Genomic DNA, 144,179 nt, shown 5'->3' with positions numbered 1-144,179 from the left:
GCAAGACAAGTTCTTCCTAGCTTTTATGAATTCATGTTTATTAATAAATACAAAAGTATCTTTGACTTTATTGTACTCTATACCTCAGGAAAATCTCTTACATATATATCATTAGTCAAAACATTACACATTGTATAAAATAGCATTTAACCATTAAAATCAAAATACTAAAAGGGAATAATTCACTAATTTTTCATTTTGATTATCTATCTTTACTTTCCTCCCAGAATTATCTAATGGATATGGCCAATTACCTTGGAGAACATGCTTCTACACTGTTTTATTTTTGCACATAGGATACTGGTTGTTGAAGGGTGTCACTGAGAGGATGTAATTGCCAGTTGATCCTGAGCTGGGCCCAAGGAATTGGAGGCTCCTTACCCCTCCCCAGACCCTGGAATGTACTTCTGCCAGAGCCATTTCAAGGATGCACGCTTGAGAGAGCAGCGTGTTGTGGAGACCACCTAGACTGAATAGTGACTGAGTTAAAAAGTTTATACAGAATTAAAGCGTCTATGTAAACTTTTAAGATTCTGGCAGGCTGGTGCAGAGATCCACTCTTCTTGCAGCCACCCAAGACAAGCCTCCTATGTAAGTTTCCTTGCTTATTGAACCTCCCACCCACCAATCTGGAGTGGTCTGCCTCTTTCTTCATCTCTCCTTGCCCTCCAAGGACGGGGTCCAGTTTCAGATTTCACCCAGGAAATTCCCAAGGTTGTGAACCGACATTGGTCAATCAAATTGCAAGTAAATGAGGACATGATGCCAGGAATCACTATGAGTTACATTTGCAACAATTCCCTCCAAGGCTCCCATCCAATCCCAGCACAGGCCAGACCCATGTGTGGAGCCTACTGTACTCAGAAGAAGTGGCCGTGTATGTGCTATAAAGCTGGTAAATAGGGGACATCGGTTCTTCAGACAGACCAAACACAAGCCCTGTGTAAGCACTTGCTCCCAAACTGAGGGCTGATATTCTGCCAGATTCAAACTTTCTGGTTACAGTGCTTGGCATGTAAGGAGCACCCAATGAACATTTGTTTAATTAATTAGTTAATTAATTATTAATGATAAGGGAAAGTGGCAGAATCCAAAAAAGTGCGCATGATAGTGTCAAATTTTAAAAGCAAGCAAAACAAGAAGAGTCAAGAAAAGAAGATAATAGCTTCCTATTTAATTAATATGGCTTTGATAAATCATAAAATATGCAACATGCTAAAACTGACAAAATCATAGGACTAAAAGGAAGTCAGAGTGTATTAGCTCCACTCCTTTGTTATCAGGAAGGTGAATTTATAAATTTCCAACGGAATAGTTCTCTCATCTTTTGTAGAAAATCTCTAAAGACAAATGATTCCACATCTCCTGATAAAAATTTCATGAAGATAAACCTAATGGTGTTAGATATAAAAGAGAGGATTAATCACTGTGTCATTTTGCAACAATTTTTCTTATTTTCCCAATAAATCATTTATAAGATTTGTTTCTGTTTAATTTTTATTTTTCTTATGATAGAACTGTAAATATAAAAACTAAAATCTATTTTCTTTGGAGAATTTTTAGAAAACTCTAGAAATTATGAAGAGAAAACCAGCATCTCAGCATTAAACTTTCTTAGTATTTTGGTATATTCCCTTCTTGACATTTTTAATTCACAAATTTAAATAAAAGTAAGATTATTTAATCAGTGTGTGTGTGTTTATATGTGTGGGGGGCATAGCTATATATCCATACACAAATATACACAAACATATATACATAAGCAAATATTTGCATCATCCTTTCTTAATTAAACATTACACCGTGAACATTTCTCAAGATCTTAAACAGTAACAAAACTAAGATTTTTAATACCTCTGTAACAAGGTAACATATTGTAGTGGGTTGAATGATGGTCCGTCAAAAGATATGGCCTCCCAAGCTTAGCAGAATCTTTTCAAATACCATGTCTACTCAGACAAGGGAAACAAAAGAAAAAATAAACAAATGGGGACTACTTCAGACTAAAGAGCCTCTGCAAGGCAAAGGAAACCATCAACAAAACAAAAAGACAGCCCACCAACTGGGAGAAAATATTTGCAAATCCATATATCCGACAAGCAGTTAATTTCCAAAATATATAAACAACTCATACAACTCAACAACAAAAGAACAAACAACCCAATCAAGAAACAGGGAGAGGATATGAATAGATACTTTTCAAAAGCAGATATACAGATGGCCAACAGGTACATGAGAATATGTTCAACATCAATAATTTTTAGGGAAATACAAATCAAAACTACAATGAGATATCACCTCACACCCCTCAGAATAGCTATAATTAACAAGACAAGAAATAACAATTGTTGGAGAGGGCGTGGAGAAAAGGGAATCCTCATACACTGCTGATGGGAATGCAAACTGGTGCAGCCACTATGGAAAACAGTATGAAGATTTCTCAAAAGATTGAAAATAGAACTACCATATGACCCAGTTATTCCACTTCCACTACTGAGTATTTATCCAAAGAACATGAAATCAACAATTCACAGAGATTTATGCACCCCATGTTCACTGGAGCATTATTCTTAACACCCAAGACATGGAAGCAACCCAAGTGCCCATCAACAGACTAATGGATAAAAAAGATGTGGTATATCTATATAATGGAATACTACTCAGCCACAAAAAAGACAAAATAGTGCCTTTTGCAACACTATGGATGGACATTAAGGATGTTAATCTATAAGTGAAATAAGTCAGAGAAAGACAAACACTGTATGATTTCACTCATACGTGGAAGATAGGCAAACACATGGATAAAGAGAACAGATTAGTGGTTACCAAGGGGGATGGGGTTGGGGGAGGGCCAAAGGGGTAGAGGTGCACATATGTATGGTGCCAGATAAAAACTAGACGATGGTGAACATGATGCAGTCTATACAGAAACTGAAATAAAGTGATATACACCTGAAATTTACACAATGTTAGAAGCCAATATGACCTCAATAAAATAATTTTTTTTAAAGGCTCTGTCCTCCTGGAACCTGTGAATGTGACCATATTTGGGACAAGGTTCCTTGAAAATTCAATTAAGGACTTCAAGATGAGATCGTCCTGGATTAGGATAGGGCCCTAAATCCAATGATAAGTGTCTTTATGAGAGAGGTAATGTGAAGGATCTGAGGCATAGAAGACGTGCTGAGGATTGCCAGCAACCACTACAAGCTAGGAAGCATGGAACAATTCTCCCCCAGAGTGTCCAGAAGGAACCAATCCTGCTAACATCCTGATTTCAGATTCCTGGCCTCCGGAACTGTGAGAAAATGTTTCTGCTATTTTAAACCACTTGGTTGGTGGTAATTGTTACAACAGCCCTAGGAAACTAATACACATGTGGATAGATCATAATTTATTTAACCATTCCCAGACATAGAGGAATTTTTCCCATTTTTTTCTTTTGCTATCATAAATAATGCTAGAATGAACATCCTTGACATTCATTCATTCATTCAAGAAATATTTATTGAACACTGACAATATGCCAAACACTATTCCAGATAATTAGAGAAACAAAACGTCAGGGAAGAAGATGAAGATTTCAGTTCTTGTTGAGCTTCCAATGAACAATACGCACAATAAATACATAAATTATAGAGTATGTTGGAAGATGTTATGTGCTATGCAATAAAGAAAAAGAGCAGAATAAGGGAATTTGGAAAGAGTGGAACTTACAATTTAAATAGGTTGGCCAGGGAAGGCATTATTGAACAGTTGATGGTTGACTGCAGATGGATGAGATGGCAGTAAGGGAGTTAGCCACATAGTTATCCTAAAAGAGCTTCCAGGAAAAGGGAAAAGTGAATGTAAAGTGCCAATTTCTGAATACGTCTTTAGGATAAATTCCTAGAAATGGAATAACCAAGTCAAAGTGCAGGATATTTTTAAACCTCTTGATAAATATCATCTGCCTGAAAAATTGCATCAGATCAGACACCCACTGGTATGCAAGAATAACGACTTCCCCAATTTTTGACACTGTATATTATTGTTTTAATTGTCAAGTTGAAAGGTAAAAACAAAACAAAAAACCTTCATTGTTTGAATTTGCATTTTATGGTGAGAATGCATTTTTTGTGTGTGTCCAGTAACCATTTGTATCTTTTCTTTTAAGAAATGCCTGTAGTTTGAAATGTATGTTTTTTAAAATATTGAATTGGAAAGTTTATTCTCATGTATATGGTACAAATGTCTTTTCCCATTTGGAGCTTGCCTTTTAAGTTTGATTATTTCTATTTTGACATGCAGAAATATTTTTAAGTTCATGTAGTAAAATATGTCTGTCTTTTTCTTTATAATTCACTTTGAGGTATGCTCAATTATTTCTTATCTCCAGGAAAAACTGGATAATCAAGTATATTTTTTTCTAGTTGTTTTATAAACCTGTTTTCAATTGAGAATATTTTACAAGAATACTTATAACCTTTAATGAAAGATGACTGGAAACTTAAAAGTAGCTAAATTTGTGTTTCTTGCAAAATACTCAACTGCTCATCCTGGGTAAATATTTTGAAAACGGAAGTGTGGAAAGTATAAAATAAATAAAATATATCACTGTGGATATTTATTTCAAAGTTTAATTCTGACTCTACTACAAAGTACATATATTTGAGATATATTAGTTTTAAAATAAATTTTAACATTCTAATACATTATACTTTTAAATATTTAATTTTATTTATAATTTTGTCTTGTGTAAAATATGTGTGTGTATATATATATTTACACAGCAGATAATATATACTGGCAACAAACAGAATAAATGTGGAACAAAAATGAAATGGATATATCAAATTCAGAGTAACAGAGTTACCCTGATAGAGCATTAAATTTAACACTGAGCTTCCTGGCTTAAAAAGATTTGATACAACAGAATCAGCTCTGCCTCTGCTGTCACGTAACAAGTGGCCCACAGGGCTTTTGTAACCTTTGCTCGATTGAATTACTGCTACTGTGAGGTTCTGTGAAGCGTTTTCTACTTCATAGCAGTCTCCATCATGCTGATATTTATAAATATCAAAGAGCAACAGGCTGCAGACAAAACCTCCATTGGAATAACCGAGCTTTTTCAAAATGTCCAATATAAATTAGCCCATTTATAAGTTCTGACTAAATTGTCTACCCCGTTTAGCTTATCATGTTTGCAGTATTTTTTAATTTCTTACACTTTAAAGAAATAAGTACTTCAAAAATATTTAGAAATATTATTCGTTCAAGACCCTCAACTGCTTATATACATTCTAGCACTAGAAAACTGTGCTCACTTGATCAAAAATAAATGCAAAAATAATAAACATTTATTAACTTTTCTACTGTCATTTTCCCTTAATTTTTCTGAGTTTGATTTTCAAACAAATCAGAATCACATTTACCATACTCCACACATATTTCAATTTTATGTTATCTGCATTGTATACATAAATTTATGCCAAAAATCCTCCGAGTTCAAAAAGAAATTTAGGTTCTTCTCTAAATTATGTGTCTTATGGAGAGCCTATAAATATTAGGCAAGTTTTGATTATGTAGGCAGAAACTTTGATCAATAAAGATATTCAATAGAATAAATATTTTGAATTCTTAAATTTATTCCATAAATTAGTAAAAGAACACATTTTTAAGTGATTTTTAATTCCTCACTAGGAAAACAGTGCCTTGGACTCCCTCTGCTGGCTTTAAAGAGTAGTTTAACTTTAAAAAAGACATCCGTATATTTGTATAACATAGCATAGAAAAACAGAAGCGCTTAGAAACACTTTAAATGCTACATAATGACTTCAACTATAATAAAAATTGAAGGAAATAGAAGCACATTTATCCTCTTTCAGATTTAAAAATTACAGTTCAGTGTCATATGAAGTGAATATTGAAAGAATATTAACATAAAATCATAGTAATCCAAACAGTTTGAGGCAGGCACAAGAAAAGACAAAAAGAAAGTGTAGAGAGAAGAGAATCCAAAAGAGTGTATTAGGAATTTAATAAATGACAAACACGACAATTTAATCAAGTGGGGAATGAGGAGTTTGATAACAATGTATATTGATGTAATTAGTCACATTTGGAAAAACACAAAGATAAACCTCTACCTCATACTCTCTACAAAAGTAAATTCCACATCCTACTTTCAATATAAATTCTGAATTTCATCTCTCTAGAGAAGTTCATATCTTTAGACGGGAAAGGTCTTTATCAACAAGACAGGAGATTTAGAAGTCATCACGAAAAAGGTAGCCATATTTAACTAGACATACATTGTCATAAGAGGAAAATACTGCAAACAAAATCAGAGGCAGGGATTGCGGGCTTATATTGGAACAGATATGGTAGGTAAAAGCATAAATTCCCTAATATACAAAAAGCTTTGTAAATTGATAAGAAAAAGAAAAGGAATCTAATAGAAAAATAAATGAAGTCTTATGCTAAGGAAATTCATAGAAGAAGTTATCCAAATAGTCAAAAAGCTGCTCATCCTCACTAGTAGTCAAGGAAAATGAAAATGAAATGTACAGTGAGAATTACAAACCATTAATAGGATAATCATTGCAAACCTTGTGCTAACTGGCAAAAATTAAAAATAAAAAAACACCCACTGCAAGCTCCTGCAATCTTTCAAGAAATATTTGGCAATATCTATAAATCAAATAAATATGCACATACACATGCACACACACAACTTTTGACAAAATAATCCCACTTGGAGGAATTTATCCAATAAAAATATAAGCACCAACATCTAAGACCGTATATGTAGTGACATTTAATGTAACATATTTGTAATGACAAAAACCAGAGAATATTCAAATATCAATCAAAGATAAAATACATGGATAAATTTTGGTACATTCTATTATGCAATTATTTAAGGGAAAGATAATTGGATATATATGTCTATTGATCAGAAAGAAATATGTATTAAACATGATGGATCATTAAGATGAATCATTAAGAAAAAATAGGCCATTTACATTTTTTTTTCATGTCTGTATGAGCATAAAAGACATTGTGGAAGGAAGAGAACTAGGCTTTCTATAGTAGCTACCAAGTGGGAGGAATGAAGAGGGTGGGGGCAAATTTCAACCTTTTACTCATACATCTTTGAATTTTTTACTAGTTAAAATGAGTATCAATATGCCTATCATTTGACATTTTAATAAAGAAAATAAAATTTGCAAAAAAAGAGTCAATATGAAGTATTCACATTTATCTTTCAGGACATTTAAGATATATTCTGTACATAGTTAAGTCATAGGCTCTCTCTTAACTGCTTTGTTTTTCTTTTTTCCTCAAAAGGTAAAAGAAATTTTAACCACTCAGCAGTGGGTGTCCCTGAAATCTGGCTGGAGAGAGGTGAGAAGTCTCAGGGGCATTTACCATACAGAGCAGGGGGACAACGACACCCCAAGCACGTGTATTGGGGAAACTCCCCAAGGGATGTTGAAAACCACCCCCCAACCCCGAACCTGTGCCGAGAGCTACAGCATCACTGATGAGGCAGAGAAAACCTTCTCCTCAGTTACTTCCCACAACTTTCACTGGGGGCTGGCTGTGATCACAGGTGCCAGCAATACTGACGCCCAAAATAGCTTCAAAATTATTCTAGAAAAGTAGTGCAATATTTTTTTCTCAGCCTTGGCTGCACATTAGAATCAACTGGGGAACAAACAAACAAAAGAATACTGTGCTCAAACTGAGAAAATCAAAATCTTGGAATTGGGGGTCGATTCTCCTGTGCTACTGTCTTTTAAAAGCTCTCTAGATGATTCTGAAACACAGAGTTGAGACCCATGAATAAGGAAAGTGCCTTAAACCTGGTGCTGAGGCAGTTACCTGGAATCTGTGGCATGCCTCAGCCAGGCAGTCTGGAGAGGAGATGGCTATATTGCCAGGGAGAAGAAAAATTAAAACCTGGAACTCTAGACAGAAAGCTGTATTTTTTTTCTTTTCGTGCTTTTTTGAAAAACAGCTTTATTGAAGTATAATTTGGGGCTATTATGAAAAATGCTTTTACAAACACTTATATGCAAGTCTTTGTATGGATTTTTTCTTTGTTGTAAGTAGACCCCTTGGAATAGACTCGCCAAATTGTACGGTGAGTGTATGTTTCACTTTTCCTAAAAATGCCAAATTTTCCACAAGCATTTTTCCATCCAGCACTACTGGTGAGCGCAAGGAGATAATTCTCGTGTCTTTCAGGTTTCTGCACATTTTGAAAGCAGAGGAATTAACTGCTCTTTTGCTTCAGACTATGTTTTTAAAGTACGTTTGTATAGTGAACAGCCTTGAAAAAGCCAAGAGCACATTTGCTTCCTGTCTAGTGTAATAAAGACAACGTCTTCCTCAGGAGAAAGGTCAGCAGATTTGCTCGCAGCCCATTATAAAAGATTCAGATTCCCTAAGCTTAGGGCTCCTCAGCTGTGATAAAAATCCCACAGCACACGCCCGAATCCACCTGGCCCTCATTGTATCACCCAGTGGGAATTAGGGCTCAGGGAACTGGTGCAGAAAAACAGTACTCTAGATGCTTCAATTGTTGCAAGTAATAAACTGTCCTTCATCTCAGAGTCTTGTATCCAATGTCAGCAGTCACAGAATGTGGAAGGCTGACTTGTTAGCTTGCAAGTAGGGTAAAGTCTCAGATCTTTCACAGTTCTTGACAGAGGGTTCCAGTTTCTCCAGATCATCATCAACTCTTGGTATTGTCCCTTTTGGATTTAGGCCATTCCAGTAGATGTGATTTTAATTTGAATTTTCCTAATGACTAATTATATTGGGCATATTTTCATGGTCCTATTCTTTTTTGATGATGTGTCTATTCAAATCCCTGCCCCATTTTTAATTGGGTTGTTTGTTATTATTGAGTTGTAAGAGTTCTTTATATATTCTGGACACAAGTCCTTTAGTAGATATAAATTCTGCAAATACTTTATCCCAGTCTGCAGTTTGTGTTTTCATTTTCTTACTGATGCCTTCTAAAGGCATCAGTTTTTTAATTTTAACTAAATTTTTAATTTTGATGACGTTGAATTTATCAATGTTTTCTTTTGTGGATCGTTCATATCTCAGTAACCTTTGCCTAAGCCAAGGTCACAAAGATTCTCCTATGTTTTCCTCTAGAGGCATTATAATTTTAACTTTTACGTTTAGGTCTCCGGTCCATTTCAATATTGATATATGTCAAGATTCTTCCTTTATTATTATTATTATTTGCCTAGGGTTATCCTATTGGTTCAGCACCATTTATTGAAAAGATAATGCTTTCCCCATTGAATTATCTCATCACCTGTGCAAAAAAAGGAATTGATCATTTTGGGTTTATTTCTGGACTTTATGCTGTTCCATTCATCTTTGTTTTTTCTTATGCCATTTGTGGAATCAATGGATGGAAATCTAGTTTTATGGTCTGACCATTTGGCAGTCTCTCCTCATTCTGATATTTTTGGTTGCTCTAATAAATTAATTGCTTCCATTCATCAGTCTTATCATCAACTGATCATTTCTTCTTCCCTCTCATGTTTTCTTGAAGGCTGTGCTATACACTACCTGCAAAAAATTGAGTCAGTCTCAGACTCATTGAAAGGACTATACCAGGTAATCTTTCTAGAAATAGACTCATGCTTACAGGCTTTGGAGTTTAAGCAGACATGGCTCAGACAATTTCAGATATCCCCAAGGACTGAATTATGATTTCCAGGAATCATTTTGGTCCAGAAGCAGAAGATTTTAAGAAAACAGATCCAGAAGAACAGGAATTAATTACATAGAATCAAATACTCTAATGAGGCATATTTAATTGTGGTTGTTTCTGTTGGCATACTGTTAGTTTTATTTTTGGAGATCTATTTTCTGATGGATTTATGAGGAAGCCTTCCCTTTCCTATTAATCTATCTCTAGCCTTCAATTTAGTAGACTATGCTTTCGTAAATTGAAACATTTTGCAAATTGAAACATCTGATTCTCACTGACCTCTCAGAATTCAGGAACGGATTCTTTTATTGAGTCTTCTTACTATTTATGTCAATGTATTTATTTCATAAGGTCAATAAGAATCCATCATTCCTTTTATCAGGACATGTTTGACAAATCGATATGGAACAAGGTCATAATGGAGTATCATACTTGATAATAAGTCTCAAGAGCTCACCATTAAGTTGAATAAGTGTTTCACTTCACACATGGAACCAATAACCATGACACTCTTGCACCAAACTAGACTGGCACATATCTTATGAATTACAAGATGCCAGTCTCACAACTGAGAACAAAAGTCACTTCCTGATGGACCATGGATTTTAGACTATTTGGGTGATTATAAGAGAGAATAGTCCACCCCAATGTAAGTCACTACAAAAAATCTTGTATAAAGAGACTTTTGTGATCGTTTCCCCAGATTTGAAATAAAAGCAAATAAAAAGAGTTTTAAAAGTCTGAGCCTATATTTCTTATGAAATTTCCAGACAAAAGTTAATTTTCTAGTCTGAATTTGCTCAACTCTCTATGCTCTGTGAGGCTTGTATTAACACTTTTCAGCGCACCTACATAAATAATCAGGTCAAAAGACAATAAGATAAGCCATTTTTGTGATTAGGAATAATCTTTGTAGATAACTCATGATCATAAAAAGAGGACTCTTAAGAAAAGTTATCCCAAATTTGGAAATAAGGCAAAAGGAGAGCATCAAATCCTTTCAATGTCATATTGGAATATTGTTTAACAGATGAACCCAAGGACTATTTCATTATCTAGGGGAATCAATAGTTCTATTGGTCACTTAAGTCGTTTTCTACTATTGATTAAAGACTCAAACTGTGATTTTACATGTTAACGTGTATATTTTTGACTGGTATTTTCTTTCAATTGAAAACATAACCCCCAAATTATGGTTTTATTGCACTATGGGATATTAACTTGTTTTGTATCTAACCAGCAGGATTATTCAGTATTGTTTTTCCAATGGCAATACAACTTCTGTTCCTTTGAACCAGCTTAGCCTTTCTGCTAGTTGCCTTATTAATGAGTTGAATAAATTTTGACAGGTGTTCATTCAATATTATATGATAATCATATTCTTAACCTTTAAAAAAATATACTCTGACATGTCCATGGCATAAAATTGTTAAGAACCCTTGCTCTAGCTAATTAGGGAAGTCAGAAAAGTCTATCTATGGAATTGATAACTGAAATTCATTCATTTATTCATTCAGCATCAGTCAAAAAATATTTATTAAACACCTACCGTGTATGAGGCTCTCTTCTAGATGTTTTCGGTACAGAGGGGAACATGGCAGACCATTCCCCTGCCTTAAGGGAACTTGTATTCACCTGAAGAGACACATAGGAAACAAGATAAATAAGATACATGTAAGTTTATGACAAGTTTTTAAAAATAAAGCAAAGGAGGGGGATAGGAGATACACATTTGAGGGAAAAGGATTGCAATTCTACTTGCGATAATCATAGTAGGTGATCTGTAATAAAGACCTAAGGAAAGTTGACAGCGAGAGATATTTGACTACCTAGCAGAAGAATGATAAAGCACTGGTTCTCAAACTTTGTTAAATCTCAGAACTCTTCCCCTTTAAAGGCTTAAGCTTTATTAAGGAAAGAACCATTGTAATATATATACTCATACACCTATATCTCACTATTTACTATAAGATAAAACCATACAATTTCAAAATAGCTATTTATTTATTTTAAATTTATTATTTAAATTTACTTACTTATTTTAAATAAATATTTATTTAGTAGTAGGTAGTCAACAGGCTTACATGCTAACATAAGTAATGTAATTTGCCAAAAATTACCATATTTTCTAAAATAAAAAAAGTAGTGAGAAACATAGCTTTGTCTCATATTTTTGCAAATCTCTTTAATATCAGGCTTAATAGATAACAATTGGACTCTCATATACGCTTCTGCATTCAATTTGTTGCAGTATGTTGTTTTGGTTAAAGTATAAGAAGAAATTCCTGCTTCATACAGATATATAGTTGGGGAAAGAAGGATTATTTTAACAGCCTTTTCAGATAACTGAACTTTTAATAGTGGCTGTGTTTAGCAACCAGTTTGCAAAATTTCATACCTGGCAGGCTGGCAGCCTCTTCAGTAACACATTTCTTAGTGCTTTGATGGAGGAAATATCGTCAAGCATCCTTCTCTGGGGTGTGGTGAGAAGGGGCTGAGCAGACTCATTCCAACATTTCTGTCTTTTTGAGGCTTTGGACTTTTTCCTCTTCAGTATTCCAGCAAAGTTCAGGCATTTCCACTTTATAACGTATGGGTTACTGATGCGTCCAGTCTTCAGTCAGCCAACTTATTGGGTAATCAATGCCTTTTCCACATACTTAAGCCAATATATTAAATTTATATTCTGGGTGAATGCAAGCATGACAATGAATTCAGCCCAATTGCACCTTAAATTTTATTCTCCAACTAATTTCATAAAATCCACTGCCATACACATTCTCTAATTTCTTGGCAATACAGATTGGAGAGTCCCTGAAACCCTTTGGGTGTGTGAGCCATCTCTTCTTAGAGCAACCCTTGTGCTTTTCACCTGTGATAGGTCTGGATGCACTGGTGGATGCGTTATGCTGAGAATCAGTGTGTGAGGCAAGTGCAATCACTGGGAGGCTTTTATGCAGCGAGGTTTGTTCTTTATTTTCCTGGATGTCTTATGTTTGAGGGAATTGGCGGTGGGAGTAGGGAGAACAGCAAAGTTGTCAGCTTCATCCATGCCGCTCACACATCCCTTTCTCATGGTTTCAAAACTCTACCCTTTCCCCGCCAACACTTTTCCATCTGTGTAAGAGACTTGTGGAGCTTGAGAATTTGAGCTGGAACTCTGAAAGACTCACAACTGGATCTTGGACTTGGTTCTCAGCCATAACTTCCCTCTGGCCACAGGAGATGAGGGGCTCCTTCGAGACTTCCCTTTGAGCTTTCTGATCATCTGTGTCAGAAATTTGTGGTTTTCAATTTCTCATTTTCCACATCTACACCCTCTAGAGCCTTCAGAAGGAGGCAGGGGACACTACAAATTTTATCATCTTTTTTGCCATAGCAACTGAGTTTTATAATCACTTGATATCTGAATGCTATAGTCTGCCCATATACTTAATTCCATGCCAACATCAGTGATCATCTGAGTAATCATAGTGTCACCGCATGTCTTGGATTACCTGCGTCCCATTTCTCCCTAACACTCCACAAATATGTGAACAACTCATGTCCCAAATTTGAAGTTCTCCTTCCTGAGGCCACTTTCAGTACCAGTTATTGAGTAACAGTCAATGTCCTGTCAGGAAACAGATGACACAAACTGGAGATGAGGTTCTTCGAGAAATTATTTACACAGGCAAGGTGTAGGAAAACCACCATGGATCATATAGAACCCTGGATATGGTAACATTTCCAAGTTCTTACCCTCTCTTCCCTTAGGACTTCATTTCATTATGTCACACAAAACACAAATTCGGCGTCATTCAAGATTATCCCTTTCCTATTACAGCCCACTTTCAATTAATTAAATACCAACCCCTCCTAAATATACATCTAAAATATCTTCTCTTCTCTACAACATTGCCCCCACCCAGTGTGCCATCATAGTTCAATTCTTAGTAAATCATAAGAATTTTGGTATAACATAGATTGCATATAGGGGAGCTGCAAGAGAGAAGATTGGAGAAATAAAGATGTACCAGGTCATAGAGAGCCTTCTATTTCATAGTGAGAATTTTATTCTCCTTTAATTTACAGCAAAAGAAAAAAATTTGGATAGCAGAGCCCTTTACATTTTCACACTATTTGTATTGTTGCAATTGAATGCTCAACTTGAGAAAATGTGTTAATACAACATCAGCACAAAAGATGTGAATTTTAATATGTAGCACATCCAATTACAGCACCACAAAGAAAATTAGGAGAAAAGCAGCTATCAACATCCAGCTGCAGAGTTTAAGCAGTCTCATGCTGTGACTTTAGAGAATGCGAATTACATGTTCTCATCTCATCTTAGAAACCAAGACGTGTTATATTAAAGGCCAATATATATTGTGACCTGGGAATTATAGACTTTAACACAATTCAGGGAACATATAGACTTGGTTCTTTATTTTGATCAGTATTACTGAGGGAATGTTAAATTACATTACACGAGGTGGATATGTTAAATTACATTACACGAGGTGGATATGTTAAATTACATTACACGAGGTGGATAGGGCCAACCTATCTAAAGGTCCCCTATGTCAACTATGGTACCATTTATTAACTATAAGCTATCAGGGTGAAACACATCGATAGCTCCACCCACCTATGCTGTATTGCATATGTATTTCATATTAACTATAATATAATATATAACTTTAACTATAAAATGTGAGGGTAAAGCATAAACATTGATCTCTTATCAGTGTTATAGTAAGGTTTGTTAATATAAAGTGTGGATTGCTGTGTTACTTGCAAATTAAGTGTAAGCTAAATTCGTGGATCTTAGTCTTTTTGTCATCTGGAGGTACTACTTTATAGTAATTTATTGTTTTAATAAAATATGATAAAGAAGTAGCCTTCTATGAGACCTCTATGAAAAAAGCAAAGTAATATCCAAATAAAATACGTCCATGATGCCGCATCCTGAATTTACTTATCTTATTTGTCTTCACTCAGTAGCATCTCTCTGGCTCATTTACTCTAACACCAAAATGGAAGACACGCCCTTTGAAGAAGAATCTGCGCTGCAGAACAGACACAACTCTTTCATAACACTCAACACACCTCACCATGCTAGACACTCTTCAATTACTAGGAAAAAAACCAGATCTTGGAATCTTGAGGCTTTACGAAGCATTACAGAATAGGACATTTGTGAAACAAGATGAGGCTAGGTGGAAAGATCACTTTCCCTTTCTTTTCTAAACTCCATAAGGAATTCTTCAGGCCAGACAGCCTATAACAATTGTCTAGCTTTTGTTCAAAGAGGATATATCTAACATGAAAGAACAAATATCATGTGTTCCAAGAAAAGGATTCATTAAACGTCAGGACAGTAGCTGGACTTTTCTGTTATTCTGAAATTAATTATTGCATTGTTAATGGTTCTTTATGTGCACAGGAGGGGAAGAAAAAATCAGACAAGAAATACATAGTCCAGATTCCTGGATCAACTGGGGTACTAATTTTGAAACATTTTACACAAAGAAAAAGTTTTGAGGAATTTAATTTGGCAGAATACTATTCTCCGTGTGAAATGGATGAAGCCTGGCTTGCACATCAATTGATTTACCAAAAATGACTAAAGGATTATGTCACAAAGAATGATAATTTCCTCAGTTGAAAAAGGCAACAATAATAGTGTTTTTTTACACGGTTGTTAAGGGGATTAAATGAGAGGATGTCTACAAAGATCTTAATCCAGTGTTGGGCAAGATTAAAATACTACTTTTGTAGTTATCATCATCATCATCATATTATTATTATTATTATTATTTATTTGTTTATTTGTTGTTGTTGTTTTTGAGGAAGATTAGCCCTGAGCTAACATCTGCTGCCAATCCTCCTCTTTTTGCTGAGGAAGACTGGCCCTGAGCTAACATCCGTGCCCATCTTCCTCTACTTTATATGTGGGGTGCCTGCCACCACATGGCTTGACGAGTTGTGTGTAGGTCTGCACCTGGGATCCGAACTGGCAAACCCCAGGCTGCTGAAGCAGAACGTGTGAACTTAACTGCTGCACCACCAGGCTGGCCTCTTCTTAGTTGCTGTTCTAGTGAGGAAGACTGGGCCTGAGCTAACATCTGTGCCAATCTTCCTCTATTTTATGTGAGATGCTACCACAGCATGGCTTGACGGGTGGTGCTAGGTCTGCACCAAGGATCCAAACCCACGAACCCTGGGCAGCTGAAGCAGAGTGTGCAAACTTAACCTCTACACCACCAGGCTGGCCTTCATCATCATATTATTAATCAACCGATCATAAGGTTGGGTGAAATCATAGGGCTCATTGGGGATTAAATTAGATAATGTTCATAAATCTCTTAGCACAGTGCCAGGTGTTTATAATAATAAGATTATTATTAATTATTAAAATTAATTTATTTCTGACATATGTATAGTGTCAGATTAATAGTATCTCAATATCTACCAATTTCTTTGACATTTTTCTCTTTCATGACCTCAAATTACTAGTTTGCTATTATTTGGCCTCAAAATACCAACTTATGCTTCATGTGAAAATTTTTGGTAATTATGTTATGAGAGAAAAAATAATGTGTTTAACATTTAGCCAAGTAATTCCAAAAGTCAAAAATGTTCAAGCTCTTAGCTTATATGTATATAAAAAATATGTTTAGAAATCTACATTTGAAAATGGACTTCAGGTGAAATTACATTTTTACTTTTTAAGTGGTATTAGCTTTAACCTACTTAAAGAAGCCTCTGCAATTAAATTTGGAGGAAGAATAAGTTTAATTCATATTATATGCTTAACGCTTTATTTTTTAAGTGTCAAAAGTGTCAAAATTTTTCATGGATAAAGAAATAAGTGTGGGTAATTCAATACTGGCAGATTTTATCTGTAAGGCATCCAGCACTTAGGTGTCATAGGAGAATTTTTTTGTGGTCTCTTAATAGATATAATTGCCATTATTAATTGAATGAGTTTATAGCCTGTGAAAAAGACAATCCTGCATGATTCTCAATTTAGCCATGTAAAAACTGTTATTAAATATTACTGATACAGAATATAACGTAATTAATATCTGAAATATTACAGGCAAATAATTGCAATTACAGGTAATTGCAAGTGCTTCATATTGACAATATATGTGCTTTTTTCTAATGACTTTATTATTTTTGACCTTTAATTTCTTCCTTACAACACAAATTTTGTCAACAAACCAGACAAATCCTTTCAAGATGCATTGGTGTGAAACTTTGACCATATTTCATTGCAAATAAGATGATTAAATCAATGGGTAACATCTCAAAGAAAAAATGAGATATACAATGTCAAAATAATAATAGCTAACACATGCGAGCACTCACTATGTGCCAGTTACTGTTCTAAGTGCTTTGCATGAAATAACTTATTTACCCACTTAATTACAATATGATATACATATTATTTCAGGTCTATAATCTTGTACCTACAATTTTGAAAGGCAAAAGTCTCTCAAAACTCTGTTTTGTTTTTGCTCATACAGGCAGAAATCTGACCTGAATTGATACGAGGCTATTTATACTCTTGAATTATCTCTTCCTTTGAATATTTATTCATTTAACTGCAGCAATTTTAATATGCTGCTTGAAACCCTGCTGTGACTGTTATGTAAATATATGATGTTTGCACTGAATTACCTATTTAAAATCCAAAACATTCTGAATTTGAATCACCCTTGGATGAAAGGGTTTTGGAAAATAAATTGTGAACCATATCATCATGCTCATTTTATAGACAGGTAAACTGGGGCACAGAGATGGTAGGTCATTTTGCAAAGTCACACAACTTGTTAGTAGTAGAAATGTGATTAATTTCCATGTAAATGTTTAACATTGTTTTAAATATTTTTCCCATTGCTCTTTCCTTTTCCACTGACTACAAAAATCTCAAACATGGAATGTTAGATGGACACCTATAGATACATATCATGTTTAAAAGAAAAAAAATAAAAAAGCTTACTGTTCCCACTGTTACTGGCTAAACCATAATTTTGTATTCTAGGAAGGAGATCATATTGGTCAACTCAGATTAGTCAGTTGAAACTGGATGTTAATTTATTTGAATGTGTGTGTGTGTGTCATGGTTCCTCCAAAAGGGGCCAGATGCTGTGCCAACATGTACTGTCCAAAAAACCCCTCTCACTGTAAATTACTGTATAATAATCAGTCTGAAATGTGGAATTACAGAGCAAGCAAAGTTTTCAAAGGGCTTAAATGCATTTGTCTTGATCGAAATTTCACAGATGGAATTTCTAGAGTTATCCATATGGCAGCTTGCGGTGGACATTAGGAAATGAGTTTCCATTTCTAACTCAGAAGCCAAATTCTTGTATGACCTTGAATAAATAATTAAGCGGTATTTTACTTCATATGTTCCCATTTCTGAATTATGTTTAGAATTCTGTTTCCATAAAATCCAGATGAAATAAATGTACATGAGTACAGTTAAGAGCCATGTTTAGGAAAGCCTAAAAATTAGTATTTATTACTATTTCAATGTCTAATCCTGAAGCATTGTCCCATTTTCAGAGTATCAGAAGCCAAACTCGAATTTGTAGTCTGTAGTTTGTCCCAAGACAGCACATTTAAGCTAGTTCTCAAATTCTTTAATAGCTTTTCTAAAAGTGGCAAAACAATAATAATTTTGTAATCACAATTCTAAACATAGATTCCCTCCTTAGTCAAATTGCAAATGTGTAAGTTAATAACTCAAGCATATTTATCCCTATCACACTCTGTATAAATTATTAATGTTTCCCAGTTTCAATAATTATCAGGGCAGCAGAATGCTACAAACTCTTAAACTCTTCTAATTAAAAGCAAAGAACAATTCTTTCCTTTCACACCATATTGTGAGATCTAGAACAGTACACATTATTGCTAAAATTTCTATGTATACCAAAGAGTTGTCATGACTCCGGAGGGTGACTCACTTATCAGGCCACTAATGTAAAAACTTTCCTATCAAATCAGAGAATGTGGACAACACTTTAGAGTTGATGAGAGAGTATACACCCTGTAAAGAATCTATAAATGTCCAGAATTATAAATTGTGATGATTCATATTGTAGAAGACATCTCAAAATTTTATAATGGGCTAGGCGTGGGTAGCAGTTAATTGTAAGCTCTCTTCTCTGAGTCAAAACTTAGACTTGCTTTTTTATTAATTTGTTAATAAAGTATACCAAAAATAAATTTACTTGGAAATAGGGGTAAGAATATAATGGATGAATTTAACGCTAGTTCATCACTTTTTACTAAAGGAAACAGTTATTATGAACATCTGATACTCTGATACCACACCAAATTATACACAGATTAGGACAAAAGAAATCTAGACTACTCTTCTCAATATGCCAGCATAAAATGCAAGTCATACAAATATGCTAATGTTTTCTAAATGAATTCAGATTTTAATCTACATTTAAAAGCACGAAAAGTAACCTTCAAAACCGACTTCCAAGGTAACTAACTCAAGCAGAATTTCCAAAAGACTTTTTCCTAAGGATGGCAAGAGGGAGTGGATGGTATTAAAGATCCGCTTGACTTTCTCTACTGCTGTGAACAGATAATTTAAGGTCTACTCAGATGTAAATCCAACAAACTCAACATTTTTCAACCCAAGCCAGCAACTTCTACTGGGTTTCTCTATATTTGTTCTATTAATATTATATTACATGTAATATGTGTATAATATGTTTATATTATACATATAATAATGAATAATAGTAAAATTATATATATACATAATAACAGACCAAATACAGGAGGCTCTTAAAAGAAGTTTGTCGAAAGAGAAACAGAGTAGTTCTTCTGTAACCACAAGATCATGAACCATCTCTGTTCCATATTAGGAAAACAAGGTCTCTCACTGATGTTGCTGGATAGCTATATCTGGGGTATGTAAGCACTGGGCTGGTTGGAGTGTTTATATGGTGCCCATTTTAGGATTATACTGTCTAAGCACCTCTACCTTGTATGTGATTTCCCCAATTTTGGATTACGGCATTTGGCTGCCTCTGCTTTGTATGTGGTGTGCCTGAGAGGTCAAAGTTCATCAGTCACTTCCTGTGGCTATCCCTCTACCCCAGAGGAGAAAGTTTGACAATAAGGAATTTGGTCTACTCTAGCATAGAATCACCATTTGAGTGTCCCTGTGTATCAGAGGTTCAGCGAAAGAGCTTTTTCATTAAGATAACAATTTTCTGAAACCTATACAACTGTACTTCACTACTATAAACGCAACTGCAAGTCGAAAATGAACCAACCAATCCTTCTAGCCAGTAATGAACTTGTCTTGATAGATGACATATTGCTTTGTCATCTCTAATGGATCCTGCACTATCTGCAAAGTTGACGTAAGATAGGCTATGTTACTAAGACTAATCAGTTAGCAGGTAACATCCAGTAAGCTCTGGTTCCACAAACCCAATATAGGGAGGAAGGAGTCACCTAAAGAAACCTGCACTAATGGCTCTTTGTGTTATTTCCCCTATCATTTCTATACTATTTTTCATCTCTTGAACATTACTGAAAGTAATACGTGTTTGTGATGACCGTTCTCTATTGTTTCTGGCCCCTGAAATTGAGTTATAACAAAGGCTGTATCCGCTCAGAGCCCATGACTGTATGGTTTTTGATCAGGTGAACTTGGCCTCTACAGAGAATCACAGGGAGGGCTTCATGAACTTCATGTAGATTGTGGTCACTGGGGGCCAGAGCTATCTATCACAGATACCTCTGCATAATTACTGGAATTGCAAGGCATTGGTAGCATGGAGACATTCCATATACAGAAAGACAAGTTCCCACATACCCAATCATTTTTACATTTAATGCTATTGCAAATGCACAGGCTAATTGTAACCATGTCTTTTGAATATACCAAGAACTGAATATGGTTAAACTCGATTATGCTGACAGGAAACAATAATCTCATGATATTTAGGTTAAATCACCAAAGAATACCAGAAGAATAATTACAAAGAAGAGAAAGACTTTTTTTAAAGAAATTTATTCTGTCTTGTTTTGTCAATCTCAGGCCTGGGCTGTGTAGCCACTGTCATCTCCTTGGTTCAGAGTTCTTGGGCAGAGTGACTGCTTCTCAAAATTGTCTGCTTCTGGAGACTTTTTTGACTTGGCCTCAGTTTAAGTTCTCACATGAGTGGAAATCCACGGATTTGGGTTGGTACACTGTTTGCACCGTGACACATGAGCCCATAGAAGGAAGAGAAATGATGTCCCAGCATTTTTATGTTGATATGTGTCATGAGTTGAATTGTGTCCCATAGAAAAAGATATTGTGGACCTAACCCCCAGGAATGTGATTGGAGATAGGTCTTTACAGAGGTAATCAAGTTAAACTGAAGCAATTAGGGTGAGTCCTAGTATAATATAACTGGTGTCGTTATAAAAAGGGAAATTTGGACACAGAAATGTGCATAGGAAGAACACCATGTGAAGATTCGAGTTATGCCTCCATAGTTCCATAAGGAAACCGCAGAGCTAGAAGAGAAACCTGGAACAGAGCTTTCCCGAGTTCCTTCACAGGGAGTGCGGCCCTTCCCACATGCTGATTTCAGACTTTTGGCCTCCATCCCTGCAATGTCAATTCTGTGCCAATTCTGTCTTCAGAAAGTTGATCTGCTTTCTGTGAGTCAATCAGAGCTGGCTTAAACTGAGACAGTTATCCATCTGAAGGATAACTGAAGGGAGAGATGTCAACTTAGAAGCATCTCATATAGGTGGGATGGGAAAGCTGGCCATTAGCATGTGGCAGTGCAAGGGCATTACTGCTGGCTTTGGTCTGCTTCTGCTCTTTACCTTAATAACCACTGCTTCCTTGTGAATTTTGAAATGCTTCCACTAAGTCATTGATTTCTTTTCCACATTAGTCAAAAAATCTGAAGTCATAAATCCTTTAGGTTTAATAACATTTCAAAATCATGAACAATTCTAAAAGCATATCTTCCATTTTTGTATTTTCTGTCTTTTGCCACAGTACAGGCCTCAGTCAAAGCTATTAATTCTGCTACCTGGGAAGATCAAGTATTATGTAATAGAGCTACTTTAATAGCTGCATTTTCAGTAGACACAATAAAAGAGCATGCCTTTATCATTTTAAAAATAAAATTCATCTATCAACTATATTAAATCAAGTAGGGGAGGTGAAATGAGTGAAAGAGCCAAAAGTACAAACTTACATTCCTGGGGATGTAATGTGCAGCATGGCTACTATAGTGAACAATTGTTGTTAGTACTGTCTAGTCAATGCCAGCTCCTAGTGACCCTGTGTACAGCAGAGCAGAAACCTGCCCGGCCTTTTTGTGCCATCCTCTCACCTTCCAGCTCTAGATCAGACAATGCTCCGCTGCTATTCAATTTTTTCAGAAGTGGGTGGCCAGGTCTTTCTTCCTAGTCTGTATACTCTAGAAGCTTTGCTGAAACCTGTCCACCATGGGTGACGCTGCTGGTATTTGAAATACCAGTGGCATAGCTCTCAGCATCAGCGACACACAGCCGCCTGACAGTATGACAACCAACAGACAGGTGGGTGGTTCCCTGACTGGAAAACAAACTGGGTCATGGTGGTGAGAGCACCAGATCTTAACCACTAAACCACTGGGGCTGACCATAGTTAAAAATACTGTATTACGTATTTAAAGGTTGCTAAGAGAGTAAATGTTAAAGGTTCTCATCAAAAGAAAGAAATTCTGTAACTGTGTGCGATGACAGATGTTAACTAGACTTGTGGTGATCATTTCACAATATATACAAATATCGAAACATTATGTTGTACACCTAAAACTAATATAATGTTGTGTCAATTATACCTCGATAAAAGAAAAAAGATTGACTAAAAGTGTGTCTGAGATTATATCTGGGCATGCTTTCCTGAGTTGCCTATAGTCACTTGTTTCCCCTTCATCTTGAAGAAGAAATCAAATTGCAAGAGTAAAGTTTGAACTATGTTACATAATGATATGTAAAAGAGATAATAAAAGGATTTCGTACAAAGAAAAGTTGTTGATAGAGAAATATGGAGTGTGGCCTAAAAGTCACAAGTATTGCACGGCAGCCTAGTGAGTTCTTGAGAAGCAAACACCATGTTGGCAGGAGCTTCAACCAATTTGGCAGCTGCTGCCACCTCTTGCAAGTACACAAAGTATGCCTCAGTTACCAAACCAAAGAATATGCTAATAGAGGCAATCGGCAGGCTCTGGTGAATTAATCCCCCCGATGCATCATCTTGTCTTTCTTGAGCAAAAGAGAGAAGGGTTTGACCTGGTTAGGGGGGACCCAAAGTGGGAGATTGTCGAAGAGAAGCTTTCAAAGAGGAGAAAGCTTTTTTCAATTTTGCATACCCTGGGAGAAGCTCACGATTGTTGCCTTAATAAGTCCATGAGAGGACTAAGCTATTTTGTTTTAATTATTTATTGCTTACAATAACCAGTAAATCCTAAAAATCTTTTCAATGTCTTTTAGTGTGGGGCCTTGGTAAAATGGAATCATCTCTGTTCTGGTGGAGAACAAAAAGCACCCATGTGCTGACAGATTGTGACCCAAATAGTTTGTATAGTTTCTTGAAAAAATCATAACTTTTCTCTAGATGGCTCCTAACCCTTTTCAACTAATCTTGAAAAGAGATACATAAAGTCTTCTTGTGAACTACTTAGATTAAGGAGGCACAGCAATAAATTATCTACATATTGTACAAGCATGGACTTTCAGAGAAAAATCGATCTGTTTCCTTAGATTGAAGGAAATATGAGGGGGATTCTGTAAATCCCTGAAGTGTAAACATCTAGTATGCTGTTAATTTCCCCACAAAAATAGCAAACAAACATTGTCTTTATCTATGTGTCTACTAAAGGAAGCTGCATAAAATTGACCACTGTGAAATATTTACTTTTTTAGGGGATGGGGGACAGGACATATCTGCTTTGGGAACCACCAGGAATGTAGGGATCACAATTCTACAAATAGGGGTAAGGTGGATTTTTCTGATAGCCTTCACAACTGGCTATGTGGGAGTATTGCAAGGAATGAGATGTGGCCGTCCTTATTCTAATAAAGACTCAATAATGGGTTGTATTTCTGAGATTTCTTAAGGTTTGAGTGGATATTGGGATGATCTTGGGGGGCGGTTTATTAGCATACATTTGAATCTTAGTAGGTCAGTTCCAAATATTCTACTTATGCCAGTAGAGTCTTTAGCCCAAAGAGTAGAAGGATCTAATCTCACATTGCATCGGGAGAGGACGTCTATGCAAGGGAACCGCTATCATTTGGGTTTCTCTGATGTGGTGCCTTCTGGCAAACACTTAATTTCATAAAGCTGTTACAAAGCAAGTCTCAATTAAGTTAGCTGGAGCAGCGGCACACAATTGAAATTGGTAAAAGTTGCAAGAATAGTGAGATCATAGGTTATCAATGTCTTTTGGAGACAACCTACCCAATTATTTTATTAGTACTGAAAGGAACAGGTTGAGATAAAATGGTGAGATTTAAGGTGGAAAATGTAGCATCTGCATTCACTAGGAATTGGAAGGCCTGCCCCAAAAATAGATATAATGCAGGTGATGCAATGACACCTTGGATAACATTGTTGGACACCTAATTTCACTTTATAGGCTCCTTTGTCAGTTTTGGCAGGTAACCACTTTTCCAGCATCCAATCTCTTTACAGATGTCACATTTCCTAAAAAGTTAAATATACATTTTTCATATAACTGAACCATTCCTCTCCTAGGTATTTACTGAAGAGAATCGAAAGCATCTGCCCAGAGAACACCTACACACAAATGTTCATATTAGCTTGTTATAGGAATCCTAAACTGGAAATAACCCAAATGTCAATCAACAGATGAATGGATAAACAAATAGTGGTATATCCAGACAACAGAAGACTCAGCAATAAAAAGGAACAAGCTACTGATAAATGCAGAAACACACATGAATCTCAAGATAACTATGCTGACTGAAAGAAGCTACACAAAAAAGGGTGTACAGTATATGATTCTAATTATATAAAGTTTTTGAAAATGCAAACTACCTATGGTAACAGAAAGCAGATCAGTGGCTGCCTCGGACCAGTTTGGGGAGCCCCTGGGACAAATGATTACAAGGGGCCATGAGGAAACTTTTGGAGATGATGGTGATCAATCTGTGATTCTGGTGATAATTTCATGGGTGAATACATGTGCCAAAACTCACTAAATTATACATTTTAAATATATTCAATCTATTGTACTTCAACAAATCTATTTGTAAAATCCAGGTCACTAGGTCCATGAGGTGTGCATCTCTGGTACAGGGCTCTTGATCAGCAGCATGGGTGATTCAATCTGGTGTTCTCTGTGGGGATTATCTAAACACATAAAGAGAGCCCAATGATAAAAAGTCAGCAAAATGTTGATGTCACACATATTATTATAAATACTTCCCCTTATCAAACTCCTAGGAAGAAAATAAAGTCTATATATTACATTATCTTTCAAGCTAATGTCCAAAGGCCAAAAAAAGCAAAACCCAGAATTGAATTCTCTTATCCTTAAAAAAGTCCAATGAAATTAAAATCCTTCCCGGTTTCTTATTTTGTTCACTCACAGGCAGAAATGTTCTTAATGCGGAGATGAATTTCTACAGCAGCTGCAGCCTGTGTGTCTTTCTCGGGAACAGATGTGACCCATTCAGCTCCTCAAAAGTTAAATTAATTCGACATTAAGTCTGTGGTGTGTCTCAACTTTTAAAAGGTCTAAAGAAATAATATAACACCCAAGATTATCATAACACTTACCGCACATCCACAAAATTTAAAAAGCAGTTATCCTGGACAAAACTATGTTTTCAGAACCCAGTAACTGCTATTGCCAAATACAATATGTATCAGAAACTCTATAGTAGAAACTCATGGATCTGTAGGAAGGAGAATAGTGGGGATGGATTTGGCCTCATCAGAATGCCAATCGGTTATGCCAATTGTCCATATTGTGCAGGTCCGTGACCTGCATACTTAAGCTAGATGGGAAGAAATTTTTCAGCAAGTAGTTAAATGTATCCCTACGCATTTAGCATGGCACACTGTATCTTCCCTCTCAGAGAGTGCCATTTGAGACACTGGCGCTATCTTGTAAAGTATAGATTTGCAGCGGTGCGGTCCTAATCACCAGGTCTCATGTGAGGTTCTGACCTTTCCCATTTAGTATATTCAAAATCTCTGTTTTCAGAATTTGCTCTCTTACATTACATTTAATGACTGGCATGAACAATTTAAACCTTGAACTTCTCTAGAAGTCTGGATTGCACACAAGTCCTCTGCCTTGAAGTCTAAAAGCAGCAAATACTGATATAGTCATTCATGTTTAGCATATCTATAAATATTTTTTCTATCATTAAATTCTTGCCTCAAATGAGATTGCCTTCTAGTGTCTCTGCAGCCTCTGATGAGGCCCTTTATGCTTATACATGAATTTAAATGTATTTCAAGGTCGTGCCTGCACCCTGAGGCTGCCTGCACTTGTCAATGCCTGTTAACACAGTAGCCCCCCTTATCTGCGGGGATACGGCCCAAGACCCCCAGTGGATGCCTGAAACCTAGGATAGTAACAAACACTACATGTACTATGTTTTTTCCTATACATACATACCCATGATAAAGTTTAATTTACAAATTAGGCACAGTAAAAGATTAACAATAGTAACATAATAAAACAGAACAATTATAACAACATACTATAATAAAAGTTATGTGAATGTGGTCTTTCTCAAAATATCTTATTGTACTGTATTCATCTTTCTTCTTGTGATGACGTGAGATGATAAAATGCCTAATGCTGAGATGAAGTGAGAGGAATGATGTAGGCACTGTGATGGAGCATTAGGCTACTAACCTGAGGATAGGTCAGGAGGAGGATTGTCTGCTTCCGAACCCCGCCTGACTGGGGCTAACTGAACTGTGGCCTGATAATATTAAATAGAAAATTCCAGTAATAAACGATTCGTAAGTTTCAAATTGTGCACCATTCTGAGTAGCATGATTAAATCTCACACCATCCTGCTCCATCCCACCCTGTCCTGGACATGAATTCGCCCAGCGGATCCACGCTGTCCACATTTCCCGCCCCTTACTCATTTAGTAACCATCGCGGTTATCAGACGGACAGTCGTGGTATCGCAGTGCTTGTGTTCAAGTAACCCTTATTTTACTTAATAATGGCCCCAAAGTGCAAGAGTAGTGATGCTGGCAATTCAGATGTGCCCAAGACAAGCCATAAAGTGCTTCCTTAAAGTGAAAAGGTTAAAGCTCACGACTTAATGAAGAAAAAAATCATACGCTGAGGTTGCTAAGATCCAAGGTATGAAAGAATCTTCTATCTGTGAAATTTTGAAGGAAAAAGAAATTTGTGCTAGTTTTGTTGTCGCACCTCAAATATGCACGTATAGGGAAAAAAAACCATAGTATATATAGAGCTCAGTACTAGCCGAGGTTTAAGGTATCCACTGGGGGTCTAGGAAGGTATTTCTCATGGATCAGGGGATTACTGTATCAGCACTTCTGTTGTAGCTCACTAAACCTTGTCTTTGCGGGCACCAGCTGAGGCCATCTGGGACCCCCACCTCCAGGTGAACCCCACTCCCACATTCTGTGCCTTTGCTAAAGCTGTGTCTCCACCACGCCCACGACACACCCTGCTTCTTTATTGAGGCCAAGGCACTTCTGCTCAAGGCTCGATATTGCACCCTGCCTCTGTAGAAATCACCAATTTTCTGTGGACAAACTTCATGTCAAAATTCCATGTGACTTAAGGTTTAAGGCATCTTGGCAAAACCTCGGCAATTAAAAACCTCCTGCACATTTATAAAAATCAAATTAATGGCCAAGTATAACCCTCTACAAACGGCCAAGATCAAAACTCCATGTGTACACATTAAAGTCTGAGGTCTGAGACCACAAGCTCTGATGACTCAAAGCTTCTCCACTTGGACATCACATTCCCTCAAATTTCATTCCCGTTTTATTTCTCAACATACTGACCTATGCAGCACAAATTGGAGTTTTAGATGTTACTACATTCCCCAATACACAGGCCTCTTCCCTGCTCTGCCTCCATCCCAATCCACTTCCTACCCTTCACCAATACACCCTGTTCTCTACAATTTTCAGTCTAAGAATAGGAATCAAGGGGACATGCACTGTGCAGGCAGGCCAGGTCCTGACTTGATTAAGTCATTACCTCCCAAGCAGAACAAGAACAGTAAGGAGACCAAGAGTGTTAGGCCGAGGGTGCCCCCTCCATTTGGAAGGAAACCTCAGCAGTGGGTAGGAAGTGTTAGCCCCCCGAGGTAACGACAATATACATATACCTATTTTTAAGACTTTTGAACAAACTTTTAAATATATCCCAAGCTTTCTTCCCTTTGTAATTTTCCTCATGCTGTCTTCACCTCTAATTCTCTTCTCGACCTTGAAGATTTCTCTCACGTGCATCTCATCCAAGAAAGTTTCCCTGATGTCTTCAACTAGATGAAACCTCTCAGAAAACTGAGGCCCTGGTTCAATGTTTTGCAAAATGCGCCCTGAGGACCAACCACAACAGAACAGAATCACGAGGGTTGCTTGTTAAAACGTCTATTACTGAGCCCAGCAATGCTATCCAAAGCTCGGGGCAGGCGCTTGAACGCGCACTGTAAGCAGCTCTGTGGGGGACTCTGCTGCAGTCAAGTCTGAACCTTTTGTTTTCCACCTATTGTCACAGATTACTTTCTGTCCTATGATGTTATTTGGCATTTACTGCCCTCTTAGTTCCTTAAAGCAAGGAATCTTTTTTATAACTCCTTAACATGGACCTTGCATACATAGCAGGTGCTCAAGTCGCTAAAAGGAACTTTTTACTCATCTCTCAAAAGGATTAGATCTCTTCCCATGTTTTGTCCTATCCTGAGAAACTGTCCACAAGTAAAAGAAAAACACACATGAAATCATTATAAAGCCATTAATTGAAATATTTCACTCTGCTTCACAATGTACCGTCTTCACCACGGTAGCCAAATTTAGGCTTTCTCAGTTGCTCGCTTTAAATATAATGCATTGCAAATTTCTAACCACTTTTCCTACGCAATAAAGAATTTCTCCTTAGTAAGCTGTGTTTCCTCAGCACCTCCGATTGCACTTTTCAATGGAGAGTGATCAGTAGAGTGCAAGGACTCCCTAAAACCTTAATGCAATATCAGGCTGCAGCTGTTACCATTCATAAAACTTTATCTGCAATGTTTTACAAATAGCATTGTACAGTCCTTTTGTTTATGATGACGACAGTCAAGCCTTTCTCATTTTGCAGCAAGTGCAAGCAGGCAGGAGCAGCAGTATTCCAGTACTTTCCCTCAGCTCACAAAGATACCAACAGAGACAACACTGGTAATGTCCGATGACAATATTCTTACACAACAGGATCCCAGAGGATCTGGAAAGCTCAATTCTTGCTGTGACACTGCTGGCTTTCCATCGTCATTCAACAGATCTTATGCTAACAAGCCATGTACTTCCACTGAAGAGAATGTTTATAAACATCAGACTCTGCATTCTTACACCAAACTCCGCTTTTATTTATAAAGACCGCATTGTGGGGCTGGCCCCGTGGCTGAGTGGTTAAGTTTGTGCACTCCGCTTCGGTGGCTCAGGGTTCCGCCAGTTCAGATCCTGTGTACGGACATAGCATTGCCCATCAGGCCAGGCTGATGCGGCATCCCACACGCCACAACTAGAAAGACCCACAACTAAAATGTGCAACTATGCACTGGGGGACTCTGGAGAGAAGGAAAAAGAAAAAAAAAAGAAAAGATTGGCAACAGTTGTTAGCTCAGGTGCAAATCTTTAAAAAGACTACATTGTAATGTGGTGGGAGCAGAAGGTAGTTTAGCGCCCAGGCAGCCTGCTCCCAGGTTTCTGCAAAGCCCTCTGTAAAATGTGCTTAATTTAAAATAAATAAATAAATAAGTCCAAGGGGAGTCTTTGCCTCCTTGATCATTAAAATGAATTTTGAAACCATAATAGCTGATTACTAAATTTAAACATTTCATTGAAATGATTCATTGAAAGCTCTACCCACTTACTTGCAAAACACTTTATTTCATCTGAATTTCATATGGTACAAAAGTACTACATACTTGAACCCGTCGCTCAACTAGAAGGTTCTTTCAGTTCTTCAGACCAACCTTTCTTCAGAGGCAAATAAATAACAGACAAATCATATTATATAGAGTATATATAGAAAATTTTCCTTTACAAGAACAAAAATATTTGGACATTTTCCATTTAGTACAGTTTAGCAATCTGGTTTATGCTGACAAATTTAGTAAACTGTTGGGAGGTAGAGTACATATACAAAAGAACTCAACAGACAGCAGATTTTTTAACCCTTGATTAAGGACAACACGGCTGATTTACTTTTGTTCTTGTATTTTTTTAAGAAGATACTCCATTTGTAAATTCAAGTTTGGTTGGCCCTTTTTAGTCTTTTTGCTCAATATTTTGAACACTTCCATCTTCTTCTTTTTGTAGAGCCTTTGAGCTTCTTCTCTTTCTTGTTTTCTCCTCTCAAATTCCTGAAATTATTAACATATATAATTAACATGTAATGTAATATATGTAACTAAAGCAGCGTACCCTCTTTGTCTTATATCACGTTATAACATAAAAAGTTATCTAGTCCATATAACACTACAGCCTTCATTTCCAGAATATCTGGTATTCTTTTTAATTTGCCATCTGACAGATTTAACTCAAGAAGCATTTACTGAATACATATGTAAAACACTGTGCTAGGTATTACGATTTTGATCATTTAAGAATTATCATGCTCATCTAATTTGCTAAGATAAAGACTCAAATACATTTGAGTATAAGTGAAAATAGGAGCCGGCCTGGTGGCCGAGTGGTTAAGTTCGTGTGCGGCCCAGGGTTTCGTGGTTCGGATCCTTGGCGCAGACATGGCACTGCTCATCAAGTCATGCTGAGGCCGTGTCCCACACAGCACAGCCAGAAGGACCTAAACCTAGAATATACAACCAGGTACTGGGGGGCTTTGGGGAGAAGGAACAAAAGAAGACTGGTGACAGATGTTAGCTCAGGTGCCAATCTTAAAAAAAGTAAAAATAATTCAGTTATATACAGACCTGAAAAGCACTACTTGAAATGCACTCTAGTATTCTTATTAAACTAAATATAAAAGTAAAAAGATCTTAAACAATGCAATATTAGCACTGTTTTTCAATGCCCCCTGTAATATATACAGACCCCAAATGACACAGCCTTACATTTGTATGGTGACATAATTAACAAACTGCTTTCACATACATCATAGCATATTCCATTCTTTCAAAACCTTGTATGCTAGGTTGTCTTCATCTTAGAAACAAGGAGCTGATGCTCAATCATACTGAAAGTGCCTTGTCCAAGATCCAAATAACTAGAAGAGCCAAGTCTCATATCCAGATCTTGTGAATTCAAAATCTGTACACTTCTCCATCATGCTATGCTCTATCACTTAAACAGGTTCTCCTACGATATAGCACCTCACCTATTTTACGAAGCACATAAAGATCTGGAACTTATTTGTGAATTTGGGTATATGGAGTCTAGTTTACCTCTAGAGTTTCTCTAAACAAAGTAAAAAAAAATTAAATAGTCTTACCATCTATTATGGGTCTTTATTTAATTAATGTTCTTAATTTTGATTTCTCCTGGATAATGTGGTTGGTTTTTATACTAACATTTGATACCCCTAAGTTCTAAGAAACTGTCAATTTTCATGATTACAAAGCCCTAACATTTATATAAAGGAAATCTGAAAAGAATATTAAATGTTTTACACATAATGGTCCTTACTGTATAATGGTCTTTACTTCATCTGGTATTCTATTTCCAAAGGTGGCAGATAACAGATGGTTCGTTAGAAAAAAGTGTAACATAACAAGCTAAGAAACAAAGGTCCAGAATTTCCAAGCAGAAATGTTTCTGCTTCAGCCTAGTGTGTCATCACTTTAAAAAGAATCATAAGAATTTTAGATGTTAAACTTCCAGATTTCTTATTTACTCAACTCAAAAATAAGACAAAAGAAGTCATACGATAATGCCATCTTTGGGGTATTTTTTACTGATGTGCTATCCTATTTAAAGTGATAGGTTAATATAGCTTCAACACGAAAAGAAGGAATGAACCACAGAGACAACGAAATAATTTTGTTGAACCTGTAGATGATTTCGCTTTCCTCGTTTGAAGAAAGGCTATTATAATTTTGGGTTTCTGAATGACAATAAAGAGTGGTAACTTTTTGCTAAATTAATGTAGTAGGATTAATAGGCAAGACCAACTCTTTAGAGTAAAGAAGTATTTTATTCTAACACATCCCTCTGGCTTTTACTTGCTTCAATATAACACTGTGAAAATCACCTATATTTTTCTTAGGTCAGTTCTCCAATTTTATTATCCATCTTGAGGCACTTGTTAAAAGCGCAAGTTCCTAGACTATACTCTGAGAAATATCGTCCCAGATGCTCATATTATTAACCTACAAACAATATCTTTAAAATCCTATTCTTGACCTACTAGTATCACCTCTTAAGGATGATACAAATAATCCAGGAATCTGAATCTGTTGAAATCCTTCAGCTCTACTCAGATCATTCATTTATTAACAAATATTTATAGAGGGTACACTGTGTGTCTCATACTAAGAAGCACAATTACATATACATTTAGGATAAATAAGGAAAAATGAATCTAAATATTTTAAAAGTAGATCTTACTTGTTTCTTAGCAGCACGCTCAGCTTGCACCCGTCCGTATTCTTCCTGTGCTTTTTGATTTGATGTTTTCTTCTTATTTTTCTTTGGAATAGTAACGGAGCTTTGTAAGACAAATTAAGACAAGTAAATCAGAGATTTAAAATGATATAACACAATTATGTCAAATATAGTATTCGTATAGTCAAATCTCACAAATGCAAATTAATAGAGAGGGAAGAGAGGGTGGAAGAAAGAAGACATTAATCTTATTAGTAAAATGTCCAAATAACGTATTAAAAACATAGTGACAGCTTTCAAGATATAATTAAAGAGTGGTAAGTGGATACTGTTACAGAAATATTTCAACAAGCAAAATACAGAAATCTTTGAAAGATCCTAAGGTGTTAAAAAAAAAAAACCCCAAAAAACAGGAAACCAGCACATGAATGGCAGAAATGACAAACTGAAAAAGGCATTAAATTGAAGGACATTATGGAAGTTGCAGATGTACATGAACTTTAATCCCAAAGTCCTTTGAATAACTCATCTCATTACATCTACTCAGTCACGGCCACACCTTGGACCTAGTCCCCATTTAGAACGAGTCTATCTTGAAGCACTTCTCACCTCTCTGAAGGTGTCCCACTCTTTCTAAGCTAATCCAACCACTTAGGTCCCAATTCCATCCATTTCCTCAGGCTATCTGATTTAATAATAATCTTCTTGTTCCTTGTCTTTCAATTTTTCACTACAACAACTCCATAACCACAAGATAACACATTCCAGCAGCTCCCTTCTCAAGGTAAACAAATGCACAAAGTACTCATCAGCAGACTCTGTATCCTCTTCTAACTACCAGTCTCCCATTCCTTGTCCTTCCGGTCAGGTCCCTAGAAAGAATAGTGAACAGTCTACGATGGTCACTTCCCATTCACTCTTTAACTTGTCACACTCTGATTTTTGCTCTCACCACTCCAATGAAGCTGCCCACGCCAAGACAGTGGTGGCCTTCTAGCCAAATACAATGTTCAAGTCAACGGGCACTTTTCAGCTTCATTTAATCGACCATTCACTACTTCTGAAAAGTCTACTCTCCTTGTTTTGGTGACATTCTTCTCTCTTGATCTTCTTTCTCTTCCTTGCTCCAGGTTTTCCTCTCAGTGTTTCTCTTCTTGGTCACCATACTCTTTAGGCAGTCATATCTGTTACCATGGCTTCAGATGCCACACATCGAAGGCTGAAAACTTAATCAAGGTTATCGAAAATCTTCTCCCTAAAGTTGCCAATAATCGCCTAGACCACAAATCGAAAGACCTATTCTCAGTCCTTTTTCTCTTGGACTTTATAATATTTTATAGTTGACCAATCCCTACTTTGCACAACTTTCTTCTGCTGACTTAGCTGTCACTAAGTATTCCTCTTTCTCTATTATGACAGTTCTATGTAACTTCTTCAATGGCAACTTTTTCCTGCTTTCACCTGAAAATAACTCATCTTTAAGAATATAATTTTTACCTTTGTATCTTGCCCATGATTTAACCATTCTCGCTTCAATTATCACAGGGATTGACTCAAATCTACACTTCTAGTACTAATCCTTTGCCAGAGCTTTACAACCCCTATCCAATAAGAAGATGAACAAGCCAAAGGAAAAAATTGAATTTTTAGTATCTCTATCTTCATCCTCAGCTACACTTTTTCCTGGGGTCCAATTTCCTGTTACTTTTACCACAAATAGTTCACAACTTTAAAGAACAGAATTTTAGTGAAATAAAAAGTTATGGTCCCAAACAACAACTGGCTTCTCTGAAAGTTAGATTTTAGAATTTTTTTAACCTGAGGTATGTGCAGAGAAAACTTTACAAGTTAGCTTTTATAAAACCAAAGTTTTATGGAGCTGTGCCATTTGCTTCTTAATTGCAACCAAGTCTACATTCTCTAGAAAAAAACCCAGATTAATAATACCGTAATAACGCTAATAGAAGCAACAGCAGTGGTAGTCAACACTCACGTAGCACTTCCCATGTACCATACACCTCTTAAGAACCTTACACAAATGAACTCACTTAGTCTTCACATCATGAGACAGGTCGGGGATACCAGAGTCTGTGTGAATAATCCATTCTGGAGTTGTGCAACATGGCAGCTATAAAGTACATACTTATTATTGTTTTTCTTTTAGAGAAGAGGACTCTGAGCACCAACATGTTACATACAGCTCCAGAGCCCATGATGTTAACCACTACACTCTAATACCTCTCAAAAATTAGTTGTCTGTTAAACATATATTAAAGCAATAGTATATATTGGAGTATATGAGGAAGCCATTTGGTGTGAAACTAATTCGTCCTAATATTTTTTTCAAAAGGGCCTGATGTGACCTATTTAGCATGCATTATACATCTACTTCAAATATTTACTATGTTCCAAAGACAAGAATGATGCCCTTAACGATAGAGACGTAACTTCTCCCATATCAGCATTTCTTTAAGGATAAGCATCTCGCCCTAAACTAAGGATTAATTAATGACCTGCTGTGCTCACCTTGTGACCTCTCACCTTTTGACCACCAATCTGCTGTGTTCACTGACATGCTGTGCCAGCAAAGCAATCTCATGACTATTGTAAAAGGGACATTCTTATCTTATGTTATACATGCTCTTTGTTCCAAGATGGCACATAACCACTCTGTACATCCCACTTTTTGGTGCCCTTCCTTGGGGAAGGCATGCCCTGGGCTAGTCCTCAGATCTGGCTCACAATAAACTCACTCTAAATTTGATTTATAGATTGATTATGGATTATTTGCATCACTATTAATAAAAGGAGTTACCCACGGTCCGAGAAAGTTAAATGTACTTGAGAGGGTGAAATCCAAAACCCAGATCTCATTCCATTATTTCTTCCATTAAACTAAACTAGTCTAATTCAGTCACTTAAACTGAAAATAAAGTTTCCATGAAAATATTTTCACATAATTACATTGTGACTTCTAAAATGCCTTAAATAAAAAAATTCCAATTCCTAGATAAATTGTCCTATCATCTTTTTCATAGAACACTACTTACATATAAAATGAAAGATTTCAAAAGAAAATAACACATACTTTACTCTTATGCTACACTGTTCTTCCAGCTGAGGCTGCTGAATACTAGAATGTTCTTTAGACAATGCCTGATCAATGCTACACTGTTCTTCTGGCAAAGGTTGATCAACTTGTTCTTCGGACAACGGCTGGTCAACTTGCTGCTCTGACAAAGGCTGGTCAACTTTTCTACGTTGCTTCCTGAGTCTTTCCTCTTCTGCTAAATAGAGATGTTTCAGATGATCAGGGTATCGATCTGTGAATTGGGATTCCTGTGAGGTTTGAGCCTTCTTTTCCTTCCACAGCAATTTCTGGTAATTTTGCTGAATCTTTAGTTTTCTTCGAAATGCAAAGCCTTGACCTATTGAAAAATATCAGTCATAAATTACTTTCTCAAAAAATAAGTTGCATGAAAAACGTAATTTAATTTAAAATGAAAATCTTTTTACATCATCACATTCAGATGCCAGAATTACATTATATTTGTTTTAAAAGGTTATTTCAAGAAAACAAGTTTAAGCTAATGAAATGAACAGTATGTTGGTCCTTTGCGAAAAGACCAGGCTAACATGAGTCATGCAAACACTCAAGTAAGAATCTCGAAGAAGGAAAAATGATTAGAGTGTTGTACAACTCCATTTATTGTACTCACAAATCAAAACAAATTCCTTGACTCACTTAAAACACCTAATCTAGGTCTTTAATAAATACTTAACAAAAAAATTCTCACATCTATTATTTAACCTAAGAGAAACTACTGTAAGACTGATTTTTGAAAGTAATTCAACACAGGTAAGATGTACAACTTTCTTAACAGCTAGCAATTAACAAAAGACTGAACTTATTTAAGATTTATACATTACAAACGGGATTTGAGGGAACTTACAGACAGCAAGATAAAATGAAAAACACAAACTAAAGCGAAGGAAAGGAAGAAAACTAAGATAAGACTGGAGGGCTCTGGGGTATTTGTAATCAGCAAGGGTTTGGGGCAGTGTATTTCTGGCCCAGTCCTTCCGTCTACTCTATACCGTACTATATGCACAAACGGACCTTTAGAAGCTCTCTGCTTACGGTTTCACGGGAAAAATGCAGAAGAATAAAGTTCCGAACAAGAATGGGGTTAAGTCAGGGAAGATGTTTAAAGATTCAGAGTTAGCAACAGTGCCTCGTCTTTCCCTCCAGAGCTCTGAGAAGCCCACGGCTCCAGCGGGATTGGCTTCCTCTGCCCCCAGGAGAAGCCAGTTTTGTTCCTAAACCCTTCTTCCCTGCTTCCCGGGTCGCGTATTCTAAGATTTCTCACATACCCTCGCGCACGCTCCCCACGAAGGCCTGTGGATGGCTAGGTCGCCACCTCCTCTGTTTCACATTCTTATTCCTTAGTCCGACCGGAGAAACTCCTTCACCACGCGGCCCCAAGCTCCCTGGCCGCCACCTTGCAGTCGGCCGCACAGGAGCCATCGCACACCAACTGCGTCGCCGGAAAACCACAACGGACGCTGTTAAAATACGTCATCAGGCAGAAGCAATCAATCGCTCACGTAAAGCCCAGATCGGAGTTCTACTTATCTGGCCTCTGCTACTTTCGAGCAAGGCCTCGCCTTGCGGCCACGTTTGCGCCACCTACAGCCTGGGAGGGTGAGCGTCATGGCGGCTCCGTGCCCGCTCCCAGCGACCCACGAGCTGTCCACGTTGCATGCCAAGTTGCAGGGGCTGCTGCGGTTCCTGAGGGAAGCCCTAGCCATTTCGAATGCGCATACGGTGGACTTCTACACGGAGTCCCTCTGGGAGCAACTGGTCGACCTGCCGCCGGAGAGGGTACTGGCGGTGCTGAGGCGCTCGGCGGCCGAGACGGAGGCCCGGCCGTCGGAGGCGCGCCCCCTGGTGGAAGGCGAGAGGGAAGCAGGTGACTGGCGGCGGGCGGGGCGGGCAGGGAGGTGGAGAGCAGGCCCCGCCCAGCGAAGCGTGCCCCCTAGCGTGCTGGTGTGTTTCTACAATTTAAAGAGAACGAGGAACAGGATCGGGCGTTTCTTAGTAATTCAACACTATTTTGAGGGAAGGCAAACAGTGCTCTCACAATGCTTATAGATTCCATGTAAAAACACAGCAGAAGATAAGTCAACACTTAACGAAATATATCAAGATAATTTCAAGTGATGATAATGGCCAAGAAGACAGCAGAACTGTCAAATGTGATAGCGATTCTGTGAGGAGGCTGGTTTGACTTCGGTGGGCAGGAGCAGGAGAAGGTGCCAGCCTGCCGTGAGCCACAGGAAGGGATTCAGCCCAGGGGACGGCGGAGGCCCTGAGGCACGAAAGAGTGGGGCTGGCTAAGGGTCGGGAAGAAAGCCTGAGCGGCCCCAGCGGGCGCGGGACAGCAGCAGGTGCGGTCAGGGAGGCCGGCAGGGGCCGGATCGCGCAGGCTCCCTAGACCTTGGAAGAATATTGGATTGTGTGTTTGATGGGGAAACCTTTGAGCCAGTTAATCGATGTAGTGACCTAATCTAACACTTGCAAAGGTAACTCTGATAAATTATTTGAAGAACAGACTAGTGGGGCAAAAGCTGAGAGGCCAGTTAGAAGGCCATTTCAGTAGTACAAGAAAGAGATGACGGTGTCATGGACTAGGATGGTAGCAGTGAAGAAATGGGATATCCACTAATTAATTTGAAAACTGTTTATAATAAAGTATCTACTGTGTGCCACGAATTTTTGTAGGCTCTGGGGATTCTTGCCCTCAAGAAACTTGGATTCTATTAAGGAGAGTTTATTTTGGAAGTAGAAGGATGAGAGCACACCAACAGGCTCCTGGGATTTGCTTGCAGGCGTTCTCAACCTTGCTCTTGCTATTGAACTTTATTCACTGAGCATTCTCTGATGCAAAGCACCACTAGGGGTGCCTCCTATAGTAGGTCTTGGTAAATATTGGTTTCTTGAAAGTCGTTCACTGTTTATTGTGGAAAAGTTCGGCACCTCTTCAGTTTGCTCTCATGATACCTGATACTTATGATAACACAGGGACAGAAACTCCAGACAACCCGAGGCCACGTCTGTCCTGTAAACTGACGTATTCCCAGCACCTAGTAAAATATCTGGCATGCATTAAATGCTCAGTGAATATTTGTTGAATGAATGAATTAATGAATGACTCAGGGTAGCTGCCAAAAAAAGAAAAGAAACCACAATTAAATAATCCAGACTATATTGTTCCCTTTTGAAATGTCTTTGGCTCTGCAAACATTTTTATACAAAATATTTAGTTGTACAAATGGTCAGCTGCCAATAGGATTAAAAAGTTAATTTTTATAATTTATGCTTGTGAGGAATATTAATTTTTGTTTATGTAAAGATGGGCATTGTCTCCATCACTGTCTGAGGTGTATTGTTTGTGTCAGAGAAGAGCATTTTGCTCTTTGATCAGATTTGTATCTTATTAAACAATTGTTAGCTGCTATGTACAGTATAATCTAGTGTTTAAATTTTTAGACTTTTGAGTCAAATAGGGTTCAAATTCCAGTTCTGCCACTTACTAGCTCTATGACCTTGGGGAAGTTTATTCATTCGTTCATTCAGCAAACATTTACTGAGTGTCTACCATGCCTGGCACTTTTCTTGGAGCTAGGGAAACGGCAGTAAATAAAACCCAACAAAAATCCCTGCCTTCATCTTGCTTGCATTCTAGAGGGAAGAGAGACAATGTTTTAAAAAGTGCCACAGAAAAATACAGTAGAAAAGGGAGGAGCAGATAAGGGAAATGCAGGAAAAAAGTATATTTGCAGTTTTCAAAAGGTTGTTCCAGCAAGACTTCATGGAGATGACTCTGTAAAAATCCTAAATAAGGAGAAAAATAAGTCATGAAGCTATCAGGAGGGAGAGCATTGCAGATAGTGAGAACTGGGAGGGCAGGGCCCTGACGTGGGAGCATGCACAGTGTGCTTAGGGAGCAGCAAGGAGACTGGAACAGACTTCCATCAGGGACTCACAAGAAGGATGGTTTTTTGCTGGTTCTTGGTGAGGAGATACAAACGAATTCCCAGAGCTGCACTGAGTTAGTGCACACTGTGTGAAAGTACGGTAGCAGATGTTTGGCACAATCGTTTGGTGTGTTAGGAAACCAAGTTGTTTCTGAAAGTCCTTGGTGTAGCCATTTTGGCAGATTTATCTTGCTAGGTGATCTTATGGCTTGATCGGAGTTTTGAAAGTTTATTCTTCTCTGTTTATCTAAAAAGAGCTAGAGAAAAAAATCTTGATTTTCCAAAATAAAAACGAAGATGTATTCCATGGCATAAATCATGGGTATTATGGATTGATTTGTGTCTCCCCCCCTCCCCCAAATTTGTTTGTTGAAGTCTTAACCTCCAGTGTGACTGTATTTGGAGATAGGACCCTGAATGAGATAATTAAGGTTAAATGAGGTCATAAAGGTGGAGCCCTAATCCTATAGGAAGAGGAAGAGACACCAGGAGGGTGCACACAGGAAAACTGTGTGAGGACACAGTGAGAAGACAGCCATCCGCAAGCCAGGGAGAGAGGTTTCCCCAGGAACCAACTCTGCCAGCTCGTTGATCTTGGACTCCCAGCTTCCAGAACTGCGAGAGAATAAATTTCTATTTAAGCCACCCAGTCTGCGGTATTCTGTCATGGCAGCCTGAGCGGACTAATGCAGTGGGCTTTGCACACAGACTGGTTCAAGTCCTGGCTCCACCACGTATTAGCTTCATTAACTTGGGCTTCAAAGCTTTGTGCCTCAGTTCCTCATCTGTAAAATGGGGATAATCATAGTACCTACTTGATGAGATACTATGAAAGATAGATGAGTTAATATGGAAGGGGTTAAGAGTAATGCCTAACAAATAGCAGCACTAAACGCATCCGTTCAACTAATGTTTGTTGAGTACCTTCTACCTACCAGGCCCTATTCTAGGTCTTACAGTTATAATATTGAACACAACAAAATCCCTGCCCACGTGGAGCTTAAGATTTAGTGAGGGTAGATACATAGTACACCATATGTGTATGTATGTATGTGTGCGTGTGTGTGTGTGTGTGTGTGTGTGTGTGTATGAATGATACGAATGATTTCAGGTGGCAGTAATACAATGAAGAAAAGCGGCGGTGGGGAGGTGAACATGATGGTGTGGTGGAGAGAAACGCTGTTTTAGATGGGGTGATCAGGGAAGTCGTCTCTAACAAGACAAAATCTGAACAGAGACTCGAAGAAAGTGAGGGAGCCAGTCATGCAGCTAACCGAGGGAAGAGCAGGTGCCCAAGCTGGGGCCCGCTGGGTGTGTCGGAAGCACAGCAGAATGGTCGAGGTGAGACTCATAAGAGATGATAAGAGGGAAGGTTTGAGAGATGGCCTGCGGCAACTTCATGTAGGACTTGTAGGCCTGTTGAGGGCCTGGCTTTTGCTCTGAGTGAAGTGGAAAGTTCATCAGGAATTTTATGTGGGGATATGATATGTGATTTATGTTTCAAAGGGATGACTGGCTTCTGGGCAGAGAAGAGGCTGTCGTTGGAAGGTAAATGCGGAAGCAGAAGACAAGATAGGAAGCTAATAAAATAGTCCAGGGAGACTTCAGGTGATGGCAGCTTGAGGAGGTCAGGCAGTTCCTCCAGCAGACAACAGTGATGAACCAGATTATTAAAAGCAACCACTGGAAGCTTCTGAAAGATGACCAAAGGTAGGTGAGAAGAGTTGGCTATAGAAAGATTCTATTGCTCAAGTAAGAATCGAGAGTTAATGGCTTTCTTGCTGGGGGTGCTCCAAGCCCCCTTAGATCTGGCAGTGGAAATCTACATCCTAACCAGCTCAAAGTGACGATGACAAAGTTCAGAGATCAGAGCAGATGGGAATTTAAGGAGTACATTCTGGCAGTAGGAGAGTCACACAAGGCCTGAGATCTAAGATCTGAGCATAAACTCTGCCCGAATCCCTGGATGACCTCTATACTGCACGTGCGTGAGAGACCCAGCCTGTCTGCAGAAACACTGGCAAAACTAGGGCAATGGCAAACCCTGGAAAGACAGAGCTCCTGATGAGCTTTGCAAATTTCCTGTGCCTTTGAAGAGTGTGTTCCCCGGAGTGCACATGGCTTGGGGGGCAAAAATCAGAAGTCTGATTGGATTCATGTATCTAAGGGCAGAACTCAGGGCTGTCAGAGAAGTGGAACTTTAGGCTTGGGAGCGTCGGAAACATCTGTGATGTCTCACAGAGAGTGTGAATCCCACAATCTGATTATAAAATCTACCCAAATCTTTGACTGCTAAACTACACAGGTTTAAGGGTACCCTCAGGGAGCAGGCTAGTAAATCAGCGACTGAGCAGAGACATCAGCTGCTGTACACTGAGCTGGAGATAGATTTCACAGTTTGACGCCAGGCAAGTTAATTTCTTAGTAGAACAATAACAACAGCAGTAAAATCCTTAGAAAAACAAAAGATTCATTACAACAAATTATTTGCAATTCTGCTTTTTAACCCAAAACTACTAGATGTGCAAAGAAACAGGAAAGTGTGACCTATACTCAGGAAACTGGTTCCAAGTGAGCCCTGATGCTGGATTGAAGGAGTATGTTCAAAGAATTAAAGGAAAATGTGACCAGGGAGAGAAGATGAGTTAACTAACAGGAGCTGATCCCGATTGGGCTCCGATGTTGGATTTAAATGGTTATTATAAATATGTTCAAAGAACTAAAAGAAAATGTACTCTAAGAATTAAAGGAGAAATACAATATTAATCAATATTTAATTATATGACCTACCTTAAAATTCTTTTAACTGGAAAAGCACACACTCATTGACACACAATTATCTGAATGTTATGTATTATCTATTGCTGTATAACAAGTGACTTAAAACTACACGGTCTCATACAATTTCTGTCAGTCAGGAATTCAGGAGCAGATTAACTGAGTGATCTATTTAGGGTCCCATGAGGTCACAGTCAAGATGTTGGCTGGGGCTGCCATTGTTGAAGGCTTGATTTAGGCTGGAGGGTTCACCTCCACGATTTCTCACTTGCATAGGTGACTGGTTGGTGCTGTCTGTTCACATGAGACCTCGGTTCCCCACCATAGGAACTCCTCTACGGGGCTGCTTGCATGGAAGCTTTTGTGTTTGCACATTGTTCTCACACATGGCATGATGTTCTTGAGTTTCTCTGTGCTCAGACATGGTTCTGGAGTTGTCATGGTCACAGACCTTGTCAGATATTGGTGTACTGTGAAATTTTTCATATTCAGCTTTTGGGGAATGCAGTTTCTGTGCCTGCAAAGCCATCCTAGGTGACTCTACCAAAGCCCAGGGCTGCTCTGAGACTCTGCTCAGCCTCCAGGGTCTCTCTTGACACTCTTCTTTCAGCTTCTTGAGACCATATGCTGCTTCTCCTGTTTCTTATCATCGTTCAAATGATCCTTACCAGGATTGGATGCTGAGTAAATGTTTAATATTGGTTCCTTTTGGTGAGCATCTGCATAATTAATTTACTATTATTTTAACCAAATGACACAGGAAAGTGTATGCCTCTGATAGATTATCATTTTCCTGAGCGCTCTCTTAAATTATTTTAATTTCATCTTAGCAGATTAAATTTCTTCTTGGTCGTCCTAAGTAGTCTTTGTTGGTCGTGGTGATTGTGGTGCATTGATGTTATGCTCCCATTTAATTCAAAACACTTGAAGCTGGAAGGCATGTCTGTTGAATTGATTCAGGAGTTTATTTCACTTTCTCAAAGGAGACTGAGAACCAAAAATAGTTTTGGATCACTTGGCCAAAAGATATCTATGGTTGCTGCCAGTTCTTAAATCCTATGGAAATGGAATGATTTCAATTTTTATCTCCAGATCTCATTAGTCCCGGCTGTTAAACCCATGATCATGTTAAGGGCCTGGGTCAACCTGAATCTTAAGATGAAAAAGCCTTTGACCAGTCATTACTGGGTCAGCCAGGTGAATAGATGTTTGAACTTCCTACGTGATCTGACTCCGTTCAAGATCAGAAGATGGCTGAGATAATTTGATGCCACTTCACAATTTTTAAGATGTCTTCAACCACAGTTGAAGGGAAGGAGTATGCGGGAGTGGTATAGTTATTATCAACACTTCTCTTGCCTTTCTCTCTCTGCCCATATACCTTGTACTTTGGCTGCCTTGATCCCTTAACATGCCATGGATTTTTCGTCTCCCTAATTTTGTTCATGCAATCCTCTTTGCCTGGAACTCTCCCATCCCAACTAGTAAACATGCATTTATTTCTCATCTTCTTTCAAAGCCCAGGTCAAGCTAAACTAAATTAATAACAAAACTAATTGTTTGTATATTATCTTATTCCTACCTTTATTAGTGCACTTAGCACATTATGCTATAATGATTTGTTTCCTTTGACTCTCCTAGTATGTGAGTTCTGGGGTCTAGTAAATAGTGAATCCCACATAGTAGGCCCTCATTGTATGTTTGTTGAGTTTGGTGTGGCTAAGTATAGAGTATATGGGCATTCCAGGCAGATAGAGCAGTGTAAGCAAAAGGGTGAAGAAGGAAAACTGTAAAACATATTTGGGGATAGTGAGAACATAGAGAAAAGTGTTCATAAATTTTTAAGTAGCTAAAAATAAAGCTAGAAGAAAATATTGTGGCCACTTTCTGGAGACTGGTGTGTTAAATTGTTTGGAATTGTGCTTCCATGGAGAACTGGTTAGGATTCCTTTGTGGTAGTCTAGAGATGAACCATGTGCCTGGAGAAAGATGGTAGCAATGGAAATGCAAAGGAAGTGACAGTTTTAAAAGAATTTGTACAGAGAAAATTGGTAGTTCTTGGTTACCGATATTTATATAGGGTTTAGAGAAATGGACAAATCAAAGATAATTCCAAGATTTTGATTGTGCGAATGTCTTGAAGAATAATAACAAATGGTACTATTAGCAAAATTAGGAAAATCAAGAGGGGGAGCTTTTGAAGGAAGTAATGCATTTGGTTTTAGATATATTGTATTTGAGGTCACCCAGATATTTAAGGATTCACATTCATTGCCCCCCAACCGTTCACCTACCACCTGAAGTCTTTAAAATTAGTTCACACGTCTTGAGTAGTGTAAATTATTATGCTTTGGGCTATAAGGACCAGAAATGATTGAAATGAATTTAACCCTACTCATATCTGAGAAGAAGGGATAGCTAATCCTTAAGTATCTCTTCTATGACCCTGCAAGTTCAGTATTCTTCAAAATTTGCTATGATCGTTAATAGAGTTAAGAATAGGTCAGTAGTCTTTAAGCTTTACAACCTCTGGGTGCCTGATTATTTTCATGTCCTAATTTATTTTTGCAAAAATTAGTTAGCACTTTCTTAGTAGAACACTGTGCTAGGTGTTTTGGGTGAATACAGCAGTGAACTAGACGTAATCTCTGCCTTCAAAAAATCACATTCCAGTAAAGGAGATAAAGACAGCAGTAATTGTAGTACACAACAAAATGGGAAGATGTATGGAGCATTCCTTTATAAGCAGAATTTTACTCTACTTTCTTCCCCTTTGATGTGGTCTGAGAATTAATTTACTACGCTCTTTCTCAGCTAAGTGACATATGAAAATCCTGTGTTCCTTAGCATTGCCCAAGAAAATGTTTTCAATCTTTATATTTTTTTATTATTTAATTTCCAGTGTGTGACAGTGCTTTTGTCCAAAACTAGTTGATTTCATTTTCTAAATAAGTTTTTGGTCATTCTTTATATTTGAAGTATAACATGTCCAGCTGTAAGTATTTCAGTTGTTGTATTGCTTTCACAGGTTTTTATAATTCTCCACAATAAAATTCTAGTTTTCCCTCCTGGCATGTCAAACTATTCTTCATTTATTGTTTTATTCTTCTCTCTGTGTTTCTTAAGAATTTTTATGCCATTTCAGTGAGAACTGAACAAATCTGCCGTGACAACTATTTTTTACTTAAAAATTGACAATGTTCTTACAGTTTATTTAGAATTTCACTACAGATGGCTCTGTCTTTGTCAACAGTTATTTCTCAAAGATTATTATTCTTATTTGACTGCTCTTTGCATCTGTTGATTATGAAGGCATTATCTAAACACAGTGAATCTGTCCTTTTGTCTGCAATGCCTACATTTATAAACCTTAATACTGCTTAATGTGTTATAATATTTCCTACCAAAAATGGATTTGGAAGTATAATTCCGTTATTAAATTATCTTGAAATAATTATTTTTTGGAGGAGGAGGGTCATTTTTAATCTCACAAACTTAACAGTATAATTTATCTCTATTTCTGCTTATTCTTTTCAATTTTCCTTCCTCCCCATCCCCATTCATCTAGTATATGCATGTCTTCTAAATTTTTTTTTTAGTCAAAAAAGGATATTTCTTGTGTGGGTCATTCTTCTCCTGAATCAGGTGGTTGTATGTGTTGCTTAGGATATCTCTGGGATTATGCAAACAAGCAAGAATCTTGCCTTTTTCATTAGAGATTTAAATTTAGGTCATACAAATTTATTAAAACAATTTACTATTATTAACATACATTTTGTCAATGGAACAGACCTGTATGTTTTGGTTCCTTAAATTTATTTTTATTTTTTTGCTATATGAACATTATCTAAAAATCTCATCCTAATAACTTAAACCATCAACACTAAGAGAGGATCTGTTTAATAATAAAAATACTGGAGAGGAAAGGGTTATCTTTTCAAAGTTAGATTAACTTTAGAAATAATGAAATTTATATTCAGAATTGATAGCTCTCTGCAAGTGAAAAAAAGAATAATCCTGGGTTGTTTTGGCAGTCACTACTTAGTTTTTATGTTTTGTACATTTAAAATGATCTCTAGAAGCCAGAGGAAAAGTACTTGGTGGAATTGTTTGTTATAATATGAACATTGGGCAAGGTGAAAAGTGAGGAAACAGTAAAAATCGGTGATTCTTAATCTCTTAGATCACAGATTCCATTAAAAGGCTGAATCAGATGAATGCTTTAGAACCTCTTCCTCAAACAAAGGCATGTATGCTCATGAAGAGACACAAAACTTGGCAGACAGCTTTAGGGGATTCACGGCTTCTTGAGCTCTTAAACTCAGGAGGAGAACCAGTGGTTGAGCGCATTATTACTTTTACGAAGCTCTTTAAATTCATCTTGATTTAGATCAGCTCTTGTGCTCATTCTTCATTTTTTCCCTGTAACATTTTGTTCCTTATTATGATATATTTATATATTTTCAAACATTCATTTAACTAATTTTTATCAAGTGCCGAAAACAGTCTCTCCCCTTGAGAGAGAATCTGCATTTCAGATTCGGCCATAGGTTATCAGACCAGTATCTCCCGGCAGCACCAGTGACAGTTACTGAAGCTTAATTCTTCCTTCTTACTTCATCACTGAAGTCAAAATGGTGAATTTAAACTTTAAATTGGCATTTTGTTTGTTTATTCTCTGTATAGCCGCCACTTTGAATAATAGCCCCTAAAGAATAAAACGGATGTGAATTTTGTGAATTATACACATCATTGCAAAAATTAAGCAAGAGCAAGATCTACTGGAGATATGGTAGGAACTAGATAGAGAAAAGTGTATTTAATGCAAATTCCTTTTACTTGACAAATGATTATAGCTGAGTTCAGTTAAGAGATAGAATAGACACACATCTGTTTTGTATTGATGTTGAAATCTAAGTAATGGAGTTTAGAATAAGAAGAGCAGATGAAATTTAGCTCAAGTTCATGAAATGCACAATGGAAAAAAAGTACAAGTTTAAGAGAGAAGTGTGTCTTAATTATATTCTTTCAGAATCTCTTATTAGTAATTTAATTATACTTACAATTACATTTTACCTGGGACAAAAAGTCCTTTGTGTGTCCTGCCTCAATAACAAACAACCTGAAAAGTCTTCTTTATTCTTGAATGCCTGGAAGTCTAGGCGCAAGTCAGTGTATAGAAAAGAAATATTGGTCTTCTCAGTAAGAGATCAATGGCAATGTTAGTTACTAAGATACTGGCATTGTTGAGGCACTGTGGGGCCAGGGAGCCTACGGTGGTGTTCAAAAGTGACAGTTGAAGTGGGAAGTGAGAGATCTGTGGTAGGGAGGATCAAGAGAAGAACAGAGGTTGATTTCAAAGTACTATTGCGCTGAAATAGATTCAGTTTTAAAATATCTTTTACAATTATAACATCAATTTTTAAAGTTTTACAATCTGGAATTTATTTTGTATTTTGCTAACAAAATTATATTTGATTTATTAAATTTAAATTTATTTATTTTGTTTTTGTTTTTGAGGAAGATTAGCCCTGAGCTAACATCCTTGCCCATCTTCCTCTACTTTATATGTGGGACGCCTGCCACAGCATGGCTTGACACGTGGTACATAGGTCTGCACCCAGGATCCGAACTGGTAAACCCGGGCCGCCGAAGCAGAACGTGTGAACCTAACTGCTGCGCCACCGGTCTGCCCCCAAATTTAAATTTGTTTTTCAGAAAATATTTACAAGTGTTTATTTAATTTATTCTGAAATGCTTCTAATTTTAAATGGAGTTTGAAGAAGGTGTTGAATTCTGGTTACCTACTGTCTCTTGGCTTTGGTTATTTTCTGAAAATATACATTTAATAATAGGAAATTAAAACATTATAGTAAAGCATACTTGAAACTCTACATCAGGTCTTTAAGGCATAGTCAAGATTATAATTTATCTATATCACATCAAATTCAGTAAGAAATATCTTTAGTACTAAATTTCTCTCCTGTACTTTAAAGCTGATATAGGACGGCGCCCAGCGCTAACCACTTTCTTCCTGTTAGAGTGTAGCACCCAGTGCTAACTGTTGGACTTCTGTGTTGTGGTCTCAAGTTGCAGCTCACCTAGGCCTGGTCATGCCTTCATTCATGACAGAGGTCTAGCACTCAAGCCCAGAGCCCAAACCTCCCTTCTCCTGGCCGGCCCCACATTTAGAAACTGAGTATCTATACTGATCTTTGTTTCAAGTTCTTTGCTTATAGCCCTCGTGGTGTTCTGGGCCTAAATATTTTCCACCTCATATTCCAATGGAGTCCTAAAGTGTTAGGATACTCAGTTACTTAGTTTGGACTTCATGGTTTGGGAGTTGCCTACTATGTTCTAGGCTGTGTGTTAGGATGAGTGTAATTAAATACATGTATATATGTGATATATATGTGTATGTGTGTACTCTTTAAAACAGCATTATAAAATAGGGATTACCCCTCATTTTATAGATAAATCAAGTCTTAGAGCAGATAAATAAATTGCTCATGGCCACACAGGGATAGACACTCTGAGAACCATAATTCAAACCTAGTTCTTGCTTATTCATTTAGTCATTCATTCATTGAGTACCTACTGAGTACCAGACATTATTCTAGGCACTGGGGACACAGCAGTGAATAAAAATCTGTGTCGTCTTGGATCTTACCTGCTATGTCATATGGTGATAAGTGCTATAAAAAATTAACAAAGGATTGGAGAGGGATGAAGGTTGAAAGGGGTTGCAGTTTTTAATAGAATTGTCAAGGTTGTTTTCACTGAAATGGTGACTTTGAGTGAAGACCCAAACCATGAAAATCTCTGAGAGAAGATGGTCTCAGACAGAGGTAAAAACAGGTGCGGAGGCCTGAGTAGGCGCATCGCATGTGGCATCTCATGCTGGGGCTTGCTGAGCCCGCAGAATCCATACGGAACATTTTTTGTCCACGTGCTTTGTAATTCATAGACACTGTGTGCCATAGATGAATCACAGATTGTGACAGATTAGCTTTTTTTCAGGTTCACTTATTATCTTGCACTTAGTAGGCACCTCTGAATTATTTATTTTTTATCAAGTTTATTTTATTTACCAAATCAATTTCTAAATGGCTGTTTCTTTGTATGATATTTTTATTTTATTTTCTTCAAATTAAACACTGAAAAGAGTCTGTTAGAGTTAAAATACTGTAGATTTTTCTATTTTAATAATTTCATTTTTATAAATAATTAAATGTGAAAATGCTTTTGAGGTGGTTACATGTACTTTATACATTCAGTGTGATGTTAATATTCGCACAATAAGGACATGCATGTCAATTCTTTGTTAATTTTATCTCATTTTTTCTAAGAGCATGGTTGAATTGACATATTTTTTCATTTCATGTGCAACCATAAATTACCCTAAAGTAGCTTAGGCAAGAAGTTTCCTAGCACATAATTGGGTGATATAAATTGATTTATTTTAAGAACCAATAGTGTATATTCTATTTTCTTCTTAAATAGATGCTAGGATTCTGATATATTCAAATAGTCATAAAATCTAACACATCCTGTGTATAATTTTCATGGTTCAACAAGACTTTTGGTTGAAGTCTACTAAACAAGTATAAAAGATTAAAGCCTGAAGTCAACTGCTGTAGAAGCCAAAGCCTTAAAATGTGTAATTAAATTTGCATTGAATATAAGTAAATTTCCATTTTAGAAAACATGTTCAGTTCAACTCATCCAACACTTACTGAGCATTGTGCTGTGAGAGTTTTATCAATAAGGAGCAAATCACCTGTGACGCTATTGCAGCAGCACTGGGGAGAGCTGATAGAGTTTGAGCCACAGCAGTGATCGCGGGTGGAGGGGTTCCCAAATGAAAGACATTTTTACATTAGGATTGATAGGTGGCTGGATGTGTGGATTGAGGCACTGGGAGCATTTAAGATAATGTGAAGACTTTTAACTTCAGCACTGGGTGAGTGATGACACTCTTAAACAGGATAGGCTGTACAAGAAAGGAAAGGCTTGGGAAGTGTGAGAACGTTCAATTCAGTTTTGAACTTTTGTGTCAGAGACATCTGTAGGATATTCATGTAGAATTGAATACAAAACATTTCTGTGTCCTTGTGAAGATTGTTATTAAGAGGGTACTGTTGATTTCTTCTTTTTCTTTTTTTTCTATATTTTTCCTTTTTCTCCCCAAAGCCCCCCGGTACATAGTTGTATATTTTTAGTTGTGGGTCCTTCTAGTTGTGGCATGTGGGACACTGCCTCAGCATGGCCTGATGAGCGGTTGCCACGTCCGTGCCCAGGATCCGATCCAGCGAAACCCTGGACCGCTGAAGCAGAGCGCACGAACTTAACCACTCAGCCCCGGGGCTGACCCCCTGTTGATTTCTTCTTGAAGTTCTGGGCCATGGGACAATTGTAGACTGTGTGATACAAGCAGTAGTGACATTTGCCCTAACCCCTGTAACATGGTTCAACCCCCAAATTTAGCACATAATTGCATTTTATCTTATGGCATATTCTAGATGTTCTAAATCACTCTGGCCTCACCTTGTAATTATAAACATTAGGGCCACGATGAAGTATTATGCTGCTCCAGCAGGCTCAGCAGTGCTAGTGAAGTCCTCCTAATGGCCTCAGCGAGCACTACCACCACGGAATCAGAATTTGTTCTCCAAAGTAGCTGGTGGTGCTACAATAGTAAGTGTATTAAGGAATTGCATTCATTCATTCATCCATTCATTCCCTACTAACTGAGTGCCTGTTATATGCAAGGTATTGTTACTTTACAACTTGGCATGAAGCAGTACGGTTGCCTTGCTTCTAGAAATAGATACCACAACAAAATCTTAGCATAAAATCTTTTAATTTCCTTTTCAGAGATTTATCCGTTGTTTTATATGCAGAAATTACTTTTTTAATTCCTTGAAACCTTAAGCTCACTTCTGGTAGAGAGAGAGGTATTGAGGGAATGTAGAAAATGAAAGAATTAAGAAGATAAAGTGAGTATGAACTAGCCTAGGATATTAGACATATTGATCTCTGCCGGAGGACATTCTTGCTAGACCTGATTCTGACAGTCAGATCTGCCTAGCACTTTTCTTAACTGCTGTCTTGCCTGATTTTATTTGTTGTCCACTGAACTTACTGCAGTGGCACGCTAATCGAATGTGGGAATTAAGAGCAAGGTGTGAGCACTGCCTCGGTTCACATGCCTTGTCACTTGGTGTCTGTGTGAGCCTGGCTAAATTGCAGCCTAAGTCTTGGTTTCTTCCTCTGTAAATGGGGATAAGAGCACTGTGCAGCTAGCTCTATTGCATTAAATGAAAACTGTTTAGCATGCTACCTGGCACACAGGATATGTGCAATAAATGCTAGCATTAGTAGTGATGTATTACTGTGAGTCCTAATAGTACATTGTCTTCGTGCTAGGTAACGTTCAAGTAGGATGTTTAGTTTTGAAAATTGTATTAATTATTAAATGTAAATATATATTCATTGATTGTTTCTATTTTATTTTTAGTTCTGAAACATTATTCTTCATTTCTCTGCCTTGAGATTTTCATAATCCAATGTGTGTATATATAACTTTTCTGTCCTTCCTTGTACATTGATCTCTGCTGTTAAAAAATATATGTACTTAGAGATATCCTGATCTCATATTTATAGAAAATAACTTTCTCCTGTCTCTTCGCTCTCCTTGCTCCCTCATGCCCAATTAACCTATCTTATAAGAAACCTCTGTAGATTAGTGATATATGGTGTACAAAAAATAAGAGTAACTAAAGAAAAAGCATGCAATAAAGCAGAGCAGGTACTTCCAGCAGAGGGAGATATTGGCAAAATAATCAAGCCACATCACATGCAGGTGCAATGGGCAACAAATTTAAAAACAAAGCTTTTGTTGTGTGAAAAATCTAACTAAGAATTAACTAAATATAAGTTGAGTGACAGCATGGTTTCTGTTTTGCTAGTTGCCAAACCCGAACTCATTCTGCATACCTGGGGAAGCACTATGAGGACTCCATACACCATACCATTGCCATGTAACTTTTCTCACACACTGTTTCAGAGATGGAAGCAAAGACAAGATCACTGACACTTCTCTCTCTGAATCTCTAAACATTGCCAGTAATGGAAGTTACAGGCTGGATCACTTAAAGTGCATAAGCTATATTCCCATAATTCAAAAAGATTTTTTTCATGGAGTTCTAGACTATGTGAATAAACTAGTGTAGCTCTAAATGACATAAACTACTGGACTGAATCAGAACACTGTCCTTCTTGTAAAGGTAGACATTGTTAAAAAGATAACATCTTTGTAATTTAGCTCTCCAAATTTCTGAAATTACTGGGAGGCCTATAATTAAAAGCAAATTAACAACATTTAATTCAGCTTGCGTTGGAATTTTTTCAAGTATTTTCAGTAGGACAGTTAAATTGCTTTGAACCTTTACTTTTCCAACAGAAACATCACATTTCTTTCTGTTGGCAACATTGTCCAATAACTGACTGCTGTAATAGTCCCTGTGCGCTTTGAGATTTAGTACTCTTATTCTATCACACTCTAAGAAATTGCTGCCCTGGAACTTGGGGATGTTGAGACTGCCCTTAAACCTGAGAGTCTCACGTAATACTTGACTGAGTTTTCCCCTCTGTAGCATGCCTAAATATTTTGATGTGGATTTTATTACTTTTGGCTGCGTTAGTAAATTCAGTTTGTAAAATGTCCAAAGAACTTTATATAATACACAATATACATCTTAAATAAATTCACTATAGTAATTTTGTAGTTTAAATTTCTACTTAGTTGATTCAGAAATGGAAGTTACATGGCTCTGCTGATTTTATTCTTAATAATTAATTTGGTAAACATTACCACCAACAACTTAATAGATATGAGCTATTAAGTAAACATGTAGCTTTTATTTAGAATTCTGCAAGCCTTCATCAATTTTCTTGCTTTTAGTTTTTGCCAGGGAGCATCATTATTCTTTGAGTTTTAGTGGATTTTTAAATTTCATAAGTAACTATGGAGGATCAGCTATGCTAGAGTAGACTTCCTAGCCTGGTTTTTCTGGTAGAGCTAAAGTTCTTTCCTGGCTTGCACCATGCTTTTGTAAGGTGAACATTTTAAATACTTCCTTTAACTGTGGTATGTGTGGTTTTTTGAATTATTAAAAATAATTTTCAGTGAATGGACTTAATTGGATTGCTCCATCTAAAGAGTTTCTTTGAACCACTACAGACAAATTGGAACACCTTTTTTTAACCTTTGTAAATAAGTTAACATGGATTAAAAAGGGCCTTAGAAAAAGGGGATTGAACAAATAAAAAGCCAATCTATCAGTGTGCCTATGGGTGTCCATTAGTATAGGCAAAATCATGCTGCAGTAATAAGCCTAAAAACTCAGTGACTAAAAACAAAGAAGTTTACTTTTCACACGTGCTGATGTCCATTGTAGTTTTTCGGCAGTGATGTCTTTGTCGTAGTTACTTGGGAATGCAGATTCCACCCTGACACGAGCTTCAACGATTACCGTTCTGGGGAAAGAAAAAAGTGTAGCGAATCTCCTGATGCTCTTAAAACTTCTGCCTGAAAATGGCACAGTTCACCTTGGCGAGATGTGGCCACACCTGAGTTCAACAGGGTGCGTGATCTTCACACAGAGAGGGGCTCCGGATGTTGCAGACAGTATGCCAGTTTTCCACATTCTTCTAAATTGAGTGAGCATTTGAAAACTGTTGATAGTTTCTAGACTTAACTTATGGAATATCTTGCTTAAAACTGACCGCGGGAAGAAAATGAATTGTTTTCACCTGATCGTAACCTGATTAGTCTTAGAACTCATACTGAGTTCAGTGCCTTGAATACATACACCCCTCCCCCCCCACCATTCTACATGGTCCAATGATGCAGGAACTGTTTTACAGTAACGTTTATGCCACTGGGGATGTTGCCGTCATTCCACAGGCAGTGTGGACAGGGAGCAGTGGGGTTGCTCGGGCTGACCTCCTTTAAATTCACAGTTGTGGGTCAGCCAGGGCCTTTCATAAATTTAATGACCCCAATACAGTTTAGCAGGGTTTTAAACTTCTTTCTTTTTTCTTTCTTTTTTTTGGCTCTTGGAACAACAATAACAACAAAGGCCAAGTTTTCCTTTGGAGTTTAAATAGATAATCGTATACTGTATTAAGAGAAAATTCGGATGCAACAAATAGCTAATAGCTTAAATAACAAATATAATGGAACCAGTAGAAACATTGCCAAAATTCACACCAAAATGAAAATATTGTAATTTGTTATAAATATCTAGTGTTTATTGTTTACTTAATCTCACACAAATTAGCTATTAATTATTTAGTTATGGGTAACATTTCTCTCTTTTATCCTGATTTTTTTAGGTATTACTGATTTTCCCAAAATATTTTGTGAAACTTCCCAGAAGCTGGTGAGTGTGGAAGGCTTTGCTCTGGCTGCAAAATATTATTCTATACAAAACTTGGGAATATGTACTCCTTTTGAACAGTTACTTGTAGCCCTTCGAGGAAATCAAAAACAGAGAACTGGTAGGTGTATTTGTGTAAATGTGTGTTTATGTTTTCTAGGCACTTATTTTATTAATTCAGTTTTGATTCATAGCAGCTAAACTAATAGAGATCTATCATACAGATACCACAATAGGGTCTCTATATCATTTTCATATTTAATTGTAGAAAACATGAACATCAACTGATGATTTTTGTTAAATTTTTTTCTTTAATAGCAGTATTTTAATTTTGTTTTATTTTTGTTGAGGTGAAAATGTGAAACCAGATGAGTTTATGAATTTGAAAAAATCTCACGAAGTTCAGGCAATGTCAGAGGTGATCAGCAGTGTTGCTGAGTACTGTGGAATAAAACAGGTAAGAGTATTTTCTTGTATTTTCAGGTGTTACAATTATTGCCATTTTTTTGGTATCATTGAAATTTCCTTTTTTACTATCACTGTCTAGCCTTTAAAATGTCATTAAATAACAGTTGATGTAAGATATGTCAGCTCTTTTAAATATACGCTCTCACTTCCCACTACCTTGTATTTATAACAAATTTATACTGAAAATAAGATACTACTATTAGTGTTTTGCTACAAATTTTACTCTTTTCAGAGTCGATAGAAGCGAAGGGTAATTCTCTTTGATTTGTAGGAACTCCAACTTGAGGCAGCATTATAAAGATGCCATTCTGCAGAATTGTTTGTCACTAGGTGTTCCCAAGTTGTGGTCTGGGGCACCTGCCTCGTTATAGTAACGCGAAACTGTATTTTACAACTTGGATTCTTTCATAGTGTCAGAATCACAGTGCATTCCTGTTGTGAAAAATAGCTTTTGTGAAGGGTAGTGTCTGAAAACAGATGTTAAAATAAAATCAAAGATTGCCTACATTGGCCTATAAAAATAGTAAGTTATTTTTCTTATTCCTGCAAGAACATCTATGGGGGTAATGAAGGATTTTCTCTCCTTCAATTTTTATTAGGTGTTAGGACCTTTTCCATGGATTCTTCCAGACTTGTGGAGAGTTTGAGGATGATTAGAAAACTATCGCAGCTTGGGCTAGGCATGCAGAGCCGCTTCTGGCAAAGTGGATCTCTAGGGTAGGAGCTAGAAGCGAGAGCTAAGGCAGTAGTTGCAGCCTTTTCTTCAGTGCTCCATACCTAAGCGATGCCTCTCAGGATCAGTAACAGACTCACCACGGCGGTGAGACTCAGCTGGAGTGGAGGGAGCAAGTACACAGTAAATCTTAACAAACTACAGCCATACGTATCATGCAGAGGAATATTAGCAAGAAAAATTGAATGGGAAAAATAAGCAATTTACAGAAGACTATTTTATGATACCATTTTTGAACAGCTCTTAAGCAAAATAATGGTATATTCTTAATGCAAAAAATATATGCACAAAACTATTAAAGAAGCAAGGGAATCATAAAAATGCTTTGAGAATAGTTACCTGTGGTAGGGGAAGCAGGGAGATGGGATATGGAAGGAAAGCATTGTTATATGCAGTGGAAATACTAATATTCCAGTTCTGAGGGTGGCTGGTGGGTTCATGGGTCTAGCAGATGCTGGTGGGGACCTCACCCAGATACTCTTGGGCCTTACCATTGCATGGGGTGCAGCCCGCTTTCTACCCGACAAGATCTGCAGTTCTGTCCCTGTGAGTCTCCTCTGGCTGCTGAAGCAAGGCACTGCCTGCATCTGAGCTCTGGGAATTAATTCCTCCCTGTGAGCAGCCTTGAATCAATGATTGATACAAGTTGATACACAAATGCATCAACTCACTGACATTTCAGGTGTGATCATTCTGAGGCGTGTGTTCACACTAGCTCTCAGAGTTTCCGAGTGTGATTAAAGCCAAATTGGCCTAAAGTGGTATCTTGCTTAATAACACTCCTTTTATTGGGCTGCCTTCCTTTCTCTTTTTCTCTTCTGTACTTCCCTACCGGTATTCCTTTCACCTCCCAAATAAGTCTCTTAAATCTTTGGTGTAGAATCTGCTCTGTGGTAACCCAAATTGAAATAAGGGGTATTTATTGTTGTGCTTTGTAACTTTATATTTTGACTACATTTATTCTTTTATTTATATGAAATATTACATAGTACTAAATAACTTTAAATGAATAAGGCAGATTTATTTCTAAATTGCAGAGAAAAATTTTTAAGTAGCTTAACATATCATGTTAGACCTGCTTTAAATGAACCTTTTTCATAGCAATGGAGATTGTTCCTAGTGATAAAAATAACCTAAAATACAGACTTACAAGGTCTTTCTCTTGAAATCACTTAATAGCAATATTTGATTCTCACAGTAGTTAAGTTTAAAATGTATTATGTATGTACTACTTTTCTTTTAAAATGAAGATTTAATAAATACAAATTTCATGGGGATGTCTGGAAACCCAGATTCTGAAATACTTGACTTTACTAGTGACCGTAAAGAACTAGAGAAGAAAAAAACCAGAATTCATTTTTGCATCAACTATATTGCTCCCTACATGCCAAAACCCTTTGCTTCTCTCATTCACATTACCAAGGCATCTTAATTTTTATTTCTAAAATGTGTTCATTGATTCATACTTGCATGCATGCATTCATTTAACAAATATTTCTTTAGCTCCTACTGTGTGTCAGGCACTGTTATAGATACTGAAGATATAGTCGTGAACAAAACAAAATGAATCTTTGCCCTTGTGCCATTTATATTCTAATGAGGAGAGGTAGATAATAAAACAATTATAAGTATATTTTATTGGATATGTTGATACACTTTAAAGAGAAAAATAAATAAAATGAAAGGAAGTTAGTAATTCAGGGATGGGAGATTAAAATTTTTGATTAGGAAGGAAGGGGCAAGTAAGACCTCGTTGTATAGGTAGCACTTGACTTAAGACCTCCTTCAGGAGGTTAGAGAGTTATCCATCAGAATATCTGGGTGCAAAACTTTTCAGATAGAGGGAATGGCCCTGAAGTAGGAATATGCTTGCTGTGTTCTTGAAACAGCCAGGAACCCAGTGGAGAGGGTGAGGGCAGTGAAGCAGGAGCTGAAGTTGCAGTGGTGGAAGGCAAGTCATGGAGTTGTAGCGTCTTTGAGGCCATTGTGGTGATTTGGGCTTGTATCCTGAATGAGTTGGGAAGCCACTGGGGCAGTCTGGCTGCTGTTTTGAGAAGTGTTGTGAAGCAAATACTTCCACTGTCTTTGCATTCTTCACCAGTCTTTGTTTGTAGACATTCAAGCTGGTTCTTTTCAGAAATTAGCTACCTGATCATGAGCTTCCAGAGTTGAGGCAAGAAACCCAGTTAACAAAGGAGGTTAGTATCAGGAGATAAGATTAGAGAGGTGATGAGAGATTGTACCAGGAGGAATGGTAGATCAAACTTTTTTATAGACTCAAGGGGAGATAGGTGGGAGCAGGGAGACCAGGAAGGCTGTTGGAGTAAGCCAGCCTCAGGGAGCAGTGGGTATGAAGTACCCTTGGTAAGATCGTGGGTTTGCTCACAAATCAGTTGGAGGGTATAAGAGAAAGAACTGAGTCCTATTCTCCACCTGGAAGTATGGAGAGATCACTAACTGTGATGGAGAAGATTGTGGGAGGGCCAGGTTTTACAGAGAATATCAGAGAACTTAGTTTTGAACATGTTAAATATGAAATGCTTATTAGAATTCAAGTCGAAATGTTAGGTAGACTTTTGGATATATGAGTATGAAGTTCATGGGAGAATTCCATACTGGAGTTATAAATTTGAAAGTGATTAGCCTAGAATGGCAGATCTCCAGGTCATTCAACAAAATATAACTCTTCTATCTGAAGTATAGTGCCATACTCAGACTACTAAGAAATGTAACCACTATGTGTAACAATGTTTATGTGAGATATGTGGGAAATCCTCCTAAACAGAATTAGGGAACTAGGAAGATAGCCCCCGCCAAGCATTGAACTGGTGCCTCCTCTGTCTTCAGATCTATAGGATGATCCAGGAAGGAAAAGACTGTTGTGAATAAGGTGTAGTTGACCAAGATGGTGGAGATTTTGCTATTCAGACCAGATAGTTTGAAAGCAAAAAGTTGTATGGCTTATTTAATTTTTAATTGCACAGAGTTTTTCATTCTATTGTAACACTACTATACATATGTTACTAAAGGACAATTTGGAGGGTGATAAAAGTCAAGCTGGGTGAATAAGAGACAAGTTTAAGCTGGCTGACAGATTTTCTAGGAAAATTTGCCCATTACTGAAAAGATTTTAGATATTATATTGTGAAGACATGATTCTTAGAGTTTCTATAGCATCTTGCAGCCGGAAGGATTACAAATAAGATGGCCCAAAGGCTGTATGTGGTTGAGCTTCTGCGTGGTTCGACTTTACTACCAGATTTTTTAACTAAGGTGAATTTTTTTCGTTGTTCAAAATTTAATGTTCTGTTACTTGCAGCCAGAATTTTTCTGATTCACAAGTGGAATTGTCATAGACAGATTTGGGAACAAACTCAGTTATGTCTTGGTAACAAAACATCTGAATTGGCAGAAACAAATGTACTGGTGCTTGCAAGCAACCCACTTGTTGCCAGCCTTAAGCTTGTTATTGGCATCAGTGAGTATGTCTTGTAGAAGGAAAGGAAGGGAGAGCTTTGCTTTCTCTGGAGATTGTGATACGGGAGAATTGATAATAGAGTTTCTACTGTATAGCCCTTGTATTCATAAGTATGAGTATGATATCTTCAGTTAGATTATGGTTCCTTAAAATCAAGATATATAATGCTTCTGTATTTCCCACAATTCCTAGCCCAGAGATTAACATAAAAAAAGGGGTATAGAGAATTAGTTGTAGGCTAGTCACTTATTTAGGGGACATTATTTGTTGAGTCTTACCTATGAACTACTTGAATTGCCAGCGCTGAAATTTTCAAGGATTTAATTAATGACATGCATTACTTCAAATGTAGGAATGTTCCCTTGAGTGGCTCATACTTATATGAGGGTTTAATTGATTTTAGGAATTAAAGATAGATATAATAAGATTAGATAATGATTTCTTTTGATAGTATTTCTGTAATTGTCCATTTATTGCTTATGAAGTGACATGGCAGTACAATAACCATCTTGGTAAGTTTTTCTTTCTCCTGTCATTTTTAGTGCTGTTGAGGTATAATTTCCATATTCACCAATTCTAGGAGTACAATTTGATGAATTTGGTAATTGTATGCAGTTGTGTAACCACCACTTTAATTAAAAATATTTCTCTCCCCATAAAAATTTTCCTCATGCCCTTTTGCAAGATATTTCTTCCTCCATTCTCAAGGAACAGCTGTTCTGCCTGTAATTTTGACTTTTCTGGAGCATCGTATAAATGGAATCAAATAATATGTAGATTTTTATGATGACTTCTTTCCTTTAGCCCATAGCTTTTCAGAGACATCAATGTTGTGCGTGTGTACTCTTTGTTCCTCCTTATTGCTGGATGATATGCCGTAATATGGATGTACCACAATTTGTTTTCCATTCACTAGTTGATGGACATTTGAATTCTTACCATTTTTGGGCCTGCGATTAATATTCACGTACAAGACCTTGTTTGGACATTTTTCCATTTCTCTTGGGTAAATAGCCCGGAATGGGATTTGTAAGTGATATAGTAAGTGAGTGTTTTAACTTTATGGTAAACTGCCAATGTTTTCCAAAGTGCCTGTACCATTTTACATTTGTGTGTATCTCATTATGATTTTAGTTTGCATTTCCCTGATGATCAGTGATGCCGGGCATCTTTTCATATTGGCCATCTTGTGTCTTCTTTTGTGAAGTGTATGTTCAGATATTTTGCCTGTTTTTTAATTGGTTGCTTGTCATCTTATTGAGTTGTAAGAGTTCTTTATATAGGATACAAACCATTTGTCAGATATATGTTTTGCAAATATTTCTTTTCCTTTTTGACTAGCAAAAGTTTTAATTTTAATGAAATCTGTTTTTTCAGTTATATCTTTTGTAGTTCATGTTTTTCATGTCCTACTTAAGAAATCTTTGTTCCTCTCAATGTCACAAAGATTTTCTCCTGTTTTCCTCCAGAAGTTAATAGTTTTTACTATTACATTTAGATCTGTGATCCACATTTAATTAATTTTTGTATTTAGCATGAGACAGGCAAAGTTCATGTTTTTCCATACAGACTTTCAGTTATAACAGCACCATTTGTTGAAAAGACCATCTTCTCCATTGAATTACCTTAGCTGTTTTGTCAAAAATCAGTTGCCTGTATAAGTATGGGTCACTTTCTGGACCCTATTCTTTTCCATTGATTTTTATGTCTGTTTTTATGCCAACATTGCACTGTTTTGATAACTGTAGTTTTATGTTGATTCCTGAATCAGTGTAAATCCTCCAACCCTATTCTTTTTCAAAGTTGGTTATTCTAGGTACTTTACCTTTCCATATAAATTGTAATATATGCTTGTCAATTTCTTTAAAAAACCCTGCTGCGATTTTGATTAGGATGGCATTAAATCTTTATGTCAGTTTGAGAGAATTGGCATCTTAATATTGAGTCTGCTATTTCATGAACATGGTATGTCTTTATTTAGAGCTTTTAAATTTTTTGTTTGGAGTGTTTTATAGTTTACAGTGTAAAAGTCTTGCACAACCTTTGTTAAATTTATTCCTAGATATTCTATTTTTATGCTATCTTTATTCAATTGGTTTTCAATTGTATTTCCTAATTGTTCTTTGCTACTATCTTGTATATGTTCTCAGGATTCATTATTAATTTCTAATGATCCTTTATTCTGACACATTGCTAAATTCACTTAACAGTTCTGTTAGTTTTTTAAATATTCTTCAGAAATTTTCTACAGAAACAGTCATGTCATCTATGAAGAAAGACAGTTTTATTTCCAGTATTTATGTCTTTTACATCTTTTCCTTTACTTATTACACTACCTAGAACCTCTTTTCAAATGCTGAATAAAAATTATGAGAGTGGTTGGTTTTTAATAGAAATCAAAAAAATAAAAAACAAACATAACAGGTTGTATAAATTATACAACCATTTGTTTAGTTGCTTTTTAAAAAAAAATATCAAGAATGCTTTCTGTTACCGTCTGCCTAAAATCCTTTAGTTCATTCTCTTTTTCTTACTTTAGGTAATTGACCTGGGTTCTGGAAAAGGCTACCTAAGCTCCTTTTTGTCTTTGAAGTATGGGTTAAAAGTTTATGGAATTGATTCCTCAAATACCAATACTCATGGAGCTGAGGAGAGAAACAGGAAATTGAAGAAACATTGGAAAGTCTATCATACTCGGTCAAAATTAGATGTCAATGGACTGGTGTTAAAAATGGCAAAAGAAAGGAAAGTGCAAGATGGAATTAACTGTAAAGCAGATATTGAGGGAGATTGTGACAGCAGTCCCGCGAATCAAGAAGAGAAGTCTACCTCAGATTTTTTGCCAGATTTTTCAGGCTCTGTAATTTCTAACATCAGAAAACAAATGGAAAACCTACATGTTCATTCACATCAAGAAGACAATTTGTGTTTTGGAAATGCATTTTCTCTTATAGACCTTTTGCCTATTAATGCCATAGAACCTACTTCTTCATGCCGGATACCTAAGAGAAAAATGTCTGAAGCAAATAAAGAGAGAAGAAAAACAACATCGAAGTCAAATGAATCAAATATGTATTCACCTTTAACATCGTTTATCACTGCTGACTCAGACCTAAATGATATTATTAAAGATCTGGAGGTGATTGCGCTTTTGAATTCCTTAATTTGATTTAAATTGATTTATAAAAATGCTCTAAGACATAGAATTAAATTTAATAGTAGCTTACTTAACCTGCATATCTTATTTGATTACATTAATCTGAAGGACCAAGAAAATAAAATTGTATGCAGGCTTTCATGCTTCCCCCAGCTATCAAAATCTGACAAGAGTACAGTCTGACAATCTGACAATTACAGTTTTCCAGAAGAGAGTGCCCTCCACTCATTTCGAGCTTCCTAAATCAAACATCAGTACTAACACGAAAACTAGTAAGCTAAGTTCTCATTATGCAATTTAGGGATTGTTAAAATTCCAATCTGAGAAAACTTACATAAAACTCTTAAATTTGAGGTAAAGACGTATCTAGGGCAATATTATGTTTAATGTTAGCCTTGGTAACCAAATGTGCAGTTTTCTTGAGCAAGAGTAGCTTCTGAGTATTCTTAAAGAATTTGAACTTTTTCTAAACTACAAGTATGTCAGATTATGTAAGAGAAAGGCAACATTTTATGTTAAAACTGTAGTGTAAAGGAGCTTCTAGAAATCATTTGGCCTCATTCATTGCCTTAAAAAACAAAGTAGCTTTTGAAGTTGTGATATTCTACTCTTGTTAAAATTTTCAGAAATTCTTCCCTAAAGAATTGAATAAATGAAAGATACCAGAGTTCTTTATAAATTAAAATCCTTGTTTGGTAGCTGACTAGTGTTTTGTCATTTTAGAAGGGGACATTTTTCTTTTTCTGAGATAATTTTGGATTCCACTAATTAAGGGAAACTGGTTAATCTTCATTAATTGTTTTTCCTATGTATGAGATCAGTAATTAGCTTATATCTTAACTTTCTCTTAGGGTTAAACAACCCCAATTACTTTAACCTAACTTCAAAAAATATAAATTTTTAGTGCTTATTATCATATATTTATATTTTTCAAAGTCTTGAGGAAAGTATATGATCAAATCTATATGGAAACTTTTATAAGAATCTATCTAATACAAGATATACCAGAAGAATGTTTTTGGATCCTATAGTGAATTAGCAATTTAATAACCAGGATTAGCCAATACCTCCTGTCCCCTCCTCACCTCACAATACACACATACATTACTTAAATATTTTAGTATTAGGATAATATGGTGATTGCATATTTTTATCTGCCACCTGCTAATATTATTAACTAATTTTATATGCTAAATACAGTAAAGAATGAGATTAAATGTTCTTATATTATCTTTAGGTAGAGCTAAGCTAAGTGTAAAGAGAGGTTTATACCTCTGTTGTTCTCCTCTTAATTAGCAATAAAGTCTTCCTCTCTGAATTCCTTTTTATTTATAACATTGTAACATCTAAATAAAACCTACCCAATCATCAAGAAAAAATAGTTGCACAACACTCCAAAATGTGTGCTTTGTAGAGAATTCTGGTTGAAGGAACTGAATGTTCTATCAGGTCAAAGCTACTTACAGGAACAATTTTTTTCTTTAGAAAGATTAGACTTCCGCTCTGCTTTATGTGTAGATTGTATAGGCTAAAGTAACTTTTTTAGTAAAATAAATGAAACAATTGTATTTGTTTTGAAGATAGTTATAAAAATATACTTGATTCACAACTTAATATGTCTGTTATTTTGAATTTATAATAACGTGATGATGATGATGATAAGAATAGAAATCGTTTACTGAATTTTGTTGTGTGCCAGAGGTTGTACTAGATCGTTTACCAGCATTAACTTATTGAAGTCTTGCAACCATCCTTTAGGGTGAGGTACTGTTATTATCTTCATTTTACAGATGAGGAAATTAAGGCACTGAAGAGTTAAAACAAAACTGGTGTATTGATCAAGGTTCTGTGAGTGTGTGCATCTGTACCCATTCTCTGTGTGTATACATTTAAATTAGGCTTTGGGTGATTAGAAGAAACTTTTTATAAGAGAATTTTTATATAAAATTCATGCTATAAAATTTAGAACAAAAATTTTTATATTAAAATTAATATTGCCATATTTGATGCAATGAAGCAACTAAGTAAATTTTTTTGGTATTGGAGTAGAAATGCCAACTTAGCCCCACATATTTGTTTTTTATGACAATGTTTGATAAGTTTTCATGGGCAGTTTGTGAAGAAGTGAATTAAAAAATTGGTAAATTATAAATGTGTCTCAGATCGCAAATTTGTCCTAGTAATGCATGCTATATTTTATTGGTCCAACCTTTACTTTGGCTAGTTGTTAAGCAAATAATAATTATAAAAGAGATCAGAGAAAATCCAAATGGATAAGTAACCAGGAACACTAGAAAATCAACTCAAAAGTATGTCAGTTGTGATAAAAGATCACGGTCATTTTGCCTACAAAGGAAATAATTATTTGTTATGAAAATAAAAAACAATCCTTTCTAGGTAGAATTTGATGATTTTGAAAAGCTCTACATATACTAATGAACTTTTAAAATCTTCACCTGAAATGGGTTTTTTTAGCCCTCCTTCTAATTGCCAAAATTTATTTTTTCTTCTTATTTTTAAAGAATTGTTTGATGGTAGGTCTACATACTTGTGGTGATCTTGCTCCAAATACTCTGCGAATATTTACTTCCAAGTCTGAAATCAAGGGAGTTTGCAGTGTGGGTTGTTGTTACCACCTCTTATCTGAAGAATTTGAAAACCCGCCTAAAGGTACAAAGTTCTCCATATCTTGTCACTTTCTTTATTTGAGCCTAATGGCTGCTTTCTATCTCTCCCTCTTTTTTGTTGACATTATTTTCATTTTGAATTAACATCTGAGATATCTGATATTCTTGCAATCTTAATGTTACATCAAATAAAATTTGATGCACTATCACCTTATGTATTTTATTTTAGTTTCTTTGGTCATAAAATGATCTTAATGAATGCTGAAAACTGCAAATCTGTGAAAATTTTATGTGGTATATGTTTTAGAGAACTTCTGTTTAAAAATACTTGCAAGATACACATTTACTAAGATAGTAAAGCTGAGTTATTTTGTCAGGAATATAGAGCTGTAGGGTTTGCTTTCATCCAAAGCCTTCTCCATTTTGTAAGGAATATTGATATTTCTCCCCCAGAAAGTTCCTTACTGAATTTTGAAGAGTCAATGTACTATGATTTTAAAAAGCTGCAAAACTCTGCAATTGCATTAAAATAATAGTATTCAAACTGTGCTCTCTGGGCTGAGAAGGTACCTGAGGAGCAAAGGACAGAGTACATGGACAGAACTTGAAGCACCCACAACCCTTCATCCAGAGCAGCTCCTGAAATGCCTCTGTTTCATCATTTTATTTGTTATATCTTTTAGATATGGTTTCAAACTTCTGGTTCAGATTAATTGTTATTTAGTCTATTAGTATTAGCAGTTTGCAGGGCTGGCCCAGTGGCATAGTGGTTGAGTTTGTGTGCTCTGCTTCAGCGGCCTGAGGTTCACCAGTTCAGATCCTGGGCACAGACCTACACGCCACTCATCAGGCCATGCTGTGGTGGCATCCCACATATAAGAACTAGAAGAGCTTACAACTAGGATATACATCTATCTACTGGGGCTTTGGGGAGAAAAAGAAAAGAGGAAGATTGTCAACAGAAGTTAGCTTAGGACTAATCTTCCTCACCAGAAAGCATACCTTAAAAAAAGAAAAAAAAGCAATATGATTTACTATGGCAAATACATGCTCTAAAAAAAAAATTGCAAAAAAAGAAAACCAGTTTTCTTTTTTATTAGTTTAATGAAGTCTCTATCAACATCCGGTGTTCCTTACTAAGAATTTTTAGGTCAGGAAATTGTGTGCATATGGATGGTATTGTTTGCTCTTTTTCTCAGTTTTTAATCACAAATGAATATGAGATTTTGATTATTTTTTATTTAGTCATGCAAGAGATAAAAATTATGATTGTATAATTCTACTGAAATATGAGTGAAAGAGAGAGAATTCTTAGAACTGGGAAAGGTTTTTGCGAAATAGAGTGAATGCCACCAGTGTTCCTCTTTGTTTCTAATCCTCAAATGTTAGTTTCAAAATAGTGTAGTAAGTGCTATAAGACAGAGTATTGTATCTGTGTTATCTTACAGCAGAATAGGGTGTAGCTCAGTCTGTGGTGTGGGGGCGGGGGTTGAGGGTCTGTTCCCGATGTGGTGATACTCACTATGTCCTGGAAGCTCAGTAGAAGTAAATGAGGCAAAGTGGGAAGGGTGCTGCACACAGAATAAATAAAGGCATGAGTGATAAATGTTTAAAATCAGGTTTCCTTCTCATTGCCTTTCATAGTCACTGCTTCTCTTTTTTATTGTCTTTTCTCCCATCCTATTCATCCTTGTGTCTTTCTCAGGAATAGTGATAATGAGAATCCTAATGTTCATTTCGGTGGGTAGAAAGGGGCAATTTTTAGAGTGAATGAGACTTCCATTTTTTCATTTCAGTTTCACCCATAACCCATTTCCCCAGAATCTCTCCTTGGTTCACATAGTTTGTTTATTTAGCACTTAATCATTCATAAAATAATCTTTGATTCTGCTGGGGAAATTAGTTGAATGAAATAACTCCAAGTGTTCACACCCTGGCAATGGAAGCCTCTCAATTAACAGATTCTCAGGCACTGAACTTGAATCCTGCCTGGGAAAAGGCAGTTTGCCTTCTCCTCTAGAGTGGAAGTTGCCATTGTTCACTGAGTTGATGGGACATTTTTGGCCCCAGTACTCAGGCAAGAAAAAGCGTTGGAAATGTTGGTTACAACAGTGACTGGCAGCTCCAAACTCTCATTTTCCCTCCTTATAGGCAGAGTCAATTCATTGAGAAGTCATTCATTTTGACAGTCATTCTTCCTGTCAAAAATATAGGTTATCAGGTAAACGATACCAGGCTTAAGTGGCGAAAGCTAACAGTACTGTCTTAGTGTTACTTGGTTTCCTCATAGAGACCTGAAGTGGACAGAGGGCTGGGAGTTTTGCTTGTCGGGAAAGCAAATAAGCAGGAAGAAACAGGACTGAGTGATATGACGAAATAGGTGGAGATGTATGCAACATGAGTACCTTCAAATACTTTGGAAGTCAAGAAAAGAGTTGGAAAGCCAAAAGATAGGGGGAAAATGTGGAAAAATAAGTAATAGGAATAATAAAAGCAGCCCTGGTTTGTGTTGCAGTTTTGCCTAACTTTGGACCGCCACATTTTCTCATCTCAAAAACCAGATGTCAGAGGGAACTCTCTCCCTCCTCTCTTTCCCACATCCCTGTCTCCATTTTTCTTTCCTTATCTTGGCTATAGTAAAAGAGAGAAGATATGAATCATCTCCTGCAGATTTTGTAGCAGTGTTTCTCAACTCTGGCTGCCTAGCTGAATCAAATATGATCCTTTCAGTATATGATGCCTGGGACCTGCTTCTGAACTTCTGAATTACAATCTCCAGGAATTAGACTTGAATATATGTATTTTTAAGAAGCTCTGTAGGTAATTCTGATGAACAGCATAGATGAAAACAAAGTGTGTATTATGGTTCCATAAGAAGAGGTACAGAACTCTAGAGGATGATTTGTAGCAATATATTCAAGATTATTTATAGTTATTTCAACCTCTCCCATACAGAGACTTAGGTGCATTCTACTCACATGCTGCATTCTACTCACATGCTGGTTTGCAGATCCAAACCAAAGACTGAATCCAGAAGGGTCCAGGAGGGTAAATAAAGGTCCAGAGTGCACAAAGCTAGAGTAATTAAGTGAAGAAAAGTCCTTGGAGTATAGAGCTCAGAATGAAAACCTGGGAATATGGCAGGAAACCGAGCCATAAATGTACAATAAAGTTAAAGGTTAGAAACTAGACAAAATCAAGGGGAAAACCTAGAACAAACAAGGAATGTCCAAGATAATTATTATGTGTACCACTAGAATTTTGACAGCTTGACTTTATCGATGAGCATATGTGCATGCGTGTTTATGTGTGTGAGTGGAAGCAGACAACGGCAAACAGAATTTGTTCTAGACTATTTAGCAGTGACTATTTGGATAGATGGAACACGGATGTAGTCTTATGTTGTATATGCAGCATGTACTATATAGTTCTAGTATTCCTTACTACAATAGAAATCCACCACTATACAGTTTAATCATTATATTAAACTAACTAACTTACAGGTTGAGGGGTTTCCATGCACAAGGTTACCATATTTCTTGTCGTATATCTTAGCACTGGTTCTGTGGAGTTATATCTCTGAATGGTCAAGTGTGTCATGTGTCTCTCCCTTCATATCATACACACCTGCCCCTCACCCTCACTTTGTTTGCACAGCTGTTTTTAAGTTTGAATTGAGGCAGTGTTGCCCTTTGGGATGTAAATTTGAGTTATTAATAGTCCAACATAGCATAGTAGAAAAATCTGGTATGTACACTGCAACTTTTTATGGTGATATGTACTACATTATGTAAACAATATGTGTTTTACATGAATATGTTTACCCAATACGCTGTGGTAGACCGTAGAGGTGGTCTGTCATGAATGTCAGTTTTCAAAAATACCTCAAAGCTCTCTGAGCCATTATGAATACTGAAGTTATACCATATGTTTTAAAAACTACTTTTAAATATTTATACATTATGAGCCAGTGGTTCCTAGGAGAACAAGAAATACCAGAAACAGTTTTATTGCAGTGCTTTATAGAATATATATATTTTCCCAAGCTTGACTTGTTTCAGTGTTTTGACTTAATATTGATTATCATAATTAATTTGAAATACTTATATTATTTCTTCCCTTAGAAGTTGGAGAGAGACATTCTTTTAGTTGTTTTTCCCATAAAGATAGAAATGCACTCTAGGAAACACTACTAGTCACCCATTGAGATTCATACGTCTCTTATTCCTTACTCACTGAACTTTGATTTTGTTCAGGCGTCGGTTATTGGGAGGGTTGAGCCCATCTATAGCCTCAGAAATAGGTGACTCTCAATCTAAATTGGTTATGGTAATTCCATTTATTTAGGAATGGATATGAAACACAGTTCTTACCTGTGAGTCATGAAGAGCATATCTTTTTCTAGGAAAAAATGTTTTTTGCTCTTAAAACTGAATGCAAGACAGCAGGGCCATCACTTTTTTTTCTGCCTCTGGACTTGGTCATCTGTATGTGTTGGTTCAGCCTAAGAGGTTTCTCTCTGCCTACTATGTATTCTGTCAGAAATTGGTGTAGTGCTCTCACTGAATCCTTCAGGCCCAGACTGAGGGATAAAGGATCATTTTACTTTTCTTGTAAGTTTATATGATCATCGCAGAGGCTTAAGAGTGCAGGAGGAGTAGAGAAAGAGCTGGGACCCTAGAGAGTCACATCAGGTGGTTTCATAGAGCTTCTTCCCTGACCTTACGAGGAGCCCCTGCCAGGAGCAGCCCTTGTCAGGGCACAGCTGTGTGCTTGGTCTTTCCCCACCTCTTCCCAGCCCAATGCCAGGGAGTCTTCTGGTATTATTAGCGCCCTCCAAATACTGCAGATCTTCAGAGCCAAATATAAATAGTGTAGCCCTTGAAAGCTTGTAGCCCACCTTCATGTTTACCCCCAGCCTTAATGTGTTGTTCCAGAGCAGTAAGGTGACTCTTGCATCAATACCTCCATTGCCTTTTGTTTTTTTAACCAGGGAAGGGCTGTAGATCATCTTTTAGTGGTATCTTTCAGTCTGGTCCTGCCATTTCTGTATAAAACAGAAATTTGTCAAGGCATATGATACCTATTCTACGGTAGATTGTTTCTCAATTTATGTCACCAGTAGGAATTTTAAGGGAGAAGGCTAGATACTTATATAGTCATCTTTACTGTCTTTGAAGATTAACAAGTGGTTTCATTGCTTTAAATTTAGAGATACTTCACCTGGAAAGTTGAAGGGAAGTCTGAAAGTTGAAGGAAAGTATGTTGAGCATGTTATTTGAAAATGTAACATGCTGTTTAAAAATAAGCTTATCTTGTATTTTGAGATCTTTCAGATGTCCGGTATGTGGTATTAAAAATAATAGTAATAGGGCAATCTTAGCTAGTTCATATCAGCATTAAACCTTGTCTTCTGTCATATAGAAAGGTCTGACTAATTTCTACATCAAGTAAATAGTAGTGAGTTAATCCCATCATTGCAACAATGCATGCACTTGCTGTCTTTTCAGTAAGTATTTTCTATCTCATATAATGCATATTTTATTCAACAAATCTGTTTGTCTGCTATGGGATTTTAATGCTAGAAGTTTGTAGGATGTAGAGGAATAAAACATGGTCATGGTTTTTTTTTTTTTTTTTCAAAAGGGCATGTATTTAACTTTCATTTCTGGTAGTGTAGGAGATGTGATATTTCTGAGGAACTCTCCTGCTACGTTCAGCTAGATCCTGCCTAAATCAAAAAGGGTATTTTTTAAAGCATTGCTGAGTCCACAAAAAATAAGGGAAATCTCCATGGATCAAGAAAAGTCAAAAACAGAAAACTAAAAGGAGAGAAAGGGAAGGGGAGGAAGAGGAGTTGAAACGAGAGCAGGGAACTGTGAGCCGTAAGGTAGCAGACAGTGTTGTCTTGAGGCAAATGCTGGTCACTTTGGGATCTAGAGACGGATGTTGAACCTCCTGCATGGTAGGGGAGGTAAACCTGAAAAGTCCGTACTAAGCCACGACCTTGAATGAGACGAAGCAGTCTCCAGTCAGCTCTATGCAGAAGCAAATTCAAATCCTTTTGAGGGACTACTTCCCAAATTCAGGCCCTTGGAATTCCTACAGATTAAAATATACCAAATGTATGTTTCACAAATGGAAACACTGAAGCTACTAATGGTATTTGTGTACCATGGCAAACTTGAGCTCTGGTTTCATAGCCCTACCAGGGGTAGAGTACAAATGATAAAACGTGTACTTAGGCACACCCAGAGGGGAGGCTCATAGCAAGTACTCTTACAAGTTGAGACCACAAAGGTGGGAACTAAAGTTAGAGTAGCTGTAGCAGGAGTAGAAGAAATTGAAACAGTTAAGATTGTTTAGAGGAGTGGGAGATAGAGGAGAAGGGATTGGCAAAGACTATTGTCAGGTTTCTGTTTTGAGCCACTGGATAGTTGGTGGTGCAACTTACTTGATAGGAAACACTAAGGAAGGACCAAGTTTCAGAGCAAAGTTTTGAACATGTATAGTAAGTTGAGATTGTTTTATGTGCAAGTGATCATATTTTGGGAAACTTTTTATAAATACAGACATCTAAATACATGGAAATGGAACTATTCTAGCATAATCACATAGAATTTATTTTCCTCTTTTTGTCCAGAAAATCTGTAACATAGTACCTGACATTGGTTCATATGGTTTAAGGGTGTGAGGGCCAAAGTCTGCAGTTTTATTGGCCTTTCACTTATGGTTGCATAATGGCTGCTACTGCTCTAGCCATTACAGTCCAAATGGAAAGAATTATGAAGATGAAAGTGTTTTCCCATCTGAGACAGCATCCTTTAAAGAACTTGCCTGGAAATTCTACCCAACAGCTTTCTTTCCTTATAGGCCACCTCTAGAAGGCTGAGAAATGTAACCTTCTAGAAGGGCACATTGCAGCTTCAAATGAAATCAAGATTCTATGAGTAACAAAGAAGGAAAAACTAGATATTAGGTAGGCAATTAGCATTCTCCGCCACGGGTGTGTGTGTGTGCGTGCGCGTGCATGCATGTATATAATATTAATGCATGAATAGGGTACTGGAAGGGAGTGAAAAGGAGAGTGGGGAATATAATAGTATGTACAGTCATGCCTTAGTATCCACAGGGGATTTGTTCCAGGAACCTCCTGCGGATCCCCAAATCCACTGATCCTCAATCCCTTATATAAATAAAATGGTGTAGCACGATGAATACAATCGGCCCTCCTTATCCATGGTTGTGAAACCCGTTGATACGGAGGGCCAACTGTATGTGTAACAGAATGTAGTTGTATCCGTTGTCCTTTTCTTCCTTTTAATAATATAACCCCTCTTAGTTTTAGCAGAGTAAACATCACCCAGCCACCCAGCTAGACTACTTATCTCCCATATAACAAAGTTCAAGCCAGTAGAATGTGAGTTAAAATGATGTGTGCACCTCATTTAAAAGGAAGCTGCTTGCCACCCTGTTTCTTTTCACCCTTCCTGCTTGCTAAGAAATAGCAATTAACCTTGATACCAGAGTTGGTACCCAAGTCTTGAGGGTAGCAGAGCAACCGTACCCATGTGGTCTCTGGATAACACACTGTGTACTGCCTGCCTTCCTCTGGGCTGTGGCAGAAGAGTGATAGACTTCTCTCTTATTTAAGGACTTATGTTCTAAATATCTAGTACAGAGGAATTTAAGGTCTCGTCTACATGCTTCTCCATTGTGTGAAACTTTTACCTTAAGACTGTCACTATGTTTGTATACTATAAATGTACAACAAACCAACAATAATACCAACAGCAAACAAAAAAAATTATATATGATTTGTATATGTAGATATATGATTTGTAAGTGATTTCTTAGAGGTAAGGAAAAAAGAGAATGTAAGTGTTAAAAGAGCTATTCCAGCTAGATGGTAAAAATTATTTCTTGTTAGGTCAGGAAAGGCTTTTCGAAAATAGTGACTTTTGAATTGAGCTCTGTGAGGTAGGATTTAGGTAGGCAAAAATGTGGAGAGGAGCATTCCAAGTTTAAGGAACACGGTGGGTTAAGTTAAGGAGTGGCCGGTGTTTCTACGCAACCTCCTCTCCAGTGGGAACATCCTGAAACCGGCCCCAAATGTGGAGGGCGTGGGGAGACCAAAGGAACAAAGCAGACCACTCCAGATAGCCAGGAGGCAGGTTTAATAAACAAGGCAATTTAGTTATGAGGCTTATCTTGAGTGATCACAAGGTGAGTAGTTTACTGCACCCAGCCGCCAACATCTTAGAAACTTATATAGAGGCCTTAACTGGGTTCGGTCGTGGACACAGGCCGCCTCAGCTGCGCTCCGTCACGTGCCCAGTCCGGTTAGTCTCAACGCCACATTTCTGTCTCTAGGCTGTATCCTTGGAGAAGCTGCTCCAGTGACAGTCTTTTCCACCAGGAGCCCCATGATCCAGATCACTCAGGGTGTTCATTCGTGTCCTCGTGTGATTTAATAAAGACAACACATTAATAGACTCATCAGCTTTGAACATGCAATATTCTATTTGGATAATGACACAGACGCCTCCTTGTGAGGCAGTAATGATGTCCAAGACCATTCTATTTTGGAGGACAGCTTTTCTCATTAGAGACATTTCAGTTTTCATTATGCACAGGCTTTTTTGGCTTGCTGGATGAATTTAGTTTTCTATATCACTACCTAGTATGTATGTAGACAGTTAAATAGATAAAGCTGATAGTTGAAATTTTATTTAAAAAGTACTTTTTTTCTTTTCAGTTAATATTTGTTCTTTGAAAGATACAGGATCTTACGACACACAATGGGTGCTGGTATTTTTTATTCTATTCCTTACTATTAAATTTATAAGGTATTGGTCACAATCCACTAAATTGATTTCTTGACCAATTAATGAGTTGTAGCCAGTGGTGTGATAGTAAATGTTTAAATGGTTAGCTGTGGTCCCTGAATCAAAGTCCTCGTACATAGCGTTTCCTGATTTCTATGGTGTAAATACGCCCCGTTTGGCCACTTTCAAGCACCAACCTGGTGTCACTGAATGCTGAGCTGGGAAGATAGGACACAGTCCCCTCTCTCCGGAGCCAGTGTGAGCAAGCTTCACAATTTGAAATAAATAGAAATTTATGTTTGTTATAAATAAATTTGCTCATGTAAGCTGCAAATCAACATTATCTATAGAGCATCCTAAACAGTGTCTGGTATATAGCAGATGCTGAATATATATTTGTTGAAAGAATGAGTTGCTTTATTTTGACAAATTTGAAGAATATTTATGTCTTCCTAAGTTTGTTTCTTTTTCGGTCATCCAGCTTTTCACATAAGGCCTTCAATTTCTCAACTAAATCTCACAGGGATTTTTCAGATTCATAAACATCTAAGTTGAAGAGGAAATATTTTACTTCATTTATGTATCATGGTGCCTACTACATCACATGTTCATTACTTGAATCTTTTCTAAGAATTTTAGCATAAAATTTGAGAAAATAAAAAATTATTATTAAAAACAAATTACAAGTGGTTGTTTATATTTCAAAATAATTCTTTGAAGAAAAGAAAGCTTTAAAAACAAGTAATTTGTAAATGATTGATAATATTTCAAATTAATTCTTCTCAATGAACTTAATTTTAGCCTTTCTATAAATCATTAGTATTTGATCCATTAATATTTGAATCTGAATTTTGGGGCATGGAAATTTCCTGGCAAGTCCTACTAATTTAAAGCCAAGCTGAAATTAAAATGAAGACTCTCTGAAATTAGGAGAACATGAGAGCTGATTTAGTAACAACTTTGGGCATTAAGAATATCACTGAACGTTTATTAAACATGGAATGTGCAGAGATGTAGGAAACACTCAAGAAACTGTACCCCCTTTGCTAGATACCAGGAATTTCTAGATAAAACAATTGAAAGAAATTTACAACCCAATGGGAAGACAGATAACAAAAGACAGTGTGAAAGGTGCTTTATTAGAGTTATGCATAAGTTACATTGGAGGCACAGAGGTAGCGATATCTAAATGTTCAAGGAAGTCCAAGAACACGGCATAGAAGAGGAGATGCTTTGACTGACAGGAGTTTTACTTCTGTTTCTGCAGTGCTGTGGCCTTGGATAAATCAGTTAGCCTTTTGAATCATATGTAAATTAGTAAAAAGAGAAAGCTGAAATTAGATGATTTTGGTGGTTTCTTGCTGGCTTTAATAATATGATTCTATGACTGGAATGTAGCTTCCCAAAACATGCCTTTCATTCTAACTGAACCTCACCTATATTTATCACAACATTTAGGTTTAATTTCAGTATCTTTTTTACTTTATGTTGGGTTTGCGTAAACAAATAGTGTGCTTTCCTTCTATGATTCTGCATTTGAATGATAATGTAGCATTTTTGAAAACCATACATTTTTTTCTTGAGGAAGATTAGCCCTGAGCTAACTACTGCCAGTCCTCTTTTTTTGCTGAGGAAGCCTGGCCCTGAGCTAACATCCGTGCCCATCTTCCTCCACTTTATGTGTGGGATGCCTACCACAGCATGGCTTGCCATGTCCGCATCGGGGATCCAAACCGGCGAACCCCGGGCTGCCAAGAAGCAGAATGTGCAAACTTTCCACTGGGCCACTGGGCCGGGCCCTGAAAACCATACTTTTAAATCTGTGCCAGTGTAATAATGACTGTAAATGTTGTTTTTCCCAAAGTTTTATTTGTTTGGTTTTTAAGAAGTAAAATTAATCTGACAGTAATTCCTAGTAAATACATATTTAAGTTTTCATTTTCTTGACTATCAGTTAAGTTATTAGCTTGTTTATTAGCTTGTTGAGTAATTCAGAAACCATCAGGAGCTATCTCAACTTGAATAAGGTATTGCTCTTGTAATCTTAGAGCAGATAAATAGAATCTGTCAGCCTTGTAGATTCAGCTGTTTATAAGCTTTTGTTACAAGATCACATTACTTACTGTTCAGCTTGGCTTATGTCTCAGAAAAATTCTTGCCAATTAATATGGGGTGAATACAGAGATGTCTAGATATACTTGGCAGTCTGCACAATTACCTCACACAGACAGCTGTGTCTGATCTTCACTTAGTTGTATGTTTTCTAGAGTATTGGCACTGATTTTACTTTTGCCGTAGGGCATCCATTTTCTTGCTGCCTAGAAGTAGTTAGAAATGGAGTTTTAATATATTTTACCCCTTTCTTTAATTTGTACCTCGCTATTTTTTTGTGACTAATAGAAAGTGGTTTTTGAAGGTCATGCAGGCTGTATTTATTCAACGTAAAAGAAGTTCTTCCTTGCTCATGGTAAATAAAAAAAGTCAAGAATGTAATTTAATCGAGAAAGAAAATTAATATATTCACTTAAAAGAAGTAGTAAAGAGAAATATTTTATGCTCAAATATAAAGTTCTATGAAATCAAAACTGATAGAAATTCTTACCAAAAGTTGACTGTCAAACTAATATAAAACAGGATTTTAAAAAACTAGTTTACTTTCTACTAATTTTATGTATAAATTTGGATTTGTATACTGTAGAGCAAATGATCTTGAAAAATATCTTGCTGTAGTGTTCTCACATTGCTTTTTTCCCATGGTAAATAAATTATAAGCAAGTTGTTTAAATTTCTTTCATCATCAGTCTGGCACAGTGAGCAAAGTTTTTATAGGAATGAAGTTACAGCATGATTGATAATATTAGTGTAAAGACTGTCTCATTGACAGTGTGTCAGGTGTTCCTTATGTGTCTCAATGTAAACTCTTTTATCAAGACTAGAGTCTTGAAAAAAGACTGTAAAGAGTGTGTCAAGAGTGGCAGAGGAAGCTTGTCCCCCACAGTGAGAAGCACTCTTGGGGAGCTGCTGTCACAGAGTTTCAGACCAACAGTGTTTTCTCTCAGCGCCCAGACTTTGCTGTTCTTATAGTCATGCATAAAAATATCAAGACTGTAGTATCTAGACTGATTCATTAAGAAACAGTGTTTTAATGTAGATATGACTCTATTAGAGTCATATATACATTTTTAACTGGGTATTTATTTTCTTTTGTATGTACACTAATTTACATATTCCCTTAAGACTATATTTCCAGCTACACTTTTAACCAAAGGATAAGGGAAATACTAATATCTTAAGTATATAACAGAACTGTAAGTGGAGATGAGAAGCAGAAAAAGGGATGTTGTAAGTAGGGGTATACCTGGAATGGTCTAGAGAGAAACAAATGGGAAATAATAAATTATTCCTTTACTATTGACTAACCAGCTATACTCCTTTATAATATTCTGTGAAGCAAAAGCCTGTACATGGAATATATATCTCAGTGACTTAGATTGAAGGTACATTCTGGTGAAGGCAGAAGGAGAGGGCGGGTAGGGGCTCAATCCTTATTATGCGATGAATGGATTAATTAACATGAACGTATGATCATTATGCTGTGATTTTCTTTAAGTGTCTTGAATTCTAGCGTCTTTCTCTAGTACCTCCTTTACAATTTGAATCATTGTTGACAGCTACACATAAATTTTACCTTCTTAAGTTACCAACTTTTTATACCCATATTTAGTCTAATCATTTTAAGAGAGTAAAGCAGTTTTTAGAATTTATCTACTTGTAAATTATCTATTTATTCCCCTTCTGGTTGTAGCGTTTTGAATTTATTCTTTAGTTTATTATGTTACTAAGGCTGAGGAGTGTAGGTCTGCTTTACATAGTTGTTTAATTATATTTATCCTTGTAGGGTTTTTTTGTTTTTTCTTTTTTGAGGAAGATTAGCCCTGAGCTAACATCTACTGCCAATCTTCCTTTTTTTTTGGCTGAGGAAGACTGGCCCTGAGCTAACATCTGTGCCCATCTTCCTCTGCTTTGTATGTGGGATGCCTGCCACAGCATGGCTTGCCAAGCGGTGCCATGTCCGCACCCGGGATCCGAACCTGTGAACCCCAGACAGCTGAAGTAGAATGTGTGAACTTAACTGCTGTGCCACTGGGCTGGCCCCCCGTTGTTGTTTTAATATATTTGAAAAATCTGTAAGATATAAATGCTTCAGAAATCTGAACAGTTCAATATAATTTTAATATGCCTTTTTCCTTAGGTAATATTTTGAATGTCATATACACTTAACCTTATTTAAAAGCTAAAATGAAATATCAAGAAATTTTCATAAAATTGTCCTATAGTCTTTGATGCTAAGTTTAAACTATAAAACTTAAGGTGGGAAATAAGTTTCTAAACTTTTACAACTAAAATCCAACGTCATCTTTGCTTGAGAGTGTGTCAGTCTCTATATGGCAAGTTTTCAGATACCCTTGAGGAATATTTGTAAGGAAGCCTAAGGAGTCTTAGTCAATCCTGGGAAAGAATGACATGGAACAGAGACTAAACTTTAAAAACAAATGAAAGGGTTCGCAAGTGATATATATTTGGCCTTTTTTTTGTTTTTTAGATTTTTTTATTTTTTTCCTTTTTCTCCCCAAAGCCCCCCGGTACATAGTTGTATATTCTTCGTTGTGGGTCCTTCTAGTTGTGGCATGTGGGACGCTGCCTCAGCGTGGTATGATGAGCAGTGCCATGTCCGCGCCCAGGATTCGAACCAACGAAACACTGCGCCGCCTGCAGCGGAGCGCGCGAACTTAACCACTCGGCCACGGGGCCAGCCCCCTATATTTGGCCTTTTTAAAGAAACAATATTTTGTGGAAAACTGCAAGATGCCTATCAACCTAAATTTTATTTTTATTATAAAGCATTATAAAAATGACACAGAGGCATGTCACACAAAAAAGTAAGCTTTAATACAGTGCTTTAAACTGTGAATGAACTCAGAATATTAAGCAACATTTACTTATTTATATATTTACCTTTTAACATAACTAATATATAATAATATAAAAGAAATTCTGACAGTATACAGACATATACAGTAAAGAGTGAAAGTCCTTATCCAGCATCACTAGCCATAGTGACACTCCCTTCTCGTGTTTCTTCCTATGCTTGTACATACACAAATCTGAATATGTACAAATATCTAAGGGTTTTTTAACAAAAGGAATCAAACTGAATGTAATGATTCATTCATTCATTTATCTATTCTTCCAACAAATATTTATTGCGGGTCTACAATGTGCCAGGTACTTTTCTAGGGGCAAGAGAGATGGAAGGAAAAAAAAGTTCCTGCTAATGACATTTAATCCTAGTGTGTAGAGACAGCAGAATAAAAAGCAAACATTTATATCTGGTTTATCAGATGCTGATAAGTGCTATGGAGAAAAATAAAGCTAAATGAGTGAGACTGGAGGGATCCAGTTTTATATAGAGTAACCAGGGAAGGCCTTGTTGCTGAGATCACATTTGAGCAGACAGTTGAAGGATGAGGAGGAAGCCATGCAGTTATCTTGGAGAAATAGTGTTCCAGGCAGAGGGAACAGCAAGTAAAAAGCTCAAAGGCAGGAGTTTGCTTGCCTTTTCAAAGAACACCAAAGAGACTAGTACAACTGAAAAAAAAAAGTCAAAGCAGGGAGATCCCTTAGGGAGCTCTTACTGTAATCCAGATGAGACGTGATGGTGGTTTAAATGAGAGGAGAGCATTAGAAGAAATGGTTAAATTCTGGTTATATTTTAAAAGTATTGCTAGCAGAAATTATTGACAGATTCAATGGGGATATGAAAGAAAGAAAAAAGCAAAATATAACTCAAAAATTTTGACCTGAAACAATGGAAAGATGGAGTTATCATTTAGTAAACTGGATATGAATGCCAAAAGAGTAAAACTGAGATAGAAGTTGTTCCATTCTGGACAGGTTGAGTTTGACATGCCTTTTAGAAATTAAGTGCAGAAGTTGTGTTATCAGTTGGATAGTCAGTTCTGAATTTCTGAGAACTGGGTTAAAGATAAGAAATTCTTGAGTTATTAACATATAGATAGTTAAATCTGAATGAGATCACTTAGGGAGTAGAAATGATGAAATGAGTAAGTACAGGGACTGAACCCAAGAACATTCCAAAGGAGATTGGTAAGATAAGGAAGACTGGCAAGGTGTTCTGATGAGGAAGAACAATACAGGACTGCCCTTTTACTTAGCAGTGTATCTTGGAGCTCTTCCATTGTTAATATGTATAGTTTACTAAATTTGTTTTACACTCTACAAAGTTTCTTGGAATGCATGTACTCTATTCTATTTAGCTTTTCCTGTATTGACTGACATTTGCTTTATAATTTTCGCCTCTAACTTTCATAGTTTTGGTTTTTACATTGTGGTTTTTAAGGTGCCAGTGAAATATCCATCTGGAGATGTTGGTTATGCTATTGGTGATACAGAACTAAATTGTAGATATAATTTAGAAATTGTGGTGGGTTGAATAGTGTCTGCCAAAAAGTCATGTTCACTCAGAGCCTCAGAATGTGACCTTAATTGGAAATAGGGTCTTTGCAAATGTAATTAGTTAAGATGAGGTCATACTGGATTTGGGTGGACCCTAAATCCAATGACGAGTGTCGTAAGAGGAGAGGACAAACAGAGACACAGAGGGAAGACAGCTATATGAAGACAGAGGCAGAAACTGCAGTGATGCAGCTATCAGCCAAGGATTGCCAGCAACCACCAGAGAGAGGCAAGGAAGGATTCTTCTCTAGAGCCTTCAAAGGGAGCATGGCCCTGCTGATACCTTGATTTTGGACTTGCAGCCTCCTGAACTGTGAGAGAATACATTTCTGTTGTTTTAAGCCAGCCAGTGTGTGGTAATTTGTTAGAGCAGCCCTGGGAAGCTAGTAAGGAATCATCAGTGTGTATTGAAATATTGATAAGCTTGCCTAAGGAAAGAGTATAGATCACGCAAGGGTTGCACTCGCTGACAGTGAGTGCCTACAGTCTAATATAGGGTAATTTAGACAGTCTTATTATGTCTAAGTTGTACTGTAAAAAGAGTAAAACCAGTCAAATGTGATACTTGGTTACCATACAAATTGTTTAGTACCTATTATATTCTACCTAGCTCCTTCATACATTTGTTTACCAACTGAAGGCATTTGAGTTTATGAGCTTTTATTCAAAGAAAGTATGAAAACAGGATGGGGAGTGGGAAGATTAAGCCTTAAGAACATTTAATAGACAGACAGAAAATAATCAGCTCTCAAGGGGATATGAAGAGCAGGAGGCCACAAATAAGAGAGAATGGAAGCCAGATTAAGAGAATGTTTTAAGGAAGGAGTATCAGAAGCTCCTGAAAATCTACAGTGAGTAAGAAAAATACTCATTGGGTTAGGTCTCATAGATGCCAGTGGTGAGGGAAAGAAGATCTGTTGGAGTGATATAGTTAGATGTGTGTATTTTAGAAAGATAATGTTACTCTTAATGTAAAGGATGGATGAGAAGACCAAAAGAAAGGAAAAAGAGAATTAGTAAGTAGGTAGTATTGCATTTACCAAGTCAAGAGCTAGTGAAGATTGAAAATGAAAAGGAGATATAGAGGATGTGTGTGTAAGAACTTGGGGATTAAAGGGGAGAATAGTATAAGATGGTTGTAAAGTTCGAACTTGTGTAATTAAGTGGATAATAATATTATTGACACATGAAAGAACAAACTAGTAGAATCTCCGTAAACTGCCCTAGGATCTTAAAGTTGCTAGTTGTTTTGGGTAGGGATGCGGGGAGCCACGTGCATCAGTTAGACTCCCCTTCTGCTATCCCTCACACTGTTATGAGGGTTGAAGAGAGAACTTTCTTACACACGGATTAAGAGTACATACCCTTCTCTGGGTCTTCATTGTGATGGCAAAGAGTAGCTTTGTGAGCCCTAAGGAAGACAGTAACCCTCCTCCATCCTCATCGTTCTTATCACACAAGTTAGGGAACTTACTTGCCCATCTCCCACTAGCCTCCATTTCTCCAGGGACAGCCCCATGTGCTCAGTGTCTGATTGCTCCCCTCTGGCTTCCATGCTGTATCATCTGAAATCAAGAGGGATCCCAGGAGTCCTATGTATCCCTGCCTGCATCTTCCCTTTATCACCAGAAATCAACTGGGGAGCCCAGAACTCTGTGTTGCCCTGAAAAACTCCCTCTCCTTTCCTTCTTCCACCACACTCACAGCTTCACCACCATCTCCCTAGAGAATGCCAGGACTAATGCCCTCATGCCTTTGATCCCTGTTCTTGTCGGACCTCACCAGAGCCCCAGGCCTCACAATTCATTCCTGATTTCTGGGACTCTAATCAAATGTCTGTCTCTATGTCCTTTGTTCTGACTGGTCTTCCACCCCTCCTCAATTCCACAACCCTTGGGAATTCACAGTCAGTCATTACTGAAATTGCCTATGTGCACAACCTGTTCTCTCAAAGTTCCTTTATTTTCTTATCTAATCAAAACCTCGCTCCTTCCTAAGGAAGCACACTTTCCGTATGCCTCAAGCAGTGGCTTTCTCTGTCTCACTTCCCTTATATGGGTTACTTAGCCTCCTCCTTGCTACTTCTAGACTGTATTTATCATCTAATACTTTTTGAGAAATCACCACAAAACTGAATGGCTTAGAGCCACAATAACTATGTATTATCTCTCACGGTTTCTGTGGGTCAAGAATTTGGGAGTAACTTGGGTGTGGGTTTCTTCTACAGTTATGTGCCATATAATGACGTTTCAGTCAGTGACGGACCTCATATACAACTGTAGTCCCATAAGGTTAGTACCATACAGCCTAAGTTTGTAGTAGGCTGTACCGCCTAGGTTTGTGTAAGCTCACTCTATGAGGTTCACACAATGCCAAGATCACTTAACAATGCATTTCTCATAACGTACGTATATCCGTCGTCAAATGACACTTGACTGTATTAGATTTCTTTTTCCTGGAAATAATATACCCCTTCTAATGTCATATATTTTCCAGAAATACTGTTCCCCTTTCAATCTAATGTTAAGTAGTAATTTTCAGTCCAAGTAATTTTTCAGTCAAAGTTTTCTTTAGATTATTACTGGGAGAGGATCTTTCTACCTCTTTTCAGGCAAGGAGACATGCTTTTTGTTGTTGTTGTTTTTAAGGTTGCCACCTGAGCTAACATCTGTTGCCAATCTTTTTCTTCTTCTTCTTCTTCTCCCCAAAGCTTCCCAGTGCATAGTTGTATATTCTAGTTGTGAGTGCCTCTTGTTATGCTATGTGGGATGCCGGCTCAGCATGGCCTGATGAGTGGTGCCATGTCTGCGCCCAGGATCTGAACCAGCAAAACCCTGGGCTGCCGAAGCAGAGCACGTGAACTTAACCACTTGGCCGTGGGACTGGCCCCAACATGCTTTTTTCCTGATAGCGTAAGGTGAATTGCAGAGAGCAGTGGTGGTACACTAATTGTACTTTTCATTGCAAATCCATTGTTTCTTATTCTGCAATAAGTTGACTTTCATCCCCTCCTTTCCAGTGTTATGTTTGTTTTCCAGGTATTTGGTTGGGATATTAGAAGTTGGGAAATTGCTAGTTAATTATCATTTTAAGCTGTAAAATATTCTCATATTGTGTTTTTGAAGATTAACTATATCTTGGTAGAAGCTTAGTGTGTTTGTTTTTCCTTGTCTTCCCCTAATATTCTCAGTGATGCTTCTCATTTAAGTTTCTGCTCAAATATCACATCCTCAAAGAAGACTTTATGTTAATTAGGACAGAACGGTTCAACCAGTGTGCCATGGATACTTTATGGGTGTTCCTGAAATACTACTTCCTTCATCTCCTGGGTTTTGCCTCAACACAATCACCATCATCTGTTTATTCCAGTGTGATGTTCAAATTTTGCCATACTCCGAGAGTGCTGAGCTGTAAAAAGTTTGAGAAGCATTAAATTAAGATAAAGCCTTAGATGCGAAATACGTTCTGACCCAAAGTAAGAGTGACTTCAACAAGACAGAAGGATATTTCTGTTTCAATCCAGAAGTAGAGCATTAGAGCTGATATGGGAGTTCTCTACCAAAAAGTCTTCCAAGAACCCAGAATCCTTCTATTTTGTTGCTCTATCCTCTGCTTCTCTTGTTTATATGGTCCTAGTTGGCTTACCATCGTGGCCACATTCCAGACAGAGGAGGGATGAAGGGGGTTGGAAAGTGTAGGGGAAAAAGCGTACCCCCTCCCTTTAAGCATGTGACCTAGAATTTGCACACATCATTTCTGCCCACATCCAGTTAGCCAAAACTTAGTCTTGGAGCTGTGCTAGTGGCTGCATGGGAGTCTGAGAATTGCAGTCTTTAATCTGAACTGCTGAATACCCAGCTGAAAGTTGAGTCCTCTGTTACTACAAGGAACAAGGAGAGAATTGATGGGGGCGAGGGAAAAACTAGCTGTTTTATTGGTTAGCACTTTTGCTAAACCCTCTGATTGAAGTAGCACAACCCCATCTCTCTAGCCCTTTACCCTGTGCAGTAAGATCTAGGTATTTCTCTTTTTAGTTGTAACAAAAAAAACCCTACTTACTGTAAACCTTTCATTTAGCAATAATCGTGTCTCAGTTACATTGTAAAGCCTTCAGGAAAACTCAAACCACTGTTTCAAGTCATCTTGGAAATAGACAGAAGGAGCAGTCCAGGGTCCCTAGGACCTGGATAGGCTTCAAGGGCTCTATGAGTCCTGTGCACTTGGAAGTGAAATTGTTTATAGAACTTGGCAGTTAAGAGCATGGTCTCTGGAGGCAGACTGCCTGGGTTTAAATTCCAGCTCTGCCATGTACTCGATTTGCAACTTAGGCAACTTATGTAACTTCCTTGTGCTCAGTTTCCCTATCTGAAACATGAGAATGATAGTGTAATAAGAATAATAATAGTATGCCTACTTCATAGGATTGAGAATAATAGTATACCTACTTGATAGAATTGAGGATAATAGTTTACCTACTTCATAGAATTGCTCTGGGGACTAGTTAATACATTTAAAGCACTTAGCATCTAAAGCTAGTTAATACATTTAAAGCACTTACAATAGTACCTAACAATATTAAGTGCTATATAAATACTAGCATTATTATTATTTATATTCCTGGGGGAAGGTCTGTATCTTCCATCTGATTATCAGTAGGGTCTATTATAAATCTTAATTTAATACCTGAAAGAAACCACTTTCACAGTATGATCTGCATGAAACTTAAACTTTCTCTATTTTAATCAAAAATCATCTGATCCTTCATAGCAAAGAAGTTTATTTAGTGGAATCTACCTCAACAGTATTTTCTTTTAAGGAGTTTTGTTGTTTTCAAGTTTTTAGTTCTGTTGTAGTTTTTAACCTAATAGAAAATTTATGTTTATCTCAATTTTCTTTTCATTGTCACAGTTTTCGTAAAATTTAAGCTCTTATTTTCCAGGCTTTAATTTAAAATAAAAATTGATTTGTTTTTCTTTTCAAAACCTCTGTGTAATTAATAGTTCTAGATAAGGCATTTAAACATCAGCAAGTTGCATATGTAACTCTGCGAGTGATTTGGGAAGCAGGTATGTGTGATTAAGCAATGAATGCTGATTTTTTTTGTTATTACTTGAACCATACCAGTTGAGCCAAATTGAATCATAGTTGAAAATATTACAGCTCTTAAAACAATGAAGAAAAAAGAGCCAATACAGCTGTTCTTTCTCTGGAAATTGAACATTGTGGCTGGAAAAAAATTGTTGCTTTAACATTTTCAGGAATCAATTAATATTGTTCTCTAAAAAATTGCCAAATGTCTTATTTAATAAATTATTTTTTTAGAAAGTCAAGTCCTCAATAAATGTCCAGTATCTCATTACTTATCTGCTATAGTTACATTGAACATGAAAAGTTTTTTCATTTTAAATTGCTTTTGCTAAATCTTAGAGAAATAATTGGCAAATTGGTTGGTATCAGACCTGGAGCTTAAACACAAAACAGCTGTTGTTGAGAAAATACCCTTTTCATAGCATTAATATGCTTTCAATTAACAGACTGGAATGAACAGTTAAACATTACCACTTCCATGTTTAACTACTGTTTGACTCTCTCAATGACTGATTTGCTTTCTCAATAGATTATTTACTTAAACTGAAAGAGGAAGAATTTTATTTAAATAATCCATATTTTTCCCCCATCTGCAGAATGTACTCAACAAAAGTGGGGATTTCCAATGTCCTGCTATTTAAAGGAAGAAAGATGGTGCTGTGGTCGTAATGCCAGAATGTCAGCCTGTTTGGTATGGTTATATTTTTTTCTAGACTAAGAGCTTTATCCAGATGTTGCAGAATTTATTGTTTTTGGCTAATACTATGCATTAAATGCCAAATTTTGCAGAGCATCATCATTAATGCTTTTGTTCATTGCAAATTATGGGAAAAAAATGACTTGCCCTTCCAACATTATCCACTCTACATGCAGTGTGGTAACAATTTATAGTTATACTGAATTCTACATTATGATACTTTATCTTTTACGTATAATTACTTTAATTATCATATAAAATACACCAACTACCAAGTCTCAAACACAGAATTAGTTCAGTGCTTTATCGACAGCTCTGTGGTGTATTTGTGTGTGTTCGTAGCAGATCATTTGGTTTTCTAGTTTTTAATAGAATGGGAAGAATTATTATTAAGCCACTTGGGGTATCAAGTAGCTGTCTAGTCAAATACAACCTTGCTTGTTCCTGATTGGCTTGTGTCCTTAGACCCAGAACACTTAGCCCCTGGTCTTCTCTGTTTGTGTTGCTGTGTTTACAAAGGAACAGATGCAAGTTAAACAGTGTAAGTGGTTTTTTATCATTAGAAATTTAAAATATAGTTGATTAAGTAATGTGTTTAATATCCAATCCCAAGATAAATTAGTTACTATTAGGCTGTTATTTATCCACCAGTAACAGCAATATAAAAAATAGGGTACCAGTGTTCTAGATCATATATCCTGGAATTATCTTAGAAATCTATTTATGCTCAAATAATAATTTCCTTTTGTAAGTCCTCTTAAGATACTTTTCTGGGAATTTGTCTTGTTCTTTCATTATGTCTATAAATGATACTTGTTCAAGGTCTTGTTATACTGGCAGGTCATTCTTGGAATGACTTGGTTCCCAGAATGCTGGTAGCCAAGCTTATACCCTCCTGGCAAGAAATTGAACTAGTCTTTTGTAGAGAATCTGACTAGCCTAAGAGAAAACCTAAAGATCTTGGCATCGGGGATTTCACAGTGAAACAGAATACCTCACCTTTACAGCGAGGTCCCGAACTAACAGTCCTCACTCATCAAGACAATGCTTCTAATCAGGTGTATGATACCCCCATTTTAATTATCAACAGACAGCCAAGAATCACTAGATGTCTAAGAAAGCCTAATAGGAAAGAAGAGAGATCAGATCAACAAATAGAAAGACAGCAACCTGGAGGAAATGGATACTACCCAAAATAAAATAACATAAAATAACTATTAATAGCCCTTGAAGAGGTAAAAAAAATATACTGCATCCACAAAACAAGAATGTTTGCTATAAAAATAAACATTCAAAGAACCAAAAAGAAGAGCTTTTGAAAAATAAATTCCAAAATGTAGAATTTATAGACCATGCTGGACTTAAGAACTTTGCCTGACCAAGTCAGCTTCCCATGAAATGCCCCTCTCCTTAGCTTCGTCCCAGTCCTTGCTCACCTTGACTTCTTTTTTTGATGCTAGAGTAATCGTGGAAAATCTAAGGAACATTTCTTTTGGTGCATCTTGTTTTATTGCCTTTTGTTCTATAACTGACCTTTTCCACAAATGTTCAAAGCTTAAGGAGTTAAAAAAAGAGATCTTTCTGCTGACACTTTCAGATAAATTGTTAAGGGTACTAACCAGAAATAAAATTTAATTAGAATAGTGCAATCTTGTCAGCATACTTCAAGGCTGATAAAACTGTAAAATATTTTAGATTAGTATGAAATGAACACTTGGTATATTTTCTTCATTATTTTTTGGCCAAGAAAAATATTAATGTTTCCAAGAAACCTATCACCTACCTAATTATCTCTTATTATGTAATCAAAATTTATCATTTGTATTTCTAAAATAAACTGATCAGCAGCACATGCCAAAAGTAGTCCTGTGTTACATGATATTTTTATTGACACCAAATAATTTATTATTGAAAACTCTTTTGTTTCTTTGTTCAGTTCAGCCTTTGAGCAAAAGCCAGTAACACAAAAATCTAACCTGAAATGAGCACAACCAGCATGTAAATGAATACTCAGTGTCTTCTTCAATGATAAACTTATTCTGGACCTGTTGGTATTTAACTTAATATTAAAATTATATAATAACTACCACCTGTATTCATAACACTCTGTCTCTAGATGTTCAGTGAAAGTATCCTTCAAGTCAATGAAAAAATTACATTTTTTTCTCCAAACTATTCTGTGAAACAAATTTTCGTGCAATCAACTCGTTTTCCCACAAAATCTTCATGGTGTGAGGGCATGAGAAATAAATCAGAGTTCAAAGAACAAGTTTTAGTTCCTGCTCACCTACTAACAAGCTATGCAACTTGAGGCAAATTACCCTGTCAATAACCTCGTGCATCTGCAAAAATTGCACTTACACAGGATAATCTGTAAATTATCTTTCAGTTTTAAAAGTATATGATTCAGCTATATCTAAAAAGTATTATTTATGAAGACAGAAATCTGAAGCAAATATGAGTATTTTAAATTTGAGTAAGGCGTATATACAGATCTATTATATTTTACTACTTAATGTTTGAGATATTTTCCAATTAAAATTTTAAAATGAAATTTCAGTTCAAATATTTTAATCTAATTCAGTTATAAAACTATATGTGTGGAAATGTAAAAAAATGAAGGTTTTTTTTACACACTCCAAAAATTGAAAGTTTCAGAAGGCTCTGTTCCATATTTAAATTATAACAAATCTTTTATACATATCTTTCATATATGTTGGATTATGAAATTTATTAGAAATATTAGGAAATATTTTATAAAAGTGTTTTGGATCTTAAATAAATATAAATGTGAAACAAGGGCCAGCCTGGTGGCGTAGTGGTTAGGTTCATGCAGTCCACTTCAGCAGCCCAGGGTTTGCAGGTTCGGATCCTGGGCACAGACCTACATGTGGCTCATCAAGCCAGTCTGTGGTGGGATCCCACATGCAAAATAGAGAAAGATTGGCAACAGATGTTAGCTCAGGGCTAATCTTCCTCACCAAAATAAAGGTAAAACAAGCTATATATAGGATTGTAAAAATATATTACTTTCTCTTCTACCAGGTACTTGGATCATATATGAATTTGAATTTGCAGACCAAAAACATACATACTTTTCAAAACTAAGTTTTCAACTATAATTGTTCAATATAATCTTGTTTAATAAAAGGTGAAATTATATGTTTATAAAAAATTAGAAGAAAAAAGTTAAAATGTATATAAATGTGTCCATATATATGCATAATAGTAGCTTTGGATTTATTTGATTGTTTTAGCTACAGTAAAAGTAAGCCAAGAATATGTCACTTCATTTCTTTTCTCTTTTCTAATCCCTTCTAAAATTCAAGGAGTGTGTACAATTGGGGTGTGTATGTGTTTGTATACATGACACACATCCATTTTATATCAGCCTTAAATTATACAAATATATCAGTTAACATTCCTTAATGATATTAAGACCTTTAAGTGTGTAAACTTTCATGTTATTAATTAATCTTTTTAATGTCAGTTTTACAAACCCTTATATGAGTGTGTTTATAAGCCTTAAAAGATAAGACTAAGTGTATCAGCGTTTCTTTGTCTTATTTTTTTCTCCTTACAGGCGTTGGAGCGGGTTGCAGTTGGCCGAGGGGTAAGTAAGAATGTTAACTCTAATCCAGCTGACGAACAGGATAGCTTTTCTTAAAGTACTCTTCATGCTTGACCTGCTGATGAACTTAAAACTTGATGGATTTTAATAAATAGCACCTCTTCTTGTCACCTCTTCATGTTCAAATTTATATTTTTTCTTTAAGTTTACTTTAAAAGAGAAGAGAACTTTCAGAAAAAGGGAATTGAACTTTTAGGAAAACTTCCACATTATATTCTTGTACTAATGTCTCACTTCTTCATATTATACTAAACAGTCTATAAATATTTCTAAAGAATGCTGTTGTTGTTAGGCTTTTATGGGGCTTACTTCAAGCAAAGATAAACAAGGTATTGCATTCATTTTATTTTTGAACTATAGTCCAAAACATATATTTCAGTTGGCTGTTTTTGAACTTTTTTCTTTATTGACTTCATTAGTCATTAGTTGCAACAGCCAAATGAGTTCGCACATGTAAACAGAAGTTAAATGTATCCCCCAAATATCCCGATAATTGCTTTATCCTCCACTTTATGATTCATGAAACATATTAGGAATTTTTCAAGTTTATTTTTAGGAGTTTAAAGTTTTCACAAGATTTTTCTTATTGAACCTAAATTTTAGAAATTTCTCTTTTGCTTCTTTTCAAGGAACATTAATGTGTCACTTTGAATTTTTAAAAATGATAATAGCAATACATATCATTTATACTGAGTGCTTTACTCTGGGCCAGGCACAATGCTAAGAACTTTTTTTTTTAATGTATTAATTGTACCTATTTAAAAACTGATAAAAATTTTTTTATCAGGCATTTTTAAAGGCTTTAGAGCATACTGTTTAAGTGTGTGGGTTTTAGTCTCAAACTGCTAATTTGCATCCTGTCTTCATCAGTTACTGGCTTAGTGACCTTGGACACATCAGAATTTCTTCGTAGCTTAATTTCTTTATCTGTAGAATAGGAATAATAACAATAGTAATGAGAGTAACAGTAATGCCATCCTTGTAAACTTGTTGTGAGGATTAAATGGAGGAAAAATGTAAAATGTGTAAAATAATGTCTAGCACTTAGTAAGTGTTCAGTAAATGTCAACTATTGTTGTTGTTATAGGTAGTTAATAATTACGATCATGAAAATTATAGTGAAGTTTAACACAGGGCTTACCAAAGTACTATTCAGAGTTTTCTTCATCAATTAAAGCACTACATACATGGTCTTATGAGACAAGTACTGTTATTGTCCCACTATATACATAAAGACACTAAGTAATGGACACTGAGATTTGAATCTCTGACTCCGGAGCCCAAGCTCTTAACTACTGTACTCCATATCCACTTAGTGGCTCCCTAGGGGTCTGGAAGAGGAAAGAGCCTTCATGATAATAATGCCCCAGCGAATTTGTATGGTGTTTTTCCATTCCCAAGTGCTTGCTCATGTTTACAGTCAATCTTATGAGTTGAGTATTATCCCAAACTTATATGAGAACGTGATACACAGCTGACGTTTAGTACTGCTGTCTAGCCGCCTTAATTAATTGTAGAGTCCTGACTTCTAGCATAGTGCCCTCTCCACTAGACCTGTACCATGCATGTCTGATATATGAACTCTAAGGGTGTACTGTTTCAGCTCCCTCCCATTGTAAAATGCATTAGTGTTAAGTTGATTTATCACTTGTGAAGGAAAGAAAGTAAACTCTGAGCCACATCCAGTTTATTTCTGGGATAGTCAGGCACAGGCTGCTCGGGAGATGTTGACTCCCTTCCCGCTTACCCCCATCTGTATTTACCAGGATGGATAGTCCTAGTTATCCCAGGAATGCACATCTGAAGGCACTTCATAACTCTCTTCCCTTTCTCTTAGGAAACAGCTGTAAAGCTCTTATTTACTTAGGGTAACTTGGGAATGATGATTTATTCTATCCTGTTTGTATTTCTCTATGCATTCCGTTTCTGTATGTTCTCTTGCTTAAAATGCGTTTCTTGATCTTTTTTGTGCTCTTTCTACAATTGGTTAATAACATAAATATACATTTATTTCTAAATAATCTTGATATCATTTTATATAATTTTTCTCAAAGCATGAGAAGAAGAACTTTCTTTGTAGGAGTTTTTTTTTCCTAAGTGAAATTATATAATAAAAAAAATTAATGACACCTCATCCTTGCCCAAGTGTCTGAAAGGCAAAATAATATCATAGCTTGGTACTGGGACGTCAGAGCCAGGCTTCCTCAGTTCATATACCAGCTTGACTATTTTTAGGAGTTTCGTATAAAAGTCACATAAAATTAAAGGTCCAATCTACTATAACTAACCAAATAAAAAGTTCAGAACTCTTTGGAAGCCATTTATGATACTAATATTTCACTTCATGTAATAATATATTTTCCAAAATGCCGTTAATTTGAATAGAACAATAAAAAAGTAGGTGTTAATATAAGAAAAGGGATTTCAGCATTTTTGTTAGAGAACTGAGTGGATTTGGGGGAAAGAGGAGGACAGATGATAAAGTAGAGATTTTTGATACTGCAGAAAAGAACTGCTCAAGATGAAAAAATGTCAAATGGAAAATATATCCAGAGATAGGAGATTCTGAGTGAAATGTTTTGGAGCAGTCTCTGGAAAAGGAATGTTTAGCAATAAGAGATTTTTGTCTCAAGTCAAGGAGTTGTATTTGGAAAGAGATTTTATGTAAGAAGTGTGCCTTTGAAGGTTACAAGTGTGGGCACTCAAGTATGTGAGTATGTCTGCTTTCAGTTGTGTTATTTTAGGAGTTGTTGATGCAAATAATCCACAATCAATCTATAAATCAAAATTAGGGTGAGTTTATTATGAGCCAAGTCTAGGACTATAGTCCAGGACCTTATTTCCCCAAGGAAGGAAGGGCACCAAAGAAGTAGGGTGTACAGAATGATTATATACTGTCTCGGAATAAAGAGCATGTGTCACATACGACAGGAATATCTCTTACTACTGTTACAAGATGCTTAGCTGGCACAGCAAGTTGGTTGTCAGCAGGTCAGTAATTATTCCTTAGTTTCCAGGAAGAGATGCTTATCCTTAAAGAAATTCCGCTATGGGGGGAAGCTGCATCCCTATCTTTAAGGGCATCATTCTTGCCTTTGGGACATAATTAAGGTTTAAAGCAGATGTACAATGCTTGCTCAATGTGCCACATCAGGCCCTTTTGGAAAAACAAGGTCAGACCAAATTACTTTTAAGTCAAACAGCCTCTTGATATACTCCAATATATCCTATTGCTTTTTGTTTACATATCAGAGTTGAGTTGGGGACTCTAGTACTCCTGACACCTTTTCCTACTGGAATCACCCTCCCACTATTCCCACCATCCAGAGAGGGTATAACTTTGTGTTCTTTCAAAGTGCTCTGTCAAGATCCTACAAGTCAGACAGACATTCTCGAGTGACTTAAAAGGGCAGTGCCACTAGGTGAAGACCCAAGAAATAATGGTTGACCCTCAACTCCCAACTTTTGTTTTTTCGTAGTCTCAGCACCTGGGATCCACAGTGTAGGAACTTGATGTTAGATGCGAGGAGGACAGTAGAGTAGGTTTTCTGCTGGAGCACACAGGCAAAATTGTATTTTGTGCTAAACTCCATCTGAATCCAAACATATTCTTGAAAACAGATGAAAATAACAATTTGGGGCCCTGAAGGAGAATAGAAGTGACAAAAGGATAACTTAGTGGATATGCACATTCCATTGAACTTTATCTTTAAAATTTTCCCAGTCATTGGACAGTTTTTAGTTTTTACCTTATTATTATTTTTTTTAATGGGGATAGTACGTGCCACAGGCATGGGAGTGTTCACTTTTTTTTTCACCTATAAAAGATTCACTCTGAGCTAACATCTGTTGCCAATCTTCCTCTCTTTTTTTGCTTTTTTTTCCCTCCCAAAAGCCCCAGTACATAGTTGTATACTCTAGTTCTAAGTCCTTCTAGTTCTTCTAGGTGAGCAACCACCACAGCACGGCTACTGACAGACGAGTGGTGTGGTTGCACATCTGGAAAGCGAACCCAGGCCACCAAAGCAGAGCATGCCAAACTTTAAGTGCTAGGCCATCACAGCTGGCTCAGTTTTTACCTTATTTGACTTCTCAAAAGCATTCAGTATTGTTGACCTCCCTTCATCTTTGCTCATTTTTCTTTTTCTTTTTTTTTTCAATAATAACTTTGCATGGTAGCAGGGTTGTTGTTGCTGACATTATTTTGTGTTGGATTTTCCTATGCAGTATCAATATTAACAGGTCTTTGGGAATGTGGATGGAGTCTGGTGACTTTTGTACTTTCTTAGTTTAAGAGTACCTCTTCCGTTGCTACAGCAAAACATACTTTCTTTTGTGTATAATACTTTTTTACCTTCTACTTCTTTGAAACTGCCATGCTTCATTAGGGCCCTTCTCTTCAACCATTCCTTCTTTCCTTTCAAAAGCTTTTCACCTTCGTGGACACCTCCCACCTCTTTTTCCCCAGGAAATGAAGCCCTACCAAGATTTCAGTCTCTGATCCTATGTCTTTTCCAAAGCCCTTCTTTTTTGAAGAAGAAGATTAGCCCTGAGCTAACATTTGCCGCCAATCCTCCTCTTTTTGCTCAGGAAGACTGGCCCTGAGATAACATCCATGCCCATCTTCCTCTATTTTATATGTGGGCCGCCTGCCACAGCATGGCTTGACAAGTGGTACGTAGGTCCACATCTGGGATCCAAACTGGCAAAGCCAAGGCTGCCAAAGTGGAGCGTGCGAACTTAACTGCTGCGCCACCAGGCCAGCCCCCTAAGGGCCTTCTTTTCAAGTCTATAGTAGCCAATGCTGTGATCTTTTAGACCTCAGACGTATTTTTAGTACATCCTGACTTAGGGTCGTACCTTCTCTTTCTGGCTGTGAATCCTAGGTAATATTATCTCTGTTCCCCCACCTTTAGGACAAGCCCACATTCTCTTCTCTTTTGCACATGTCCTACCTGACTGCTCTCTTATTGGCGCACTTTGCTGGTCATGAGACTTTATTTCTACATTTTTAACTGATAAGCACTCCATTTGAGACATTAGCTCATTATTTGCTTATGCCTTTTCTTCCTCATTCACTACTACTTTTATAGTTTTTCCCACTTCCTTGCAGAATTATTTTCTCAGTGAGAATTAGCCTTAGGGTACATTTTAACTTAGAGTGGAAAAATTATAAAATTGTCCTCTATGTTTAGCAATAAAGTCAGGTTTCTAACATTCACTTATGGTCCTGACTCTCTGGTATTGATTTGATTTCTGTTTTTTATTTGTTTCTTATGCTTCTATGTATCTACATTTTTTTCAGCTGCCCACCGAATCACTCTTCTATCGTGCTGTACTTCAGGATATTATTAAAGATTGTTATGGCATCACCAAATGGTACGAGGATTTTATTTTAATAAGAATAACTATATCGTATTGTAAGTGAAGTGACTTTTAGTTTTCAAGTGAATTTATTCGGGGTCACTGGGTGTTTGAATTTGAGCATAATGTCAGTAAATAACAAAGAAATAGGCAGCAACTGTATCTTAAGTTAATCATTATTAAAGTGGTGGCTCTAATGGTTCCTTTTTGTCCTGAAAGGTTGTTGGAATGATAAAGTAATATATGTAAAATGTACTTTAGAATTTTAGAAAGTATTGAAATGCTACATATAGTAATTCAGTGAATATGTTATCATATGAATAGGTTATATTTAAAATGTTTTACAACCAGTACAGCATAACCACTAACTAATTAGAACAGATATTGGTCATAAACAGGCATTGTGGCCACTTGAGTCTCTGCTGGTAGAATAGTAGCCCTGCATGTGTTTTGTTTTGTTTCTGTTTTCCTCTAATAATACATTGTTTACACAGAGACGAGGGTTAGGAGAATTTTTTTATAATATTGGTTCAACAACTGCTGTTCTCAAGCATACATTTGCAGTCCTTTCAAGTTTCATGAATGTCCTCTTGTTAATTACAATGGTTGTAATAGGATTATTCTTCAAATTAAAATAAGGCAATTTTCAGGTTCTCAAAAACTAATCCACACTTACTAACAGAGATAGAAGCTATTTTTAGATTGGATATAACTTCCCAGTAAGAGAAAATAATCTATTTTTTACTGATAGAAATTATGACATACAAATATCTACATATGCCATTGGTTTCAAGTGTCATTTCTATGTAGATTAATCCCAAACCTATATCCTGATCTTCATTCTCTTTTCCATATATTAATCTTCAGAATGTCTAAAAGTGAATATCTTGTATTTTCCTCAAAACTAGCTCCTCTTGAGTTCACTCCAAGGTGCTAAACTTGTTGAAAAAACTCACAGAATAGTGCAAATTCATATCCACTCATGCAAATTTTTGCCCACTCAGACATTGACTACCTGCCTTTTAGTACCTGAAATCTGTGCATTAATTTGTTTATTGTTTTCTTAATGACCACTTAAAATCATCTACATTCTTTTCTAAACCTTTCTTCTCACTTAAAAATTCAAATCTCTCCACTCCTCCACATTTCTGCCTTCCTTTACTACTGAGAAGATAGCTGGTATTTATTTTAAGACTTCTTTCATTCCAGGGCTTCCTTGACCTTTCAGCCACAGTTGACCATGTTGATAATTGTTTTTTCTCCAAACTTCCCCGTTATCTTCTATTAAGCTGTACTCTTCTAAGTTTCTTTTTCAGACTCTGAACACTCATCTGTTTTCTTTAAGGGTTTTTCTTCTTACTCATCCCTTAAGTGTATCTGGGCATTCTCTAATGCTTTATGTTCAGCTCCTGTCTCTCTATATTTCCTCTTTCTCTTAGCAGCTCCCCTCACAACAAAGGACTTGAATCATGTATCAGGCTCCCACCTGTCTTTAGAAGTTCAGATTTACATTTCTCATTTTCATCTGAACAGCTTTACTTAAGTACCTCACAAATACATCACATCAGATTCAGCCACATCCATAAACCCAAGTCGACTTCCAAACAAGTCTCTTCCTCTTCCTTCCCTCTCTTGATTTCTTTTGTCATTTCTGGGAATGGCATCACCATTATCAAGTTTTAGAAATATTACAATATATTTGATTGTATTCTCCCATCATCAAACCACACATTATAGTAAGTTGCCAAGACTTGCACATACTATATTTTTTAACCCAGCTGTTGTTTCTTGTTTGACAGGCAGCCTGTTAGGTTCTGGATGTATAGGATCTCATGTCCCTACAGGAGTCTTTCATACTCCAGTCAGGATAACATCTACGAAAATCAAAGAAAATGATGGAAACCCACTTCCGATAACTGTGGACTAGATAATTAGGACCAACCCTCCTCCTGAGAAAAGCTAAAAACACTGGAGATGTGTGTGCATGCATATGTGTGGGTGTATTTAAATTTGTGTTTTTTTTTTCTGAGGAAGATTAGCACTGAGCTAACATCTGCTGCCAATCCTCCTCTTTTTGCTGAGGAAGACTGGCCCTGAGCTAACATCTGTGCCCATCCTCCTCTACTTTATATGTGGGACACCTACCACAGCGTGGCTTGCCAAGCAATGCCATGTCTGCACCTGGGATCTGAACTGGCGCACCCTGGGCCGCCAAAGCAGAACGTGCCCACTTAACTGCTGCGCCACCAGGCCGGCCCCTAATGGTTTGAGAACATCAGAGACCTATGAAGGAAGTTACAGGGCAAAGATCTAGGAGAAGATGGAAACTAAGAGAAATAAGGTCAGCTTTTAGGCTATTTTCCCCAGAGGCGTCTGCCAGTTCTTTTTTTTTTTTTAAGATTGGCACCTGAGCTAACATCTGTGGCCAATCTTGTTTTTTTTTTTTCTTTCTTCTTCTGCCCAAAGGCCCCCAGAACAGTTGTATATTCTAGTTGTGAGTGCCTCCGGTTGTGCTATGTGGGACGCCGCCTCAGTATGGCCTGATGAGCGGTGCTATGTCCACGCCCAGGATCTGAACCGGCAAAACCCTGGGCCGCCAAAGCAGAGCATGTGAACTTAACCACTCGGCCATGGGGCCAGCCCCTGCCGGTTCCTGAGTAGGCAGCTGTCTGCCAGTCAGCAGAGTGGGTAGAGGAGGTGAGCACAATTTTCGGTAGAGTAAGAGTTCTAGTGAGACAAAAGTTAGAGTTCCTGGCCTCCCTAGGATGAGGACCGTGTAGGCCAGGTAAAGCACTCACCCTTTGATTAGATCCCTAGATGTTCACACTGTGTGAGGGAAGGTGAACCAGAAATGGAGCAGTCCTAAGGTGGGCTAAAGCCCCACTCAGAGTCATCTCGATCTGTGATTATAGCACTTCAGATTACTGCTGCTTCTAGCTGCGTGCGGAGGGACTAGTCGTTAAATAGTGCCAGGACAATAGTTATTTATACAGTTATACAATGTATTAGTCTCCTTTGCTGCTATACAAATTCCTACAAACGTGATGGCTTAAAATAACACGAATTTAGTATCTAGCATTCTGGAGGTCAGGTTTCAGCAGGGCTGCATTCCTTCTGGAGGCTCTGAGGGAGAATCCATTTCCTTGCCTTTGTCAGCTTTTAGAAGCAGCCTACATATTTTGTCTCATGGCTGCCTCTTCCCTCTTCAAAGCCAGCAGCATAGCATCTTCGAATCTTTCTCTGACTCTGACCTCTTCTGCTGCCTCCCTCTTGCACTTGAAACGATCCTTGAGATTACCATGGGCCACCTGGAGAATTCAGGATGCTCTCTTCATTTTAAGTTCAGCAGATTAGGAAATTTAATTCTATCTGCAACCTTAATTCCTTCTTTCCATGTAACACTATCTTCCCAGGTCCAAGGATTAGAATGTGGACATCTTTGGTAGAGCATTATTCTGCCCACCACATGCAACAACAACAACAAAATTAAATCTGATCCCTACTTTACAACAAACACAAAAATTAATTCATAGTAGATTAAAAACTGAACTATGAAAGGCAATACTATAGTACTTTTAGAAAATAGTATTGAAGAATATCTTTATAACCTTGAGATAGGGGAAGGATTTCTTAAACTAAATATAAACCTCCAACTCTGCAAAGATTAAAAATCAACCACATTACTATTAAGAACTCTGTTTTCTGAAGATGCCATAAAAAGAGTGAAAAGAAAAGTGACCATTGGCAGAAACTAATTGCAAGACCTATAACTGACAAAAGATTAATATGCAAATATATAAAGAATTCCTACAAATCTGTGAGAAAAATTAACCTGTGTAAAAGAAAAATAGTGAAAAGACTTGATTAGTCACTTCACAAAGAGGACTCTCAAATGGCCAATGAACACGAGATAAGATGCTCAATCTTGATTAGTCATCAGGGGAATGTAAAATGAAACCACAATGGGATATTATTTTTATAACCATTGGATTAGCGAAAAATTAAGTTTGACACTATCAAATGTTAGCAAGCGTGTAGAGCAAGTAGAACTGTCCATGTGACTGGTAGGAGAACAACATTAGTTCAACCCCTTGGAAAACAAGTTAGCATTGTCTAATGAAGTTGAAAATGTCTAGATAATTTGTCTCAGTGGTTCCATGCCTAAGTAGGTATCCTAGAGAAACTCTTATGCATATACTCCTAGAGACTTATACAAGAATGATCAATAGCAGCAATGTTTATAAGAGCAAAAATCTAGGAACAAAAAGTTCATTAATAGGGGAATGGATAAATTGTATACCACAGAGAAATGTATAAATTACAACTACATGCATCAGTGGATGAATGTTGCGAATAGAAGTCAGAAAAATTCCTATAGGATGGTTCCATTTATATAATTCACAAGCAAGTACAACTGTATAATTATTTAGGAGTATAAATATGTGGTAAACAATTAAGAAAAACATAAGAATGGTAAACACAAGGTGGGGGACACCTGAGTGGACGGAGTGATGAGATGGGAAAGATGAGGGTACATAGGGATTTCAACATACCAGTGTTGTTCTGTTTCTCAAGTTTGGTGTTGGATATAAAGGTTCATTTTTTGACATTCTTTATACTTTATATTTTATAAATACTTATTTGTGTTCAATAGTGATAAAATTTTAATGTCTTCAGGCTACACTCCAGGGTTAGTTGAACTACATATTATACTCCTAGTATCTATTACAGTCACCTCATTATAGTGATAAGAAAAATTAAGATAAAAATGGTTAAAAGCTTGTCTGAAGTCGTAACAACCTGAAAGAACCAAGCCCAGGACTAAGTCCATAGTCCATGCTTCTTTTGAATTTAAATTTTCTTCAGGATGTGTTTAATGTGAGTTGCGTTACATGCTCCTTGATGAGCGTTGTCAGTGAAGGTTGACTTGATTGGAATCTCTTGCCAGCGAGAGCACTGAAGACAGAAAATAAGGTCACTTAATTACTTCTTTCGTATTTTGTTTAGTTTTCCTTGTTAACTGAAATAAATTGTCTTCAAGTGATATACTGTTTTAGAATACCTGAAATAATGTTCTGAAGTGGTGTAATTTAAGTGTAATTGTTTATATGGCTAAGATTAGAAATAAAGTTTTTTCATGGACTTAAATATAGCATTTTTACTCTATTAATTGTGATTGTGATTTAGCATTTAACATTTCTGTTAAAACTCAATAATTTATATAAAATTCTTTATTTTATAATTAGTTTTTATCTGGAAACTCTCTAAGGGAAATAAAATGCTGAAGAACGCATTTCATGGGGTAAAAAATCTCTTAAAACACTTAGAAGGCATAGAAAATATGATGTATACACTTTACTCACTTTATTATTCTCTGTCATAATAAGTACTATAAACAACTATGCAAGAAATATATACTTTTTGATACCTATAGTTATGAATTTAATTTTCATTTTGATTTTGCTATAATCAAATAGGAAAGTGAAAAGTCAGATCAGAAAACTGATCCAAAATTAAAGCTAATTATTTAATTCATAATGTATGGTCAACTTGGAATTAGCAAATTTGTATCTTTTAAATTGAAGAGTAGTCTGAAGACTTTTGAAGCTTCCTTAAATGATTTCCATTTCCAGCAAAATTTTATGTTGCTGATCTTTTAAGGCCTCCAAAATGTATTAGCATATGAAACACACAAAATAAATAATTTTATAAACATTTTGTGATGATAGAGAACTGAATTTTGGCACTTTCTCTCCTACATGTGCTTATTTTCATTTATTTAGTACACATCTACTTCACCTTTTCCTAAAATTTCCTACAATAATGTTGCTGCAAGTAAACCAGGTTCTTACAATTGTATTTTTGGAAAAGCCTGTGGGTGGTGGTGGGTTCACTTGAGTAGAATTTTAATTAGATCTAGTGCATTCACTTTTATTAAAAGAAAGAATACTAATTCCTTTTTAGCATGCTGGCCATGCTTTATTCTGACAGAGGGCCCCTTTTTAATCTGTTCTTCAAGTCCTATCATATATCTTTCAGAAACAGTCATGTCACTTTTCTAACTTCAAAATGTTTGATAGTATATACTTCTTTATACTTAAAAACTAAAATATCCTTATTAGGGCATTCAACACCATTTCTAATCTGTCACTAATATCCTTTCCAGCCTAATCCATCACCCCGTTCTTCTTCCTCTGCACCCCAAGTAGCTGCACATGCACCCTGTCGTGGCACTCTGTATTAGTCATCATTTCCCATGCAATTAAATTTGCACATTGTATGCTTCCTTGGAGCTCCTCTATGTACCTGGACTACTCTCCTCCCCATTTCTGCTGCCCTTTATTCCCACGACCTCCTCCTAAGCATTCTTTGAAACCTAGTTTAGAAGACATCTCTGATATGATATCTGTCTTGTCTCCTTCTTCCTGTCTTCTCTTTGCCCATAGTGTTTAATCTGTGATTCACTGCTCTTATTGAACCTAATACAGTTAGTTGTTTTCATCTATTCCTCTACCATCTAGTGAGCTCCTGATGGCCAGTTTTCATTATTTAAATGAAATGGTCTGTCATAGTGATTAAGAGCACAGATTCTGAAAATCCTCTTTGAACCCCATTTTCCCCTTCAGCTGTTATTCTACATCTGTTCTTTCCTATACCAGAAAACTCCTTGAAAGTGCTGTCAGTTTCTTTCCCATTTTCTCATGAATTCCAATCAGATTTTATTTCCATCAAACCACCCTTGTCAGGGGCACTAATGACCTCATGTTTCTAAATCCCATGGTCCGTCATCAGTCCTCATCTTACTTGGCCTGCCATCCGTATTTCACACAATCTACCACTCTTTACTGAAACTCTTTTTTCTCTCATATTCTAGGGAAGGTCCCTCACAAGATACTCACCTTTTTTCTCTTTCTCTTTTTTCAATTTATTTTGCTGATTCCTCTTCTTCTTTCAAAGCTCTAATTTTCTAATCAATACCTGCTTTTTTCTATCTATACCTACTACCGAGGTGATCTCATCGAATCTCATGGCTTTAAATACCATCTATATGCTGACGAATCCAAATCTGTAGTCCTCTTAATGACGATCTTATTCTTCCAGTTGCTCAGGCCAGACATGCTGGAGGCATTCTTGTCTCCTCTTTCTTACACTGCCTAGATCCAGTCCTTTAGCAATCTTATAGTCTCTCCCAACAAAATATATCTAAATTTCTACCACTTCAGACCATCCTCAGGGCCTCCACTTTGTTCCAAGCCACCGTCATCTCTCATCTTGATTATTGTAATAATCTCCTAATTCGTCTTCCTGCTTCTACTTTTGCCCCCTATAATCGTTTATTTACACACAATAGTATAGTGAGCCTGTTAATATTTTTAAGTGAGATCTTGCTCACAGTCTTCCCATGGTTTCTCATTCACTTGGAAGTAAAGCTAATATTTTCACTATGACCTACAAAGCCTTACATGACGTGGCTTCTCATTATCTCTCTGATCTCATTTCTACTATTTTCCCCTTCATTTATGTCTGCACTGATTTCCTTGTTATTCCTTGAAAATACCAGACACACTTCTACCTCGGGGCCTTTGCATATGATGTATCCTCTGCCTGGATTGCTCTTTGCCAGATAGCCACATGGCTAGCTCACTTTCTTTCTTCTGTTCTTTACTCTAAATTATCATCTGTATGATGTCCACCATCCATCATCACTCCTCTCTAACATTTCATATCTGCTTTCTCTCCTGTATCATCAGCTTCTCATTGATTGTCCTCCAATTTAAATGATTTTTTGTTTCGTTCACTACAAGTGATAGAACCAAGTAATCTGGCTCCTGAGTATTTAGAAATGCTTTTGAAAAAGGATAAATCAGATTTTGATGATTCTATAGCAGTTCTCCAGATTGTTGTCCTGAAGAGCAATGATTCTGTAAAAATACTTCTGGAGAAAAGAATTGTTTAACCAAGTAAATGTGTCATGTAAAATCATCCTCTTTAAGATTCCAAGTGCACATTCATATTTTAAAGATTCCCGTCAGTTTGGTGAAAGAGGCAGAGCGTCACGGTTGACCAGGTAAACCAGAGCTCCGCTGCCTGGTTGAAATCCAAGTGCTCCCTGAGTGCTTCCCTCTTCTCCCACACCCATGAAGGCAATAAAGCCAGTTTTTTCCAGACTGTTTTAGCAGTCGCGCTCTATTTTCAAATACAGTCTTATATAGAACCAAATAAATTCAATAAATTTTAGGAAAGGACTTATTTCTTACACAATGATACTGTCATATTTTATGGAAAATTATAAACCTTTAAAGTACTTCCTTGGAGTCCGTAAGGAGCACAGTTTAAAAACAAATTGTTGTAAGCTATTTCTAAATTTTACATGTCGGCCTAATTTGAGTATGTTAATCTTTATTCATTGTTTTCTTAATATTGCTGTTCACAGTGCTGTTGAAAACTGAGACATTCTGTAGCTTAGTTGTTTCTCTAAGAATGCCCCATGTTCAGTTCCAGGCCTTAAAGTGCTCCCTGCTCCACTGGCCTCCGCACACCGTCACGTGCTTATCACACAGGATTATAGCATTTGTTCACCTGTCTTCCTTTATAAACCATGCGAGGTTTTTTATAAACTGTGCATGATTCTACCCCTAGAACCCAGCACAATAACAGGAAAATAATCACCACTCATTGAGTGTTTATGAAACACTGAGCCAAGCATTGTACCTAGAATATCTTATTTTGTCTTCATGTTATGAGACAGGTTTAACACCACCATTCTACTGATGATCAGGCAGAGATAAAGAGAGGTTATGTGATTAATAAGTGGTAGACCAAAGATTCAAATTCATTTCAGTCTTGAGTTCAAAACCTGTGCTTACCAGTACACTATCATGCATATACAACATTTCAAGAAATGTTTGCAAAATGAATGAATGAATGAATGATCTAATTAATAAGAGTACCATTTGGAAAGAAACCAAGTACTTGTAACTGGCCCTAACTGCTGATAAGTTTAAGCAGTAAGTCTAGCAATAAATGATTTGGAAAGAAAAAATCTCCTCCTACCACATATACATCTGTCATATAATTTTTAATTATTAGAATTATTTAGCATCACATAGTTGCCCTAAAGCACTAAAACTCCTTTTCCTTGAGTGCAGCAGGAGGGCCTGCATAACTTTTCTGAAAGAATATACACACACAGCTACTCTTGTAGGATGTCGTGGAATCTCCTATTTCTGTTGGCCTATAACACAGAGGTGGGCATTCTTTTTTTTTTTTTTGAGGAAGATTAGCCCTGAGCTAACATCTGCTGCGAATCCTCCTCTTTTTGCTGAGGAAGACTGGCCCTGAGCTAACATCCGTGCCCATCTTCTTCCACTTTATATGTGGGACGCCTACCACAGCATGGCACGCCAAGTGGTGCCATGTCCGCACCTGGGATCCGAACCGGCGAACCCCGGGCCACCAAAGCAGGATGTGCTCACTTAATCTCTGTGCCACGGAGCCAGCCCCAAGGTGGGCATTCTTCATCTTCAATTTAACAATATTGAGTATGAATCATACTGAAAGACTGTGCTGGAGGTAATATTGATTAATAGTTAATATCCCAGATTCTGAAGCCAGACATCGTGGCTTCAAACTTTGAGCAGTTTACTTAATCTCTCTGTGCTTTAGTTTCACCATCTTTAAAACGGGGGAATAATGGGACCTACCACATGGAGTTGTTGTAAGGATTAAATGAGTAAATGCAGCCAAGAACTTGGGTCTCTGGCACACCATAAACATGAAATAAATATTAAAAGTTATTATTGTTTTATTTTCATTGCACTCTTCCTTATATATTTATTCAGTAGTTCTCTCTACGTATTTTAAATTATACTTGTTTATTTGTATAGTTAAGCCTGACCGTACTCTTGTCTGCTTGATTAATAAGTAAATCTATTTATTATATGGATGCATTTCCCTGTTATAGTCTAACTAGATGTTTTTATTTCTGCAAGCTGAGAGATGATTTATTTAATCCATGTATTGAGACCCTGCTATGTGTGAGGTACTATGCTAGGCCCAGGGGATATAGTCATGAGCAAAACATGTGGAAACTCTGCTCTTCAGCTGCTCAGAGTAATGGTCTCAAACATATTTTTCAATTTTTACACCTTTATCAGTGAACACCCAAAAAATGAAAATGATTTATAAGTGATATGCATGTCTCTCTAATACTCTATTTTATAGATTTTAAAGTAAACTCAAAAATTGAAATAAAACAGTAAATATACATAGAAACAAAAATTCTAACATTCTCTTTCCCTTGGGATGTGTTCACCCCCTTTGGATTCCACTGACTTAAGATATCAAGGGAGACAGAAAAACAAAAAAAGAGGAAGTATATGAAGGAAAATTTCTCCATGTCAGGAGATCTCAAAGGCTGGGGAAGGCGTCCCTAAGGAAGTAGTGTTTGAGAGAGGATCTGAAAGGAGGAGTTTGGAGTTCCCTAGGTGAAAGGCTCAAGAGTGGAGTGTTCTAAGAATAGTGTTTGTAGGGGGCCGGCCCGGTGGTGCAGTGGGTAAGTGTGCACGTTCCGCTTCAGCGGCCTGGGGTTCGCCAGTTCGGATCCCGGGTGTGGACATGGCACCACTTGGCACGCCATGCTGTGGTAGGCGTCCCACATATAAAGTAGAGGAAGATGGGCATGGATGTTAGCTCAGGGCCAGTCTTCCTCAGCAAAAAGAGGAGGATTGGCAGCAGTTAGCTCAGGTCTAGTCTTCCTCAAAAAAAAAGAGTAGTATTTGTAGGCAAAAGCATGATGTGTTCGAGAAACTGAGAGAATGCTATTGTAGTTGAAGAGGCAATGTCATAAAACAGTGTTGCAGAGGTTGAAAGAGGACCAGATGGTACAAGGCTTATATACTGTATTAAGCATTTAGATCTTAATCCTAAGAATCATGGGAAGCTCTGGAGGAATTTAGAGAGAAGTGACTAGATCAAATAATCACCTTTCTAGTTCTATTTGGCTGGTATTTTTCTCCCTTAATTGTTACACTAAAAACAGGTGTGAAATAGTACACATTAAGAAAGGATTTAAAGAAAAAGTCTTATGCAGCAAATTATTGCTTAACACACTAAAAGTAATCTTATAATCATGCTGTGAGATTTTGGAACAGTAAAAGATATTATATTCTGAAAAGGAAAAGTAAGACAAGGGAAATTAAAATTTAAAACGTTTTTCTTATTTTCAAGCAATCTGAAATACAAGACCCAGGAAATAAATCCGTACTATCTACACTTACGCTATATTTTCTCTTCAACTTACAATGGTTAGCACGCACTTGTGAGCATCTTACTCTGGTTCCATAACTGTGTAATCAAAGAAGAATCCAGACCATGATCCCAGGGATGATAAAAACAACAGTGATAGCAACAATAGCAGCTCACGTTATAGCACGGTTCTGAGCATCTTCTGTGTGTTATCTGATTTAATCCCCGCAGTGACTCTATAAAATAGGTACTGTTACTATCCCATTTTATAAACAACGAGCTAGTAGTTGATAGAGTCAGCCTGACTGGAGGCCACACACTTACCTACTGTTTTATGCTCCCTCTCCTATGAGCTACTCCTTTAGGCAGTGATGAGCAATATAAAATAATAACCAAAATCACTGGTTCATAGAAAAAATTGCTTGCCCCTTTGCATTTAAAAAAAAAAAAATCAAGGGAGTCAGCCCAAGAGCACAGCAGTTAGGTTCACGTGTTCCACTTTGGCGGCCTGGTGTTCACCAGTTTGGATCCCAGGTGCGGACCTACGGCCCCACATATCAAGCCATGCTGTAGCAAGCATGCCACATATAAGATAGAGGAGGATGGGCACAGATGTTAGCTCAGGGCCAGTCTTCCTCAGCAAAAAAAAAGAGGATTGGCAGTGGATGTGAGCACAGGGCTAATCTTCCTCAAAAAAAAAAAATCAAGGTTTAAAAACCTTTTTAAGATACGGAGCATGAGTTAATATTAAATTAACATCTTTTTCTGGCTACACAGTTAATTCAATATTCTCTGATATGTAAGATGTACATGTCTGTTATATGATATCTGTTATACGTAAGATACATAAATTTGTATAGGATCTGAGAATGGTACAGAAACTTATTAAAAATTTTTGAAAATATAATTTCTGCTTCCTGGGACTTACACCTATTCAAATGACTATTATTTCAAAACTAGAAAAGATTATTGTTAGTCATGTTACCAGAAAGAACACATAATTTGAGCTTTGTCATAAAGGATGGCTCTAGTTTAAACTGAAAAAGAGAGTGGAGAACCTTATAATCCATTAGGAATTGACTGCATGAGCAAATGCACCGGGACAGAATTATGGAGGACAGTCTGAAACAACAACTAGAGAAAACTGGAGTCTGGAGTATAATGGGGAAATGCAATTAGAGCCAGAATATAGTGGCCCCGATTGCTTAGCTAAGGAGTTTCAAATTTATCCCAAAAAAATGAGAGAGATATGAGTTTTTTGAGCAGGGAAGTGGTAAATAAAAATGTTCCTCTAAGAAAATGCCACGACAATGTAGGCAGAAATGAAGGGAACAGACTTCAGTCTTAACCTGGAAGTAGCTGCAATAATTAGGACATGAAGTGATAATAAGTGAAATTGAGGTGGCTGTCTAGAAATTGGGATGAAGGAAAATATTTGATATATTTCAAAGGAAGAATTGATAGAACTTCATGTCTAATTAATCATAGGGATTAATATTTGTACTGCCAAGAGTAAATGAGGTTTTATTCATTGTTTTTGACAACTTGAAAGTGGTGAATTTTTCATTCCCTTGATTTTTACATTGCAACCAAAATTGTGAGATGTGATAGTCTAGCATTGCATTATTTAAATTCAAAACCATCTCATGATATTTTGTTTAAACTGTAATGAAAATCTGCAGGGCGTAAATGAGATCAAGTCAGAACCAACTCAGCATATGGTGCTTGATCAATGGCTGGCACTGAAGAAGTTCTCTTTGCATAGCTCTTGAATTATTGCCACTATTAGCAGGTGTTTCAATGAAAAGTGCACTATAATGTTGAGCCAGTAAAATTAAAATGTGTTTTGTAGCACAATGGAAACATTTGAAAAACTATATTTCCCTTTAAAAATGAGGCTTTTTTTAATGGCAATAACATTGATTTATAACATTGTATAAATTTCAGGTGTACATCATTGTATTTCGTTTCTGTATATATAGACTACATCTTGTTCCTCACCAAGAGTCTCGTTTCCATCCGTCACCATACCAATGTGCCCCTTTACGCCTTTCACCCTCTCCTCACCCCTCTGGTAGCAACCAGTCTGTTCTTTGTATCTGTGTGTTTGTTTATCTTCCACATAAGAATGAAGTCATACGGTATTTTTCTTTCTCCTTCTGACTTACTTTGCTTAGCATAATACCCTCAAGTTCCATCCATGTTGTCACAAAGGGCAAGATTTCTTCTTTTTTTGTAACTGAGTGGTATTCCATTGTATATATATATATATATATATATATATATATACCGCATCTTCTTTAGCCATTCATCTGTTGATGGGCACTTAGGTTTTTTCCAAGTCTTTGCTATTGTGACTAATGCTGCAGTGAACATACAGGTGCATATGTATGTTTTCAAATTAACGTTTTTGTGTTCTTTGGATAATATCCAGAAGTGGAATAGCTGGATCATGTGGTAGTTCTGTTTTTAATTTTTTGAGAAATCTCTGTACTGTTTTCCATAGTGGCTATACCAGTTTACATTCCCACCAGCAGTGCGTGAGTGTTCCCTTTTCTCCACATCCTCTCCAACATTTGTTATTTCTTGTCTTTTTAATAATAGCCATTTTGACAGGCATGAGGTGATATCTTATTGTGGTTTTGATTTGCATTTCTCTAATAATTATAAATAATTAATAATTTATCTAGTAAATAATTAGTGATGTTGAACATCTTTTCATGTGCCTGTTGGGCATATGTATATCTTCTTTGGAAAAATGTCTGTTCAGATCCTCTGCCTGTTTTTTAATCAGGTTGTTTGTTTTTTTGCGGTTGAGTTATATGAGTTCTTTATGTATTTTGAGTATTAACCCCTTATTGGATATATGATTTGCAAATATTTTCTCCAAGTTGGTGGGTTGTCTTTTCGTTTTGTTGATGGTGTCCTTTGCTGTGCAGAGTTTTTAGTTTGATGTAGTCCCATTTGTTTATTTTTTCTTTTGTTTTTCTTGCCTGAGGACACATATTCCAAAAGATACTACTAAGACCAACTTCAAAGAGTGTACTATGATTTCTTCTAGGAGTTTTATGGTTTCAGGTCTTAGGTTCAAATCTTTAATCCATTTTGAGTTAATTTTTGTTTATGGTAGAAGATAGTGGTCTACTTTCACTCTTTTGCATGTGGCTGTCCGGTTTTCCCAACACCATTTATTGAAGAGACGTTCCTTTCTCTGTTGTATGTTCTTGGCTGCTTTGTCAAAAATTGACTGTCCGTAGATGTGTAGGTTTATTTCTGGGCTCTTGATTCTGTTTCATTGATCACTGTGTCTGTTTTTGTGCCAGTACCATGCTGTTTTGATTACTATAGCTTTGTAGTATATTTTGAAATCAGAGTGTGATGCCTCCAGCTTTGTTTTTTTTCTCAGGATTGCTTTGTTTCTTGAGGTAGGCCTGTATTGCTATAAACTTAGCTCACAGAACTGCCTTTGCTGCATCCCATAGATTTTGGTCTGTCGTGTTTTCATTTTCGTTTGTCTCCAGGTATTTTTTTATTTATCCTTTGATTTCTTCATTGATCTAATAGTTGTTCAATAGCATATTTTTTAGTCTCCACATATTTGTGACTTTTTCAGCTTTATTCTTGTAGTTGATTTCTAGTTTAATAGTATGGTGATTAGAAAAGATGCTTGATTTGATTTCAGTCTTCTTAAATTTATTGACACTTGTTTTGTTTCCCAGAATATGGTCTGTCTTTGAGAATATCCCATGTGCACTTGAGAAGAATGTGTATTCTGCTTTTGGATAGAATGTTTATATATATCTATTAAGTTCGTCTGGTCTAATGGTCCATTTAAGGCTGATGTTTCCTTGTTGGCTTTCTATCTGGATGGTCAATCCATTCATCTAAATGGAGTATTAGAGTCCCCTACCAGTGTTGTGTTGCTGTCAGTTTCTCTCTTTAGGTCTGTTAATAATTGCTTTATATATGGTGCTCCTATGTTAAGTGCATAGATAGTACTGTCATTAATGGATTGTCTTGATGGATTGTCCCTTTTATCAGTATCTAATGTCCATCTTTGTCCCTTGTTATCTTTCTGAGCTTGAAGTCTATTTTGTCTGATATATGTATGGCTACACCCACTTTCTTTTGATTGCCATTTGCTTGGAGTATCATCTTGCATCCCCTCACTCTGAGCCTATGTTTGTCTTTAGAGTTAGATGGTTCGCCTGAAGGCAGCACATTGTTGGGTCTTGTTTTTTAATCCATCCTGTTTCTTTTGATTGGTGAATTCAGTCTATTTACGTTTAAGGTGATTATTTATATTTGAGGACTTAATACTGCCATTTTATCTTTAGTTTTCTGGTTGGTCTATATTTTCATTGTTTCTTTTTCCTTGTATATAACTATGACTGCAACTTCAGTTCAGTGGTTTTTTGTGATGTAGTTCTCAGTTTCCTCTTTTTTTATGTTTTGTGACTCTGTTCTGAATTTTATTTTGTAGTTATCATGAGGTTTGGATAAAAGGTCTCATAGATAAGATAGTTATTTTTTTGCTGATAGCCTCTTATGTCCGTTTCCCTATGCAGGTTCTGTCCTTTTCCTCTTCCCCTGCTATGTTTTTCTTGTCACAAATTATACCTCTCTGTATTGTGAGTTTGCTACCAAATGGAAGTGGTTATAGTTATTATTAATGCTTTCTTTCCCTTTAATTTTTATGTTATAGTTGAGTGTTTACTATACTATTCTGATACAGATCTGCCATTTTTTGGTTCTTTCTATCTATCACCTTGCTCAAAGCTTTGTATACATTTGCCTTTTCATTTCAGATAGGAGGACTCCTTTCAACATTTCTTATAAGGCAGGTCTAGTAGTAATGAACTTCCTCAGCTTTTTTTGTGTGTGTCTGGGAAAGCCTTTATTTCTCCCTCATATCTGAAAGGTAACTTTGCTGAATAGAATATTCTTGGCTGACAGTTTTTATCTTTCAATATTTTGATTATCTCTTTCCAATCTCTCCTGACTTGTAGGGTTTCTGCTGAGAAATCTGATAGCCTGGTGGGGATTCTCGTGTAAATTATTTTCTTTTTCTCCCTTGCTATTTTTAGTATTCTTTGTTTTTTATTGATGTTTGATAGTTTTATTATCATGTGTCTTAGAGAAGGTCTTTTTTGCATTGAGATAATTGGGAATACTATTATCTTCATGGATTTGTATATCCAGTTCCTTCCCCAGATTTGAGACGTTCTCAGCTATTATTTCTTTAAATAATCTCTCTGCTCCCTTCTCTCTCTCTTCTCCTTCTGGGATACCCATTAGGCTTATGTTGCCTTTCTAATGGAGTAAGATAATTCTTGTAGAATTTCTATGTTTTTTTTTCAAGTCTTAGTTCTCTCTCCTCTTCAACCTGCATTGTTTCTAGGTTTGTGTATTTGAGCTCACTGATTCTCTCTTCCATATGATTTGCTCTATTTCCAATGATTTCTAATGTTCTTTTCATCTCATTTATTGAGTTCTTCAGCTCCAAAATTTCTGTTTGGTTCTTTTAGAGTTTCAGTTTCTTTGGTAAAGTATTCCTTCTATTAATTGATCTTATTCCTGAGCTCATTGATCTGCCATTTTTTGTTTTTTTGGGTTTTTTTTTTTGGTAGCTCATTGAGTTTTTCCATGACAACTATTTTGAATTCTTTATGAGTTAGATAATCTTCTATGACTTTGTGTTTGGCTTCTGGAGAATTGTTTTCTTTTTGTAGTTCCCTGGTACTGTGGCTTTTTGTGGTGCTTGCTGAGTTATTCCTCTCCGGGCACATTGGTTGTAGCAAACATGTTTTTTATTTAGGTATAGCTTTGTTTTGATTCAGACTTTTCAACTGCTTGGGTTAGAAGCCTTTCTTTTGTTTTGATTAGGCGGCACTATAGCAGCAGTTTTTGATTGCTCTTATCTGAACTTCCTCTGGCTATATTTGAGGATATACATGTTCTACCCTCCATCACTTCTATTTGGGATGTCCCTGGTACTCTTGTTATCACTACCTGTGCTTCTGAGGGTCACTGATGCCTTGCTGTTGTTAGTGTCACTGGCTTTGCCGCCAGGACGCTGGGGTAGCCGATGCCTCAGCTCCATCCAGGATAAGAATCTCTGCCTCTTCGGTTGGGGGACAGGAGAAGGTGAGCAAAGAGCGTGGTACGTGGAGCACCATCTCAGCTGTTGCCTATTACCTTGTAGTCATAGGCGCCCGCCCCTGCAGTTAGGATGTCAGAGTTCTGTGCACACCTCCGCTGCTACTACCAGGTTCTGCACTGAGGCTGGGGGGCCAGGGTCATGGGCCTCTGCCTCCGCTGCTACTCCTTTTCCCTAGGTTGCAGGCACCACCATGGCTGGCTGGCTAGAGTTGCTTATGCGCCTCTGCTGCTGCCCACCGAGTTCCCTGGGGCTGGGATGGCTGGCTTAGCCACTGCAGCTGGGATCCAGGATCCTGGGCTCTGCCTCTGCTGTTTCCCCATTTATCCTCCTCTGTGTGCTTCAGTTCACCCACCTTTGTGTGTACCATTGTGTGGATCTTTCTGGCATCCTGGTGTGTTGTACACTGCTTTTGCTGGGTCCTGGTGTGTTGTGCAGTGCTTTTGTTGGGTTATGGATGTTTTATTCACTGTAGATTGAAGGAGAGAAACAAAAGGATCCTCTCACACTGCTATGATGATCACATCTCCAAATATGAGGCTTTTTAATACTGTGAGTTTACAAATTCTTTCTCATGGTATCATCTTCATAATATTGTCTTCCACTGCTGTATGTTAAAGGAATTCTCGAAGGAGATCCTGAATACTTTATAATATATGGCTTAAAGATGTTCAGGGGCTGGCCTAGTGGCGCAGCGGTGAAGTTCACACATTCCGCTTTGGCGGCCTGGGGTTCACTGGTTCGGATCCCGGGTGCAGACTCACGCACCACTTGTCAAGCCATGCTGTGGTAGGCATCCTACATATAAAGTAGAGGAAGATGGGCACAGATGTTAGCTCAGAGCCACTCTTACTCAGCAAAAAAGAGGAGGATTGGAGACAGATGTTAGTTCGGGGCTAATCTTCTTCAAAAAAATAAATAAAAAATGTTGACAGAAATATTACTACATTTTATCACATCTAGGTCTTGTACCATATACACAGATGGTATTTAAAAGTATTTCATGATTGAATTTTAAATCATCTTTAATTTAATTTTTGAAAATCTAAAAAGAGATTCAATTTTGTTTTGCAGTGATCAGCATGTTGGTAAAATTTATTCCAAATCCTCTTCCTTTCTGGATTATGTCAGAAAGTCTCTAAAGAAGCTTGGATTAGATGAATCCAAGGTCAGTATATGAAGACCCTTTATTTTTGTAAAAAACAGAACTCCTATGAGGGAATGAATTGAGATAATACAAAATTATTTTCCTTCTACTTTTCTCCCATTTGTGAAAAACGTTTGAATTATGTTGAAAGCAAACCTCCATGACCTTTGTTCTAGTTCACATTTTCTGTCATTATGAGTAGTTTGCTGTCGTACACCTCTAGAGAGATTCCCCCTTTAGCTTTATCCAGGTAAAAACATGCCAATTCTCAAATAAAAGTAGAGTTAAAAAGCAAGATAACAGAACAAATGGGAATTGTAAGTAAAGCAAGAGAAAATGATTTTAATTTTGAACTGCATTTATTTAAAGATTGTATAGCAGATTAAGAAATCTTAAGTTCAAAAAGCCTTTGAATGGGAGAATCCTGGAAAGTGGTAACATCTAGGAGGTCCAAGCTAACAATTAAGAACATATTGTTAAAGACAAAATGTTCTTATTGAAGAAAAGCTGATTGACTAGTAATAATAAATATTCTAACCCTGAAAAAAAAAATAAACTCTCATGATTCAAATAAGTTATTAACTAAAATATAAAATTGAACTTGGATTACTCTGATATTTTGAATTGATTATAAATTAAAATAAATAAAATAGATGGTTAAAGGAATGAAATGTATTTAGTGAAAGAGAAAAGTTAGACAGATATGGTTAAGTTATATCAAAGCTAAAGGATATTACTATTTATTGTACCAATTATCTGTTTGCTCCTGAGTTGGTTTATTACTTAAAGCAATTAGACTGGTACTAATCAAGTTACTTCCTCTGTAAAATGGCTATTAAAAAAGCATTCCTGACTCATATGATTTAAGAAATATTAAATTAGGTAATATACGTAAAATGCTGAATACAATGTTTGTACATAGTAAATGCTAACTGAATATTATTAATTTTTAATATGCTGATCTTTGTAAATGTACTACTTGTAATAATACAATTGATATGAATCCTACATATATTTTTATTTAGTCACCAAAACAAAGATCCTACTAGTCTTGCATAAATGAATAAGAATAGACACTGTTATTCTAGTTATTTTATTTCTGGGTTTTTTTAAAAAATAGTTTTAATCAGACTGGTCTTCCTTCCGTTTAGTCTTAAATAGTACATATCTTTATTGCATGTCTCAATTTCATGTCTTGCATTTCATATCAAGAACACAAACCTAAGCATTATTTTCACAAATAAAGAGCTGTTTATTATTCTTTGCCCAAAACCAAACAGTAAAAATCCAGAAAGAATGTTGCTTATCCTTCCTGATGGCTTTCTCTTCCCAGGTGTGTCTTTAATAATAACCATAGTAAATGTTCCTTAATATGCTTATGATGTTACTGATAAGAATATTGATAGCTAATATTTACTAAGCACTTACTAAGTAATAGTTATTAAACTAAGGACATCACAACATTATCTCATTTACTCTTCACAAAAACACTCATGGTGGATACAATTATTATTCCCGGTGTAATGATCTAGAAAGAGAGGCTTAGAGAAAGGCAGGTGATTTCCCCAGGGTCAAGGAGCTAGCAAGTGGGAGCTGGAACATGAACACAAATTCAACTAATGTAAAAACCTAAACTGTTCACCACCGCTATACTGAGAAGTGCAGTTAAAAACAAAAGAAAAAAAGATTAATATAGATAAGCATCACCATGTAAAATCAGTCTCAAATGATTCCATTTATTAGTTAATAAAGGCAATAATAGTGCCCGCTGATTTTCTCATAATACCAGTGAAGCTCATTAAATACAAGTGTCAAATAAAATGGTTAGAAAAAAGAAAAGGAACAAGAAGCCCAAGCTGGAAGACACTGGGGGAGGAAGGTACAGAACAACATAATAAGGTGTTTAAGAAGATGTGCTGGTGAGAGGAAGCAAGTAGATGAATATATGTTTTCTTGTGGATTTTTGCTTGCTTGTTTTAATGTTAAGCAAGACGAGTTGAGAGAGTTGTGTCTTCCCAACCAGAGTGGTTGGATATAGGATAAGTTATTAAAACCAAACTTATATTTCTGATCCAATACAAAATTCTATTACTGTTCTCCCAAATCATGAAGTATCAGTGCTAAAATGATAGTTTTGACACAAGCACAAGAAACAGAGATTTGTGTCGTTTTATTTTAAAAATGAAATCAATTTTCACATGAGATTCTAACTACTGAAAAGTATCCAAACCATTTAAATTTAAAATATTAAATATACCAAAATATTTAAAAGATCTTTGAGTAAACTCATAATCATGTATTAACAAACTTTTATGTATAACTGAAAATGTAGTGAATGCATTGATGTGTTTCTCATCTTTTAAAGCACATCTCTTCATATTCAAAACTGTAAGCAGGTGAAGTGCCTAGAAAGTCTCCTAATTTGCTCTAGATAGATTCTTAGTTGCAAGAAATCACGTTAAATGTATAGAAGTAAACAGAGGACATTCCCAGATGGATCATCATTCCAAAGGAGACCAGAGCTGCATGTGCTGGATATATAAGTGGCTCACACACAGCTTAAAACATTAATCCGTGAGTCCTCTAGTCAGTTGTGAAAGACAGCATGGACTTTATATCTTACGGCAGAATTTCTCAAACTCAGCACTGTTGACATTTGCGTAATTCTTGTTGTGGGCAGCTGTTTCTGTGCATTGTAGGATGTTTAGTAGCATCCCTGGCCTCTGCCCACTAGATGTCAGCCGTAGCACCCTAGTGGTAACAATCCAAAAAATTAAATTTAAAAAAAAAGTCTCCAGATATTGCCAAAAATGCCATGGGGGACAAAATCACCCCCATTTGAGATCCTTCAAGTAATGGTCTTCTTAGAGATTCCATATGCACTCATCTAACATTCCCATTATAACATTCCCATTATAAAGCCTACATTTGTAAAAAAAAAATCCCATATTATACCAAGAAGCATGGAGAGAGAAAAGGAGGAAGAAGCAGTGCTTCTGTTCTTATGTACTGAAGACTTTTTATTCAAAACGCTCCCCTCCTTGATCTTTAATTTTGTATAGCTCTAACACCTCTAAACAGCACAAAATACAGGTCTGTTTAAGGGGAATGTTTAGATTCCACAGTAAAGTTAAGCCTAACTCTGTACCACTGAAAACAATAAATTGTGGCAGAACATCAACTACCTTATATCAGCAAGTATACTGTTTATAATAGAATGAAATGTTACGGTAAAATTCCTGGAAATCTCAAGTACTTCTTTGTAAAACATTTTAGTAGAACCTTAGAATAGTCTACAATAAAATCCTAGTGATTAGCTTTACCTAGACTTAAAAAAGATTAGCTATTCTTAAACTTTGTCTTCTGACCCAAACTTTAGTATCTCACCAAATTTCAGAAAACCTTCAAAATTGTCTTTAAGATTTCATGTTTTCTTCATGGTCCACAGCATTTTATCTTCTTTTGTATTACTTTTCTTTCTTTCTCCTTCCCCCTGCATACACCACGTGCCCAGGAATGCATGAATGTACGCACACACATCCATAGGGTTTTAAAAGCGTCAGAAATTGTATTGTTTGATAGTCATAGAATGAGCTGGAGTATTTGTCCATAAGAAGAGGAAAATAAAAGGAGCTTCTGTTCTAGAGCTTGCTTGTGTGTGTTTGTGTGTGTGTGTTACATACATATAATGAATACTCAAACAAACGAAGAAGTTAATTTTAGATACTGAGAAGTGAAATAAAAGCAATAAAACTGCTCCTTTAAGAGGGAGGTGGTGTACTGTTGAACGGACAAAATTGAAAACCACTAAGCTAGAACCTTACTGGAAGTAGTTGGAGGATAATTCGGGAGAATATCCTTAGATATTTTCCAAAAACAGGCCAGCAAAAGCAAACTTTTTGAGACCAAAATAATTTAGTTATTCATCAGCAAACATTAATTTTGAAGAATCACCCATGTGCCAAGAACAGTGTAAACTCTGGAGCTACAAACATAATTAAGACATAACCCGTGAAAAAAGATAACAAGTAATTACAGCATGAACTTAGAATAGACACGTAAACTACGGTGGTGTCATAGGGAAAGGAGTGACTCACTTTGCCTGTGAAGATCTCACAAAGGACCTTAGCTTGGTCTTGAAAGATGTGTAGTTCATTGAGCAAACAAGGTGAGAGGGTAGGCAGTGAGGAATTCATTTCAGATGTGTGGGAGGAATAGCTTGTGCAAAACCACAGTGATGTAAGAAACGATTCTGGAGTCAGCCATTGCTGGAGCATAAAGCAAGGAGGGGAGGCGGTGGTGAGAGATGAGGCTAAAGGAGTGGGTACATGTGGAGAGGCCAAGTAAACTGATCTTTAGATTTTAAATCAGAGAATAATCAGGACTGATCATAATCACCAGGTGGTTTAACTACAGGTGTGAGTGCAGGAATCATTCCACAAGAGGGCCAGTAACAAATGTAAGGAGCTCATAAACTTCCATGTGATAATGTACCCATAAATGATGTAGACTGAATGAATCCCTCTGACCCTAAAGAAACAGCGAATTCCTGAGACAGGTTAAATATATATTTGTGTATCTGTCATTTTTGATGATATGAGAAAAGCATGTGCGTTATTCCCATAAATAACACTTTTTGGTGGTTGATTTTTGCAGCCACCATGGTAATCATTGATTCACAGGAGAATCATTAGTGGACGTTAAAATCATTGCATAAAAGACTTTTGGAGACCAGGATATTTACACAGACTCAAAGTACCTCCCACAGGCTTTCTAATTTCGTAGAGTAGATAAACCTAGTCAATATCCTATACCAAGTGAACAAAGTTAGCATTACCAATCATGAAACAAGCTGACATCATCTGCCTCTGTCTTTAATAGCGTGGTGTTTTTTTTTTAAAGCATTCAGCCCAGGATGGGACATTGCATTTAGTTGTCCTGTCTCTAGTCACATTTAATCTGGAACAGTTCCTCAACACTTCTTTGTCTTTCATGACATTGACATATTTTCAAAAGGCCGGTTGGCTGAGTGTTGCCTCATGAACAGATTAAAGTTATGCATTTTTGGCAGGAATATTACTGAGGGATTTTGTGCCCCTCCCAATGCATCTAGCTATCCATAGCTGGTTCTATATCAAATAAGATCATTAAAGAACTATATTACCATATTTACACCGTATACCTACAGTAGTTTATCCCTGTAGGGATGCATTATCAGAACTCTGATTAAATAGTTTGCTTTTATCAAGGTCTTAAGAAGGAAGGAATATTTGATTGCAAGAAATAAAGATTTACTGGAGTTTTTTTTAATAATTGGTAGGCGGTTATTTCAGGAATACATATATTTATAAGACTGGAATCTCTCAGTTTCACAAAAATCCAGAAAGAGATGTACAGCCTAGTCTCATCAGAATGTAGTTTTTTAATAGGAGCAGGATTCAAAACAGCCATATTGACTGTTATTGTTACTTCCTGAGTGATAGGTTTTCTAATCCTTCACCATTACAGTGATTCAGCTCCTGAACTACCAGCCATTTTACTCTTTGTCCTAGATCATTTTTCTCTTCAGATTTGAGCTTATCGATAGGTTGTTTCTTCATGATTATGCTTTCTGCCTCCAACAAACTTTGTACATCCCTTTCAGTCCCTTACCCTCCCCCTAGAAAAAGATCTAATTGATTCATTTCATCTCTTTCATACCTATTTGGTAAACCTTTTCTTCCATGCCACATCATCAGCAGGACCACCCCATAGAGTTATCCAATTTTTGCTGTACACAGAGGCATCTAGCTGAGGGCACAAGTGGGGATAAAATTCCAGCCCATGTTCTACTTAAGACAAGCTCCTTGGCCCAGGACTGCATTCCCCCAAAGGAAAGTGGGGGAGTCTCTTTCTAATTCTCGAAAAGACACCATATCAGCTAGCAGCAGCCCTGTAATAGGTCACAAATACCCTAATCCAATAAGGTGAAAGAGAGGAAACGTGTGTACCCACAGGAAGACCTGTGCATAAGTTGCTGTCCGTGACCCTTTCCCCAAGCAATGACTGGACAAGACCACAATAAAATGGGGCTTTGGGAGACTGGCCCCATGGTGTAGTAGTTAAGTTTGGCATGCTCTGCTTTGGCAGCCCAGGTTCACAGGTTTGGATCCCGGGTATGGACCTACACCAGTCATCAGCCATGCTGTGGCAGTGACCCACATATAAAGAGGAGGAAAATTGGCACAGATGTTAGCTCAGGGCTAATCTTGCTGAGCAAAGAAAAAAAGAAAATGGGGCTTTGGGTTTGGAGGCATTCTGAGTCTTGACATATTTGGTACAAGGATATTTCTGGACATCCAGTAAAGATAACATTAAGAAGCTTTTTCCTGTTATCTGAGTTCTGCTATATAGCAGTCTACATAATTTCTGTTTAATTTTTCATGATAGTCTGATCTCCTCCAAAGAACATTCACCTTATTACTTTTTTGCCTTAGCTCTCAGAAGGCTCAAAGTTCAATTTATGCTTTATTCCAGCAACTGTCCTTAGCTAGGTTATTTTGGCATCATGATCTTCTCCCTTGAATTATATACACCCTTGAGTATTTGTCCTTTCTTTAATGGTTCTACTATTGATGTGTTTTTATGCTTCATATTATAAACCACCTCAAATTCTTGAAAATAAGCATATTATTAATAATAAAATTTTATGTAATTTTTGATTGTATAGATTTGGAGCAATTACATTTGGAAAAAGACAAGAATTAACAATTTATACTTCTTTCAAATTGTGATCAAAAACAATATGTTAGGACATGCAAAGACCAAGCCTAATAACATTTTCATGCTAAGTGCACAAAAGATAAAAGGATATTTTATTAAGCGATAGAACATTCTTGTGTAATATAAGTCTAATTCTGTATAAGAATAGCCACATTGTGTGTAAAAATTATTTTTATTCTCCCAGCTAACCACAGAGAAGCATTAGGTACAGAAATGTCTCCCTGGCAACCAGGAGCTCCAGGGAGTAGTAGAAGTTATAATCATTGCAAGAATAGGAAAATACATTACACCTTTTATTTATTTTTTATTTATTTAAGGGAGAAAAATAAGACCTGCTTAATTATTTTATTGATACTGCTGTTAATATAAGAAAAAACATTAATTTCAATGTTTATTTTAGATAGTTACGATTACTGAAGTGTAAAAATCTGTAGTTGACATATATTCAAATGAAAAAATAAGTAACATGATGTAAAAAATGATGTATCAATATGTATCAAATGTATCAATTATATATCAATAATCATTTTTAGAATGAATATGAACTGAACTTAGTATTTTATATGTGGATTATGCTGTTCAGATAGTAGCCAGTTCAAATTTTATTTCCATTAGCTAGTAATTGACAAGTATACATTAGAAAATATGGGAAGAACTTTGTGCATTACATTTTTATTTCTTTAATTTTATCTTATTGACCATAAATTTCAAGCTTAGAAACATTAGTTATATACATAATTACATCAATTTTAAAAGTAAGAAATCTATCAAGTCACCTTTGCACTGTGTGCTCCAGAAGATTCTTAGTGACACTAATCTTTTGAGTAATGGCTTGGATAATTTCCTCTTTGAACCTAAGACTGTCAGGCCCACTTCAGCCTCCTTGTCACTAGCTTTGTCTTCCCCAGCTCCCTAGGCAGGATCAGTTAACAGGCCTCATCTCTGCATCCTCCTTCCTTAGGTCTTGAGCCACTTATGACCTAGCCAAAGGTTTATGAGCAGCCTCAGTCCCATCATCTAGTGGTGAGAAATAAATCAATTGCTAACCCGTCTTCTGATAGCGTAGGATGTGGAGAGGATCTCCTATCAACTATGTATCTCATCCACTAATCCAGCTCATTCCCCATGAAGTTGAAGTATGTCCACCTTTGCTGGCCCCTTATAGTGATCTATAAAAAGACAATTTTAATACATAAATAAATGGAGGAGAAGAAACAAATCTCCCATGGAAAAGAATTCCAAATAATTTATTTAAATAGTCCACCCTCAAGGATGGAACATAGCTCCCCTCTCAGGTTTGGGTACACATAATGACTTTCTTCCAAAGTGTACAGTATAGAGAGGGGGCAAAAAAGAGGAAGTTTACAATGAAGAAACCTGGCATTCACTGTCTCAGCCAGGTAATCAAGGTCAACATCAACAGTGATAAATCATATTGATACTATCTACCCCTGATATGATATAAGGAAGATGGCACTTTACTTCTGTGGTCTTCTTCTCAAAAACCCATAGTCCCAGTCTAATTATGAGGAAACATCTGACAAATCCCAGTGAAGGAACATTCTACAAAATGCCTGAGCAGTACTCCTCAAAACTGTCAAAGTCGTCACAAATAAGGCAAGCCTCGGAAGCTCCAGTAGGACTAAGTGCAATGTGTTATTTGGGATGGGATCTTGGAACTGAGAAAGGATATTAGGTAAAAACTAAGGAAATCTAATAAAATATGGACTTCAGCTAATAATGTATCAATATTGGCTCATTAATTATAGTAAATAACCATATTTAAGGTGTTAATAGGGGAAACTGAATATGGGCTATATGGAAACTCTCTTCAAAATTTCTGTAAATCTAAGACTGTTCTAAAATACAAGTTCATTTTTAAAAACCAATATGAGAGGGGCTGGCCCCGTGGCCGAGTGGTTAAGTTCGCGCGCTCCGCTGCAGGCGACCCAGTGTTTCGTTAGTTCGAATCCTGGACACAGACATGGCACTTGCTCATCAAACCACGCTGAGGCGGCGTCCCACATGCCACAACTAGAAGAACCCACAATGAAGAATATACAACTATGTACCAGGGGGCTTTGGGGAGAAAAAGGAAAAAATAAAATCTTGAAAAAAAAAAATTATGAGAAAAGCTAATGTTTATTGAACCTTACCTTTGTGCCAGACATTGTGCTGAAAGCTTTGTATAGGTTATCTCACTGAATACTAAGGATGCCCTTATGAAACAAGTGCTGTTATCCTCATTTTATAGGTGAGAAAATGAAGACATAGGTTAAGTGGTTTCTTAATGCCAAAATCTGGGAAGTTAGGGAAGAAGGATTCCAATCCAGACTGTCTAACTCTACAGCCCATGCTCCTTTTTGTCATATTGATATAACTTATTAACAGACATTGAGCACAAGAAGAATGCTTGTTTAGCATTTCTCCAAAACTGACAGCCATCAGATAAATAAGCCTATGAGGAAGAATAAAGAGAAAATTTGTACTTGCCAACAGGCAAAATAAATGTACTTCTAAAGCAGACTGAAGAATTGAGATTTGGAATAAAGGCAGAAGAAATTCAAGGAATGGTGAAATTTCTTGAAGCATTCAAGAAGGAGGAGCTTATATCGAGAACTTTGACGCCTGAAACTTTTTCAGACAGGATGAAGTTGGTCCAGAATTAGTAATGTGTTGAATAGTAAGATATATACTGTCTAACACATAGGCTATATTGGAGTTAAAAGAACTGTCAAAAAATTACAAGAAAAGGGGGGGGGGGTAATCTAAAGCACCTAAACATTACTGCTCATTTACCATCTTCCACTCCCGTTTCCCCTTAGTACTGGATAGCTCCTTGAGCCCAAACCACAGCCCACTGAGCTAGGGCCCTATTACACAGCTTAACTCTTACTAATCCCTTTTTCTGGAATGTAGAGGATGGGCAGCAGGGAGCACTGGACTTCATGACCAGTACTCCCAGCTGCCATTTAATGGGCACTTCACCCTGTAGGTTTCCATGTATGTCCTTATTTAGGTATGACCTACACTGGGCAGTGCCTCAATTCTGATGCCTTCATTTGTCTCTAGGATGTTGGCCCTACTTAGGCCTCACTGGCTTTAACACTCAATAAGGTCATCTGTAAAATGAGACTGTGAATATATGTATGTTACAGATTGGTGTTAGGATTAAAGGAGATAGTGTCTTCATTTTAAAATTTCCATGTAATCTTTGTGGTCTGATCTGATCAGACTGGTAGTTGAGCATTTGATTGAAAAAGTTGATTAATACGTGAAATCATACCTTAAACACTGCATTTTTCACATAAAGACATATTAATATACTTTCGTTCACCAAACTTTTGATATAAGAACAAGGCTATTTGTTTGGGTTTTTTTGCACACAGGTTTCCATATAGTTTCACTATTTGAAATTCTGCCTTAACTTTTTTGCGTCAAACGTACCTCTAATGCATAGCCTACAATCTCCAGCTTTGGTTCACTTAAAGTGAAGCAACAGACTTCCATTTTTTTAGATGAGAGTTAAGATGATGTTCTCACCTTTTCTCAGAGTCATACAAAAGCAACAAGTAGAATGAGAAACAGAAATACACACTAACTTCTTTGACAAAATCAGAAAGCATTTTAAATCCCAACCATGTGTATTATGAAGTACAGTGAAGGTAAAAAGTGATGCAGAAAGATTCCAAGAGAAAATACCCAGGGTTACAAATCACCAGCAAAACCAACAGAACACAGTTCTCTAAAGTGGCCTGTCTTGAGGAGCAAAATCAACAATTCCTAGTTTGGAACAAATGCAACTGGTGACCAGGGTGGTGCTTCCCAGTTTGGCACAAAAGAGAAACAGAATATGGGAGAACTCAAGGAATCACATTGAAAAGCCATGTTTGTAGGAAGCTGTGTGCTAGTGAAGCAGGATCAAAAAAAAAAGACTGTGAGTTCTGAATTAGTCCTGCAACTGCTGATCCCAGAAGGTGGGAGAGAAGTAAAGATTAAAGGCTGTAATTCAGATACACACATAATTTCGTGAGATGAGAATTTTTGCCTGAATCTAGTCCAATATACTCTACTGCGAAAATTTGATCCAAGAGGTACTCATAAGATTCAAAGATGGACAAAATTTTTAAAAGGGTTTGGGAAGGGGGCATAATCTGCAACAGCTCTGTCCCAAAGCAGAGATGTTTTCTAGAATGCTACCGCTAGAGACTGGGTGAGACGAAGCCTTACCTTTCACTGTTACCCTTTGGTCCTTTCAAATTCAAGAGTAATTTAATGCAGTAAGAAAGGGAATAGGGGCTTTAAAAAATAATAAATTCATTTAGACATTTGCAAAGAAATTTGAGTATAAATCCTTTAAGATTTTTGACTTTTTTAATCTAGTCTTTTCAGTTGCTTTGACCACCTCTAAATTGACAGCAGTTTCTCCTGATGACTTTCCTTTATCAAGCCTTTCACAAAGGCATTCAACTTTTCCTTTGCATTCATGTTTCATTAATTATATAATATTTATTTACCTTATATCATTGCAATAATATGCCAGTTGGCATAACAAGTTTAGAAACAAATACAATTGATTTAGTAAGCATAAAGCTCAACTGGTGGGAGCAGAAACATGGAAGTAATCTAGAAAGTGGCCTGCTAACCACAAGGGTTCAGTGTTCTGTGGATATCTCATGTTTTAGAGAAAAAATGGAGAATGAGGCTTATTGATGGATTTGTTAGGTGGATGTTAGAGGAAATTACCTTAATATGAATATATGTTATTATTGTATTCCTGCTGCCTTTGAATTATTCTCTAGGGTATGTAGTTTCAATATATTGTTTTAAATCTTACTTTTATTCAAAAATATTTATTGAGCTCCTACAATGTACCCCAAGCATAGAAACCAGTGAAAGTAAATATTTCATCACTACTTGTTGAAATTAAACAATGTTAATAGGATGTTATTGGTGATTTTATTTTTGATATGTTGAATAACCTGTTATCAGTGCAAAAGATTTAAATGAAAGAATTTAGAGTTATATTGACTTGCTTTGTGAATATCTTTAGAACTCTTCAGACACCTAAGGTTGTTTTAAATTGTTGTGTATTTTACTTTAGGGTATGTTTGATAAGGAAAAAAATATTTTTTTAACTATTTTTAAATATATTATTCTTGTTTTTTTATCTTGAAGCTGCCAGAAAAAATTATAATGGACTACTATGAGAAGTATAAGCCTAGAATGAATGAGCTGGAAGCTTTTAATATGGTAAATCTCAGAATTAAACATATTAAATTGGATGTGTTACTAGACTTGAATAGGGTCCTGTTAAATCTTATTATGGGACCAACCAATCTATGTTGTTTTTCTCTTGCTGTAGAAAAGCCATTTTGGATCATTTCCTATTTCAGAACTATATTAGGTGCCAGTAATGTTAATAAAGAGAACAAATGGTAGACTTCTCTTAAAGTATATTATAAATGCACAGAAAGAAGTTTCTGAGTTCTTTGAACACATATTGGTCTCAATGCAGTTATTTCACAAGCATTCCTTTTAATGAATTTCATTCTTAGTACCCCCTTTAAAAGTTTCTATCACAAATGTATGATTGCCTTTAGATTCTACCTCAGAGTGACTCTTTTCCTATTATTATTAAAGAAAAACTTGATCTCTGCAGTATTCGTTTTCTGAAGATGTACAATGGGTACTGGAGATTTGGCCTTATGTAAATTTCTGTAGCTACATTGTCTTAAACTTCAGTGTTAAGCTAGTCTGTTTTTTTTTCAGTACCACTATCCTGTCTTATTCTTTCTTTTAGTTGAAAGTTGTTCTGGCTCCTTGTATAGAGACACTGATTCTTCTGGATCGACTTTGCTACCTGAAAGAGCAGGTAAATTATATTGTTTTTAAATGTATAACAAGTATCTTCATTAAATCCAGTAATATGGACCCACCTATATCTAGGAGAAGTTTCTCTCACATAGAACCAGTAAGATAATTTTTGTCATATTTTTTAAGTTTAGATCTTCATTCCATCTCTTTTTAAACATAAACATATGTATAACAGATGTTCTCAGCAAAGCTGCTGTAATAAAGTTTACATCCTTTTAATTGTGTGGTAATTACTAGACAGTAGGCAGTGAACACAAACCATCATATATAACATACTGTATAGCTAAAATTAATAAAGGCCAGGCATAAAAGATAGCGTATATATTTAACTGTGTAAGAATTTACCTTTTAATTCACTTTTGGACTTTTGGACATATGCATTTTGCAATATAGAAAGTTCTTTTTGATCAAGTGAAATTTCTTGTGTTTTTTCACAATCCTATTTGTTTTACCAATGTTGAATGACCAAAAAACTGGTCTTTTTGGTTATCCTTAGGTAGAATGGTTTTTGTGGATTCTGTTCTGAGCTGTGATCAAAGTAAAGTTTCGTGAACTGTTTAAATTAAACCCATTTGTGGATTCAGCCTTCTGTTTCCACTATAAACCCTTTATTTTAACAATTTTGTTTTATCATATGGGGAGCATTACTTTCTTCTTTTCAACAGTCTACTTGGAACAAATGGATTTTAGTAAATGTTTGCTTTTGTTCTAATTTGTATTTTTATAGAGAAAGCCAATTTTTAAATATTTAGATAATGGTGTACTTTCCTAAGCTACCAACTAACTCAAAATCACTGAAAAGCTTTGGTTCCCAAGTTAGTAGGTGACAGAATCAGGCCTATTTTACTACACATCATTTCCCTATTCCAAACAATTTCCATTGACCTAAATAAAATAGGGAGGCAAAACAATATGCACAAAAATTAATAGCTTTGTCGTGAAGTGATAGAAATCATATAGATGCTAATATTTTACATAATATTTTTTTATTATAAAAGTTAATACATATTTGTGTTAGAAAAGTTAAAATGAAGAATGTAACAAAGAAAATGAAAAGTAATGATAATCCCACCTTTCAGGGTTAACTATTAAATTTTTGGTATGTTTTCTAGTGCTTCTTTCTAATATATGTATGTTGCACGTATACATATTTGCACATTATTTATACTTTAATTAAAATTGGAGTCAAATTAGGGCCGGCCAGGTGGCGCAGCAGTTAAGTTCACAGGTTCTGCTTCGGTGGCCTGGGCTTCACTGGTTTGGATCCTGGGTGTGGACATGGCACTGCATGGCAAGCCATGCTGTGGCTGGCGTTCCACATATAAAGTAGAGGAAGATGGGCATGGATGTTAGCTCTGGGCCAGTCTTCCTCAGCAAAAAGAGGAGGATTGGCAGCAGATGTTAGCTCAGGGCTAATCTTCCTCAAAAACAAAAAAAATTGGAGTCAAATAATGAATGCAGTTTTGCATCTCACTAGTTTCATTTATTTTATTTAGAATTTTCCCATTATTCAATATACTACAGAAGCTCAATAATGTTTCATCATATAATAATTTATATAAGTAACACTCAATTGTTATTTGCCACTTCCGGTTTTCCACAGTTACAGCAAAGAGTAACCTTGTAGTTCACACTCTGTGTACATCTTAATTATTTCCTCAGCATGAATTCCTGAAGGTGAAATTGTAAATGTTAATTTTATTCACCAAAAATACTTTTATTTTATGTAATTTGTTTTCTATGTAGTTTTTATATTAGACTATATAGTCTGAGTTAATCTCTCATTTTTGTCCTCAACAAATGATTGTATATCTAAATCACGTATCAATTTTCAGGAAGATATTGCATGGTCTGCGCTTGTAAAGTTGTTTGATCCTGTGAAATCTCCCAGATGTTACGCTGTTATTGCTCTGAAGAAGCAGCAATGATAATTGAAGCAAGGTATCAGATGCGTCTGTTTGTAGAACCTATTGCTTATTTGGCTTTTCTTATATCGTGTTATGTGAATATTTGAAAAACATTGCTGTATATGTTTTAAATAAACAGCAAAATAATCCCTAACCACAGAATGCCATAATCCATTTTTCCATTGTCAAAGCACACATTAATAAAATAAGTACTCGTGAAAATACTATAAAAGGATTGACCTACATTCCTGAGTTAGTACATCAAAAGGACATTGTAATCTGAGCTTTATTTCCTGTTCAATATTTGAGGCCCTTGATATTTGCTACATATTGCATTTTTATTTTTATCGACTTAAAAGCAGATGAAAGGTATAGGTGTAAATATTGTAAAATTAGTTGAAGATCATTTGTACTTTCCTCCACGTTTTGGAAGGATTTTCCATGTTATCAGAAGAGAAAAATCCACATTTAAAGGAAAGAAGTACCCAAAAGCCAGGCCAGCCATAAAAGGGCCTAATATCAAGTGTATTTTCCACTGGGTTTTAGTCTATGTTGGATGAGAAAATATTCTGTACCCTTAAAGGAATATATATCTTATAAAAGAGATACTCACTTTAAGAATTCTTGAGGCTATTTCTCTTACTAAAATAAAGGGATGGTTTGGCACTTAATGGAGTTACCTTGTGTTCTATAAAAGGCCAATCTGAGTAAAGCAAGAGTGAATGAGAGAAGGCCAGCACTCTGCCCAGTGTGGTACGGGTTCCTTTCATTAACAGAAAACTTGAAGTTTCTAACACACTCAGAAGAGTTGGGTGCTGGAAACAAGCTTCTTTGATGCTCAGCTAGAGACTGTAACAAAATTCTCCCAAGCAGAAAAAGTAACTGTTTTCTTAAATTTTGGAGTCTATCCACAGATGAGAAGAATAACTTTTTGCATTGGGTTGTGATACTAACATTGAGTTTGCAGCCAATATATATGTGAATGATCAGGTCCTTTGTATAGCTAGTACAGTACTGGGGAAATTAGCCAATTTTTAAGCTTTTTATTCTGGAAAATTTTAAACATTCAGAAGTGGAGAGTAGCCTGTAATGAATCCCCATATACTCATCACAAACTTCAACAGTTATCCACATTTTACCAGTCTTGTTTCATCCGTACACACATGGGCATGCACACATGCATGCTCGTCATCCACACCCCTGACCCTGGAGAATTTTAAAGCAAATCTCAGGCAGTTTGTTATCTCACATGAATACTTTAGTATATATTTCTAAATTAAGAATTTTTTCCATAATAACATCTATTACTTGTCCTCATTCACGTTTCCATGATTTGCTCAAAAAGTCTTACGTATCAGTTTGTTCAATTCAGAATCAAAACAGGGTTCACAGGTTTGCATTTTGTGATGTCTCTCTGTAGGTCATTTTATTTCATTTCCTTATATCATTGGCTATATGAGTAGCTATCTCAGAAGGAACAGAAAAATCTTTCCAGCCTACTTTCTTTCCTTTCATAATTTCACCTTCTATGTAAAATTTTAAACATTTTTCTTGATGCCAAAATATTTGTATAACATTCATTTCTCTTTATAATAAAGAAAAAAATAACTTTATATGTGTAAAGCTCTGTTTAGTATGGGAAGTGAATTACAACCATTTCAATACCAAGGAAACTTTATAGTCACATCCCTTGGTTTTAAAACATTGTCAGAAATTGCATTTATCAATTAATGTTTTCCACTTTTATTAATCAGAGACAAATGTGTGATTCAAGCATCTAATCAACATGAGATGACCTGTATGATCACACTGAGATGATAATATTTCAGCAAAAAGCAAAGAAATATTATATTTTGTTAATACTGGAGCTTTATACACATGAATCCCCATTGCATTGTCTGTAGATTCTCATAAAAACTACTCTTTGAGAACGCATTTACAGTTGAGCTAAAGACTGTAGTGCATTGGTGGGAGCACCAAATCTGACAGTTACTTCCTAAGTAAGCTGAAGCAAGTTCTTAATATCTCAAAGCTTCATTTATGAAGTGGGGTTTCATTTAATATTTATTTTATAAATATTTATTGAATACCTACCATGTGTCAGAGGCTGTGCTAGGTACTGGCAGTATGGAGACAAACAAGATATGTCTCATCCTCAAAGAGCTCACAGTCCAATGAGGAAAGAAAACAAAATTACTAATTATGGTAATTAGTACTGTAATTACGGTATGGGCCTGAGAAGGTCAGGGCCTAGGATTCTTCAGGGTGTCTTCAAATCAATAGACTTAGGGGGAAGAAAGACTCAGTAATATTAGTACCATAGTCTAGATTTATGTGAATTAAGTTGTTTTGTGTCCTTGGGTGAGTCACGTAACTATTCAGTGTGCCTCAGTTTTCTCGTCTGTAAAAAGAACATGAGGATAGAATTTACTCATAAGGTTGCTAAGAGGATTAAAGAAATAAATATGTTTAACTCTTCCAAAGTATCTTTGGACAACCTCCTACTAAAGCCAAACTAAGTTTATTTGAATTCTCTGCGATGAGAGGACTCTGCCTTCAGAGTCCTGACAGTCTCTTCAGGAAGAAGTCAGGAGAGGCTATTTATAGGATTTGGGAGTCTAGTCTCAAGTGGTTTAAGGTGGCTCTTTTAAGGTGGAGAATAGATTGGGATTTGGAAAGGTTCATGACACAATCGTTTAGATTAGTATCTATAACAAGGCAAGGGTCTTGAAGCAAGTCTTGCTAAGTAAACTGTTGCTTGATAAGTAAACTCTTTGACAAGGTGAGCAGATCGTTTGTCTGACATAAATTAATATATGGGAATTTCCTGAAACAAACAATGAAGTTATTTATTGGTTTACAGTCTTATCTTTCCTGGGCAAAGTTTTCTTGTAACAAACAAATAAATCATGTTGACACAGGTTGTCTCAGTTCTTAGACCCCATAGCTCTGTCATATTGATGCAGATGGTTGCAGTTCTCGATGTAAAGCACTTAATTCCTGATACGTAATGTATAATATAAAAGCAATAACCATGTTTGTTAAATGCCCTAGAGGGAGAGAAATAGGAACTTATCCATATTGATAACATTGATTTTGTAGGGAAAAAAATGTGTTCTAAGTTCTAATCAAACAACTTAGAGGGCCGGCCCAGTGGCGCAGCGGTTAAGTGCGCACGTTCCGCTTCTCAGCCGCCTGGAGTTCGCTGGTTCGGATCCTGGGTGCAGACATGGCACCGCTTGGCACGCCAAGCTGTGGTAGGCATCCCACGTATAAAGGAGAGGAAGATGGGCACGATGTTAGCTCAGGGCCAGGCTTCCTCAGCACAAAGAGGAGGAGTGGTAGTAGTTAGCTCAGGGCTAATCTTCCTCAAAAAAAAAAACAACTTAGAAATGGATTTTTCGCATCCCCAGTCAAAATCTGGGGAATTGTCCACTAAATTTGGACAAAAAAGTGGATTTGATTTTTGGATAGAAAATATTATCTTATGTTCAGCAGTTAAATTTCACAGTAATTTTGCTTGCTAAGATGAATATTTATTTCTAGGATTATTTCTAACATGACTACTCTGTCTCTGTAAGTATAAATGCAGAGAGTTATACAAAAGGCCTTTCCAAACTACATGCATCTGAAGATTGTTCTTTGATCTGTGGCTCTAGCCACTGTGCATAATAATTTAATAGTAATATTTATTATTATTATTACCCACTTTTAACATGCATAGTTATTCCAAAGTCTTTGCAGTAAGGTATGAAGTTCCATCCTTTCCTTTGGGCTAAGAGCTAAATTGATTGCTCTTTTTGTTTTTTATTTCTTATCCTTCGGCTGCTCTTCTCCATTCTTTAAAGTTTCTTTTCAAAATACACAGAAACAAATTTTCTTTAAATCTCCTCAACTTTAATTCGTTGTTCTAAAGCCATTTAAGAATATTGTTGCCATCAGTTTTTTGTAAATATATATATATATAGCCCAGAGACATGCTGTTAAAGTAGATGCAGGTAGACAGGCTTCTAATCTTCACTACTGGTGATCCTGCATTAATAATTAATATTCAGGAGGCGTAGAATTGATAGAAATGGTCAAGGACTCAACTACTATTCTGCCAGTCTGTAACCATGGTGGATTTCATCTTCCAACAATTATTAGGCATATTTCTATACCCAGCACCCAATACAGTGCCTGCAGCATAAAATGCTCATGATGAGTATTTGCTAAATGAATGTATCAATTCTGCCTTAAATCACTTACTAAAATGTCCAATAGAAAGTAGCACCTGCGGACGTCTGTCTTCATAAACTAGAAAACATCGATTTTTGCTTAGGCACTTTATGTGTATTAACTCCTTTAATCCTCACAACAGCTAATGAAGTAGGTACTATCATTATCCCCATTTTATAGATTAGTAAACTGCAGAAGTAAATATTAATCTTTCCTGAAAAAAGTAACATTATTCTAGGCCTCACGTTATTTCTGCAAACAATTTTGCAGATACAATGTCTGGCACATGAGAAAAAATGACCAGAATATAGGGAGGTTAAAAAATAAGAGAAACTGCAGAATAGAAATAGACCCGTGGGTTCCATATATCTCGGTTATGGGACAGTATCTTTAAAATAATCATTCTTACTGAGTTGAAAGAGATAAAAGAAAAGACTGAGAATTTCAGCAGAAAATTGGAAACTATAAAGAAGTATCAAATGGAAATTCTAAGTGAAAAATACATTCACCAAAATTAATAATTCAATGGATGGGTTTAATAGAGATTAGACAAAGCTGAAATGTGAATTAGTGAACTGTAGGTAAATTCCAAAATAAATATCCAAAATGAAGCACATAGAGACAAAGGGATAGAAAAAAATCAGAACACAGGATGAGAGAGACAGAGAATACATCAAGAAAGTCTAACATATGTATAATTGGAGTCCCAGAAGACAAGGATAGAGAGAATGAGGGAACTACTATTCAGAGAGATAATGGGCTAAGAATATTCTTCAACTGAAAAAAAAAATCAAACCACAGATTCAAGAAGCAAAACTTTAAACAAGAAAAACATATCTAGGCATATATTAAAATTACTGAAAACCAGAGACAACAAGAAAATCTAAAAATGTCTGGAAGAAAAAAACCACATTACCTACACAGACATAACTATTGGATTGACATTGAACTTCTCAACAGAAACAATATATGCTGGAAGACAATTGAACAATACCTGCAAAGTGCTGAAAATAAACAACTACCAACATAGAATTCTATGCCCAGTAAAAATACCCTTCAAGAATTAAGCTAAAATAAAGACAGCTTCAGACAAATAAAAACAGAGTTTTCAAAAGCAGATCTGCACTTAAGGGAATACTAAAGGGTGTTCTTCAAGCAGGATGGAAGTGATCTCAAATGGAAGGTTGGAAATGAAAGATGAAAGAAAGGCCAACAAAAAGGTTATATGATAGGTATACTCAGGTAAATATTGACTACATAAAGCAATAATAATAAGGTTTACTGGGAGTTAAAAGATATATACAGTTCAAATAATCAAAACCAGTAGCATACAAGAAAAAGAAATAAATGGAGTTAAAAATGTTCTAACAAGGTCCTTTCAGTTACCAAGAGGAAAATAATATTAATAGTTATTATTAGACTTTGATAAGATGGAGTATTGTAATATACTAAGGTAATCATTACAAGAATTATAAAGAATATAACTTCCAAGATAATAGAAGGAAAAGAATGAAATTATATTCTCAAAAGGCCACCCCAACAGTGAGCAGAACCATGAGCAAATATTTTTTTGCAGGATGCCTGTCTTACATAAATAATGTGAGTCACTCAATATTAGCCTGTCACTACCATTCCGACAGCCCAATCTTGCAGGTCCCATGGAAGAAATACTGTACCAGCCAGTGGAGCAATCTGCTTACCTGGCTGCACTCCTGGAACTGTGGGCCCAGGTTGATTTTATAGGAACAAGTCTCAAAATTTTGGAGGACGTCTGATTAAACCCACACATGGAATAGAAGGTAGGAAGAGAGTAACCCAAAGGAGAGAAATGGGAACTGGGACCCAAACAGTTTCCAATTTGGACTTGGGCTGCCCTGCCCAGATGGCACTGTCAGCCCAATCATCCTAGGCACCAGAGAAGACTGCAAAGTTCAGGAAGCCCTGGGGTGTGGGGTCCAGAACAGGGGCGTTGCTCAACCAATGTGATACTGATTCCCAATCCTCCAGAAAAAAAAAAAAATGCAATGAAAGAGAAAAAACTTTGAATAAGAGAACATACAGACACATACAAAGCAAATAATAGGATAGTAGTCTTAAGTCTAGATATATCAGTAATCCCATTAAGTGTAAATTAAATGCTTCAATTATAAAACAAAGATTGACTTTTTGGAAAAATAAAGGCCAACAATACGCCAGTTACAAAAGATACATCTAAAACATGAGGGTGCAAAAAGTTCAAAATTAACAGGAAGAAAAACACATATTTGCAAATACTCATCAAAAGGATGCTGTATCAATATCAAAGTAGATTTTAATGTCAGGCAAAAAAGTATTTTTAAAAATAAAGAAAAAACCTTCATAATGAAAAATGTTTTAATTTTCCAGGAAGATATTATAATCCCAAATTTGTATTTAGTTAATAATATCAAAATATATAAAGCAAAAATTAACACAGCTATGAGGAGGAATAAATAAATCTACACTCATGCTGGGAGTATTTTCATGCTCCCATCTATCTGATGGTAACAGCAAACAAAATCAGAAAGATACAAGATTTGAAAAAATGAAATAAGTAAAATTGATGTAATTGAGGAATGTAATAAACTGTTCCCAACCACTGTAGAGTACATAATTTTTCAAGCACACGTGGAACTTTTACAAAAATTGACTATGTGCTGGACTTTTAAGCAGATTTTAATAAATTTCAAAAAATTGAAATCATATATAGTTCTGACCACAATGCATTTAATCTAAAAAAAATTATTTTGAATATAAGTAGAAAATTCCCATATGCTTTAAGAATTAGACTTCTAAATAATTTTGGAGTCAAAGAAGAAATCACAGTGGAAATCAGAAAGTACTTTGAATAATAAAGTAATTGAATTTAATTATATTGAAAAAATTACACAACAAAACTTGTGAGAAGAGCTAAAACCATAATATAAGAAGAAATTAGCAAGGGGTGATGTCAGCATCATGGTGCAGTGAGTTTTTCCCCTCTAAGTTACAACTAGTAGGACATCCATTTACCAACAAAGAACTCCCTGCACAGTACACCAGAACACCTGAGAGATCCATACATATATACATTGAAGGTGGGTGGACTGGATCTCCAGGAGAGAGTAGAACTAGGGGAGCAGCCTTCTTGCCCTCCCCCAGCAGCAGTGATCCAAAACATGGATACTCCTGGAAGTGGCAATGGTGCCCTGACTTGAGATCTCAAAAAGCGCACTGGTGCCAGAGAACAGAGACTACAAGGGCACTAACAGTGCTCATAGCTTAGTCTCTACCCCTCCCCCAGCAGTGGTTGGTGGTGTCCACAACCTAATGCTTCAGGAAGCGCCAGAGGTGCCAGCTCCATCCCCCTCCCCGAGCAGCAGCAACTCAGACACTGGGTGTCCTAGCAGCAAGGGCTGCATTCAGAGTGTGGATACTCCCAGCAGTGGCAGTGGTGGCCTGATCTGAGGTTTCCAAAAGCACACCAATGTCAGAGAACAGAGGCTGCAGGAACAGCAGCAGTGCTCATGGCTTAGCCCCTCCCCCTCCCTGATCAGTGGCAGATGGCATCTGTGACCTGAGTCTCCAGGAGCCACAGCAGTACCCGTGACCTAACCCCCAGTGACAGTACCCTCAACACCAGCCCTACCAGCAGCAAGGGCTGCATACAAGACCCTGGGCCTCTGGCAGTGGTGGCAACACTCATGAACCCAATGACCCCAGCAGCAGTGCTGCCAGCACCCCCAGATAACCAGGGAGCAGCAACACAGGTGATACCCATGGCAGCAGCACTCATGCCTGTGGAGAACCTGCAGAGAACCAGTGGGGAAACATGACACCCAGGCAACCCCATAAGTAGCAGAAGTGTTTGCAGCCTGGTGACCCTGGTGACAGCACCTGTGACTGCAGCAATCATAAGCAGCAAGGCACCAACCTTAGGGGCACAAGCAGCCCAAGGAGGGCACTAGTGACACCTCTAGCAGAGGCAGTGGAGGGCAAAAAGTGCAGGCTTTCAGAGAAAACCAGAAGCAGCTTAGAATCAAAGTAACCAAAGCCTTACACAAACAGGAAAGGTGTTTACTACCTCAAATGTGCCAGCAGAGGATCAATGCATCAGGCACCTTGGAGAACTACAGTAACACAGTAACATAGAAAAAAAATGACAACTCTCCAGAGCTCAAACTTGAGGTCATAGAAGATTGCAATCTAACAGACAGAAAATTAAAAATTACTGTCATGAAGAATTTCAACAATTACAAGAAAACTCAGAAAGACAGTTCAGTGAGCTCAGGAAGAAAATTAATGAACAAAAGGATTACTTCACCAAAGACATTGAAACTCTCAAAAAAAACCAAACAGAAATTCTAGAGATGAAGAACACAATTAACAAGATGAAAAATGAAATAGAACGCATTGGAAATAGACCAGACCAGATGGAAGAGAGAATTAGCAAGCTCAAAGATGGAAATCTAGAAATGATTCAGGTGGAAGAGGAGAGAGAACTAAGATTTTTTAAAAATGAGGAAATTCTATGGGAAATATCTGTCTCAATTAGGAAAAGCAACATAAGGATAATGGATACCCTGGAAGGAGAAGAGAGGAAAAAGGAGCAGAGAGGTTATTTAAAGAAATAGTAGTTGAGAACTTCCCAAACCTGGGGAAGGAACAGGATATACAAGTACATGAAGATAATAGAACTCCTAATTATCTCAACACAAAAAGACCTTCTCCAAAGTATTTTATATTAAAACTGTCAAAAGTCAATGACAAAGAAAGACTTTTAAGGATAGCTAGAGAGAAGAAAATAACTTACAAAGGAACCCCCATAAAGCTTTCAGGAGATTTCTCAGCAGAAGCTCTACAGGCTAGGAGAAAGTGGAGAGAGATATTCAAAATGTTGAAAGACAACAACTATCAGCTAAGAATGCTCTCTCCAGCAAAGTTATCCTTCAAATATGAAGGAGAAATAAAAGGTTTCCCAGACAAAGAAAAACTGAGGGAGTTTATCACCCCTAGAACTGTCTTACAAGAAATGTTGAAAGGAGCTCTCCTACCTGAAACAAAAAGACAAAGGTTTACAAAGCTTTGAGCAAGGTGGTAAATAGACAGAATCAGAAAATTGGAACTCTCTATCAGAATAGGTTAATAAACAATTATAACATAAAGGCTAAAGGGAAAGAAAGCATCAAAAATAACTATAACCATTTCAACTTGGTAATAAATTCACAACACAAAAAACAGTAAGTTGTGACAACAATAACATAGAAAGGGAAGAGGAAAAGGACAGACCCTGCATAGACTAATGCAGATAAGAGGCTATCAGAAAAAGGACTATCTCATCTATGAGATCTTTTATACAAACCTGCATGATAACCACAAAACAAAAAATCAGAACAGAATCACAAAATATAAAAGGAGAGGAAACTAAGAAAAACATTACAGAAAATCACCAAACTGAAATCACAGACAGAAGTACAAGGAAAAAGAAACAATGGAAATATAGAACAACCAGAAAACAAAAGATAAAATGGCAGTATTAAGTCCTCATATATCAATAATCACTCTAAATATAAATGGATTGAATTCACCAATCAGAAGACACACAGTGGCTGGATGGATTAAAAAATAAAACCTAACAATATGCTGCCTCCAGAAGACCCATCTCAGTTCTAAAGACAAACATAGGCTCAGAGTGAAGGGATGGAAGATGATACTCCAAGCAAATGGCAAACAAAAGAAAATGGGTGTAGCCGTACTTATGTCAGTTAGACTTCAACCCAAAAAAGATAACAAGAGACAAAGATGAATATTATATAGTGATAAAAGGGACATTCTACCGAGAAGACATAACACTTCTTAATATATATGGACCTAACATAGGAGCACCAAAGTATATAAAACAACTGTTAACAGTCCTAAGGGGAGAAATTGACAGCAACACAATAATAGTGGAGGACTTTAAAACATGACAGATCAATGGATAGCTCATCCAGACAGATAGTCAGCAAGGAAGCATTGGCCTTAAATGAAACACTAAGCCAGGTGGACTTAATCAACATATATAGAACATTCCATCCAAAAGCAGCAGAATACACATTCTTCTCAAGTGCACGTGGAACATTCTCAAAGATAGACCATAGCTGGGAAACAAAACAAACCTCAATAAGTTTAAGAAGATTGAAATCACATCAAGCATCTTTTCCATTCACATTGGTTTGAAACTAGAAATCAACTACAGGAAAGCTGGAAAAGTCACAAATATGGAGATTAAACAACATGCTGCTGAACAACTATTGGATCAATGAAGAAATCAAAGGAGAAATCAAAAAATACCTCGAGACAAATGAAAATGAAAATACAACATACCAAAACTTATGGGATATAGCAAAAGTGATACTAAGAGGGAAGTTTATAACAATGCAAGCCTACCTTAAGAAATAAGAAAAATCTCAAACAATCAAACATTATACCTAAAAAAACTAGAGAAAAAATTGTATGCTCTTGGCTCCCTTGTCAAATATTAGCTGTCCATAAATGTGTGGGTTTACTTCTGGGCTCTCAATTTTGTTCCATTGATCTGTGTGTCTGTTTTTGTGCCAGTACCATGCTGTTTTGGTTACTATGGTTTTGTAGTATAATTTGAAATCGGGGAGTGTACTACCTCCAGCTTTGTTCTTTTTTCTCAGGAATCCTTTGGCTGTTCAGGGTCTTTTGTTGTTCCATATAAATTTTAGGATTCTTTGTTCTATTTCTGTAAAAAATGTTGTTGGAACTTTGATAGGGATTGCGTTGAATCTATATATTGCTTTAGGAAGTATGGACATTTTAACAATGTTAATTCTTCCAATCCAAGAGCACAGGATATCTTTCCATTTCTTTGTGTCTTCTTCGATTTCTTTCAACAATGTTTTATAGTTTTCGTTGTACAGATCTTTCACCTCTCTCGTTAAGTTTATTCCTAGGTATTTTATTCTTTTTGTTGCAATTGTAAATGGGATTGTATTCTTAATTTCTCTTTCTGCTACTTCGTTGTTAGTGTATAGAAACGCAACCAATTTTTGTACATTGATTTTGTATCCCGCAACTTGACTGCATTCCTTTATTATTTCTAAAAGTTTTTTAGTGGACTCTTTAGGGTTTTCTAGATATAAAATCATGTCATCTGCAAAGAGTGACAGTTTCACTTCTTCTTTTCCAATGTGGATCCCTTTTCTTTCTTTTTCTTGCTGATTGCTCTGGCTATGACTTCCAATACTATGTTAAATAACAGTGGTGACAGTGGGCATCCTTGCCTGGTTCCTGCTCTTAGAGGGATAGCTTTCAGTTTTTCTCCATTGAGAATGATATTTGCTGTGGGTTTGTCATATATGGCCTTTATTATGTTGAGGTATTTTCCTTCTATACCCATTTTATCTAGAGTTTTTATCATAAGTGGATGCTGTATCTTGTCAAATGCTTTCTCTGCATCTATTGAGATGATAATGTGATTTTTATTCTTCATTTTGTTAATGTGGTGTATCATGTTGATAGATTTGTGGATGTTGAACCATCCCTGCATCCCCGGAATGAAAATTGAGAGCCCAGAAGTTTATGGACAGCTAATATTTGACAAGGGAGCCAAGAGCATACGATGGAGAAAGGAGAATCTCTTCAATAAATGGTGTTGGGAAAATTGGACAGCCACATGCAAAAGAATGAAAGTAGACCATTCCCTTACACCATGCACAAAAATCAACTCAAAATGGATTAAAGACTTGAATGTAAGACCCGAAACCATGAGACTTCTAGAAGAAAACATAGGCAGTACACTCTATGACATTGGTCTGAGCAGCATATTCTCAAGTCCCATGTCTGACCAGGCAAGGGAAACAAAAGAAAAAATGAACAAATGGGACTACATCAAACTAAAAAGTTTCTGCACAGCAAAGGAAACCATCAACAAAAGGAAAAGACAACCTAATAATTGGGAGAAGATATTTGCAAACCACATATCAGATAAGGGGTTAATATCCAAAATATACAAAGAACTCATACAGCTCAACAACAACAAAAGCCACAATCCAATTAGAAAATGGGCAAAAGATCTGAACAGAGATTTCTCCAAAGAAGATATACAGATGGCCAATAGGCATATGAAAAGATGCTCAACATCATTAGCTATCAGGGAAATGCAAATCAAAACTACAATGAGGTATCACCTCACTCCGGTCAGAATGGCTATAATTAACAAGACAGGAAACAACAAATGTTGGAGAGGATGTGGAGAGAAGGGAACCCTTGTTCACTGCTGGTGGCAGTGCAAACTGGTGCAGCCACTATGGAAAGCAGTTTGGAGTATCCTCAGAAAATTAAGGATAGATCTACCATATGATCCAGCTATTTCACTGCTGGGTGTTTATCCAAAGAACTTGAAAACACAAAGGCATAAAGATACTTGCACCCCTATGTTCATTGCGGCATTATATACAATAGCCAAGACGTGGAAGCAACCTAGGTGCCCATCAAGGGACGAATGGATAAAGAAGATGTGGTATTTATACACAATGGACTACTACTCAGCCATAAGAAATGACGAAATCTGGCCATTTGTGACAACATGGATGGACCCTGAGGGTATTATGCTGAGTGAAATAAGTCAGAGGGAGAAAGTCAAATACCATATGATCTCACTCATAAGTAGAAGATAAAAACGACAAAAAAAAAAAAAACCACATAGCATTGGAGATTGGACTGGTGGTTACCATTGGGGGAGGGGGAAGGGGGGAGGGCAAAGAGGTGATTAGGGTCACATGTGAGGGGATGCTCTATAATTAGTGTTCGGGTGGTGAACATGATGTAATGTATACAGAATTCGAAATACGATGTACATCCGAAAAAAATAAAAATTTTTAAAAAATAGAGAAAAAAGAACAAATGAGGCCCAAAGTCAGTAGAAGGAAGGAAATAATAAAAATTTGAGCAGAAATAAATGAAATAGAGATTAAAAAGACAATAGAAAGGATCAATGAAACTAGGAGCTGATTCTTTGAAAAGATAAACTTGACAAACTCTTAGCTAAACTCACTAAGAAGAAAAGAGAGAAGGCTCAAATAAGTAAAGTCAGAAATGAAAGAAGAGAAATTACAATGGATACCACAGAAACACAAAGGATTATAAGAGAATACTATGAAAAGCTATATGCCAACAAATTGGATAACCTGGAAGAAATGGATAAATTCCTAGAATCATACAACTTTCCAAAACTGAATCAAGAAGAAATAGGGAATCTGAATAGACCAATCACAGGTAAAGAGATTGAAACAGTAATCAGAAACCTCCCAAAAAACAAAAGTCCAGGACCAGATGGCTACTCTGATGAATTCTACTAACATTCAAAGATTTAATACCTATCCTTCTCAAATTCTTCCAAAAAATTGAAGAGGATGAGATGCTTCCTAACTCATTCTATGAGGCCAACATTACCCTAATACCAGAACCAGACAAGAACAACCCAAAGAAAGGAAAATTACAGCAAATATCACTGATGGACAGAGATGCAAGATTTGTATGTAAGACCTGAAAACTTAAAACGTCTAGAAGAAAACATAGGCGGTACACTCTTTGACATTGGTCTTAATTGTATCTTTTTGTCTCCTGAGGCAAGGGAAACAAAAGAAAAAATAAAGAAATAGGACTACATCAATCTAAGAAGCTTCTGCACAGCAAAGGAAACTATCAATTAAACAAAAAGACAACCTACCACTGGGAGAAAATATTTGCAAATCATATACCTGATAAGGGGTTAATATACAAAATATATGAAGAACTCATAGAAGTCAACAACAAGAAAATGAACAACCTGATCAAAAAATGGGCAGAGGATATAAACGGACATTTTTCCAACAAACACATGAAAAGATGTTCAACATCACTAATTATTAGGGAAATGCAAATCAAAACTGCCTTGAGATATCAACTCACATTCATCAAAATGGCTATGATTAAAAAGATGAGAAATAACAAGTGTTGGAGAGGATGTGGAGAAAAGAAAACCCTCATACACTGCTGGTGGGAATCCAAACTGGTGCAGCCACTATGGGAAATAGTATGGAGATGCCTCAAAAAATTAGAAACAGATACCACCTGATCCAGCTATTCCATTTCTGGATGTTTAGCCAAAAATCATAAAAACACTAATTCAAAAGGATATACGCACCCTGATGTTCATTGCAGCGTTTTCACAATAGCCAAGACTTGGAAGCAACCTAAGTGCCCATCAACAGATGAATGGATAAAGATGTAATATATATTTACAATGGAAGACTACTCAGCCTTAAAAAAAGATAAAATTGTGCCATTTGCAAAGACATAATGAAAACTTAAGGGTATTATGCTTAGGAAATGTCAGACAGAGAAAGACAACTACTGTATGATTTCACTGATAGGTGGAAGATAAAGAAACAAACACATAGATATGAAGAACAGATTGGTGCTTATTAGAGGGGAAGTGGGTGAGAGGAGGGCAAAAGGGGTAAAGGGGCACATAGGTACGATGATGGATGGCAACTAGACTTTTGGTGGTGAACACGATGCAGCCTGTACAGAAGTCAAAATATGATGTACACTTGAATTGTACATAATACTATAAACCACTGTGACCTCAATAAAATAAATTTTAAATAAAGAAAACAGCTTTGAACATATGTTAGAAAAGAAAAAGACTGAAAATTAAAAGATTAGAAGTTAGTGAAAGAAAAACACACAGAGAGATGATGAACACCTCCAAAAGTTGGTTCTTAGATAACTAAAATTGACACAACTCTGGCAAGACTAGTCATTGAAAAAAGTAGAAGGAACATTCAAATAACCAATATCTGGAATGTAAAAGGGAACATCACTATAGACCCTACAGAAATTAGGATGGTCATTAGAATATTATGAACAACTTTATGCCAATAAATTTGAACATTTTTATGAAATGGGAAAACTTCTCCAAGAAATACCATATGCCAAAACTGCCTCAAGAAGAAAAATAAAACATGAATAATCATATAACTATTAAATTGAACCTGCAATTAATCTTTTATTAATTCTCTACATCTCAATAAAAGTACTTTGTGGGTGTTGCAGGTAATTCAATCAACCACTGTCTGTGAGTTTGCAACTATGTGACTAAGACTATGCTGGACACTAAATGTTGGGGAGAAAGATTTAAGAGCTATGATAGTTCCTAATTATCAGGAGTTTATAATCTAGTCATTGAAACACATATGAGGGGCATATGGAAGAATTATAATTTAGATAATGACATTTGAGAGAAGAATAAGTGTCTATATAAACACAGAATCCTTCACTGTGAACTGTCCCCCAGACTGTACACTTCTGTCCCTTTCTCCCTCTTAATTATAGTGTCCTTTTGGTGATTTTTAAATGTGGTCTGGAGAATGG

The 144,179-nt window shown here is 36.5% G+C and overlaps 2 protein-coding genes across 6 annotated transcripts; one reads left to right on the top strand and one right to left on the bottom strand.

The window, feature by feature from the left end:
* Positions 1-29,868: 29,868 nt before the first annotated feature.
* Positions 29,869-37,141, bottom strand: CCDC59 (coiled-coil domain containing 59). The gene is made up of 4 exons (XM_014833836.3): positions 36,939-37,141; positions 35,653-35,992; positions 32,568-32,667; positions 29,869-30,364 (listed from the first exon to the last, which is right to left on the bottom strand). The coding sequence occupies exons 1-4, from the start codon at positions 37,090-37,092 to the stop codon at positions 30,203-30,205; spliced, it is 756 nt and encodes a 251-aa protein (XP_014689322.1). The 5' UTR covers positions 37,093-37,141; the 3' UTR covers positions 29,869-30,202.
* Positions 37,142-37,278: 137 nt separating this feature from the next.
* METTL25 (methyltransferase like 25) lies at positions 37,279-141,437 on the top strand. 5 transcript variants are annotated; one of them, XM_070507212.1, is made up of 13 exons: positions 37,279-37,537; positions 54,786-54,950; positions 55,180-55,286; positions 62,048-62,647; positions 65,188-65,335; positions 86,342-86,436; positions 90,026-90,055; positions 95,379-95,452; positions 113,919-114,012; positions 125,932-126,006; positions 126,557-126,628; positions 128,466-128,571; positions 140,283-141,437. In XM_070507212.1, exons 1-12 carry the CDS (start codon positions 37,279-37,281, stop codon positions 128,556-128,558), a joined length of 1,812 nt encoding a protein of 603 aa, XP_070363313.1. In that variant the 3' UTR covers positions 128,559-128,571; positions 140,283-141,437. The 5 variants fall into 5 exon arrangements, 4 of the variants coding, with proteins under 4 accessions (XP_070363313.1, XP_014689319.2, XP_070363314.1 ...); XM_070507214.1 differs by lacking the exon at positions 140,283-141,437 and adding an exon at positions 41,112-41,315 and having other exon boundaries at positions 37,404-37,537; positions 128,466-129,206; XM_014833833.3 differs by lacking the exon at positions 140,283-141,437 and having other exon boundaries at positions 128,466-130,128.
* Positions 141,438-144,179: the final 2,742 nt, after the last annotated feature.

The sequence above is a fragment of the Equus asinus genome, chromosome 4 (assembly GCF_041296235.1).
Source record: "Equus asinus isolate D_3611 breed Donkey chromosome 4, EquAss-T2T_v2, whole genome shotgun sequence".
Classification (NCBI taxonomy): Eukaryota; Metazoa; Chordata; class Mammalia; order Perissodactyla; family Equidae; genus Equus; species Equus asinus.
Note: the sequence above shows the minus strand (reverse complement) of the source record. Positions and strands in the feature narration are given on the sequence as shown.

Bases quoted from the DNA above. Each gene is read 5' to 3' on its own strand.
- METTL25 (XM_070507212.1), top strand. From the start codon at position 37,279: ATGGCGGCTCCGTGCCCGCTCCCAGCGACCCACGAGCTGTCCACGTTG. The intron at 54,951-55,179 runs GTAGGTGTATTT...ATTTTTGTTGAG, and splicing joins AAATCAAAAACAGAGAACTG to GTGAAAATGTGAAACCAGAT. The intron at 95,453-113,918 runs GTACGAGGATTT...TTTGTTTTGCAG, and splicing joins TGTTATGGCATCACCAAATG to TGATCAGCATGTTGGTAAAA.
- CCDC59 (XM_014833836.3), bottom strand. From the start codon at position 37,092: ATGGCTCCTGTGCGGCCGACTGCAAGGTGGCGGCCAGGGAGCTTGGGG. The intron at 35,993-36,938 runs GTATGTGAGAAA...ATTTTTCAATAG, and splicing joins CGTGGGGAGCGTGCGCGAGG to GTCAAGGCTTTGCATTTCGA. The intron at 32,668-35,652 runs GTATGTGTTATT...TGTCTTACAAAG, and splicing joins CAGTGTAGCATAAGAGTAAA to CTCCGTTACTATTCCAAAGA.